Source organism: Peromyscus eremicus, chromosome 14 (assembly GCF_949786415.1).
Source record: "Peromyscus eremicus chromosome 14, PerEre_H2_v1, whole genome shotgun sequence".
Lineage (NCBI taxonomy): Eukaryota > Metazoa > Chordata > Mammalia > Rodentia > Cricetidae > Peromyscus > Peromyscus eremicus.
The window spans coordinates 73,135,655-73,279,833 of NC_081430.1; the positions used below are offsets into that span (position 1 = coordinate 73,135,655).

The following is a 144,179-nucleotide window of genomic DNA, read 5'->3' on the forward strand; positions in this document are numbered from 1 at the left end:
AGCCTGTAAGCCACTCTAATAAATCCTCTGTGTGTGTGTGTGTGTGTGTGTGTGTGTGTGTGTGTGTGTGTGTGTGTGTCTTTGTCTATGTCTGTGTCTGTATGTCTGTGTCTTTGTGTATGTACACCCTATAAGCCACCCTAATAAATCCTGTGTGTGTGTGTGTGTGTGTGTGTGTGTGTGTGTGTTCAGTCTTTCAGTTCTGTTTCTTTAGAGAACTCTAATACACTGTTGCTCCTTACAGGCTGTGTGTGAGCTCTGCTTCCTTCTGCCTTCCTCCTTGATCACAGGGAACTACTCCTTCTGTCCAATAAAGACTGAGCAAGAATGGTGAAGGATTTTACTAGGTCGAGCAGGACTTATCAGCCAGGTCCAGATTTCAAAAACCAGGACACCACCACCTATAAATCTCATAGAGGAAGGGGGTGGCAGCTGAGCAGAACCTACCATGCTATATGCAAATGTTCACCCACTTCCTCATAGAGCATCCTTCTAGTTCTTCAGTTTCCCAGCCTTTCCTAGCGTGACTGAGTGCAGCTGTGTCATGCTTTGATGTCAATCAAGGAATTATTTGAGGTTACGAAAGGCTTAAGGAAAGGCACCAGAAAAATCTATATTTCTACAAGAGTTTATCAGACCAATTGAGCTGTCACTTCATTTTATGGAGTCTGCCTATTTCAGGATGTGCCGAGCACAGGAGGTTAGCTGGTCGGGCTCCACAAATCCCATGCCCTCAGTGGGATTTTGAAAGGCCACATTTACTACAAGGACGCTTTCTCCAGTGACATAAATGACATACTGAGGACTCAAACACTTTTTTTAAAGCTCTCCAGGCCAAATTTTAAGCTTAAGCATTATAGTGATCCTAGCAGTGTGAGATTGATGTTGACCTTGTAAGTGGATGTAACTATTCTCCTGGGATTCCACACCTTCATCAAGATAGCCCAGCTACCATATCTCTTATGTTTTCATGGTATAAAGAATATGATCGTTTAATTATTTTAAGTACATATCATGTCCAAAATATATTTTGGAGGAAGGAAGAGAGTGGACAAGATGGTATTTAGTTCTCCCACTCTACTCACCAAAGGTACCAAAGACACTCAACTTACCTGAGAGTAAACCTTTATATCCAAAATAAAAGGAAACAGACATTTCTATTATAGATTTACCTATTAAGAAAGAGAAAACATTGCCGAGCGGTGGTGGCGCAGGCCTTTAATCCCAGCACTCGGGAGGCAGAAGCAGATGGATCTCTGTGAGTTCAAGGCCTGCCTGGGCTACAAAGTGAGTTCCAGGAAAGGCGCAAAACTACACAGAGAAACCCTGTCTCGAAAAACCAAAAAAAAAAAAAAAAAAGAAGAAGAAGAAGAAGAAGAAAAGAAAAGAAAAGAAAGAAAGAAAGAAAGAAAGAAAGAGAAAACACAAGGTCACATGTTCCACACTCTACACGTCAAATATCCGTAACTGAAGATGCAGCTGTTCCATTCAAACCATGAAATTTCACCCCTACATCTCAGTCCTGCTTGGAGTGTGTAGAAGGTCGGGGAAATGAGAAAGAAGCAAATTTAGCTGCGACCCTTGGTTAAAGAACAGTGACATCAGCTGCAGAAATCCACACAGCCAAGTGAAAGGTGCAAGTGCCGCAGCCACCAGAGTCGTGGGTTCTACAGCTTTCAGCTGCATGAACCCACTCTCTGGGTGTTAGTCCACCTGCCTGTAAAATGACGGCTGTGGATGCATCTCTCACAGAGCTTTGGCAAAGACTAGATATATTAACGTATGCAATCCGTAGCGGTACAGTAAATAATAGATCGTTAGCCATTGCTGGGACAATGATAACACCATCCCAGCACTATTATAGACACTATTTGGATTTTTAGTAGTCACCCTCCTCCTACATCAAAAATCTAGGATTTCCTTCTCTTCTGTCACCCATTTTTATCCCAGGGGTCAGTGGACAGCAGAGGTAGGGCTTTGTTGCCTTAAAAAACACAGCACGCCGGGCGGTGGTGGCGCACGCCTTTAATCCCAGCACTCGGGAGGCAGAGCCAGGCGGATCTCTGTGAGTTCGAGGCCAGCCTGGGCTACCAAGTGAGTCCCAGGAAAGGCGCAAAGCTACACAGAGAAACCCTGTCTCGAAAAACCAAAAAAAAAAAAAAAAAAAAACACAGCACATTCTCTTACCCAGGGTAGAAAGTATATACCCTCCTGCTGCAGGCTGAGGATGCAAAGCTTAGCTCCTGTAGGTGGCTTGAAATGGGAGGTGACATGTACAGCCTGTGGACTGAGCCAACCCAGAATCAGGAAAATTAGTCTTTGTAGCCTGGATCATCCAAACTCAAAGCCAGTTTCCCTTGACTATAAATCCCCACCATTACAAGAATATTTATATCCCTATACTAACAAATGTGTGCATGCACACACACACACACACACACACACACACACACACACACACACACACACCATGGCTGTAGTTTTAAGAAGTGAGGATCCTTTGGGATGTGATTATGTTAAAAGTAGATCCCTTGTGGATGGAATTAGTGCCTTTACAAAGAAGCCTGAGGGAGATGGTTTGTCTCTTCTGCCATGAGATGACAAACAGAGGTTCCATCCATGAGTATCAGGTGCTTAATCTGCTAACACCCCAAACTTCAAAATCCCAGCCTTTAGAACTATGAGCAATGAATTGCTGTTGCTTAAAAATTACCAAGTCTAGGGTATTATGTTACAGCTGCCTGAACCAAAGAAGACAATGTCTTTAACTCAACTTAGTTTGGGTCCAACTTTACTCCTTAGATTTATTAATGTATTCCTGAGAATGTTCTGTTATTAATGCTTTTATTTGAGGGGAAGAAAGTCACATTTATCAAGATTCTTTCAGAATTCCACACCAGTGGTGGTATGAATGACTGAGACCTAGGCCTTAACCATATAAAAGCAAAAAGTGGGTTTGAGGGGAAAATTAGCGCCACTGCCTGACCACAGGTGCCCAGGATGGCCCTCGAGTTCACAGAGTGGTTTAACAAGCACAGATGTGCTCAGTAAGTCATCATTCAACGGAGTCTCAACATGCAAAACTGTCTGTGTCTGCACATGCCTTGTCCTTGGGGGTGGGTGTGTGAGGGAGGTCACTCTCACGTGTGAGTAATGGAAAGCCATCCCAAGTCAACTAAAATCAAAGGGGAGTGTGTTGACTCTTTGTGAAGGGAACAGAAGAGTGTGTAAGGAATAACCGAACCCAGGGCTCTGCTGGTGTGACCAGAGGTCAAGTTTTCTAATCTCAGCTACGTTTCTTCAGTGTAGCGATAACAAGTCACAAGCTTCAAAGACCGCAACAAGATTGAGAACCCTCCAGCCACTGCCTCCTTGACTATTTACACTAACCTTATTAACTTGACTTCACCACATGTTCCCAATCATAAAAATGAGGAAAATGATCATTTTCACCTCCTAGGTTTGGAGAAGGACTGAATGAACTTAAGTAAGAACCATTGAAATGATCGTCCTTGCCAGCATCAGGTAAGCTCTTTCCTCCTGGTGACAAAGATGGTGGCCCATGCCTTCAGTCCCAGCACTCGCGAGGCAGAGGCAGGCAGATCTCTGTGAGTTCGAGTCCAGCCTGGTCTACAGAGTGAGTTCCAGGACAGCCAGAGCTACACACAGAGAAACTCTGTCTCGAAAAACCAAAGAGGAAAAAAAAAAAATGCACCAACACGCTTATGTGATCTTTAGTGAGAGGATCCCATAGGAAAAGAGCACCTCTCCTGGGAACTTCAGAAACAAGCACAGACCTGATTCTCACTAACTGAAGCAGGAACCCGTGCCCAAGCCTGGAGTGGAGGCTAGAATCCATCCAACTGAATGCTTAAATGGAAGGAAGAAAGCGTCTTGATGGAAAGTCGGGATTACCAACACCTGTAGGAAAAGCAAGGTGTTGCCATGCACCTGAACGCCAAGGCTGTGGAACATGGAGAAGGGGGATCACTGGGCCTTCCTGGCTTCCAACCTGGCTCCAGACTCACAGGCAACCTTGTGTCAAGGGAATAAGGCAGAGAGCAGGACAGCTGACATCTTGTCCCCGTTTATGCTTGTGAACACATGCACAGGTACACGCATGTGTGCATGCACCATACACAGACATACTCACACAAAAAAAAATATAGTAAATCATCGTTGCTGCTATTTTGCGCAATAAATAATAGTATTCATAAAAAAAAGATACTGCCTGCCTATGGGCCACTTTTTAAAATTCGTTTATTGCTTGAGGCGTTGGATTTGACAAGTATAAAAGTCCCTTTCAGCTTCAATGAGAGTGAGGTTTAAGATTTGGGGGAGCCGGGCAGTGGTGGTGCAGGCCTTTAATCCCAGCACTCGGGAGGCAGAGCCAGGTGGATCCCTGTGAGTTCGAGGCCAGCCTGGTCTACAGAGCGAGCTCTAGGACAGGCACCAAAACTACACAGAGAAATCCTGTCTCAAAAAAAAAAAAAAAAAGAAAGAAAGAAAGATTTGGGGAACATAATAAAAAATTTAAATGTAATAGAAATATGTTCAGTTACCTATAGAGGGGCCACATATTACCACAAGGATTCCACCTTCAAAATAACAAATGAGTTTCCTATTGGAGATTGCTGTGACTAGAATTAGCCATGGAGGCCTTACAGATGGAGGCAGTTTTGAAGAAACTTCCATATACATAGAAACACAAATCGGGGTGAATAGAAGAGTGTATGGGAGATGCATGAAAAGCCATTTAGTGTGTTGTTTATTTTCCCATTATAAAACGAGTTTTTTAAAAAATCATATCAATTTATAAAACACAAAGCGAAAAGAAGTTGCTTTCAGGAGGAGTTTACCTTCAGAGGCTTCATGACATTTTCTGACGCAGGTAAACCCTGGATGCAGATGACTCTGAGACAGTCTGAGCAGACACCCGAGTCCACTCAGTAGAATCCATTTCACCTGCGTTTAGTGTCTTGCCATAGGAGGGCTGGTAACCTGTGGGCACTCAAGACCATATAATTTTCTGTTTAGTCTAGTCAAAATAATTAAAATAATTCCCAATATACATCACCAGCTATTGAGATCTGTCAAGTCCTCAGATTATACATTAACTCTTCTCTCTTTTGGATTATTTTTGTTTGTTTATTTTGCTAGTGTGTGCATGTTTGCATGTATGCATATTCATATGTGTGGGCACACATGGGTGTGCATGAGTGTGAAGGCCAGAAGTTGACACTGAATGACTTCCTTGATCCTTCTCCATCTTATACATTGAGGCAGTCTGTCACTTGAATTTGGAGTTTGCAGTTTTGACTTCTAGCTAGCTTGTTTAGAGGCTCCCCATCTCACCAACTGAACTCTGGGATTGCAGGTGGGCCCCTATGCCCACCAGCATTTACGTGGATGCTGGGGATCTGAACTCTGGTCCGCATGCAGCAAGCACTTTGCCCTCAAAGCCATCTCTCCAGCCTGCGTTGTTGAGTTTTGGTTTGGGGGCGATGGTTGTTGGTTTGGTTGGTTGGTTTGGGGTTTTTGTTGTTGTTCATTTGGTGGAGTGATTTTGTGCTTTTGGTTTTGTTACCATTCTCGTTTTAAGGCAGGGTCTCATTACGTAGCCCAAGCTGGTCTCTGAGTTGTGATCACCCTGCCTCAGTCTCCCAAGTGCTAGGACCTGACTTTCTGGAGAGAGGAAATTTGAATGACCCCAACCTCTTGGTTAAACAGATCTCATCTTTCTTTAAACAGACAGTAGTCCCACCCACCCCTCATTTACCTAATTTCTCTTAAAATGAAGAGATTAGGGGACAAAAGAAAAGTCCTCCAGATGGAAGAAAAAAATCCATTTCTGGAATTATAAAAAAAAAAAAGAAGTCATATTCAAGAAAATGTGGCTGATAAGATATGCCATGGCATGGTACATGACATCAGCAATAACTGGAAGCCGAGTGCAGGCACTCAAAAGATGAAGAACACAGACACATGAGCATCCCAGATGGAGATGACTCATCCCCCTTGGGAAAAGCAGTTCCAGTGCAGGCTAGTCCTAGAACACTCTGTTCAGTGTTAGCGTCCTGGCCAATCTTGAGGCTATTTGGGTCAGAACCTTTAGAACTATGTAGTGTTGTCTTTCCCAATTCACAGCATCCCCACCACTGTTAGGGACCAGTTAGCCTCTGAGAGGACTTCCTCTGGAATGCCAGTGACTAGTGGCTTCTGGGCATCCTTGAACCATCTGAATCATACGCACACTGCACATTCCTGAGCCTGGAATCAAAACACTCACCCACAGAAAGACTATCCCAGAGTAAGAATATCTCACCCAGTTGTGCCACCTCCCTATGCAACATCTGGAGGGAAAACAAGGGAGAGAAGTCAAGGTTCTTTCTTCTACTAAAGTCACAGTAAAACTGGACTTACTCAGATGAGTCAGAATTTATCCGAGATATATGTGCATGTGTGTGTGTGTGTGTGTGTGTGTGTGTGTGTGTGTGTGTGTTAAGCTGACATTTACACAAATTCCTGTGAAACAGAGGACAGAAGTGAGCCGGGAAATTAAGGTCTCTCGGAAAAAAGAAAAAAAAAAATCACCCAACAAGACTTCACTATGCACCATTAAGTTTGTATAAACTTGATGGTGGGGTAAAACCAAATAATTAATGGCTATGTAACCACCAGTCAATCATCTGCATGGCTCAAGCCCCAAGAGCACGGACATCTGCCTGAGAGCGTGTTAGAAACGATCTCCAGCAGTCTCCATACCACTTCCAAACACACACAGACAAATGTTTATGATGGGATGCCGTTCTTGGGCATTCTACCCAGGCCAACCATACATGCTCTATAGTTTCCTGGACATGAAGGAACAATGTCGAATTGTTCTTAAGAGTCAGATTCCTGCCGGGCGGTGGTGGTGCACGCCTTTAATCCCAGCACTCGGGAGGCAGAGCCAGGTGGATCTCTGTGAGTTCGAGGCCAGCCTGGGCTACCAAGTGAGTTCCAGGAAAGGTGCAAAGCTACACAGAGAAACCCTATCTCGAAAAACCAAAAAAAAAAAAAAAAAAAAAAGAGTCAGGTTTCTGTTAGGTTTTGTTGTTGTTGTTGTTGTTGTTTTGGGGTTTTGTTTTGAGACAAGGTCTGACTAGACAGCCCTGTCTGGCTTGGAGCCAGCTATATAGACCAGCTGGCCTTGAACTCACAGAGATCAACCCCCTGAGTGCCAGACTTAAAGTAGTGCCCCACGTGACCCAGCTGTCATACCATTCTTGATGTTTAAAATTTTTAATATTAAAAATTATTTATTTTCACAGACAATGTGATCCACTTGATCATAGGCTGAAATGTTAAAATTTTAACTTTTTGTTATTTTTAATAGAGTGCTCAAACTTCTTTCTATAATTATTAAACTTAGGGGATAATAAGTAGTGATTTAAAAAACCACTTTATTGTGAGAAAGACAACTAACTTTCTCTAGAGAGCAATAAGCCGTTTGTGCATGCCTTCCAACCCGGCAGAAGTACCGACCCACACACTAAAACACACACAGCTAGCTTCTTGAAGTGTCTTAAAGGTCTCACTACAGAATCCACTTGACGATGAGAATGGACTTCACCATCTGTGTCCGGTGGCACAAGATTTAGGTTACACACAGAAATAGCAAAATCTCACCAGAAGCCCTTACGGGGGCCTAATATTTATAGTGTGCAGATGCAGCTCCTAGCTGACCAGGCTGGGAACCATGTTTCAGATCTCTGTGCACAGAATGTCATGCCGCCTTCACCGCCAGATCTCGGCCTAAAGGTCAAGGACAACCCCTCACAGTTCTGCCAATCACCTGCCATCGCGTTGTGCTCCAGTGAGGCTGTTCATCTCAAGGCAAGTGTGTTGCTGCAGCTGTTGTTGTTGCTGTTGTTGTTGTTGTTGTTGTTGTTGTTGTTGTTGTTGTGGTTGGGGTTTTTCGTTGGTTTGGTTGCTGTTGTTTTGTTTTGTTCCGTTTGCACTGCAATCACTCCTTCCCCTGCATGGTTCATTTGAAGACCTCCTTCACCTTTGAAGCCTTTTATGCAGAAGTATAACGTGGGTTTCTGAATTACAGTTTTATTCCACTTACCCCAGGTTCCGCAGAGAGACCAAATGAAAATAAAATTCCATCAACTACAGGCAGCCACGGAGGTCTTCAAATGCTTCACAGTGTGGCTTGATAGGAACCGTTCACGTTCCAAGTGTAGCCCCAATACGCGTTACCTTTGATTTGTCATTCAGGCTGTTCATCAGCACGCGGTGCCTCCCTCCCAGCCCAGGGCAGGAGAATGCTTCTGAGCCCTCTGTTGTGTCAGTGTGAGTACTTGTGACCACTTGTTCTGGCCAATGAATGTGAACAGAGGTGTCACTTCCTAAAGAAAACCCAGAGTCAAAGCTTCTTCTCGGTGTCCATTTCCTCTCCGGCCACGGTGATCGATGTGTGTGAGACCGTTCCATCAGCCTCAACTCTGAATAAAGAGCACAATGCTGCACAGAAGAGATACAAGGTAAGCAAAAAACAAACAAACAAAAACAAACCAAAAAAAAAAAGTGTTATTTCAAATTACTGAACTTTGGGGACTGTTTGTTATGGCAACAAAACATCCCTGGCACTCTAGGCCTAATTGAAATGTTATTCTTTCATAGAAAAGAAATGTTGGGGCACTGAGCATCTTGGCAAATGTTACTCTAATCCAAAACAGAAGAAAGTTGGACTCTATTACACGATAGCATGCATATGATTTGTAGATACACAGGTTACTGACAGACACTTACTAAAGCTGATTTTCCTCTAACCTGGCCCTAGCAAAACTGCTCAAAGCCATTAGATCATCTGCAATCTTCAAAATCTCGTAGAAAAACAAAGTTATCTGACTTTAACCCATTTGTCAAAATCATTTGCAAGGTCACATTTCCAAGACCAAGTCTATTAATCAAACAAGGCTTCATTCTGAGGTACCAAACAAATTAACTAGCTGTTAAGTCATTGAAGAGGGCCAGGCTGACCCAGGAAGAGATGATTCAAATAAAAAGGGGCGCATCCAAGCATAAACAGAATTAGAGAACCCTAACTAAGCCGAAAGGCCCGCTGTAGCCTCTCACTTCTGAGAGAGTGAAGGACGAGCCCAGTTTTTGCATATGCATAGTAAGAAAAATTTCAAATACCCCATATCTGATTGATTTCCTTTATGTAAAAACCTTAGGGGGTGTTTTGGGGGCTCTGGAATGCATATTTGCGCATTGTGTTCAAATGGGGACTCATAAACTTGATCACGGTAGTATACCTACAACAGGCACAGTTTCCCCCCTTTGAAACAGTGTAACTCTAGAAGGTTTCCTTCCTCACTGAGGGAAAAGAAGTACTTGAGTTTCTCGTTTAAGTAAAGAAAAAAACTGTCGTTTTCCACTTTCTTTGAACTGATGAGTCAGGGAGGGATGGATGATGTCATGTGTTAGCCTGCAATCCCTGATGTGGTTCCCTCAGCTCCCTCAAGCTCCCAACTCAGCCCCATCCTGTTGCTGTGGCAGACAGGGCTCCCTGGGTTCCATCCTTTCTCCTTTGGCTTCTTCCCAGCCACAGGCTTGCAGCCTGGCTAACAGGGGATAAAACAGGAAGTCTGACGGCTTCAGCCGGCTGCGGGACCCCTAGTGTTTTCCCACTCTGCGTCCTGGCCTGGTTCCCCAGAAGTACAAACACACGCACAGAGCCCCATTGTTGCCGCCTTCCCGGCCCACTGATCCTAATATGGAATGCAGCAGGAAGCCCACGATTTCCTGACGCTCGGCAAGCCGGAGGAAGCGAGGGGGGAAACTCGGTTTAAAAGCCTTGCTCGCCTCCATGTTAGCTGTGTGGTGGAAAACCAGGCAGGAGTTATCCAAATCCCACCGTGTCATCAGCCAGGCTGGGGATGGGGAGGGCAGAGTGAGACTCTTCACAGGCTGCTGGAATTTCTAGACTGCCAGGAAGTCCCGGGAAGTCTGTGCAAATGAGAGTGCCTTAACTCCAGCCACTGGGGGAAAGGCACAGACTTTTGTCATCCCTCCTGCCAAGAGTGTGCTACCTTTCTCTTCCAGCATGGTGAGCGGCGGGGCTTGTGTGTGTCGGGGCCGTGCCTGGGCGAGCCAGCCCAGCCACCGTCAGGCCGCCTGAGCTCCGGTCCCACCGCTCCATGCGCTGCAGAAGCCCCAGCAGCAGCAGCAGCAGCTGGAGCCGCCAACATGAGCTGCAGAGAGGGGACTGACAGCAGCTGCGGCTGCGGTGGGCGCGACGAGAACAGGATCCTCAAGTGCGTGGTGGTCGGGGACGGCGCCGTGGGGAAGACCTGCCTGCTGATGAGCTATGCCAACGACGCCTTCCCGGAGGAGTACGTGCCCACTGTGTTTGACCACTATGCAGGTAGGGAAAAAGCGGGGACCAACTTGATCTAGATGAGCGGTGGGCATGGGGGCACACGTTCAGAGGGGCCTGGCTTACCCCGAAAGTCAGAGCCAGATGTGGGCCTGGCAGGTACCTGGTTAACTCAGCCAAGAAGAGTGCTAGGATCCTGGGGAGAACCTGTGCATGAATTTACATGGCACTGCCTTCCCCGCTTGAAACAAACGTGTAATCCTGGAAAATATCCCCCAGACCTCGGGGCCAGAAATTGTTCTCAACATTTGTGTCTAAACTTTCCTAAACTTTTCACGATGATCTTTTTTTTTAAGTGTAGTGTAATTGCATAAATTTCCATTTAAAAAAAAATCACGACTAGACACGTGGGAAGAATGCTCTACTCTCTACGCGTTATCTACTCCTTCATGCTAGTCATAAACGAAAATGCTAAGAAAACCGACCACTAAAACATTCTCCTTTTTTTCTGGATTACTTGGGGCTTAAATTTTGTACTTTCTCTCTTCTGGGGTGCTAGGTGAGGGAAAGGTATCCCAAGCTTTTAAATATTGAATGGGGAAGTTGAGTAAAAGATTGCTAGGTTTTTAAGAGTAAAAAAATTCAAATGCAAATAAAGTCACTTCCGAGTATGCCCTGAGAAGACAAATTTGAGTATGAACTATTTTAAACCATGTTCCCATGCTGTGGTCACCACTTAATTCTTTCAGGGGACTTTGAGCTTTTGAGTGTTTGAAAGCTTGTGGGAGTTCGGTCAGCAGCCTGCCTTGTTTCCCATCTTGGCTGTGACCGGTAAGCTTTCCGTATGGGAACGGATGTGTTTCTCTCCGCTCACTGTGGCCTCAGTTTTACAACATTTTCTGAACATCACGATCACCAGTGAGTTATCAGGGATCTGGGGTCTGGTGGAAGGAAAACTCCTCTCTCTTCACCTTAGCTCGAGATCAGGATCAGTATGAAGGAAGCGGCCCACAGGAAGCCAGCCTGAGTCTGCTCTGTGACCATTTGAAATCCTCCCTCCAGAGGAAGTAGCCGCTTCTCCAGAGCATCATAGTCACCCCCATCATCTCTTCCTTTTAAGTGCGTGTATTTGCAACAGTGGTATACAGTGGTCAGGGGAGAAATTCACTGCCGGGGAGGGGAGTCCATTTCCTAACAGATTTTTTATATTTGTAGAAATTCCCTGCAAATTCTAACACCAAATCTTCTGGGCTTTTCTGAAAATGTACTGGCTATGGCCAGGGAAGAACTTTTTAATGAGAATGGGACAAAGATAAAAACAGACGTTTATCTTGAGAGGGGGAAATGTAAAATATAGGGCTATGTACCTTGAGGGGGGGACTCTAATTCTGGTCCTGAAAATATTGTAGCAGAAGTTATTTTCTCCTGTGTCTTCTTGATGCTAGAAAGGAAAGTGGACAGTACTTTATTTCTGGAGCTTTCTGATCAAAGATGGAACTGAAAATCTACTAAAGGAAAGGCTTCTAATGCCTGGGAAATTATGTCTCCAGATATCCATCCCTTGGGTGAGCCAATTACATACAGTCTTTCTTGTTGGCAAGAAAGACAAAACCATCTTTGGAAATGAAGTTAGCCTATTAAGGAAAAAAAAAAAAGCTAGAGGTCAAACCAGCTAGACTTTGCTAGTGTTGAGTTATTTTATATTTCAGTTATATGCACAATGACTAAGTGTTTGATCACCAAAACCTCTCAAAGCAGTTTTAATATTTGGGTTTTCATGAACTAAACTGGATTATTTTAGTTCCCAAGGAATCCCCTAGACACAAAGCGGTTCTTTGCAGACATTCCTGAATACAGTCACCTTGGTTTATGCTATGTACTTCTTTCATATAGGATCGTCTCATGTGCTAGCCATGTGGTTAAAAGGGAAAGAAAGGTGTGAACCACACTCACACCAGAGACTCACAAGTGCTGACCTCCATCCCAAAGACTCCACCCTGCTCATTCTTGCTCTGGCTGTGCATCAGCCTGTAGGTGGCCACCGGGGAGCAAATCAACTCTAAAATACAAGCAAAGGCCCCCTTCCCCATCTGGATTCAGTTTTCAGTCCCCTGGGTCCTACTGACCCACTCTGATATGGCAACAGGAAACACAGATGCTGTGTCTTTAGAAAAGTGGCCTTGAAGTCAAGGACAGCTTGTCTCTTGAAGGTGGCTCACTAATGATGGTCCATCTGGGAGAGTATGCATGTAGGGGTAAGGACAGTGTACAGCCATACCACATGATCCAGTTCTAATACTGTGTTTTTCATTACTCTGTGGCCTTGAGAAAGCTACTTACCCTCTCTGTGCATCCGTTCATAATGGTAATAACGGGGACAATAAAGGTATTTGAATCATCTTTGGAAGCAAAATGAATTCATGTGTGTAAAGTTCTTAGTGCCCAACACACAATGTGGGGTCAGGCATCATATCAAAGTCTGTGCACACCATGATGAAATCCAATGAAAATGTTATTAAAAGATAAGAACTACAACGGGGGGGAATGTGATTCCAAAAGTATGCTGTCATAAGAGGAGAGGGCGGGATAGAGCGTATTATTATCCTTATAAAATAGCTACCGTGGAGTGGAGAACTGACAGCCCTGCCTGGCTACAGTAGGAAATGGGATGTTAACTTAAGAGGTGAAACACCAGCTTCGCATAAGTAATGTCAGAAGACAGAAAAAGCTGGGGGGGGGGGAGTTGAAGTTTTATTACTCCTAATTTATTTACCTGTCCTTCCAAACTACCAGACTCCGAAAGCACACCAACTCTAGGTGGCTTCCCTGAACTTCCTGAGGAGGGTTCCTTGATCTGTGTCCAGTCCACCTCTCGAAATGTGTTTACCTTTCTAGGGCACAGCCTGCGCCATCCCATCATGATTTATGAGTTTGCTTACGGCCACCCCCAACCGGCTCTGTGCTGTGACTCTCCTTAAAGGAAGGTCATCCCTCTTCGCGTCCAGCCAGTGTCTCACTCTGTAGAGGCTTTGATGGTTCCGGACTCGCCTTAAAACACATTCTTAGCTTGGTTTCTGGAATATCTCTTCCTGTTTCTGTTCTACACCCCAGGAACTCTCTCTACCTCTTCTGCGCCTCCCCCATCGCCCAAGGGCTGAGTGGTACAGTAGTTCAGTGGTCAGTCCCTTGGTTCCCTTCTCTAGTTAGCCGCAGGACCCAGGTGCTGGAATTTGGTTTCACAGCTTACGTCGACATTGATAGACTACCAATTTCATATTTATATCTGTCCCTGCCAAGCCTCAGAGCACTCGTCTATGCAACTGCCCCACTCTGTTTATATATCTAACGGACATCTCCAGCCGATGTTTTCTTTCTGATTTTCCCATCTGCTCTTCCACCTCCCTTCTGCTCCACAGAAGATCACCACTGGTTTCTTCTGCCTAGTGGCTGAGTGTTGTGGATATCGCTCTATATAAATAAAGCACTGATTGGCCAGTGACCAGGCAGGAAGTATAGGCGGGACAAGGAGAGAGGAGAATTGAGGAAGGAGGAAGGCAAGGGAGACCGGCTAGAGCCACCGCCAAGACAAGGAAGATGTAAAGTACCGGTAAGCCACGAGCCACGTGGCAAAGTAAAGATTAATAGAAATGGGCTGAATATAAGAGTGAGAGCTAGACAATGATAGGCCTGAGCTAATGGCCAAGCAGTTTAAATAATGTAAGAGTCTGTGTGTTTATTTTATAAGTGGACTCCAAGACTGGCGGGACTTGGTGGTGGGAGCTGGAGAAAAATTCTCCAGCTACAGCTGAGAACAAACACCAGGGTAATCTGTGACTCCTTTGAAAACCATCCTCCTCCATTCAACCATCAGTCACTATCCCTTGTCCCTGCAAATGAGCCCGGCCTTCACAACGCACCAAGAACCAAACCTGGCCACCTGCCACCACCCGATTGCCTTTTCTCCTATCCATACCACCATCAACTCCCTGCTTCAAAACCTGTCCCCTACATGTCTCCACCCAGCTGTGGGGGGGACCATCCACAATCTCAGCCCCTCGGTCCCTTCCTTCCACGCCCACACTCTTCCTTTGTACAAGTACAAAGGTTGTGTACAAGGTGCTGTATGACTTTGTCCCTCTTGTCTTCTAACCCTGCTATAGCTACAGTAGCCTTCTTGCTGTTTCTTCTGGAAGATTCCTTGAATACCCGGCATTCACTCTTACCCTGCCCTGACACCACACCCCTCATCTGACCTAGCATTGATTGGCCACAAGATTTAATCCATGTGTCTGGGCCTGTGTGCTCACAAAAACCCACACTCGCACATGCACATGTGCAAACACACATATACACACGTGGCTCTGACCTCTTATTCTGCGATAACTTCCTTTGTCAGATTTAACACCACACGGCATTGTATGTTTGCTGACTATTGTCTTAGTTAGGGTTTCTATTGCTGTCAAGAGACACCATGACCACAGCAACTCTGATAAAGGAAAAACATTTCATTGGGGTAGCTTGCATTTTCAGAAGTTTAGTCCATTACCATCACGGCAGGATATAGTGACGTGCAGGCAGACATGGTGCTGGAGAGGTAGCTGAGAGTTCTACATCTTGAGCAGGCAACAGGAAGTGGTCTCAGGTACTGGGTGGTATCTTGAATATACATGAGACCACAAAGTCCACCCCCACAGTGTCGCACTTCCTCCAGAAAGACCACACCTACTCCACCAAGGTCACATCTCCTAATAGTGCCACTCCCCTTGGGGGCCATTTTCTTTCAAACCACTACAACCGTCCTCAGGTTCTCAAAACAGAGCCTGGCACTTATTAGACTCTCAGTAGATAATCTTTGAGTGAACTAAATCTAAGCATCTTAGTCTCTCCAATATTTGAGTCATCCCTGGTCCACTAAAACTTTGGTGAATAGGGCTAAAGGCAGAGTCCTGTGGTAGAAGTCTTCCCTACCATGCACAAGCCCTGGTTTTGATCCCAAGTACTGGAGAAAATAAAACTCTCTGACAAATACATAAAGAAATTGCTGGTCCAATATACATTTAAGAATGAACATACAAAACTATCTTTAGGTATATTCTATCTTGTGGCTTTTTTTAACATTTTAGATAATCATCTCTGCTCTAATAGCTATGATATAGTAATAATTGTCTTGACCTTGGTGGACAGTGTAACAACTACCAAATAATGTCACCCTCCAATGTGTAAATGTCACTTGATTTCCTCCATCTGAATTACACTCAAAAGCTAGGCTAACTTTGGTATAGCCCACTCAAATAGTTGTACTTCTTATAAATGGAGCATGTTCAAAAATAACTCAAGTTTCACTGAGGGTTAGGACTGCAGAGCAGGGGCAACAGGATAAAGGTAGAAAGGGTCAATGCTGTTTGCTATGAGGCTGCCTAATAAAGAACCCCTGGGCCTCGCCTCCTAAGCCATCCAAGGGTGTCTTAAAATGCCCTCATAGCCTCTGGGCTGTCGAGTTTAGCATACAACAAGAACATATCTTTCCACTCTTTAGTCTTGTGACCAACCCCTTACTGATAAAAATATTCCCATCCATTAACATTTTACATGGCCTATGGCATCAGAATAAGACTTCCATCTGAGTTTGGTTGGGTTGTGTGCTATGTTGGGTAGTGTATGTGGTTTGTCGGATGAGGTATGTGGTTGTGTGAAATAAGCCAACTGCAGCTGAAGCACGTGTCCACACGCCTCCACTTCACCATTTCCATCATGCTCTGTCCCTATCTTCCCACCTAGGGCTCTCTCATCAGAAGCCAATCCATTTGGGAAGTCATTTTAAGCCAGTGCTCACAAACCCAGGCCGCCTGTGCAGGAAGTTAACACAATTCATGGAAAAGAGGAAAATCCAGTTATTCTATCAGCCGTGTAAGATACAACAGGAAGTTGGTTCCACAGAGAACTGAAAGCTGGTTCTAACTTTTTCCGTCAAATTGAATGACAGTTGGCCCAAGGTAGGCTCAGAGGCAGCCATAACAGCTAGAACAGTGGATGGAACTGATCAACTGAATAAAAACAAAGTGTCAGCCCTACATGTAGTTTCTATAGGGGCTAGGGATGTAGCGCCACGGTAGAGCGCTTGTCTATCAGAAATAAGCTTCTGAGTTTGATCCAGACACCATAAAAATAAAGACTTGTAACCTAATTCTGTCTATATGGGAAAATACATTCAGTAGTATCTCTTTTGTTCTTTATGAAAACACTTACAGGCGCCCTAAAGAAAGAATGGTTCATTCCTTGGAAATGGCAAGAAAACAAACCTAAAGCAGCTTTCAAGAGATTATGAAATAAATCAACAGGTTTTTTTTTTTTTTTAGATAAGCAGCTGAAATTTATTTTACAAAAGAAAACTATCTTCTGACTTTAGCACAGCCATTTTATCCTGTAGTTAGTTCTTCTGGTGACCAGCCCCCTCCTAAAACTCTCTAGGGACCCTGCCAAGTGTCCCCTCATTAGCATAAACTCAGTAAAGGTTGGAAGAGGTCACTATAGATAACAAAACATGTTCCTGTCTTTCTAAAGGTTTTAAAAATCTCTACACAGACCAACTGGGCAAAATTCAAATACATCTTTGACTTCACCCCAAATTACTTACGGATTCCTTTGAACACCCTTTCTTATTAAGTCATGGACACATGGGGCCTCTCACCAGTTTTCTGATGCCAGAAAACTCCACCTAGGATAGGGACCAAATGGCACCACTAACGTCAACCTCAGGCTGCACAGGGGAGGCCATTAAGTCATTCCACAGAAGGGTACTGACTTCTCAAGCAGAAAACTAGGCCCTTCACGTGCAGCACAAGCCCTCCTGGACATGGACCCTGCTTTCAGTGGGCTTGGAAAGCAGCTGGAAAGGCTGGTACAAACGAATTGCTACTTTCTGTTTGCTGGGTTTTCGGCAGACCATAGCAGGCTGGGAAGCCACTCTGAGGACAATAAAAAAGTCCTTTGCAAAGGAGCACCAGGGAGGAGACTGGAGATTAGAGGGTGGCTGGGTTTTGGTTTTGTTTGTTTGTTTATTTATTTATTTATTTGTGTGCTGGAGGGTTGGAGGCAAGTGCAGACACATTCCAGGCACGTGTGCCATTGCACATAGGAATCATGGGGTTCTTACCCTCAGACGAAAGTATACATGGTAGTTGCGATGGAGAAGACAAGAATGGGCTGATCGAATGTGTTGATCACTTGGTCCCTCCTGACACAATGAGTGGCACTCAGATAATCTAAAGCTGTCAATATTCCATCTCCTCTAGCCCATCGTCAAGCAGTACAACACGTATGTAATACCTTCTTCCGGACTCGGGGCTGCCTTACCCAAGGTGCAATAACAGAAATCACGCATGTGTGTCTTTCCCACAGTCCACACTGAGACAGGAGACCAGCTCTCTCAGAGAAGCCTGGAGTGGAAATTGCACCCAGAACACCAAACTCTACTGCAGAGTCAGCAAACTGTGGGAGCAGGCAAGAAAGAAAAGGTTGAATTTGTGACCAGTATAACATTAGAAACACCGGCTCCCGGCTTGAAACCTGCATCTGTCATCCATGGTAGTCCTACATACCAGCATTTGCCAGCAACACACCAAGGGCAGCAGCCGAGCCAGGCTCAGGTGGGCAGGCTCCCTTCCAGCAGGCTCCTGGCTCTACACAGCTGGGCTCCCTTTACTGTGCAGGCCAGGAAATGCTTCCCAAATATGATCACATGACTGCCCACTGAAGCTGGGGTAGATTCTGCAGCATCGTTCATCTCTCCTTCTTGAGTGGTCAATAGCAAACAAGTCTGAGGTGGCTCCAGACATTGGCTGTCTCTGTTTCTGACTATGTTGCCTTCTTCTTCAAAGGCAGGGTGACAGTGGGAAGCAAGCATGAAACACCTCAGGATGATGGGAACAAAACCACAGAGAACCTGGCTCGTGTGTCGGTCTTGAGCACAAGCTCCAAGTGTTGGTCTTGAGCACAAGCTCCAAGTTGTGGAGATCCCAATCTCTCTGCAAAGAGGCAGACTCTCATCTGGCCTACAGATTTATTTTCCCACATATACATCCATGACACCTTTTAGGGTAGTTAACAGAGACCAAATACTTTACAGAGTCAGGATAGATCCCACCATTAATTCAATGTGGTCCAACTCCAAGTCCCAGAGTATCCTGGCACTCCTGGAACACTCTAAAATCCACCTACTTCTTATCTGTGCCCAGATCTGACAAAAGAAAAGGATGTGGCTCATGTGCGGTCTCTTAGTGTACCAGGCTTTTTCTTTTTGGGGGGCCGGAGGGCACCAACCAGCTCCCAAATCATGACACAGAGACTTATTAGTTATAAATGCTTGGCCTTAGCTTAGGCTCATTTCTGGCTAGCTCTTTCGACTTAAGTTAACCTGTTTCTCTTTATCTACCTTTTGCCTTGGGGCTTTTTACCTTTCTTCCTTTCTGTATGTCTTACTTTCCTGTTGTCTCTATGTCTGGCTGGCTGGCTGGCAGCTGCCTGGCTTCTGGCCCCAGGCATGTCCTCCTCTTTCTCCTCATTCTCTTCTCTTTCTCTTCCTCTCCCTCTCGTTCTTTTTCTTCCAAGCCAAGATTTCTCCTCCTATTTATTCACCCCACCTATCCCTCTCCTGCTATTAGCTATTCAGCTTTTAGTAGACCAATCAGGTGCCTTAGGCAGGCAAGGTGAAACAAATGCAACACATCTTTACATAATTAAAACACATCCTTACATCATTAAACAAATGCAGCATAAACGAGTGTAACACACCTTTAGACAGTTAAGGTAATATTCTGCAGCGTAAACAGACGTTACACATCTTTACATAGATAAATATTCCACAACAACTTAGGATTTGTCCAGGTTCACAACGCAGCCACGGTATTCATTCCCAGTCACACTGTCAGTTTCATTTATGCCTCTCCAGGCAGAATGGTAGCATTAATAATAAAGCTGAAATGACACTGGAATGTGTGACCACAGCAAGAAGAGCCATATTCTAATATCATCAGTGTTATGATTCAGGCACATTCAAAGTATCTTCATACATTAATCCATGCCTCTTCACAGTCACCCTACGAGATGCTACCATTTTCTCCATTTTGATAATAAAAGTTAAGCATTGTTTAAAGGTTAAATTGCTTATCAAAGAGTAAGGGGACATGATGGAATAGTAAGCAGTATTAGTCAACAGATAGGTTAGTGATATTAACCAAAAGCCACCGTTAGTTAAGGTGTGCTATGCTAAGCTACAACAGCAAATAGACACAAATGTTAACTTGTGGCAGGGGATCCTTTGGTGCTGTTACATTCCTGGTCCAGTGTTCAAGTCAGGAGAGATGCTTTCCTCCACGCAATAGCCTAACACCTCAAGATGCTGCCATTCTGTGACCTTGACGCACCCTAGGATCCCTTAGCTGTCGACATCTCAATGAGGAAGAGAATGAGGCAGCTTGAATGGAAATATTTAGAGACATGTCCTGGAAGTGACAGATGTCATTTCCTGTCATTCTCCATAGAAGATGATGTAGTCACATGCCACCCGCAGTCTAGGGGAGGCTTGGGAAAAGCCTGCCTCTGTGCCCAGAACAAAGAAGAACATTTTGGTTGAAATGAGCAACCTCTTCCTGCTTCTTTCCAGCCACCAAATACTTTAACACACTTTTCCTCACACATAAAGCAAACTTAACCTTTTCCCCAGATAGCCCACCCGGAGTCCCCTGTGTCATACCACCACACCAAGGTCCAGCATCAAGAGGTGATTCATAGCCCTCTCAATACGACTCACACATGGTTCCTCATGGTCCAAAAAAAGCCAATTCTCTAACCTGGTTTTCTAACCATCTCTGCTACCATGGTAGAACAGAATCAGGGTGTCCAAAATATTCAACCCCTTTTCAGAAGGAGGAGAAGGGAGACAAAAATAGAATAATGGAACCCTAGTGAAAATCACAAGGAAGTCCCCCAGCACCAGCTGTAAGGAAGGGCCTTAGGATGACCCTGATACTGTTGGTAAGAAAAACTTTGAGAATTATTCTTAGTTTCCCTGGCCTGGGGTTCCAGAAGGTTCTTCTTCCTTCTCTATCATCCCTCATGACCCACATCTAAACTGAGCCTTGTGGAATATGACTTTTGGGGGGGGGTAGCAGAAATGTCTCAGCTGACTTTTTGACTATCCTCTGGGATGCTCATTTGAGAGTTTAGAAGCATGAACATATTAAATGCCAAGGTTTCTGGTTATTTCCTGAACGGGTCATCATGTCAGGACCAAAGAATGTCTTCCCTGGACAGTCTCATGAAGTATGTTGTATCGTGTGCTTCCTTGGTTCTCAAACAAGCAATAGATTCTGGGACTGTGTAAGGTAGCTTAGACAGGAGTGTGACACTCAGACCCTATCCAACGTTCAGAGACAGTTCTGATTTAGTAAAAGCTCCATGAACATCTGCTGCTCAGATTCTTTTTCTTAATACTTCCTCATGGATTGGGGCACCCATGGCAGGGTGTTCATGTGGAGGTCAGAAGACAACTTTCCTAATCAGTTCTCTCCTTCCACCTTGAGGATCCCAGGGATCAAACTCAGGCCATCGCGGGGCTGAGCCATCTTCCAGGTCAACATTCTTTTTAAACTGTATCTTCTATCTGTGGGGCCCAGAAATAATGAAACTTGTTAACTCTATGAGGTCTTTAACGTGTTTTCTATAAATCTCTGATTTTTAAAAATAATATATATTAAGGTTCTGTGTGCGTGCGTATGTATGTGTGTGTGTGTGTGTGTGTGTGTGTACAGATGCACGTGTGTGTGTGTGTGTGTGTGTGTGTGTGTGTGTGTGCATATATATGTGGAGGTCAAAAGGCAAACTCCTCTGTCATCTTCAGGCATCATTCACCTTGTTTATTGAGACAGAGTCTCTCTCTGGGTCCTGGTGCTCACTGGTCAGGCTAGCCTGGCTGGCCATCAAGCTCCGAAGTCCCTCCTGTCTCTCCCTCCTCAGCACTGGATTCCAAGAGCATGCCACCACACCTGTCTTTTCAGGTGGGTGCTGATGACGGAACTCAGGTCCCGTGCATGCTCAGCTAGCGCTTACCATCTGGGCCACCTCCCCAACCTACTGGTTTTCCTTTGCTGAACTCAGGTCCCGTGCATGCTCAGCTAGCGCTTACCATCTGGGCCACCTCCCCAACCTACTGGTTTTCCTTTGCTTGAAGTGTCTTGCTGTGTAAAGGACACAGGAAAGCACAGGAGCTCAAGGACCAGCTAGCCTGCCCAGGCAACAAGAGCAAGAGCCTCTGCCTCAAAACAAGATGGAGGGTGAGGACAGATACCCAAGGTTATCCCCAGACCCCTACATATGCCTCCACACACACTACACACCATGCATGAACACAAACAGCACACACACACACACACACACACACACACACACACACACACGCAAAGATTCTTATAAAACACACAAAAATATGGGTCCATGCCAAGGCTGTGAAACTAGGAAATGGAACTGTGAACATGAATTTCTATAAGCAGTCTAGGCATTAGACAATACCTGTGAAACCCCTGTGTTGTACTTCAAAACCATTGAAACATCACACGCTCAGAATTGAACTTTATGCTCAACTAATGTCATTTTCATGTGCGACCACGCATGTGCATGCATGTGTTTCTGTGTGTGTACATCCGTGTGAGGGAGCGGGCTAAGGTTACAGGCATGCACCACCATACCTGCTTTCAGTGTGAGTTCTGGGGATCTGAACTCAGGTCCTCAAGTTTATACAGCAGGCATTTCATCAGCAGCCACCGCCCTAGTCCCTCAAGCTTATCCAATTTATCAAGTTCAGTAAACCTTTCTTTATACTAATGGAGATGCCTATAAATCAAGCCAGAAGGAACAATTTCATAATCAACCATCAATCAGTCAATAAAGCAATTTACAAACAGATACACATATAATTTTCTGGCTTGGGAGTTTCTATCAGATCGTGTGAAATACAAGGGGCTTTTGGAGTCTCTCGGAAACAGCTAGAAAACTCCTAAATCATGATCTTGAAAGAGAGAACTATACCCAAGGCTGAGACAGAGAGAGACCCTCACACAGAAAGATCACAGATGGGCAGAGAGAGACCTTGCGAAAGGAAGCCTAGAAAACTCTGAGGCTGGGAGGAGAGACTGGGAGGAGTCAGAACCCGGCCAACCTGGGCATGCTATGTGCCAGCTGCTGGGAAAACTGGCACTTGGGCACCATCTCCAAAGCTGCCCAACCATGGATTCTTTTCCCTGAGCCTGCTGCTATAGACCAAATCAGTAGGAGGACTGTGGGGCCTTGGGGGAGGATCGAGGGGAGCTGGGGAACTCCTCCTCCTGTGGGAAGCAGTAAGGGAAAGCGCCTGGGTCCTGGGGTGGTTCGGGTGCAGCTCTGTCTGGGAAGGATTATTGTTGCTCCATGTCCATGCAGCCCTGTGATTATGAAATGAACAGTAAACATCTGTTTTCTCCGCTGCAAAGCCTGCTGTTCTGCTTCATGCTTTGACCCAGCATTTGGGGGAAGGAGGGTGGAAATCCTCCTCCAGAACTGTTTTTTTCTGAGTCCAAAAGTCCTCCCAATAAGCTAGCGTCTGCCTGAGAGAGAGCATGTAAATTGTGGGAAAGGCCAGAGTTCTCTTACTGGAACTCCCTGTCCTTATCAGGACAGTCCAGTTGACAGGCAACCCTGCTGAGGCAACCAAGCCTTCCCCCTGCAGCCTCTCAGGCTCTCTTAATGCAAGTCGGTGGATCAGTCCTCAAAGTGTGTTCTCTTTTGTGGTTGTTTTGTTTTCCTTTTTGTTGTTTTTCAAGACAGGGTTTCTCTGTGTAGCAACCCTGGCTGTCCTGGAACTTACGTTGTAGACCAGGCTGGCCTCGAACTCACAGAGATCCGAGTGCCTCTGGCTCCCTGAGTGCTGGGATTAAAGGCGTGCGCCACCGCCTGGCTCTCCAAGTGTAATCTTATGGCTGGAGAACAATGTGTGGCCCAAGCAGAAGACTCGGCGGACAAAACAGGCAGTTGTGGCCCCAGTTCATTAATCAAATACTGAGTTGGTAATACTGAGTAGCAGAGTCTTCCCTGTGTGTCGAGCCCTGCGTCGCCCTTACTGTCTTGTCCGAATGTCATCTTAGGTGGTAGGTGTCCTTCGTCTGAGGGCAAGGGAACAGGAGCTCAAAGGGACATCGTTCATCCCACATCGGGTGGCTAGGAAGTGGCAGAAGTGAGATGCGGCTCTCTCCTATGGTTACTTCCTCAGCAAGGCCACACCCCCTGGATTAGGTTGTGTTGACCTGTTGGTTTACTCCTGGGCATTTTATATTACTTATTCCTTTAATCCTGTTAAGATGCTCCCTTCCTAGAAGACATACCTGCAGAAGGCTAGGTTCTTTCTATTTTGTGTGTTCCTATGTTCCCAGCGCCTGTCATGAACCTGCAGCAGCTACCCAGACACCTATCTTGAGTGAGTGAATGAGTGAGTGAGTGACAGCCAAGAGTTCCACGGCGGTCCTAACCATTGCACTTCCCTTAATGCACCGCCCTGTGTGGACCATCAGGACAGTTTTCTATACTGAACTTACCATCCCACACCCTGAGAGGATAGACGCTAAGTATCGTGAGCACACAAAGAATGGCCTTGTTTAAAACTTTTTTTAAATTAGTTCGGAGCAGGGGCGGTATGTTTTATTCTGATCAGATTTCAAAGCTGTGAGTTCTGCGTGCTTTAACTAGGCATGTGGTGGTTTTCCTAGCTGTCTTAAGGGCTTGTTTTTAGCTGTTTTTCTGCTGCTATGTACTAGAAGCAAAAGGGGGGGGCGGGGACGACTCAGTTTGTTAAAGAATGTGGTGTATAACTTTTCTTTCAAATCACGAGGCTAATTAAGAGGAAAAAAATAATAGGCAAGTCAGCTCCTGAATGTTCAGCACGGATAAACCTCCTAAGAATTATGAGTGACACTTAGAAAATGCAGCTACTCATTTGCTAAAAGTATAGCAATTTGCAGCCGGTGTGCTCGCAAGACGTGCAATGGATCCGTTCATCTGCACTAATCACAGGGCACTTTGCACTTGTCAAAGCAGGAGCTGTGAAGAGAAAGGAGGCTGTGCTCTGGCCTCTGGACTCCCGCCCTCTGCTTATGCTGGCTTAGCTCACATTAAGAGCCCTAAATGCTTCTTTGCGCAAGCAAAATGAATTCCATGTGATATTTGCAATAGTTCAAGCTGGTAAATAAGAGCCCTAAGAATTTTCCAGAGTAAACATGTTTTACTTTTCAAAAGAGACCGAGAGTGGGTGCTAGCCTGTTGAGTGTCCATGTCGGGCTTCGCTTCAGAGAATCTGCTCCATTATTCCACTTGTCTACCCGTCATAAAGCTCACATCAGAATCCTTCTTTTTGATAAGCCACATCTCTCGGGCTGTAGATCAGAGTTCCTTACTCTCCCTTGAGGTCAGTGGAAATCGAGAAAAACCTCATTATCACCCTCAGAATGACGGCTCTTCGTGTCCTTGAAGACCAGGAAAAATCCATCCTTGTTATCATGAAACACCTCAGCTAATTTTTTCCAGTTCCCTTCATATCTGATATTCTTTCTCCCTTTTTGATGAGCAGCATCTCATGAATTTACTCAGGTCAATCACAACAATATGCACTTCAGACACACAGCCAGCACAGAATAGTTTTACAATTTTTTTGGCAAGAATAAGTGAAGGGACCCCAAGACCAAGTTCTCAGCACAAAGTAGATTTATTTGCCCCAGAGGGACAAAGGGCATGGAATAAGAGACAAAGATGGGAGATAGGGGACAAGGGAGAGGGGGAAGGGGACAAGGGAGATGGGGCAGGGTTGTTTGTCCCAGAGAGGGGGGACAAAGAACTGTCTCTGGATAGAGAGGAGACAGAATGGCACGTAGGAAAATGGCAGTTTATAAATGGAAAAGGGGAAAACTCGTGTTACGATGAGGTGTTTAATTTTGATTGGACATGTTAATTAAGTGAGCCAAAGGGGGCTTTTGATTGCTGACTTCAGTACTTTGAAAGCTGGACCTTGGAAGTCAGCCTCAGGAGGAGGAAGTGGCCAAATAAGAGACTAGACCTTGGTGGCGAGCTTTAGGAATGTAATCTAATGGTTTTTAGCAAAGAAGAGGGAATAGGGGGAGGGCAAGGCCTGCCAGAGCCGTGTCTGTCATGCTCAGGCCACTTAGAGTCCTTTCAATAAGTATCTTGCGACATGGTTAGGTACAGCCCTAACAGTATGGATTAGCCTTAACCATCATCATCATCATCATCATCATCATCATCATCATCATCATATGTATAGGGTGTTTTGCCTGAATGTATGTCTGTGCACCATGTACATACTTAGTGCACACAGAGGCCAAGAGGACATTCCCCTGGAACTGGAGTTACATACAGTAGTGAGTGCTGGTAATCAAACCCAAGTCCTCTGGAAGAACAGTGCCCTTAACTACTCAGCCATCTCTCCACAGCCCCTAAATAATCTTTTAGACCACACTTCTTGTTTGCTTTTGTCCCTTGCCACTCAGATTTTTTCAGTCAAGTTGACAAATGCAGAGAGCTGAGGTCATCGACATGAGAGCAGCTTCCTTTCCAACATTCTAACAACTAGCCGTGCAATAATCCCAATTTATCTACATTAGAAGGTCATGTTAAGGCTTTCAAAAGACAAGATTTAGTCAGATCTTAAAATTCATGTAATTTTGAGCTCCCCCTAGCAATTCAAGCAGCCATATAGGGCATGCCGAAGAGAATACTTGATCGCAGTGCCCTAAGTTGGTGTTAAAGAAGACATCTTGGTTGCTCTGGTTACCATGAGTCTCTCAAATCTCATTTTAACAGATTTTACAAGGACTCAGTACATAATATATATAGACTGTGGTGGCTAATATTGATTGTCAATTTGGCAGGATCTAAAAATCATTGAGGAGACAGTCTCTGAACATGCCTGTGAGAGATCATCTAGGTTATGTTCATTAAAGTAGGAAGACCCATGTTAGCTGTGATTCCGTGGGCCAGGCTCCTGGAATGAATAAAAAGGGAGAAAGAAAGCTGAGGACTGGCATTTGTGGCTCTTGTTTCCTGAGTGCGGATACATGTGACCAGTTGTGTCAGGCTCCTACCTCAAGGACTTCTCCGCCATGATGGACTGCACTTTCCAATGATGAGCCAAAGTAAACCCTCTCCCCCTTAAGCTATTTTCGTCAGGACACTTTAGCATAGAGACAGAAAAAGTAACAAGACGTGTCTAAATACGTACTACTGACAGGTCACAAGGCAGCCTCACATTTCATATGCTGCGTATCTAAATCAATACCCTAAAATCTTTTTAAGGGTAGTTAGTGCACATTAGACAAACATCCTACTCAGCAATTTCAATATTTACTCCAAACTGAATTCTAGTTTCACAAAATGTATTCTGTACCTGGGTGTGTTGTGTGAAGACTTTTCCTAGGGAGATGCAACACTCTCATCTACTCACTCCAGACAGGAAGCCCGTGACAGACCAAAGTATAGATACCACCAAGTCCAACTTGGTGAACCAATGAGCTTTATTGGAGTCACTTACAGGAGCAGAAATGACTCAAGGACAGCCACATCACCAAAGCCCACCCTGGCACTGGAGATAGCTCACAAAAGCTGGGAACCTGAGGCTCACTGCATAGCCCGAAGGCAGCTCAACCAATTGGAGAGTGTCCTTTCCAAGTGACTCTGACCATCTCCCAGGCAACTTGGATGGTTTCTGTTTCTTCCAGGAAGCTGGTCTAGTCTGACTCTTCTTTGCAACTTGGCTAGTCTGAGAATGACTCTCAGCAGTCTTTATTGCTTACTCTGGCAGGGAGGAGCCTAGTGAATCTGATCAGTTTCAGGGACTTCCTGCAGATATTTTGAGTTGTTTGCCTACCTGCTTAAAGAGCTTCTCTGAAGGATGAACTGTCCCAATCTTGGAGGAAACTTATTCAACACTCTACCCCTTCTTCTGCAGTAATCTCTGAGCTTTGGAGGAGGAGATTATAGATGTCCACCTATGGCTAAGAATTAGACCACTATGCCACAGCATCACCGTGCCTTTGCAGTCATTTATTCTCCAGAGCATCACCAGAGGTTATGAGTTGAGGATGATAACAATGGTGGTCTATAGGTGTAAACATACATTTAGAAGGCAGCCTGAACAGGTACATCATATCCATGTAGTAAAACCATGCCTGGCTCTGTTCCCAGTGTGGCCTTGAACTCACAAAGATCCAGATGGATCTCTGCCTCCCAAATGATAGGCTTAAGGGTGTATGCCACCACTGTCTAGCCTCTATGTCTAATCTAGTGGCTGGCTCTGTCCTCTGATCCCCAGATAAGTTTTATTTGTTAGAGCATAAATAAAATATCACCACACCTGGGCTTAGTAGAGTTGTAAGGTAGGTGGAAGTACCATTGTTCCTGGTTGTCTCTCCAAAGCCTTTCCAAATCTGCAAAACTCTCAGAGGTCAGTATTATGTCAACTATATAACAAAACCCTCTCCAGAGGATGTGCAGGGCAAGGCAACATTCTGAACCACCATCCCATAACAAACAGTGAGGTTACAAAGATAATCTTGGTGAAGCACCCTAAAACTCTTCTGTCACCTGTTCTCAGCAAGTGTCAGGTGACCCCAGAAGTTTACAACTAAGAAGACATTAAAGTCAAACATAAGCAAGGCCTAATACAGCGTGGAAAGGCTCCGTCCCTTGGTGCCAGTTGCTTTCTCCACAGACCACGGTTAGGTACAGAGCATGGATAGGAGGTGTTAATTTAGTTCCCCACACTCTTTGGTCATTCTCTCTGAGACATTAACTTTCCATACCCCAGAGCTCTTCCATGGAGCCTCCCTCTATTTCTCCACATCTGATAAATTCAGTGGGCCTGACTTAATCCATTCAGACCTACTCAGGACCAAGGGGGACCATGGCCCTATTCTCCCCTGATGTACCTGTTGGTTCCTTGGGTCAGAGTGGCCCTGGATTGGCACTGTGCCCACAGCTGCAGCTGTTGCCTCTTCATCCACCATACCTGGCTGTGGGAAAATTCCAGCCTGGCTAAACCATCTCCAATCCCAAGATAACCTTTCCTGAAGAGAAAGGTACCTCCTTAGTCTCGATGATATAAACAAAACCTGGGACATCCACCAAAGACCATGAGTCATTTTGGACCCTACTTCACCGTCAACTAACTTTAGGAGAAGTAATACTCACCCAGAGGCAAGTCCTTGAATGATTTCCAAAATGCAAATGGATGTTCAAGTGTTAGCTCTTACACTCACAGAGGAAGTGTAGGAGGAGGCTGGAGCACAGATCTATGGATGCACACAGCTCTTTATGGGGCTGCACAATTGGAGGAAACCTATTTTATTTGCTTTCCTCATTACGAGGAACTGACCAGAGTTTTCCTGTAGGGTGTCATCACTGCCTCAGTTTCCCCAGCTCTTCCCATCTCATGAACACTTTAGAAACCTGTTTCCTGAGAAATGAGGAAGAGAATTCTGCTGCACTTGGCTCCAGTTTCAAAGCCCAGATCTGGGTACTCCCACAAGTCCTGCAATAATTCAGGGCCAAGAGGAGCATAAAACAAAGCATTCTGCAGACGGGAAGGATCTGCCCACAGAACGACCCCATTTCTCCCCGAAAAGGGCTGACAGAACCACAAAGCTGTTGCCATGTATCTTTTTCTTTCCAGATTGTCACCTTCACTTTCAAATAAAGTGTCTGAGTCAAAGGACTTCATGGATACGTTTTTCTCTGCACAGTTTGCTGTGGTTTTGAGACCGGCTCTTCTTTTAAGGCTGTGACCAGCAGTCTTCGGTCCTGGGCTTCCAGAGAGCTAGGATCACAAATGTGCACTGGCATGCCTATGCCTGGGTTGGTCTTGAACTAATGATCCTCCTGCCTCAGCACTGTGCCTCTGGAACACTGGGATTAGGATTGTAGGTGTGCACCATCACACTTTGTTTTTTCATGGTCCCTGAAACCAATAATCTGCTAACCCTAAAAAAGTCATACTTGTTTGCTCTCATTGAGTCTTTTAGTTTGTCCTTACTCCATCTTTTCATTTGTTTGGTTTTGGATTTTGTTTTGTTTTTCGAGACAGGGTTTCCTCTGTGTAGCCGTGACTGTCCTGGAACTCTATAGACAAAGCTGGCCTCAAACTCACAGAGATCCACCTGCCTCTGGCTCCAGAGTGCTGGGATTAAAGGTGCGCACCACCACCGCCCAGCGTTACTCCATCATCAAAAGCATGCTCTTCCACTCCTCCCTTGAAAGTTTCGGAACTTTCCAGTTTGTGCACAAAGACTTTTCCTCTCCTCTACTGTGCCTCTTCCTGGTGAGTTCACACAATTAAGAATTCCTCTGCTAAGAAAAAGATAGACAGAGATATATAAACAGGTATATTCACTTGAAAAGCAGCTCCAGATATGTCAAATTTCATGCTAATGCCATTTAAATTTTATCAAGGAAAAGGGGACTCACGACATATTTTAATGGTTTATGTGAGGATGATGGAAATTCTGTTATGGAAATGACACCGTGATGTGAGGGGAATGAGAAACACATTTCTTTATATGTGAATTAATCAGTGCTTCAGGAGAAACAGCATGACTCTATCCTGGAGCAATGTCTATCAAACGTATAGAAAGAGGAAACAAAGCAAAATATGTTCTCTGTGACTATTCCAGGACAGAGTTCTTCCAGTCTCATACCCATGTCACTTTGCCCACTAAATCCTTTAGGTGGCACTCATGCCTGAAACTCCAGCACTCAGGGGGTAGAGGTAGGAGGATCCTTAAGGCCTGCCTGGGCTACAGAGGAAGAAAAAACATCCCGCCTAGGAAACAAGATTCTGGTTGTCCTCCGAAGAAAGACATTGGGGTTGTTGGAACCCCAGTCTCCCTGCCCAAGAGAAGTACTTCAGAAGCAGGATCTGCCTGGAGGCCCTGGTCTATTAGACAGTGGGAACTGAGGATGAGAGGCAGGTGTTCCCATAAAACACCCAAGGGTTCTCTGAAACATAAGAGATGACCATTTCAACTTCCAAATTCCTCCCTCCTTCATACATATTATCCTTCAGTAGCTAAATGTAGTTTCAAAAGTAAAACAAATACTTAACTCCCAAACTATGTCTGAAAATTTACATTGATGTACTGGGACTCTTGACATGGCAAGATTCCCCCCAGTTTCCTTTGCCCCCTTCTCAGCGGCTGCTCAGCTACATGTCACTCTCCTCACATAGTGGCTTTTATGCCCTCTGAAGGCTACCTCTCCAAAGCTCTTTCCCCAGCCACACATGAGCTTGTCTTAGGTGCTTGGAAACATCTTTGCTGTTCTTCTGTTGTCATCTTTTCAGGGGCAAATGGGGTCATTCTGCATTGATTATATTTCTGACACCAGAAGAGTGTCAATAAAGAATATAGCACCTTTTCTAGGATTAGGAAAATAGCAGATGTCCTATTGAAAAATGTGTTATGCAGATCCCATAGACATGTCCAGGAAGATCATCTTGCTCTCAGAAATGATGGAGCCAAGTATGGCAACATGCCCCTAAACTACAAGCCTGGCTACTCAAGAGGCTGAGGCAGGAGAATGGCTTAATCTCTTAAGTTTTAAATCAGCCTGGTCAATATAGTTCAAAAATAAGTCTTGATATAGAACTAGAGATTGAAAGAATTAACAGGTTCAAAAACGGCATTGGTATATAGTTTCTAAAATGGTGGTGGTCTCTCCCTTCAGAGAGTCTGACGCTGATGTGAGTGCGTTGAGTTCATGATGAAAGCGGCCTGTTCTTATGTTGACTATGTGTCTCAAGAGCGCAAAGGCAGAAGGAAGCACATGGACATTGAGTTCACCTTAGGGTTGTCATCCTGGTGTTTCAGGCACAAATCATCAGCATTCTTCCATTCAGGGGAGCTCTTCCTTCAGAAACGAAGGTCAACCACCTGGACCATTGGTTCTGGCAGGATCTACTGACCTTCCCATCATCCTTAAGGCCCCACCCATCCAATGAACCTCTGTCATTGACAAACAGCCAATCATCAGTGTTGTAGCTAACATTTCCTCTCATCTCCACCCAACCTCTGCATGTGTGTGTGATGTGGTTAGAGATTATCCTACTCTTCTATCGTCTCAAATGGTCTACAAAGGTGCCCCAGGGAAGGGTCACATTTAGTAAGCTGATTATTGCCAGTCTCTCCCCACAAAAAAAATTCAATTTCCCCTATCTTTTCTTGTTTTTTGTTTTGTTTTTGTTTTTTCATTTTTCAAGACAAGGTTTTTCTGTGTAGCCCTGGCTGTCCTGGAACTCACACTGTAGTCCAGGTTGGCCTTGAACTCACAAAGATCCACCTGCCTCTGCCTCCTGAGTGATGGAATTAAAGGTGTGCGCCACCACCACCCAGCACCCTATCTTTTCTTTACAAGGAGATGACTATGTGCAAAGTTGAATAGAAAAGGTATAAAAGAAATGAAACTGTCTGACAGCTCATTTGTATTCAATATGAATACCCCGACCATGAACTTTTAGGACACCCAAGTAAATGCAATTCAATTCATTGTTGTTCCTCATTGAGTATGAGTGTGTGTGTGTGTGTGTGTGTGTGTGTGTGTGTGTGTGTGTGTGTGTAAGGGGGAGGGGAGGGAGAGAGAGAAGGAAGAAGGAATCAGAAACACGGAGAGAGACTGAGACCTGAAAGACAGAGAGGAAGGAGCTATATAACTCTTTTAGTGCAACAATGAACTATATTAGCATGTTCTTCAATCATGGACAATATCCCTGCAAGCACTGCCTTTTCAGATTAGGACTCTCCTTAAAAGGAGACTGCAGTGTGTTTTAATTTTTTAAGAAAGGGTGTTGTTCATAAAAGCTCTTTAAAAGTTTGTATAATCATTTTCATAGTCCAACCCCAAGAGCCTCTAAAAATATTCTGTTGAGCTTATTTATTATGATAACTCTCTCTAGCACAGTTCTGCATTGAAATTGGGCATCTAGGAAGTTACCTATCTCCCTTGACAACATAGGGCCACAGGAGTCACCAGACAACTTATCTGTGTTAGCCAACTGCCCCCAAGAAATCACAAATTCCATAATGTGCATGAAAGTGTTGGGTGTGCTGCAAAGCACCACAGAATGTTATTGTTTCTTATTAGCAATAAATCACTTTAGTTATTAAATGTGCCAGAAGCATGGAATGGTATAATGTGTAATTAACTACAAGCTACAGCCAAATCATGAAACTGAAGGCACCCTCTTCCCTAAAACTACATATCATGTCTAAGACCATAGTTCGTCTTATGTGTTCTTTCATAAATGTCTAAGCAATATGGACATAGACCAGAAGGTCACTCCTACAATGCCACCACTTTTACAACATTCTTGCTCCTTTTATGGGTAGAAATACCTCGGAGCTGTTGGCATTATCTCAGAAGCAGGAGAGGAGGGAATCTCCAGAGTAAATGTCACCCAGCCTCAGCACAAACAATCGTTTCTAATCAGGCATGTAAATCCATTTTTATGACCTTACAAAGACTCACAATAAGAACATTTGGATATTAAAGCACTCTATTCTAAAGACATGATTCTAATTGTACTGTTTACTGCTGATACTATCCCGAAAGCATTTTTCTGCCTGGTGGCAGATTTGGGGACTGGGTATGTAGCTCAGCAGCACAGTGACTGACTAGCATGTGCAAGGCCCTGAGTGTGAGCCTCAGCACCTCAGAAAAAGAGGAAAAAAGAAAAACAAAACTCTAGGCTAACTCTCTTGCAAATCCACAGAGTGTTTGTAGAGCAGTATCCCTACCCCTACCCCTTATCTGTGAAGGACATTCTAAGACTCAGTGGGTGCCTAAAAGTACAGATAGTACCAACCCCATAAAATCTATGCCTCTTTCAATAAATACACACCTATGATAACGTTTAACTTGTTAAACTAGGCACAGTGGGGGAGTAATAATGGAGCAGTAGTAACAATATTGGCAAATAAAGTGATGTGCTATGGTCCCTCTTTCTTCTTCTCTTTCTGTAACTATCTTGTCGCGGGGGACTCATCCTGGATGACTTAAGACAAGCAATACCTTTGTGATAAAATGAGATAAAATCAGTGGCATGGGCATCATGACAGTGTTAGGCCATGATTTAAGGGTTACAAAGCACTGAAATCTCATGAGAGTCAACCTCACACTGAAATGACTACTGAGAAATTTATGAGAGGGTAGCATATACAACATGGACACATGTTCCTTGAAGACTGACCTGAACTGTACCCAAAAGTGTCATGGGGTTCAGAGGCTGGGGGTCAGTATGAGGATCTCAAAATGAGGGTGTGGGATAATACTGAACACTAACTTCAGAAGTCATAGAGTGAGCCAAGTATTGGCTCCTGCCGCACACCTGGAGTCCTTGCACTTAGGAAGCAGAGGCAGGAAGATCAAGAGTTTAGAGCCAACCTGACCTACCTAGTAAGTCCCAGCCTGCTCTGGGCTCTAAAGTGAGATCCTGTCTCAAAAAAAAAAAATGGATGGATGGATGGATGGATGGATTGATGGATGGATTCTAGGAATAGGTAGGTAGGTAGATAGATAGATAGATAGATAGATAGATAGATAGATAGATAGATAGATAGACAGACAGATAATGGATGGATGAAAAATGCTTGGATTCTAGGAGTGAGGGACACATCTATAAGAGAAAAGAACTTTATTTAACACAAAGGATGTCCAGAAAAGAGATTAATCTCTCAGATAGCTACAGCTTCCATAGACCTGGGGAGAATGATTCAGAAAAGACATTTGCTGGAATATGTAGGTCTCTGTAACAACTGCAGAATAAGCCTTTTTATTATTATTAAAGGGACCAGCCTGGATTTCCATGCTAGCCCCTTCTTGATGACCGGTTATTAATAGTAGCTGGTACAGAGAACATTGCATCTCTGAATGCAATGGCCAATTTTGAAAAGAAACTGCCACACACCCAATCAAAGGTGTCAGAAGTAAATGGGAACTGAGCAGCAAGATGGCTGAGTGGGTGGAGGTGCCTGTCCCCAAGCCTGACAACCTGAGTTCTGTCCCTAAGACCCACTTGATGGAAGGAGAGAAGCAGCTCCTGTAAGTTGTCCTGACCTCCTCCCTTACATCCCCGCCCACATACACACAAACACCAAATTAAATAAACAAATGTAAAATTTTAATTCACAACTGAACAAAACACAGCTGTTGCTTAAATGCATTACCTGATGAGGCTTCTTCTCAAGAGCAGTAAGACCACTGGGGAATGAATATTGGGAATAATTAGTTTGGTAGCACTTAGGAAAACTTAGTGGAAAAGCCTCTGCTGTGACAAAGGGTCACAAAGCAAAGCAGAAGAAGTCAAAGCAGAAATGACAAGATGACTGGGAAAGATGCGGCGCTGGCTACCAGAGCCAGGGAAGAAGTGGACAAAAAAAAAAAAAAAAAAAAAAGCCATCAGGAAAGTGAAGATCCAACTGGAGACACCACAGAAGCAAAAAAACAAAAATAAAAACCTGTAAAAACACAGAAGTGGTATAACCTGAAGATATTTTTAAAATATAAATAAACATTTTGAGAGGAGTACAGAGAAGATTGTATGTGCAATAACATATGAGTGCATATATACTATATAAAAATATAGAGAATAGAAAAAGGACAACATATAAGTAACTGGACTTCCCACAATAACTTGTTTTAACTAATAAAGGAAAAATGACATGGAGAAACAAAAATTATACTATTCAAGAACAAAAGCCCAGAATGAATGAAGAGAGCTTACATTTTTTTAACAATAATTGATCTGAAACCATTAACACTGACATGACTCCTAAAATTTTAAAGAGTGACAGTGTCCAGTGAGCAGACCAAAAGGACCGATCACTTCATGGGGGAGGGGTGAATGTGTGTCCTAAGGTTTCTCCACAGTGCTGAAGGTAATGGAGATAACATCCAAAGATAACCAAAGAGAGGAAGTATTTTCCAACATGTTTCAAGCCAACTCAATAAGCCCTTCAAGTGAGGGTGATAGGCATGCAAGGCACTGTGACAGAATTAAGACCAATCATAACTGTTTCCTTAATAAATACAAAGCATTTAAATTGACTATTTAAAAAGAACTTACTTATTAAGAAACAAAGAAAAACCCAGTTTCGTTATGTATATATAAGACATACACAAGACCAAGTCATTGGAAACTATTTTATAGTGACAAGAAAGGCTATATGAGTGCTGTAATATCAAACTCTTGTATAATATTAAAAGGACCAGCCTTAATATTATACTTCCCAGGGGCTCAGAAGGAAAACTATGAATGGGTGAGAATTATTTTTGGGAAATGAATCTAAGTACACCAAGCTCTTTGTCTGTCTACTTTATTCCTCTGGGATAAAATCCTATCTACACAGCTTCAGTTCTGTTCTCGTGCCTAGCTCCTTTCTTGCCTGATTTCTCTCTATATTTATCTACTGTTTGCTCTAAGTTCTATCTTAATTCTCTCATCTTAACTCTGCCTCATCTAGGTCCTTCCCATCTCATTCTTACCCAGCTAGTACTTCCCCATCTGGCTCTTCCTCATCTTCCATCTTGTCCACACGTCCTCTCTGGTCAAAATCCTCCTTATCCCTCTCAGTCCTCCGTCCTCAAGTTCTCCATTCCTCTCTTCCTCTCCATCTCCTCATACCTCTAAGTTCTATCCTCCTTCTCTGAAAATAAAACCGCCTTGTTATCTCTTTGACCCTTATCTCTCCAAGCTATCACTGTCCCTGCCGTTTCTGGCCAGTGTGCTCCATTGCTAGGCAACTTGGCTAGGCAACTTCCATCACAGCTAGACGTACCTGTAAGTTGGAACCCTTTAGTTCTGAGTTAATTGTTAAGGGTGGATCTAAAGCTAGAGATAAGACTTCAGAAAGGAGAAAGTTAAGCTTAATTGGCACATCTGCCAGGCCTTCTCAAACAGGTAGTCTGGATGCTTAAGTCTGTTCTTAGAGGGTACAGAGGAATCTCTGATAAGGTACTTTCCTCCATCTGGGGATGGACCTGGCCAGATGCTGCCAATGATGATAATTACAGGGAGGCTTGAACTGGGGTTCTGGCTGAGCATAGCTGTCAGCACAGAAGGTTATCTAAATATTCCTAGAAGTGGTTAGGTAAGGAGTTAGAGGTCTATTAAGTTAGTAAGGCTGTAAGAAAAGGAGGGTCCGAGCTAAATTGTGCAAAACTATTACTTAAGGTCCACCTGACCTAGGCGGTGTCTCCATGTGGAATTTACCTTAATTCAGGAGACTTATTATGTGGTGGTTTGGACTGTTATTCCTCTTAGTCCTTGAATGTGGCTAAGGGAGATATCTGATTCCAGCACTAAAAGGAGAAGAAACGAATGGGCCTGAGGAAAGGAAGTCTTTCCTGAGGTTATTCTCCAAATACTTCAACGTATATGTCCAAATAGTGAGCAGTCCACACTGTTAGCAATTCTTAGGGAAAAATCAATTGGGAAAGCTATGAAGGCACACACAAAATGCTCTGAGTCACCTCAAAATACTCTGAGGGGAAGAAAAGAATGCTTATAATACTGAAGGGTTCAGGCCACATGAGAAATTAGAGCTCTTAGTTCACGACCTAACCCAGTAACAACCATTGAAAGGAAAAACTAGAGGACTGATAGAGATAACTAGACAAGTCAGTAGTCAAGGAACTTCTAGTTCTACTGTTAGGAAGTTTGGTTCACTATTTATGGTGGATAAAGCAGGGGGCCATTTAAAAAATCTAAACCTAAGGATTTCCAGACAAGAATGAAAGGAGCCGGGCGGTGGTGGCGCACGCCTTTAATCCCAGCACTCGGGAGGCAGAGCCAGGCGCATCTCTGTGAGTTCGAGGCCAGCCTGGACTACCAAGTGAGTCCCAGGAAAGGCGCAAAGCTACACAGAGAAACCCTGTCTTGAAAAACCAAAAAAAAAAAAAAAGAATGAAAGGAATTTGTTAAAAAGCTAACCCTCCAAAAAGTAAAAATAAAAAATAAAAAGGCCCCAATGGCATTGCAGGAAAATTCAATCAAGTCATTCCCATTATATTTAAAGTGTTCTAAAGCATTATAAAAATGCTATATAAGTTTTGTGTAATAAGTATAATACTGTCAAAATACAATGAAGTCTTTGAACAGACCACCCTGGCAAGCATCACTCAGTGGTCATGTGCAAGAAAGGTTTATTCCATGTATTGAATAAGCAGACCAAAAGGACCAATCACTTAGTAAGGGGCTGCATGCTGAGATTTCTCCCCAGTGCTGACGATAATGGAGTAACATCCAAAGATAACCAAGGAGGGGAAGCCAACATGTTTTGAGCCAGCTCAGTAAACCTTCAAAAGAGGGTGACAATCACGCAGAGAAACGAATTTTTTCATACTTCTGACCCCAGGCTTTCCACCTCCTTATAACCCAACTGTCCATCCTGTGCCATATAGATGAAAATGGGAACTAAGACACTATTGTCAATAATCTCAGCTGAGCTACCAAGCGATAATCCATCCCCACTATCATGCCTTAGAGCAGTAGTTCTCAACCTGTAAGTCGAGACCCCTTTGGGGTCACATATCAGATATCCTGCACATCATATATTGACATTAAGATTCAGCACAGTAGCAAAAATTACAGTTGTGAAGTAGCAACAAAATAATTTTATGTTGGGGGTCACCACAACATGAGGAACTGTATTAAAGGGTTGTAGTATCAGGGAGGTTGAGAAACACTGCCCTACAGTGAACTATCATAGATGCTCCAATCCAGTCAGCCTTAGCCCCTGCCCCGGCTTCATGCTGACTCACTGAGAAGCAAAAATAAGAAATAAATTTTTTAAAAAACGTGCCCAGAGGAACCTAGTCAATGTAAAGAAGCAATCATGCAAAGTCGTGAATTTGGGGTGTGGCTTGTCATACAGCAATTGGCAACTTGAAAGTATGGGCATTTTCTTGTTATCTATCTGTCTAAAAGTCAGGATCAGGCTCAATGGAGAAAGGCTAGAAATATTTCCACTGAAGGTAGGATTAATAGTTGTTATCATTATTTAATGTTCTGTGAGAGGTACAAGATGATGGTATTTTTAAATGTTGCTTATTTATCGTTGTTTGAGAATTTAATACACTCATAATGCATTTTGATCATGTCTGCTCACCCATCCCCTCCCCTCCAATTCCCCTCCTATTCCCCGACACACTACTTTTCCTTCCCAACGTCATGCCTTCTTTTTTTAAAACCACTGAGTCCGCTTAGTGCCACCTCTATGTACATGCCAATAGGACCAGCTTTGGACATTTTTAAAGAGTTAAAGTTATAAGTTAGACAGCTGTCAAAATAACAAGAAAACTACGACCCCAAGCACAAGAAAAAAAAAACTAATTAGTGGCTTCCATGTGTGTAAAAGAGGAGATTAAAACAAAATAAAACACAATAGCAGTACATTCATACTTTAAAAATCTGAAAAACTAAAGGAAGCACTAATGTCGGTTACATGTTGGAAATTACACACAGGATGAATGAGAACCATGGCACAGAAGAGGCATATCATTGCATGAATACTAACTCAACATGCTTACCTCCTAACTCGTGACTTACTATGTACGTTATGTATGTATTCAAATTACATAATTTTTGAAAACCTTCATGACATCTTTATCTTCTTCATTTTTCCAAGAATCCCTCCAAAGCATTCACCAAAGGCTGTCTTTGCTTCCTACATGTTCACGTGGCCTTCTTATCTATCATAAAGCCTACCATACAACTATAATGGCCTACTTGCTGGGCCATCTGTACAATAAAATATTAATAGAAACTCCATAAGAAGAAGAATCATCAACAAACATCTGACCTGGTGCTTACTGATGCACAAAATGTCTGTACAAAAAAGAAAAGCCAGTAGGAAATGACTTGTTCCATTGAAAAGGAAAATACTAGCCAGGCGGTGGTGGCACATACCTTTAATCCCAGTACTCGGGAGGCCAGCCTGGTCTACAAAGTGAGTTCCAGGACAGCCAGGATTGTTACACAGAGAAACTCTGTCTCAAAGGAAGGAAAGGAAGAAAGAAAGAAAGAGAAAGAAAGAAAGAAAGAAAGAAAGAAAGAAAGAAAGAAAGAAAGAAAGAAAGAAAGAGAAAGAGGGAGGGAGGGAAGGAGGGAAGGAAGGAAGGAGGGAAGGGAAGAAACAGGCCCCACAATATTGCACAGACAATTAAATCTACAAACTTAATCCAAGTTATCTGAGTCCAAATAATTGCTTTAAACAAAAAAAGGAATAGAGGAATGTTCATTTAAATGTAGCGTCATCAGAGGTCCCAGAGTCAAAGTCAAGCTGTCGGCCACCTTGTCTCCTATGGAGACTCTGGAGAAGCCACCCAAGCTCGCTCATCCTTTCAGTAGACTTCAGTTCCTTGCAATCATAGCACTGTGGACCATGTTTCCTTGCTGACTCATAGCCAAGGTCTGGCCTTAGTTTTTCAAGGCCACCCACCGTCCCGGACACATGGTTCCCTCCATCTTCCAAAGCAGCAATGGATATTTCCTGCTCATTAAATTCTTTTCATGCTTCAAATCTCTTTCTTCCTCTCCTACCGGCCGCTGCAGGAAATGCTCTGCTTTTAAAGGGGATGGGTGACTGGGTCAGGAACTTCTTACGTGTTCTCTCTATTACCAAAGCAGCTGATTAGTGACCTGAATTGTACCTGCAAGTTTTCTCTTGCCAGTAACAGCAGCATAAGCCTAGGAGCCGTGGCTGGGGCTAAAGATCATGAGGCCACCTTATTTCTGCAATCCCATGGTGGGTGGCCCTTCTCGTGTCAATTCCCACCTTCCCTAGGAGATAGGTAAATGAATATAGTCCACATTGCGAAGAGTTTTCTTCATTTTTAATGTATTTCCCCATCCTTTCTATCGCTGGAACCTAATGACCTGAGGACAGGAGCTGGTGTTTCTAATGACTGCCTCTGCCTCTCCTTTAGAAAAGAGTGTGTGGAATGGAGAACAAACAGAGCAGGGGGCGGTGATGAAGGTAAGGTAGTGCCTCAGAAAGTCTAAAACTAGTCAGAGAAAGTGAACAGCAAAGAGCAATTGATGAATGCAAGTTACACACACACACACACACACACACCACATACACATCACACACACACACACACACACACACACACACACACAAACTGACTTATCTTCATCTATACCATTATTTTCCATTTCCCATAGCTTGAATACCATGTTTTGTTGTCAAAAAAAAATCCTTTCACATTGCTTCACTCTCCCCCAAAAACATTTTTTGCTGGGAGATGTGGAGATGACTCCGAGGTTAAAGAATAATTTGCTGCACAGATGAAGACCTGAGTTCAGATCTCCAGTACCCACACATAAAAAGCGGGAGTCCTCATGCAGCCATGGAAAACAGAGATGGTCAGATTCCCAGGGCTCAATGGCCAGCCAGGCCAGCCAAAACAGCAAGCGCCAGACCAACCAATAAGAGATTCGGTCTCAAAAATAAGGAGAAGTGCAATTAAGGAAGACATCCAACAGCAGCCTCTGGCCAACACACACACACACACACACATAGACACACACACACAGACACACACACACAGACACACGCACATACACACACACAGACACACACACAGACACACACACAGACACACATGCTCCTTCATCATCATCTGTGTAAACAAGGGTCTGTATCATCGACATTAAAAAAGTATCTGAAACTTAACAAATATTTTTTGAGATGTGTGAATGAAAATTTATAGGGATAAAATGCTTTTATTTCCTAGTTATTTTTGCATACTCCGCTCCAAAAATTATTTGTCTCCATTCCTACCTTTCCCCTCTGATCATCTGAGTCCTTTATAAGGAATACTAGAGCAAAAGTATGAATAAATACAGACAAATTTACCAGCTCCATAAATCACTAATGAACCGCAGCACCTTGCTACGTGGCCTTAACAGCTAAGCAAATAAATCAAAATCACTCTCTTTACAGCACATTATGCTTAAGCCACGGTTTTCCCTGGAGACGTGGCAGGGGGGACGTGATGTTTTTGCAAAAACTGCTTCTTATAATCATGTTAATTAGCCATGTTAGGAACAGATGCATCCACGGTCAGGAAGATGAGATTGCGAATCAAGCACACTCCAACGCCACACTCAGCCCTGTAACTCAGGATGGTTAGATTCTAATCCAAGTATTTACTTTCTAAGCTCTGGCCTCTCCATTTGTAAAGTGCAGATGACACTTAGACTTTTTCGTGAACTTCTGAGGACGGAGCAAGCCAGCCCGCCACCCATGTGGGAGCGCCCAGTAAACAGGCAGCTTCTATGACTATTGTTTTGTCCATGGGCTAGATTCACTCCATCCAACTTCTCTGTCCTTCGGAAATAGCTCCTCTTGTAAACTGTGTTTCCCCAGACTGTGGTCAGCTTTCTACACCCAGGAAGGAATAAATGACCCATAGGCTGAATGACTGTGTGTTGTTACGTTTGACTGTCCCTAAGTCCTTGGATGGGGCTGAGAGGAGAGAAGCTGTAGAGGCCGGTGGTGGCAGTGTTGTGGTTACGATGCTGGCATGCACGAGGCATGGAATGATGTGAGATGCCTTCCCCCATGCATTCTAAACCTGCCATTTGTTTCTCTTGGGAAAGCTTATGGGAGTCATCAAATCATTTCCGGCTAAGGGGTCGGTCATGCCTGCTATTCCCAGCCAAAGCTTTCCGGTCTTAGGCGTTCAGGTGTACCCCCCTTCCAGCCGGATACCTGAAAAGATTAATTTCCACAAGTGCTGGCTGTTGTTTCCTTTTGTTTTGTTGATCCAAAATAATCTCAGGATTTAGACGGCCAAGGAGAGAAAGGTCTATTGAGACGCGGGTAACAAAAGAAACCACCACCAGCCCTGTTTGCTGAGGCAGCTTTCCTACCCGCTGGTGTTCCGGAACACAAGCCCAAACACAGCTGAGCCCTGGAAGAAACACAGTCTCTTTCCAAACTCAGTGTGGAGATGGCTCCGACAGGAAGACGCTGGAGTAGCCAGCGGGAGAGCATTTCTAATCCTAGCACTCCCGTGAAAAGATAGGTTTGGGGCATGCTCCTAATTCCAGCACTGGGGAGGCAGAGGCAGTAGGAGCCACGCCCACACTGGCCAGCCAGCCTAGCCAATCAGTCAGCTGCAAGTACTGTAAGAAATCCAGCTTTTAAAAAAATAAGTAGCAGGCCAGTGAGGTGGCTCAGCGGGTAAAGTCTCTGGCCACTAGACCTGAGTTCCATTCCTCAGACCCATGTGGCAGGGAGTAGTAGGCTGAGAGAGAAGTAGGCTGAGATAGAATTGCCTCAAATTCGGGCTGGGCTGCATAGTGAGTTCCAGGGTAGCCTCAGCCGAAGAGTAAGACCCTATCTCAAAAATAATAATAATAATAATAATAATAATAATAATAATAATAATAATAATAAACTAATGCAAAAGAGGATATTTTATGGTATTAAGCTAACTATGTGACTATCCAAATCTAAAGCCATTGAATAGAGCATATACATACATATAAATATATACATGTTTAATTGTACATGCTTTTCATATCTGGACATGAAGTCACTTATTTGATTATGGTTATACATAAGGCCATTTGCATGTGAGTATAAAATGAATTTGAGTGTGTTCTGTCCATACCCCATGCCCTCCCCTGGCCAAGTCTCCATCTTCCTAGATCCCAGATTCCCTTCTACTTCATGCCATAAGCATATATGGTCTTACATATGTGTAGAATCTAGGAGCCACAAATGAGAGGAAATGTGATTTCTGAGACTGACTGGATTCACTTAGCAGGATTCTCTCCAGATGCAAGCATTTTCTGCAATTGATATACTCTCTTCCATATGGATGAAAAAGCCAGTGTGCACATAATACACATTTCCTTTATCCGTTCCTCTGCTGGTTGGCTCCTAGTTGGTTGTGAAGAGTGCAACAAGAAACAGTGATGTACAAGTATCTCTGTGATGTGCTAACTTGCCATCCTTCAGGTTAATCCCCAGCCGTGTCCTGGGGTAGATCTATTTAGCCTTGTGAGGAATATCCGTGTTGATCTCCACAGTGGTTGGACTAGTTTACATTCCGATTATCAGTGTATAAGGGAGCCCCATTGCCCACACCACCCTGTCCATCATTTGTAGCAGTTGGTTTTGTTGATGACTACCATTCTGGCTGGGCTAAGACAGAATCTCAGTGTAGTTTTGATTTGTATTTCGCTGGTGACTAGTGATGTTGGACATTTTTTCATGTTTATTGGCCATTTGTATTTCATCATGGACAGCTATCTACTCATTTCATTAATCCATTTGTTGACTGGGTTGTTTGAATTTTGGATGTTTAATTTTTTTGAGCCTTATGTATGCTTTAGTATTTAGTAATCCTCTGTTATACACACATACACACACACACACACACACACACACACACACACACATCAAAGACTTTCTCCCATTCTTTGTATTGTCTCTTAACTGTTTCTTTTGATAGACAGCAGCTTTTCATTTTCATGAAGTCCCATTTATTGGTACTATTTCCTGAGCAACCAGAGTCCTTCTGAGAAAGTGCCTATGATAATAATGTGAGAGTGTGTGTGTGTGTGTGTGTGTGTATGTGTGAGTGTGTGTGTGTGTGTGTGTGTGTGTGCAGGTATGTGAGCCCATATGTGCCTGTGCACACAGAAGCCAGAGGTTGACATCAGATGTCTTCCTCAACTGCTCTCCATCTTATTTTTTGAGGCAGGGTCTCTCACTGAACCTGAAGCTTGTGATTGAGCTGGATTGGCTGGCCAGCAAGCTCTAAAGATCCATCTGACTCCTCCTTCACATTTAGGGTAGCAGCCATGAGTCACCACATCTTGGTTTTCTTTCAAGAGTATTGGTGATCCAAACCCAGGTCCTCACACCTGCATGGCAGACACTTTACCAACTGAGCTATCTCCCCAACCCCTAGGCTGATATCTTGATGTGTTTTCACTGCTTTTTCCTCCATCCGTTTGTTTGTTTGTTTGTTTGTTTGTTTGTTTTGAGTCGTGCCTGAGGCATTTTAAACAGACAACATAAAGCATTAACTGTCAAGGGTCTGTCCCCCTCCAGAAACTTTTCAGTTATCAGTTATTAAAAACTAAACTTGTACATCCAGGAAGAAAGGTTGAGTGTCCCACCCCACAGGTCTTCATGTGCATTATGATAGAGATAACCGTTTTCTCTTGTCGGAAATCTCCAGGTGAGCACTGAAACAGTATGCTAAGTCCTTTATTAACATGTCCATTGAAGGATGGTGACCTGTTAAAAAGAATCTGTTCTCTTTTGCTTGATTTTGGAATATCTAAAATCCAATAAATGTGGAAACAATGGAATCCCAAAATACTATTATGCTTTCTGCCAAATGCCTTCTAACTATCTAAATCTTCCAGGCTTCTGTGTTCCTATCCTCTCACACTTTGCTGTTTATTAACACACCAAACTAAATTATGAGCGTTCTTCTTTTTTGATTCTAAATTATCAAGAACATAATCCGAACGACTGAGAATGAGACACATGCCCAAGAAAACTTGCCGAGACTCTACAAGCATCACTATCAGGAAGGGGTAAAAAAGTTGTGGAAACCACGCTGCGTTAAAATCCGTGTCTCAAGCTGGATACTGGTTTAAAGAGAGAGAGCAGGCTAGGTTTCTGACTCCGCTGGTAGGACCTGCCTAGAACTTGGAAAGCCCTGGGTTTAATCCCCAGCATAAACTGGGCATGGTGGTGCACACGCGCAAACCCAACACTCACAGGCAGAGAGGGATCAGCAGTTTAAAGCATTCTTGGTTATAGACTGAGTTCAATACCAGCCTGGAATGTACAAACCCTATTCCAAAAGACCTAAAACACTAAAAAAAAAATAAAAGAATATGTTAGCAATGATATTAAGGCCATTTGCTGTCGATTAAGGATATTTTAATACACATAATTTTGATTGTTCGCTGAGCCTGGTGACAGGTCTGTAATCCCAGCTACACAGGAGCCTGAGACAGAAAGATCACGAGTCTAGGGGCTGCCTGGACAACTCAGTGAGACCCAACTTCAAACTAAAAGGTCAAAAGAGGACTGTGGAGGGGTTCAGGGAAAGAGCACTGGTCCAGCATGCTCAAGGCCCTGAGCTCCATGCCAGGTGCCATAAACAGTGGAATTTTTCTGGAGCATGACAACACTATTTGGTTACGTAAGAACGTGGCCGTAATCTTAGGAGCTGCTGCTAACACTCCGGGTAAAATGTTGTCTTGTCTACAGCGACTTCTACGTGGTTTGAGATGCTCCTTGCCATATCCCTGTATGAAGAGAGAAAAGGCCTTTGTGGAAGATAACACTACCAAACTGGGTGGGGACAAGGTTTGGGTTTTCATATCATTTTTTTTTCACTTTGTAGTATGTTTCAAATTTTGTAAAACAAAATAGGATGAAGCTTCTGAGGTTTTTAAAATAGTAATAATAATACCTGTTGCCTGCGTTGCAGCACATGTTTTCAAATTGAGAAGCTCCCCCGGTGTTGGATATGAGTACATGCTGTAGAGATTAATACAGTGATGTGGGGTTTCTTTCTGGCTGTTGACTCTGGCACCGTGTTTAAAACTGAAAATCGAGTTATCTAATCCTGCTCCAGCATTTATCAAAAAGACTTGAGGTTAGAATTCTCTCTCCCAGAGGGGAACGATCAAAATGCAGGTTTATAGCTTTTTGTAATAAATGCTGTCTTGCTCGAACAAGTGTTCCCCAGAAAAATTACACACATACACACACACACACACACACACACACACACACACACACACACACACAGAAGAAGTTCTCCTTCATAAATAAATGTCTCCATTATTTCAGCATTCTAAAAGCTAAGCATAGCATTCACAGGCAGCTGGAATCCTGTTTTTCTTCTCACATATGTCAAAACGTCCTTTCTATACCTGTTCTTCTTACACTGACCCCATAGTTTTCCTGTGTGATCAGCACATCCTAAGAGAGCTGTCAGTTCCTGAGAGACAATGAGGCTTCACAAATCACTTGTCACGGTTAGTGCCTCTTTTCTAAACGAGGCCAGCTCTGGTGGCAGATAACCTCCAAAACACTCTTTCCAAAGTCAGGGCGTGACACAGACTATTTTGTAGGGGCCAAGAGTCAGTGAGAGTTCCAGTGTTCTCCCTTCTTGAGGAGAGGTTCAAAATAATCATGCAGATGCGCACACATGTAAACTCACATCCAAACACAGACATGTGAGTAAACATATACATATGTGTAAACACAAACACACTTGTAAGCACATGTGCATGGGTGTAAACATGCATGTGTGCTCATGTAAAGATGTGTGTAAGCACATGTGAGTACCTGCAAGCACGTGTGTAAATGTACACCAACACATGTAAAGATATACATGTGCACACATGTAAATCCAGGTGAATGCATGTGAAACCACATATAAACATATGTCCACATACAAACACGCATATATATATGCATGTAAAGGCACTTCAATAACATTCTAGGAAACTCTACTCCAAAGGACCATTAGTGAACAAAAGATGTTTCATCAGATATAATTTGCTTATAAGTATAAAAGACAATACGGGCAAACGGAAGAACAATGACTGCCTATTTTTTAAGAGAGAGCGTGGCCTCAGTAGGAAACAAGATGATGTAACCTGGAAAACACGACCCAGCAACACATTCATCAGCTCGAGTTTATTTCATGAGGAAAGACTTTGAAACTTAAAAAGAATTTGATCAAAGACATTATATGCATGTATGAAATTCTCAAACAATAAACAAAGAAAAAATGTACTTTGAAAGAAAAAAAAGAACCATTTTTCTTTTGTTTTCAAAGTAACTTACAAAATACTTGAAATAATCTGAATGTCTGATCAACGACAGTCCCTGGGAATTTTTTGAATTGTAGGCATTGAAAAATGTCTGATCATCAGAGTCCTGATCGCTTCTGAAATCGTAGTTTCCTTCTTGAGCCAGTGGGGTCGGGGCTGATGTGCACTCACTCCACTGTCCACTAGTCAGAACTCAGTCCCAGCTGGCTAAGCTTCGGTTTAACTGCAAACTTCATCAAAGCTGCAAGGGTCATTTTTCTTTTAGTGTTCCACGCAGTATACACACACACACACACACACACACACACACACACACACACACACACACAGAGGTGGGGATGGGATTGATTCTTGGGCCGCTATGCCTACCTTTTTGTACCTTTGATTTTTATTGTCAGTTGCCCCCTGGCTTCAAAAGTCAGGCTGAATTAACTAACAGTGTCCTAAGCCCTCTCCGTCACACTGTTCTTGTTCTCATATCTCACTGAAATAAGGGAGTCTCCACATACTTCTCATTCTTTAGCAAGTACAGTGAAGTGAAGGGGAGTTTTCTGACCATGCTCTCCCAGCTCCTTCCTGCTGGCCCGCAGCTGCCTAGCCTTGGCAAGCTTCAGATCGGATCCGCCACACTGCAGACTCACACTAATGGGTCCACGTCATTTGTTCAACTGCCCTGGTTCCCACCCAAAGCATCTTTGTACTTAACACAGTACATTTTTTATATAGACAAAAACCTTGATCATAGGTGAGAGATGAGAAAAAAATTAGAGAGTTTAAGAAATTTGGAAAGCAGAAGTCAAATTTCTTTTGAAAATACTATTAGAGGTGACTGCTGTATTTTGCTTGCTTGCTGGTAAATTTCCTTGTTTTCCTTTGGCTTAAAAGAAAAATGTAGTGCAGACCAAGCTACTTTAAGAAGCTGTATAAACTGAGCAATGGATCACAATCAAAACACAGCTGCAATCAAAGTGTTATGTAAAGTTACCTTTAGGTTATGTCTAGAAGGTGTATATGAAACGTAAGTGAATGACATGCTGTATTTGTCTCCTGGCCCCCAAGATATCTATGTACATGAAAATATTCCAAAATCAGAAAAAGCATATGAAGTTTTAAATATTCTTTGTCCCAATCACTTACCATAAGAGACACTCAAGCTACATAATCAGCATGAAATTCATGGAGCCTGCTGTACTTCAGAAACTGTGGAGGGGTTTTTATGTACACTGCTACATATTCTTGGGAATCGTGAGAAGTAAAGTAAAGTGATTTCTCCCTTTCCAGAAATGAGACAATACAATTTCGAAGCATACCACGGTAACACCACACATGAGCAAGAGGCATGGCTAGATTTCCACCCCATGTTCATAACCATAACACCAGATGAGCATCTCATCCCCTAGGCTGGGTGCTAGGAAAGTAGAAGCCTAAATTTAACCTATGGCCTTTGAAGGCTATTATACTTGGCTGATCCATTCAAATGCAGGAAAAAAATCCTTCTAAAATGGAAATTGAAACTACAGTTCTTAAAATCACTGAATCTTTGCTACTAGAAAAATATTGGAGGGACACTATAGATTTTTACAGTTCTCACATCATTTAAAAGAGAGTCAGGAACTGGGGACATGGCTGTAAGTTATGTGCTTTTCATACATGCTTGAGGTCCTGGGTTTGATCCCCAGTACCCACGTAAAAAGGAAAAAATAAAGCCAGGTTCAGCAGCCTTCTGGGGAGGCAAAATTAGGAGGATCTCTGACTCATCAGCCTACCTGAACTGGTGAACTCCAAGTTCAAAGAGAGAACCTTGTTTATTTAAAAATATAATGATGATGATGATGATAAAGTAAAGAGTGACTGAGGAAGATGCCTGAAGATAACACCTCTCACTTCCACATCCATTCATGTGCACACCACACACACACACACACACACACACACACACACACACACACACACACACACAAAGTAAGTCAGGACCATTGACTTCCATTGAGATGTGACATATGCTACAGGTCAGGAGTGCAAATGCTGGAGAGATGGCTCAGAGGTTAAGAGCACTGGCTGCTCTTCCAAAGGACCTGGGTTCAATTCCCAGCACCTACACAACTATCTGTAACTCCAGCTCCAAGGGTCCTGATACCCTTACACAGACATTCATGCAGGCAAAACACCAATGCAAATAAAAGTAAGTAAATTATTTTGGGGAAAGGAGCTGGCTCAGCCATCACTGACTGATGTTCCAGAGAATCCAGGTTCAGTTCCCAGGCCATCTGGTGTCTGATCACCCTAGGATAAAGGGGGGGGCAAATACTTTTACTGACACGAAGGGAATTTAACTGTTTCAACCTATGTCTGAAAATGATCTGGCTGATTGTCAGCAGTGGACTTGACTGGCCCATGTGCAGGGCCCCTCTCTGTTTCAGGGGCTGTAGAAGTCAGGGCTGGGCCCCTTGCTGTAGTTATAATTATGGTAGACACTGCTGTCCATTTTCAGAACAGGACACAGGAAAGCAGGCTTCTCACAAGAGGGTTGGAGGAAGAGAAAGAAAAGGCTCTTTACCAATGTGTGTGATGTTTTCTGCGATGAAGGACGGAAGAAAGGGCCGTTTAAAGCAAGTTAGTTCTACTCAAGGACTATGGGTGACATTCTGAAGGACAGGAGCAGAAACCCTGCAGCTATGTGAACCTTACCACTTCAATCCTCAGGAGCCGTGGCCCTGCCTCGAATTCATTTATAAAGCGTCAAAGCATCTTAGGTTTTATTCCACACGACAGGTGCCCTATAAATACGACATAATGATAAAATGAATAATTTACAAACTGAAAATGGAGACTTTGAGAAAACACTAAAGAAACTCCATCTGGCTCAGAGGAAGAACTGAAGGCTGGGAGGTAACTTGTAGCTCAACAAAAATATGGAAAGTTTAATAGTCATGGTACGTGAATGTACTGAGTGTGTGGTTGTGTTTTTAAAAAGAAGAGAAAAAAATAATTCATCTTTTCCTAGGATCCATATTTCATATAGGAATCAAACTTGCTAAGTGCTTTGGGCGTGGGATACTCTTCATCAGTGTGCACAGAGGTTGGACTAAGACCTCCTCATTTTAGTCGAATCCCTAAACCCTGCAGTATGTGGTGCAATGGACCAGACACATGGTGACTCATGGATCTCAAAGAAGAGCAGCCAAAGATGACTGAAGATGTGGAGTGCTCCGGGCGGTAGCAGAGAAAGGGGGTACAGAGAGACACAGGAATATTCCAACATTGGGTGTGAGGGACAAACAGTAAGGAGAGCGGGTGATGAGTGCCCAGCAGAAGCTCACAAAAACAAGTCCGTTAAACCAAGCTGCAAACTGCGGGGCTGTTTCTTTTGTAATGTCATTGGGTCACATGGAGATTTCCTCCATCAATACCTACTGGCTTTTCAGAACAAGTTTTTTAAAAAAAAAAAAATACTGAAACTATCAAGCAAATTGTCAAATACTAGGGGCTAAGGCAGGAGGATTGTGAGCTCAAGGCCAGCCTGGACAACTTGGCAAGATGAAGAGGAGGAGGAGGAGGAGGAGGAGGAGGAGGAGGAGGAGGAGGAGAAACTGAGTTACATCAGAATTGTCCGCCATGAAACTAGGTTTTCAAGGAAAATCATTGAGTTAAATTAATACAAGGCATTTATGATAGGATTCCACTGTATTTGTGTTCTCGTTTTTTTATACGCCCCCATATGCAAGCAGTGCCTGTATTGACTAAGAATACTTTTAATGGCGGAATAAGTATATAAGGCCTTGGATGTCAAATTCAATAACATAAAAAAATTCCTCTCCCAATATTTCACTTGCCCCTGCTCCCTCCTCAGAGAGCTCATGAGAATTAATGACTAATATAAATAAATGTCAGGTAACAAAGTGCCCATAGAGACAATTGTGAAATTATCATGAGGGGCTCATGATGTCTACAGGGGCTCATGAAATGTTTCTCGTGGAAAAGTCAAGTGTGGTAAGAGCTCCTGAATATCTGTTCTCATTCATTCTGTGGTCATCACTTGTCCTGTGGTCACGAGAAGTCTCCATTTAAAACTGGATGTTAAGCAGCAGGTTAATAATGTAACACCAGCCCCATATTACTGCTCATCTCTATCCTCAAGCTTTCTGGAAAATCAAGAACCAAAACTCATTGGCATCTTCCAGAGCCTCTGAAAAAAAAAATGTAAATTCTCAGAGGCACCCAACAGGGAGAGCTGGAGGCTTCTAATCCTTCAAACATGCTGGTCTTATTTTTCTATTTTCGACAGATAATCATTCCCTATCTCTGGGCACACGTTCAGAAGAATGACTTGCCAGTCTGTTTTTGCAGCTTTGGGGGCTGGGGGGGCAGGGGTAGGATTTACCGACACAGAGGAAAGCAAGTATAGCGAAACATACTGGCACATGAACTACTTGGTCTGTGCTTTCCGCGGCTTTGAAGGTGACGGGGGACATCAATACTGTTATCTCTGCTGAGCCATCAGTGATGTTGCTAAGAGGGAAAGGGCCAGCTGTCACCAGAGCCATTCGGGACATCAGCCAGAGACCTGTAAGGTATCTGAAGGAGCCAGTGATGGTGGGACCAGTAGCTAAATGTCAAGCTATTTTACATTCAGACCAGGAGAGTCCACTGAGTAAAGACAGAGGAATAGATGGCGTAAGGGCACCATCTTTAAAGACCACACCATTCTCGGGTGAATTAAAGTAACACCCCTGAAATCACCAGTGCTTCTCAATAGCTTCCACCAAATGTCGCCCTCTGGTGAAGAAGAACTGCAAAGCAAATCCTTTAGGGGTATATTCCAGGGAAGATAAGACCTTGTACCTGCTGCGAAGAGGAGGAAGGGCATGCTATTCGAGTGTACCCAGACTGCAATGCAATACAAAAAGTTCCTTGAAATCCTCAGTTCTATCCTACAGTCCTTAAGGAATCCTTCTTTGCTCTGGGGTAAAAGCAAAACACCCTGTCTTGGTGCTTTGTGGGGCCCTTGATGTGGTTCAAAGGAGCATCTCTCACCTGCTCCTCGCAGTGAAGATTGAGAAGCCCAAGCCAGAGAAATACATTGACAATCACCAAAAGTCTCTTTACCATAAATCTCCTTATATAAGCCACATTCATAAGTTCTCATGCAAGCTAAAGACCACAGCCAACAGACTGGTACAGTTAGGCTAAAAGAAATAACGCAAGGATGTAGCATGAAGTGGTGACAATATTTTGCAGTGCATGGTTTTTTGTTTGTTTGTTTGTTCAGCTGGTTGGTTGGTTGTTTTTTGTTGCTGTTGTTTTGTTTTGTTTTGTTTTTTGTAGGAATACAAAACTCCAACAAATTATTTCACACTCAGGGTGCATTTTCTATTGAACGTCAAAGCTCAAATCAATACACTCTGGCACCTCCATCACCAAATGAAGGGAAACCCTTGGATTCTAGGGTCCCTGGAAATGGGAAGGTAGTTCACAAGAGCCCAGCAATCATAGCCTCTTGTAATTTTTTAAACTGAAATGAAAAACTGCCCAAGGAAAGGGGGAGATTAATATACCTTCAAACCTACCTAAACTCAATCTGAACAAGTCCTTCTCAAAGCCAAGGGGAAAAGCTTTCTGCTCTCAGCTGGTATAGTTAGTAACTGCCTTCCGGGCTGGAGCGATGGGCACACATACAAGCACCAAAGCCAGTCTTCCCCAATCCCCCGTCCTCTGGAGTGGCATAATGACAACCAACAGGATTGCTGATGCTCAAGACGGACCCACATCACTTCTTTTTTCTCAATGGCAAAGGTATCTTAAAAAGTGGTTCTTTGAAATAACAGTGAGGAAGGTGTGGCCCCTGACCCCTTTACATTTTAATGACAATCATGGCCATCACACCTCCCAGGGTCACTTCTTGTGAAACTGTTAGGAAAGAATGTTATCAAATTAAAGGAGTGGTTGTTTGAAAAGTAATTGTTTTAGAAATGAATAATGTCCCCATTTTTGAACATCTATGAAATATGATTGGGGATATCTATAAGCACAGTCTTTAATCCTTACACAATATCAGAAATGGATTGAGATCCTATTTTCTAGCCAGGCAGATGGCTTGGTCTGTAAAATGCTCACCTCAAAAGCATGAGTGCCTGAGTCCAGTCTCTAGAACCCACATCTTAAAAGAAAACAGTGACAAAGTACACAGTCGATGTGGTCTGTAATCCCAGCACTGGGGAGGTGGAGACAGGGGTGCCCTGGGACTCATTGGCCATTGGCCAGCCGCTCTAGACAAATCAGGGAGCTCTAGACTCTGGGAGACACAGAATTCACAGGGATTCACCGAGACACTGTCTCCACAGGGATTCACTGAGACACTGTCTCAGAAACTAGGGTGAGAGTGATAAAAGACAATGCCTCTGGCCTACACACACACACACACACACACACACACACACACACACACACACGCGCGCGCGCGCGCGCACAAATCCATACACACAAATCTCATTTTGAAAAATAAGGAAACTGAAACTCAAATGTATCACATAGCCTGTCCAAGGTCACGGGACCATGGAAAAATTTGTTTTTGACAAATAAAGCAGTTTTCCATGAAGCAATAGAGCTGTGAATTTATTTTCCTCATCTCTGGTTAGATACATGAACATATGGTTACTTGTATGTGTACACATGCTCACACACTCTGAAAGTGGCATCATATATATGCAGAAAACAGTCTGAATTTTGAGTTACACAAACATGAACTTTAAAGCAGTGCCCCGTGTGTGACCTCTGTGTGATTGTGGGAGATGCCGAATACCAAAGCCCCGCCTTCCAGCCAACTCAGTGATGTCTTGGAAGCTCTAAGCCCTAAGCGTTCCCATCTTGCTCTGAAGAGCCGTGTGTGTGTCCTCTTAAATCAGCTCCATGCTTTTGTTTTAAAGTGTCCCTGTCTTAACTTTGAATCCTCCCAATACAGGCCCCATCACAGACAAAAGTTCAAGACTGGCTTCCTTCATTAAAAGGAGTCTCAGAAATGGCAACTGTCTCCATCAGTCATCTAGGAAGGCAAGGGTTCTTTAACTGTACAGATCTAACCTAAATATAGACCAGCGCATGAATCTGGAACGCTGATCTTTTTATGGATAAACACAAGTGGAAGGATTTGGAAAATTCACAACCACCCTTGGGACAGACCTCATAGACGTCACAACAATGAGAGGGATCAAAAGAAGAGGAGACTCAGAGCCCAAGTTTTAAGTTCAAACAGACTTGAATTCTAATCCTAGTTCTTTGTCCGTGCCCCGTGTAGCTAACATTATTCTTAGGTGATTTATGGTCTTCTCATAAACCAAAGATGCTCCCTCACACAAGGGTCCACCATGTTTCAAAGAGCCATTTGAAAAGATTCAGCTTCCCTTCCCCACCCCTAACTCTTTCCTGGCAAAGAGCTGAGGATCTGGGCCAGGCTCCAGGGAAGGGCAGAGCCCTGCTCTGTTTCCCATCACCTGCTGAAGTGCTCTGCCCCTCCTCCTTTCCACTCACATCCTCACCACACACCCTTTCCCCTGGCTCTTCAAAATATTTGTCTTTTAGTCTCAGGCAATTTCACTCCTCTCTGCTTTCACACGTAACTGAGAAGCACAAACGGCAACAATGAAATATTAAAAATGTAAGTTCTGAGCATTTGGGGAAATTAGTATTAATAAGAAGCAGTAGTGCTGGGAACCTGCAATTGTCCAGAGGTGTCTTCATAATCTCTTTAGAAGCCATAGAGGAGTGAATCCTGGGCTTTGCAAACAGACATGACCTGTTCTCCTCCTAGCTCCACCTCTCACTGCTAGTACCTTCTTAGAAAAACATCAAAAAGCCTGAGACTCTGTCCTCCTTTACTGTGAAAGTGAGGACCTAGATGAAATTATTCACATATGGCACTCAGGATCTACAGGTAACTCACAATTACAAACCCCGTCTCCCTCCTCATAGCCTCCTGAACATTGATTGTCTCTCACTGACCACTAGATTCCAAGCTACAAATTGTTTTCCTGTGGTAGAATACGGAGCAAGAAAACTCTCTCTGGTGTTTGTGTGTATTTGTAGTTAGCTTTAAGGTGTGCTGTTGAAATCCACCCGAGCTGGGATGGGTAAAGATGTCCTAATTTCAAACTTGGGCAGATAAACTAAGTCTCAGCCTTTTCAGGGGTTTATATGAGAAGGCTTCAGAGTCAGCCCTTCATCAACATAGGGCCATTTGTTCGTTTCTACTATTCCTGGGTTCCAAGCCAGCTCCATTTTACAGCTTTAGAAACAAACCTGGGAGGTCACGTAGAGGCAGTCTGGGAATCAGAGAACTGGGACTGTACGAGAATCTTCCAGGAGACATTCAAATCCTGGGGGAAGTAAAGAATGGAACGAAAAATGTAGCAACCAGGTCGGAAGCTGAAATCGTGCATAGAATTTCTCAGAGCAGACGCCTGTGTCGAGCGAGGTAGGCTCTGGTGCTAACAGCAAGTGTCCTGCACCGTGCATTTGAAGGTTCGGGTCTAAAGCAGCACCTCCAGTGAAGGGTGTCCACCTTCCAATGTGTGTTTTACAGCACAAAATTGGGAGTTCAAGCCTTCTCCTTCTTGTAGCCCTAGAAACTAGTGTGTTTTGGTGAGTGATTTTGTTTGTTTGCTTGCTTAATGAAAAAATCAAGATACTATCAGCTGAGGGAAGCAATGATGAAATGTTTCGTTGTAAATGTCTGGGAAGAAGCTGATACATTTGTACAAGCAAATGTAAACTACGCTTCTGGCTCAAGGAAGCAAACGGTATCATTTTTCTTCTTCGAATGCCCATAACAGCGTCACCTCCAGGACTTCTGGTACGACCTCCTTGTTTTGCCTTCTTCTTGCCTATTTCTTGTGGGAGAAGTAAGGTAGATTCCACACAAAATGTCTCTTCCTCGTCTCCAATAAAGGATCATTTTAATAAATCGTGATGGCCCTTTGGCTGAGTATGTCAGTGTTGAGCAGTGCGTCCCGATGCACACGTGGGTTTTTTCATTGTCCAGTGATTATACAAATTCAAATACAGGCCAATTTGGATAACGTAAGTCAAGATAGATGGGATTAAATAAAATGGAAGGTTTACATGGCCGGGGAAACAATACTTGTTTGGGACTCCGTTGGCTTACATGCCTTCCCTCTGAGTCAGACTTCCCTGAATGTCAGTGTTATGGGAAAAGAATCTGTTCCCTCCCATCACACCATCACCGGACCTATTATTTCGCTTTTCCATTTTAGCTATTTGTCATTCTAAGGTAATCAAAAGGGAATTCCACTTTTGTTATTTTGAGATTTCAAAGACGTAAAAGGGATGAGAGTTTGGCTCTTAATATAATGTTTTGTTCTTCACTGATAAACTCAACACTGGTTTCTAGTTCCTAACATAATCCTTTTTCCTCTCTCCCTCTGAGAAGCACATGTTGTTGTACTGGAGCCACAGAGGGAACATGGCAGACACAATCCCTGGGTCACGGCAAGCTACAGGCAAAGTCCTACCTGGACGTGAAGCCTGGCTTGCGGCTCCCATGATGTGGTCTAGACCTGCCCTCTTGAGCTGGCTCCATTCTCGGGTTCCTTGGCATAGCTCCGCCATGTCTGCCAGCTCCCAAGGCTACCTCCCTCCTCCCTTCCATCGGAAAAGGACTTATTCCCCATGGCTCAATTAAAGGGCATAGAGTTAATTTTCTTTACTGATATGACTTGGATGATGTGCTCTTAACCAATCTGTGTGACCAGGGCTGTAGGAGTGTAGCTGGAGTTTTCTCCAGTCCCGCTCGGGCCCGCAGCTACTCAGACCCAACTAAACACACAGAGGCTTATATTAATTAAAACTGCTTGGCCTAATGGCAGGCTTCTCTGCTATCTAGTTCTTATATCTTAAATTAACCCATTTCTATTAATCTATAAGTTGCCATGTGGCTTGTGGCTTACCAATACCTTTACATCTTGCTTCTCATGGCACAGCAACTGGCAGCGTCTCCTGACTCAGCCTTCCTGTTCCCAGAATTCTCCTCTCTGCTTATCCCGCCTATACTATACTTCCTGCCTGGCTACTGGCCAATCACCATTTTATTTATCAACCAAATCAGAGCAACACATTTACAGCCTATAGAGCGATATCCACAGCATAGGAGAAATGATAAGTTCAGGCCAATCGCAGCTCACCTTTGTAGCCAGTAAGGGCCTACTGAGTGGGACTGAGAGCCTTCACACTTTCAGGAAGGAGAAGAGAATACTAAGTTGATGCCAAAAGGAACAAGATATGGTCTTTTCTTTTTTTTTTTTAATTTCTTGTGTGGGTGAGAGGTGGGGTGCACACATACATGTGTGTGGAGACCCAAGACTCATGTCAGAAAATATCCTCCATTTCTACCTCATTTGTTGAGGTAGGGTCTCTCAACCAAACCTAGATCCTGGCAGCAATGGCTAGTACGTCCTGAGAATCCTTTCTCTGACCTCTGAGGCTGGAATTACAGACGGGCCACCTCACCCACCCAGCATGTATGCATGTTTCTGGGGAGCTGAACTCCAATCTCATGCTTGCTCAAGCACTTTAACCACAGAGCCAGCAGCCAACCCAAAAGTCCCTGGTTTTACACAGCTCATAGCTTCCCCAAAAGTGGGCAAGATGATGGGAATTCACCAAACCAACACATGCTCAATTCATTTCAGTGAGGTGAAACTGACTAGTGTGGATCCCAGGGACTCATCCCACAGCAACAGGATGGAGACCATGAGTCCCGTGAAGAGCTACTCCCAAGCAAATGCCATGGACTCAAAGCTGCTGGCCTCTGGCAGAGATTTAGAGGTGAAATGTTTCGTGTCCAATTAGCCGATACTTTGATTCATGCCAGACCCAAGAGTCCATCTTTATTTATAAAGCTCAGGGTTTCCGATCAATTTGACAAGACCTGCTTAAAGTTAAAGAGTTTGCAAGGATGGCCATTTCCTCAATTAATCACAATTTAATTTTCCCCGTGTAGAACTGGCTAGAGAAAATGGCAAATTCTCAGCCCCATTCAGGCTTTGTGTGAATAGGCATACCTCTCCCCCCCCCCACACCCCGCCACTACGTAAAGCTGAGTAGAAAAGATTACAAAGAGCTACATTCCAACTTCATGTTAATAGAAATACTCTTTCCCATCTTGTTTCCTACCTTCAACGCAGGATTTAACTGGAATCTCACGTTTAATACCCTCTCACTGAGCTATGGCTCTAACTCTGTGGTTTTCGACCTTGGCCGTACAATGGAATCACTTGGGGAGCTTCAGCAAATAGCAATGCCTCTGTCTAACGCATTTTGCTGTAATGGGTGCAGCCGAGGCCGAGGACTGCTGTCCTCAGTAGATCCTTGTGAGAAATGGAATGGTGTCTCCTAGGAAATGTGCTCCACTTTGCACGGGCAACTGAACTTAGACAGTGGAAGTCTCCTTACCCTCATAGCAGATGAAGTGGGGTGTAGAGGAATGCACAACCACAGGCTGTCTGTATGTGCTTTGGGCCCTACCATAGACACAACTTCCACCTCTCTATAGTCACCACTCAGTCTGTGGTACCTCATATTTTTTTTTCAATAAACGAGCAACACACACACAAGCTCAGATTCATCTTCTACACTGCAGCCACTCTGGCCCTTCCTGTCCTCCACATCTTTCCGGTCTCCGGGACTCTATGCAGCTCCCTCTGCCTGGAACGTGTGCCATGTACACTTGACCTCTCCCCACTAATCACATACACGCTCTTTGACTTACAAGCCTTCTTTATTGCTCAAGGCTCAGCTTCAACAACACTTCCTCCAAGAGTTTGTCCCTGATGCCTACTGCAAAGCTAGTCTCACTCCACTCCCTCAGCCCTCTCTTCTCATAGTGGGGGGCTATTTGTGCTGTGTCTGGCCCCTCCCTTCAAGCTAGAGGAACCTTGAAGATAATGATACTAGTTTTGCTTATTTCTACGTGCCCTAGAACCCATCCTTCCCTGACCCATAGTATGTGCTCAATAATTATCTAGTGTACATGAAATAAGTATGTTCTGTATGCTTACTCTGAGGGACACAGTAAGAAATCGAAGGTTGTAGAAACTCAAGACGATGTTTAAAACAATGTCTACTACAGGACATAAGTGTTCTATTTAGGAAACCCTTAGAAAAGAGCTGCTCTGGGTCCTAGGAATGGTTACATTTTTCTTGGCTATCCAGCTGGCATTTTGCTCCATGCTTCATCAATCATGAGACTTTGATTCCATAATGACTCTATAAATCACTCACCAATTATGATTTCCACTTTCCTCTGGATGATGACGCCCAGAGTCAAGCATGTAGACCTTGCCTCACCCAGTACCAGAGCAGACTCACTCAGATGTCACCTAATCAACCATCCTTTACTTCCCCTATGCTCCTTATTAGTAATTCTAATATATTTTAAAGATATTTCATTTGCTATCTGGAACTAAATAAGACCTGGAAAATAATTAAACCATAAAAAGCAACTTATTCAGCTGGGTGGCAGTGGTGCACACCTTTAATCCCAGCACTTGGGAGGCAGAGGCAGGTGGATCTCTGAGTTGGAGGCCAGCCCAGTCTTCAAGGTGAGTTCCAGGACAGCCATCCAGGGCTACACAGTGAAGCCCTGTCTTGAAAAAAAAAAAAAAGGCAACTTATTCAGGCCAGCCAGATGGCTTGATGGTAAAGGTACTTGTTGCCAAGTCTGACACCATGAGTTAGATCCACGGGACCCACATGGTGGAAGGAGAGAGCTGACTCCCACAAATTGTCCTCTGACATCCACCTTCCAAACATGACATGCACACATTCACATACACATACACAACGCACACAATTAATTAATTCGGTAGGTAGCTAAAGCAATAACTTGAATTCAAGGAAAAGGGAAAGAATATCTACATGGCAGGTATTGTATGTCAGAGATTTTATGAAAAACATTTCTTTTTCCTACTCGAGAGAGAATGCAGATTCAAATAGAAAAAGACTGGAGGAGGGGCCTAGTACACAGAGCAGTGAGCTTCCAGATCTACCACAGGCAGCACTGGGTAGTGTGGGCCCTGAGTGTAATGGGGAGGGGGGGTGCTAGAGGGCTGTGGTTAGCAGTGAGCTTCAGGAAGCTCTGCAGACAGAGCCCTGAGGGGAAGGAGAGGTGCTGAAGAGCCCAACTGTGCCGAGCACCACAGATGCACCCAGTCACCCAGGCAGTGCTTTCTCCCAACTGCCCTGGAGGCATTTGGGCCAAGACTCTTAACACTCAGCGATTCCCTTCACAAGGATGCCTAAGTCAAGTGAAAAGATGGCTTCCCCCGAAACATCACTGACAAAATGACATTTATGTTCCCTAGGAGACGTCAAACACCAACTTGCTGCATCCAGCAAGCATTCAAACACAAACTCACTGTATCGGTTGTCTGTCGACGGTTGCTGTAAAAAAAAAAAAAAAAAAAAAAAAAAAAAAAAGTCACCATAAATTCATTATCTTTCCATTCTGAGGGTCAGAAGTCCAAACTGCCTCAATATAGCATTCCAGAGGAGAAGCTCCACCCAGCCTTTCCTAGAGGCCGCCTGCACACCCAGACTCACGGCTTCCTTCATAGCATCCCAACCTCCACTCCTGATCTCTCTTTGGACACGGACTCTCCTACATCCATCCCTCTTTCCCATGTAAGGATGCTTCTGGTTATCTGGAGCTCATGCTGTAACCCAGAATAACTGCCTCAACTCAAAGATTTTCATTTAATCACACCTGCCAAGTCCACTTCATGGAATTAGGGCGTGGAGGTGTTTGGGCGCTGTTATCCTAACTTCCAAGTCAGGAATCATCTGCGGATATGCCAGTGTATGAATTTGAGATGTGGTTAAAATCAATACAAAGAACTATCTGGTACTATCCACTCATTTCACGAAGTCAAATCATTGATGAGTTCAAACAGTGCAGCCTGAAGATGTGGTATGAAATATCCTATCTGAAGCGTTGGCTTGGGCACACTCCAAGTCAGACAGTGACGAAGTGTTTGGCTGGCTCCCAGCGCTGGCTACAGAGGCTACTCTGGAAAAGTAGACCAGGAATATTTCCAAACACTGATTTCAACAGTAAAAACATAAATTTCAAAAAGTCGTCATCGACTCCTATTTAACTGTTTACCAAGGGCTTGGTGGTTAGGGTAGCCATTATTTTTTTTTTTTTTTTTTTTTTTTTTTTGCTGTTCCTTCCTGCCTGGAATTCATACCTCTGTGTTGCTCCTCAAGCCCTCCCTACCCTCCTCCTTCCATTCCTCACCATTCCCTTGTCTTCTCCAGGAGATGGGAAGATGAGAGTAGAACAGGATGTGGATGAGGAAATAAATATGGAACACAGAAATCAGGAACTTCTCCATAGCTGGCTAAGAACAGGTCTGGCTTAGTTTCTGGGCATTTTTTTCTAGCCCTGGTACTAGCTCTAGATTTTTCAATGTATTACCTATTCCTTGTGACTTTTCTTTCATTTTCATACAAAATCTGTCAGGGCAAGGCCTTGATCATTCTCAGTGTGAATGCCCTTCAGAGCCTGAAGCTATGTCTATCAGTGGGTCACTTTATAAGCACGTGTTCTTTGCCAGTCCTGGGCTTCACGCTGTGGTCTACCCATAGGCACCAATTCATAATCCTCTCGTGACTATCCCGAGAACGTGCAGGTTTGGATAATACGTTAAGCCCTCCCTTCAGCATTTTGTTTGGTGCTGACCTTCTTCTTCCAAGCACCCTCTGTGTCCCTCCAGCCACTTCTATTTTTAGGTGGGTCAGCACCCGATGATCTGTAAGGCTCCTCCCTTCTCGGTGTTTGTGAGATCACACTGGGAAAACAGGCAGCTGGAAATACCGTGCTTCTTGGTGAGCCGGGACATCTGAGCAGACACCACGGAGTCATAGAGAAACCTGTTGAGGACGGCTGAAGTGTCCACAAATGTGAAAGCTTAAAACAAAACACAACCCTACTTTGACGCAGTTTGAATTTGTCCAGGCAGTGGTCCTTCGCATTCTCTGCCTGGTCTTGTTTGTTTAGGATCTGGGACACAATGAGCCAGCGTCCATTCCACTCTTTGTTTTTCTCTCTGTCCTTTGACTGGAGTCAGACTTGGGAGCAGAGCTCCAGGTGCTGTGCCCCCCTGGCGCATGGCAGTTGGATCGCAGGTGCTTCCAGCCCCTTGCAGACACCGGGGTTAAGAGCTTGGGAAGTACCCCAGGCCCTGGGGTTGACAACTTCAACGGCTGCCTTATGTCCTGCAAGGCTGGATCAGAGCGATCACCGCCAGCACTAGGAGCTAACCAAACACTCCTTCACTGTCTGTCTTGGAGTGTGCCCAGCCCAATGCTCAATGGCCTTCCTTGTTTTCTAGAATTGATCAGTTCCAATTCAACAACTGTGTCTCCTGGCATCCACACCAGAAAGTATCACAGGCACCTTCTGCCGCGATTCCCTGCATGCTGGGAAAGCTGCGTGATTCAACACATTCCCCTCCCACCCGCCAGACGTTCCTAAGATCCCCAGCAGAGCTCCGTCCATTGGCTGTGGTTCCCCTTGAAACAGAAGCTCTCCTGGAGGCTGCAGGGACATTTAATCTATTCATTCATCCAATATATACCCACTACTTAAAATCACATCACTAGCAAAGCCTTCAGGGTTTGTCTTTGCCTGAAAGGAGTGTACTGTCCAGCCAGCTATTAATCATGGCTATAACACCCGTTGGGGAGGTGGGGATAAGGAAACAGGATAGACTTTGAAAAGGGATAAAGAGATGGTACAGTTTACCAGGACCAGAGAGGAGGAAACAGACAGAGTGGAGCTCACCCATAGAAGATAAGCCCTGTGGCTTCACCATTTTCCCCCATAACACTATGTCCATACAGGCCGTCACACAGGGCAGATGGATACACAGCCACAGTAAGGGTTTCCACGGGTCCAGAAGCACATTTTTTTTTTTTAAAGTGGGTTACAAAACTTCAAAGACAGGCATACGTCCCCACGTAGAATAAACCACACTTGGTGTTTATGGTTAGCCAAGCTGTTGGTACAATCTACCGGAACACTGAAGTTAACAAGTCAGAAAGCTGCGCTTCCCGTGTCTGCCATTGCCTCCCCTTCATTAGGGCTCTCAGATTCCCAGAGCCCCATCCCCGGGATGGCCCAAGGGACAGAGACATTCCAAGCCCCAAGATGACTTGTTTATAATTTCATCTTTATCCTTTTTTGGCCAGAGTCCCTTCGAATCCCAGATCACCACTGGGAGGGGGGGTGGGGGGCAGCGGTGGGGGGGACATGAAAAAACCCATGGGAAGCTTCCCCAGTCACAGAGCCCTACAACTCTGTACAGGCTCGGTGCTAGGATTTCGTCCCAACCCCCCTAATCCCTAATGTCTGAAGACTGGGGGTGGGCATGTATGAATTAGTAGCCGAGACCCACTCTCCCTTCTGCATTGTCTCCGTGGAATACGGGGCTCTTTCTCAAATGGATCACCTGTCAATCACCTGAGGCTTTCCAAGGGGCCACACTGAGGAGCACAAGAGAAGGACAGAACACATGATCTGCAGAAGGGTACCATCGAGAAGCTTTACAACTGTTTGGGCTCCCAAAGAGAAGCATGGCGTCAGTACAACGAGAGTTTAGAAACTGACCCGTTGGCTTGTGGGCAGGGGATGCACGCTTGTATTATAAATACGTCAGGGATGCAAGAAGGGCTACAAAATTCAGGAGTTTATCACCTTTCCTCTTCCCTCCTGCTGAGGAGAGAAAGTACTGTCAGCTGTCAGGGCATCCCTCACTGACTCTGCTCCTCTCCTTCTTTGACTGCCTAGCCGGGTATCCTGTGTTGCTGAGAAACATCCTTAGATCGAACTGCGTGTTTAGCTTCAGATGACTTGGGGGAAAACAATATCTGGACAAGGACATGAAAGTGGTGTTTACCTCACACAGACTCTAAGAATAGACCTAATAATAAAGTTACAAAGGATAATGACCTCCCATGTATTTGTTACAGAAAGCATCTGAAAACTTTTAGCTCCAATTGTCACATGTGTGTCTAGATATATAGATATATACACACACACATACATATATACACACATATAATTACCACATGTATGTCTAGATATATACACACATACATATATACACATATATAATTGTCACATGTATGTGTAGATACATAGGTGTATATGCACATATATATACACATATACAATTGTCCCAGGTATGTCTAGAAATATAGATATATATGCACATACATCCTCCCACTGTAATTACTCACCAAATATTAATTAGTAAATACCTATATTTCCTTTCATTTCTTTAGTTTCTAATACACTCTATTTCACATAGAGGATACAGTGTGTAATAATGCTGAGGAACATGGCTACTTAGTATTCATACTATTTGACATATATTAAGAAGTATACCATAAAGCTCCTTTTTTTAACCTGGAAAGAACTCCTTATTTGTTATCTGATTGGAAGCTTTATTCAGTTGGGACTATTAGATGAAGATAAATAAAACAAAGAAAAAACCACAAGGGCATAAATCCCTAAATTCTGCATAACAAAGAGGAGGGTGAGTACTCATACTCTAAGGATAGCAACCGTGAGGGAAAGAATGGCTTCGTGTTCTCCAAATTATCTTGCCACACTTCAGAGGAGAAAGTGAAGAGAAGAGGAACTGACTTTTCTCTCCTGGTTCATTCTCTCCCCGTGCCCTGACGGTAACGCAGGGCTGGACTCGGTTTCCTAAGACTGCCCCCTACAGCTCATGCCCTTCTTTCCGTTTTCCCATCAACACACTCCAGGAGATCCCAGCACTCTCAAACACACAAGGTTTCCTGGGTACCTTCAAAAACGAGGTGCGGGTAGAGATTTGGGGCTCTGAGAGAGAAGGCAGACCTACCCTCACACGCTCGTCATAAAGATGCAGGCTCCATCTACAACCTAAAATGAATCCGGATGCGCCTGACAGGAAGGCTTCAGAGGGAACCCAGAAGGCACACAGCTCAACCAGAGGTGACAGATGACACGCAAGCCGATCTGTGGGCAGCCGTTAGTTACAACAGCAGGATAGTCCCCACAATTCCAGAGCACTCAGCTGTTTTAAGAGCCTTCCACATGTCCACAGGGACAAGCATGAAAAAGTGACAGCGTGGCATGCATATTTTACGGATGCAGGGTGGCATCTTCTCCCGCTCCTCTGAGCATGATGTCCCCAGTCTCTCCTCACACTCCTGTTGCTCTTACCAGGCTCCTCTGTGAGGGCGCCCTGGGACTGATGTGGATTGTTGACCATTTTAACCCCTTCCGGTCATTTGCAGTTATAAACACACCGGTGATGAATTCTTAGGTAGACATTACTATGCACTTGTACGATTGTTCCTTGAAACACATTCCTGAAAAGAGTGTTGAGCCAGAAGGAAAAAAATAAAAAATTAGATTTCATGCTCGGGCTTTTCATCTATCGCCAAATGGCTTTCCAGAAAAGCTTGAGCAAATTTACATTGTCTTCAGCCGTGTGTGAGCACCTACATAGTTAAGTACTTGCAAGCACTAGCGTTCTCTCTAGTGCGAGTGTGTGCATGTGTGTGTGTGTGTGTGTGTGTGGTGTGTGTGTGTGTGTGTGTGTATGTGTGTGTGTGTTTACTGGAGATGGTACCCAGGGCCTCTACATGCTAGGCCTACAAAAGCACTCTATCACCGAACCATTTTTGCCCCAGCTGGCACTGAACTTACGAACCTTTTGGTTCAGCGTCCTGAGTAACTGGAATTACAGACATGTACCACTCAGCCTGTCTGTTACCATTTGATTTATCATTGCCCATCAGTGGACCAAAGATTGTGTCTTTAATTTCAAACTTTTGACTTGAATATTCATTATTCCTTTGTATTTTCGTCAGATGTCTGCATTCTTAGTTCCTTTCGAGGTAATTATGATTGATTAGAAAGTGTGGTTTGGGAGCTAGAAAGAGGACTCAGAAGTTTGCTGTTGCAGAGGACCCGGGTTCAGTTCCAAGCACCTACAAGGTGGCTCACAACCATCTATCATTCCAGTTCCAGAGGATCCCTCTTATGCCGTCTTACGGCATCCATGGGCAACACACACACACACACACACACACACACACACACACACACACAGTGCACAAACATACATGAAGGTAAAAACACACATACACATAAAATAAAAAATAAGTATTTTGAAGCATGCTTAGGGCTAGAGATTTCTGAGTGATTAGGACAGCTTGCTGCTCAGTCACGATGACTAGAGTTCAGATCTCAGCACCCTCACTGGGCAACCCACAATCACCTGGAACACCAGCTCCAAGAGACCTAATGGCCTCTTCTGGACTCCTCAAGTACCCACACACACATGTGCACGTACAAACATACACACATGCAAATAAAATAAGTTTTTAAAAAGGAAGTGTGGCTGGGCGGTGGTGGCGCACGCCTTTAATCCCAGCACTCGGGAGGCAGAGGCAGGTGGATCTTTGTGAGTTCGAGGCCAGCCTGGTCTACAGAGCGAGATCCAGGAAAAGGTGCAAAGCTACACAGAGAAACCCTGTCTCAAAAAACCAAAAAAAAAAAAAAGAAAAAAGAAAAAAAAAAGAAAAGAAAAAAAAGAAAAGAAAAAAAGAAAAAAGGAAGTGTGCTCACATACAAAAAAAGAAGTTATTTTCTTACCTTATGAGCATTTTGTAGAGCCTGTACTTTTCATTTTTAAATCAAATATATTAGCCATTTCCTTATGGTTTTCTTCCTTTACTTTTATAATTCTTAAGACCTTTTTTATTTCCAAATGGTAATCATCTATCTAAATTCAATATTTGAACAGTTCACCTTTTCCTACTGATTTAAAATGTCATTTGTCAAAGACTGAAACTTTACATTTGTAGCACTGAGTCTGATATTTTTATTGTCTTATAATAATGCACTGGAATGACACTTCTTTGGTAGAATTTTGCAATATACACTAACATGCATCTCATAATATATATTTTTCATTATTATTTGTTGTCTCTAAGCTCAGTTTTCATACCCAGTAGAGTCACATGGTCACCTGTCATGTCACATGTCACTCAAAAATTCTTGAAGTTACTTTAAACAAATTAAATCGGGGAGCTCTGGCGTCTTCCTGGTGTAGAACTTCTCACCCAGAACATAGGCTAGCTTATTTCTCTCCCTTTAGCTATGTCAACAAGTATTGTGCTATTTTTTCCCCCATGAACATCTTCCACACTATCGAACACTTTATAATTGTGCGCCTGTGTGTCTCTGTATGTGTGTGTGTGTTGTGAAAAGGCTATTTTCCAACATATTTTCTAACTTGTTCTGACCGGTACCTGATAGAATTTTTATGAGCCTAGCAATTCTTACAAAGCTCTTAAAAGAAACGCACTAGCCCTCTTCTGTCACCATCAAGGTATTTGAATGTCCTGAGTGACTGCTGCTTGACAAAGACAGGAGAAGCCTGTTCCCTCTAGGTCACTGTCTCTGCCTTGTGCTGGACACTGTAAACAGAAGTCATGTCTGTGGAGCACCTTATGCATCTTAAGGTTTCCTTGCATGGGATTCAACTAGGATTCTGACAAGCTGCCAAGTGGGAAGGATGCTACAGTATTCAAGTTATTACGATAATGATCTTAATGATGAGAAAACTGAGATCAGAGAGGAGACCTGGAGAATGATGCAGACCTACATCCTCAGAACGTTAGGGCAGATAAAACCAAGGGGTCTGTGCTTTTCACTACTCTGCCCGGTGACTGGGGGAGTACAAAAATTTAGATCATAGAATGAAAATCAAGGCTAAACTGGAAAGTGCAGACCTAGAAATCAGCTGTTCACCCCCTTGTCCATCAATGACAACTTAATTATAATGAATTTCCAGCAATGTGTCGCTCCAATTAAAAGGGCAAGTGGGTATTTCTGAAGAGTTTCTCTGTGCAGGGGACCGTACAAAAAGTACATTCTGATTTGTGGGTCACGACCCTCATCTGTAGATTTCGCCTATAAACTGGGCACTTCTTTCTAAAGTCATAGGTGATAATTCCCCTGTATTTTGTGGCTAAAGTCAGGCTTATCTGGCTATATGGGAACCTCAGACAGAGCACATGGTCAGTGGTCCTGACTTACTGATGGAGATGTATGGTTATGAAATTAGAGGACCACCATGAGCACAGATGCCACCCAGAAAAGCCAGGTTTCCATGGCATCCCTCACAGCAGGTGGACCAGATACAGTGCAGGATATCAGACCAGTGACCCCATCCTGCCATTCAGTGTCCAACAAAGTTCACAGTGACCTTTTGGAAAATACCAAAGATGCCTCAGAGAAAAACTTCAGTTTAGTTGGAGTTCAATATGTTTCAGCCACTCATCCAATATGTATGGAGCAACATATCCAAGCTTTGTTAGCATTTGGACATAAGAACAAATAATATCTGGCCATGGCTGAGGAGATGGATCAGCCAATAAAGTGCTTTGCAAGCACAAAGACCTAAGTCAGGTACCGAGAACCTACACTAGAAAGCTGGACATATTGTGCATGCTTATAACCCAAACTGGGGAGGCAGAGATAGGCAGATCCCTAGAGCTCATTAGCCAATCTGCCTAGCCTATGCGGTGATATTCAAGCCAGTGAGAGACACCCTCTCAGAAAAGAGCAGATGGACACTTCTTAAGAAACAGTAGTTGATGTTTCCTCTGGCCTCCAAACACATGTGCACACACCCAAATGCACATAAGTGCACCAGCACAGATATAAAAACACACATAGACAAAAGAGAAAAAAAAAACAGAAACAGATTTAACCATGCTAATTCTTTTCGGACCAAAGGAAAGGCAGTATGGAAATAGCTTCAGGTTCCTGAAGGGTAAGAAGGGCTTAGGAAAGCAGATTTTCCAGGCTGAGTGTGGAGCAAGTATTCCAGAACTTCCTTCCCAGCATCCCAAAGAAAGCGCTTCAACAAAGGCATCATAAGAACAACAGATTGCAAAAGCTTCTGACCCATTCTGGGCCAGAAAGAAATAAAGGAGAATGAGCAAGGGGAGCCAGGGGCTGGTGACCAAGATTTTGTCCGCTCTTACAAGGTGTTTGGCTTTCACTTTTCACTTACTCTGGGGGCACTGAGGAAACACAGAATTGGAACCAAGTAGGGGATTTTTCCAAGGGACAGGAGTTGCCTGCATGGGGACAGCTTTAAGGATGGTAAACGAGACTCAGAGTCTATAGCTATCTAGGGGTAGAATGGGGAGAGGTGGACTCCGAAAAAATACTGAAGAAGGAAGGGTGGGGCTAAGCAAGACTGACATGCCAGGGTGTGGCTGTCTGGCTTTTTCTTTGGCTTGGCCTCATCCCCAGACCTCAGTCAGCTCTGAGTCTACAGCTCTTCCCAATGCCCCTCTCCTCCCATCCACCCCCTTTTCCTTCTTCATCAAATAAATACTGGCAAGGGAATATTTTTCCTGGGCATCCATCCCACACCCAGAACCAGGGTGACAAATCTTTCCAGGAAGCCCCATTCCTCAAATACTGTTTGTTAAGAAGGTGTTTGCTCAGTAACACCACACTGCGCTCTCGGAATCTTCAGTGTCCAAAATGTTCACTTTTCTGATCATCCTTGTTCTCCAACTTGCAGGTAAGAAAAACGGAGGAGTAGGACAGTTATGGCTTCCTCACGGTCCCAGTGTTTGTTCCCAGTGAGCCCAGAACTCCAGTTAGTTCTTCACCTTAAAATCCAGGGAACTTAGAAAATGACTCGACCACAAGCATGTTGCTAAGAGGAAGAGAAACACAGCCAGGGCCAGACAAGACATAGTGATTGTATCCTGCCCTGTTTCAATGGGACAGACCTTTAAAATGGGGAGGTAGAGCTGGGCGGTGGTGTCGCACACCTTTAATCCCAGCACTCAGGAGGCAGAGGCAGGCCGATCTCTGTGAGTTCGATTCCAGCATGGTCTATACAGAAAGTTCCAGGACAGCCAAGGCTGTTCCACAGAGAATCCCTGTCTCAAAAACAAAAGCGAGGTGGGAGGGGGCATCCATGATAACATGTATCTGTAATTCCAGAAGGGGCAGGAAAATCAGGAATTTAAGGCCATCCTCAGCTGCAGAGTGAGTTGAAGAGCAGCCTGAACTACAGGGACACTGTCTCAAAGGACAGCGGGGAGGAGAAAAGTGGAGGGAGAGAAAAGAAATGGAAAGAAAGCCTTCTACTCAGAATCCCAGGGATTTCTCAGGAAGCCTGTTGGGTTTTTCCCCTCGTACTGACACAGCTTTCAAAGCAGAGGCTTCTCCGGGGACACAAGCCAGACCCTGACAAGAAAGGAAATGAGCTGCTGAGGCAAGCTGGTCAGATGGGCTGATGCAGGCCTGCAGGAAGGGGCCAAAGCAGCATTAAGAGCCAGGCAGGAATTGAAAGAGCACCACCACCACCACCACCACCTCCTCTACCTCCACCACCAACAACAACAACAACACCTCCACCACCACCACCACCACCACACACACACACACACACACACACACACACACACACACACACACACACAGAGGAATCTTTACCACTTATATTTAGGAAGCAGTGTTTGTGTCTATCTTCATGGATATTTGGGGAGATTTCATGGCTGATGCCTCTGAATTTGCCCCTTAATAAAATGGACACGCACTCTTAGGATGTTTGGGATAGGTGTTGAACGTGCCCAAGCAGCCTTTGGAAGGGATAGGGCTGTTTTTTTGTTTTGTTTTGCTTGTTCTGCATAGCACAGACTAGCCTTGAACTCTTGATCCTCCTGCCTCAGCCTGCCCACTGCCTCTCTCCTCAAAAGGGTCTTAGGCTCACTCACTCATCAGTTCATAAATCTTTGACATGAACAGAGAGCACATGCTTAACTTTCTTAAAATTCTGTTTCTTGTTGGATCTAAAAGTTAGTGTTTCGCCAGGCGGTGGTGGCGCACGCCTTTAATCCCAGCACTCGGGAGGCAGAGCCAGGCGGATCTCTGTGAGTTCGAGGCCAGCCTGGACTACCAAGTGAGTTCCAGGAAAGACGCAAAACTACACAGAGAAACCCTGTCTCGAAAAATCAAAAAAAAAAAAAAAAAAAGTTAGTGTTTCTTCCTCCAAAAGTAGCACCCCTGTGCTGCTACCCACACCACACAGTTAGGCTTTATCCAACCACTGAGAGAGTAGACTAGACCTAAGGGACACGGGGAGTTGGAAGTACCCTGGGAACTGAAGGGCAAAGGAGTTCCCTAACTGAGCCAACATTTCCACTGTTAGAACCCATGGAGCTTACCTTGCTTCATCACACTGAACTTCCGAAGACTGCCTTGAACCTCTGAAACAGCTATCACCCAACAAGGAAGAAGTTTTGAACCCACAACCAGAGGACTTACGCATTTGCAAATGACACATCTTTTTTTTTTTTTTAAAGATTAATTTATTATGTATACAATGTTCTGCCTGCATGTATCCCTGCACACCAGAAGAGGGCACCAGATCTCACTACAGATGGTTGTGAGCCACCATGTGGTTGCTGGGAATTGAACTCAGGACCTCTGGAAGAACTACCAGTGCTCTTAACCACTGAGCCATTTCTCCAGACACATCTTTAAGATATAAAAATGCTGAGGGAAATAGGCCTACGTCCTGCCTTGGCTATTTTCTCTCTGGGTTAAGTTAATGATCCTCAAGAGAACAAACTTGTATCCTGGCTTACACGCCTCAAGAAATTAGCCACTCCACTTCACCCCAGAATCAACACAAGGAAGCAAAGAGTTTCATGGATTTGAGGAAAGTCTTCATTTTACCAACTTAACAGGTCGTGGTCAACTTTTCACACTTTCTTAAGAGAACCATCCAAGCTATTAACAGGCCATTTGGCCTCCTCTCTTTAAAACCCCTCAACGTTCAGAAAACAACTCTAACGCTCCCAGAATAGAAGGTGCTCTGGGAAGATAACCTGGGTATGGCCTTCCTGGTGACTTTGTCATCAGTGGTCAGCCAGGGAAGATCTAGCCACAGCCTTGCACAGTCCCAAGGACCCTTGTCTCGGTGACCAGGAGTTGACCCTGTGCAGAGTTTCTACCCTGAGTGTATTCAACATCTCCTTCATATGGCAGAATCTGTACTGGGCATGGGGACTCGGTCCTCAGTGAGAACATAAGACAGATTTAAACAGCTATCTTTTAGAAAAGGAAGTAACTAGTGGCCCACAATTAAGATTCTGATTATGTGACCTGGATACTCAGTAGAAAGAAAGACAGACTGACCCCTGTCCTCAGAACAGACTCAATGTGCACTTGATGGATACATTCATTCAGCACCTACTGGGAACGAGGGTGTATGTCATATATTTTCTCATCATGTGTCCTTCTCACAAATATTCTATGATCTCATTTTTTAGATATTCTTGTTACATTTGTTTATGGCAGGAGAGGGGTATGCCATAGCACACACGTGGAGGTCAGAAGACAACCTATGGTAGTCAGTTCTCTCCTTCTACCCATGTGGACCCCCATTTTTAATAGAAAGGGAACACAGGACTTAAGGGTGCTAGATGATGTCCCCAGGGTCACTCCAATGATGAAAAGCAATGGTAGGATTCAAAGGCACAGTGGTCCGGGGTGAGCAACCATGCTGTGACCTCATTTCATGGATGATTAGCTCTTGGTGGTGGTACCTCCCTTCCATGGACTTGTGACTAATTCCTTGCCAAGTTGTAGAGCCTCATAGGGCACAGGTTAGCAAGCAATAAGACATCTGCTGCCTGGCTAGGACTCATAAAACCATGCCTTGTAGACTGATGCTGGCATCTGTCTCTGACTATCCCTTGATGTCCTCTAGAAGAAACAGGGAAGAGAGACTAAAGTCACTCTCAAAGATAGAGACACATGCTCTAAGCCCTGCTTTTAGCATCCCTCCAGCAGGGCACAGAGCAAACCACTACTGACAGCAATTCTGAAAATTCACCCCGTTTCCATGCCAACGACAGTATCCTCCCCTATCCTGTACCACCATTCTGCCTTAACCCAAGGAAATTCTTTTTCTTTCCATTTCCTTAGCCAAAGGACTTTAAGAGCTTGAAAAAGCCTTCAGAATAAAGGCTGAGTAAGGGAGCCTCAACAGTCTGGAAAACTCAGGGCCATCCTTGCAGACTCATCTTAGACATCTCCACCAGAAGACATTCTGTAACCAAATGCTAGCAGTGTGCGAAAGCGTGCACACTCAGACATGCTCCCAGCCCTCTGTGCTCCCCAGGCATAGTGTATGCTACACTGTGCATGGCTATGCTTTTTACTTGCTCTGTACAGGTGAGTCTGTATCTGGTCTGTCTGCTTCCGGTACTGAGCTCAATCCAGGAATCCCACTGGAGAAGAGAAAGATAAGCAGAGGGAAGAGGACATTGTACAGACTAGCCGCTCCTGGTTCAACCTGTCTTGCTTATACTTGTCTCGGGCCTGGTGAAGCATCCTGGAGTTCCAGCTGCCAAAGAGAAAAGGACGTGGCCTGAAGGAAAAGGGGCTAGAGGGAATATCTGCTCTCTAAGAAAAGGGGGGCAAGGAACGCTGGGCCTGCAGGACTCCAGTGACAAAGATCACAGCCACTGCTTAGGAACATGGCTCGGCTTCTAGTGCTTGCCTCCTGTTGGCCCTGGGCCTGTGGGTCACAGAGTAGTGCACACGATCTCATGAACAGCTGCCCTGACCTCCATGTACCTGGCTCACTGAAGGCAGGAAATTCCATGTTGTAATCGCTGGATTTCTTCCATTCATTCTTGATCCATGACTAGGTAACCAATCGGTCACTAAAGAAACCATTTAGACTGATTGCAGAACATCAGCCTAGGCTCTCCTCTGCCAAAGAAGGAAATCAAACAGGACGGAGAGCGCTGGGCACCTCTATTTCCATTGCTGGCCTGACTTACGGACAGATGTAAAAAGGCTTAAACGCCCCACCCCTGCCCATCAGTCAGTGCTGCGGTGAAGATTTCATATAGCTGGGCTTGACGTTTAAAAACACACATTTAGAAGCACATCTGGCTGCGGTCGTGTTATAAAACGGAACACATGTGGATCTGAGTAGACTAGAAAAACAGTCCCCAGTATCTAGGGAGGCTGGGCCTTTTAAACAAGTGCTTTCAAAGAGCAGCATGAAGAAATACTTCTACATACATGATGCCATGATCAACCTGAAAATAAAAAGTAAAAAAATCAGCACCAAGTCAGCGACCCTGAGCTAGGGGAATGTGGCTGACACATTAGCCATCCAGTTCTGAAACCCCACCATCCAGTTGCCCTTCGTTTTCTGTGTGGTTGATGGCAAAAGGGATCAAACCCATTTTTACTTTATCGTTGCACATTTTCTAATCAACTGCAGCGGGGGGAGCATGTTCCTGCATATTTGATTCCCTATTTCCCAGAAGACATTTGGATGTTTTGGAAATGTAACCTTGCTCTTCCCACTCACCAAGAGAACCGTATCCCTCCTGCATGCAATCTGGTCCCTCTTGGTTGAGCAGCAACTTGAGACTGTTATGTCATTCCCAGACATGTGCAGAGCGGCTGGTATTCCCACATTACTCCTCACTTTGGGCACCATTGCTTGGCAAAGGCATCGAGCCTGCTGGGTAAATCTAACCTTGTAGGTATGTGAAGCCACATTCCTAAAACCACATGCCCAGACAGCACCTGGATTTTATTAATATCTCAAAGTCAGATAAAAACAGAGAGATTTCGTGTGTGTGTGTGTGTGTGTGTGTGTGTGTGTGTGTGTGTGTGTGTCTCCTGTGGTGTATGGTCAGGTGCACTGCATGCACATGCATGTGTGTGCAGGTACCCATGTGTGGAGCAGAGGTCAGAGGTTGGTTTCTCATGCCTTCCTTGGTGACTCTTTCCAGTTTATCTTTTGGGACAAGGTCTCTTACGGAAGCTGGCGCTCATGGATTGGCTCGACTGGCTGGCCAGAGCTGCAGAGATCTGCCCATCTCTGTCTCTTCCCTGCTCCCTACACAGATGCTCACATAGGAACACGTGAGGCCAAGTACAGATGCCTGGCCTTTCCACATGGGTTCTGGGGCTCCTAAGTCAAGTCTCCATGTCTGCACAGAGGCAGTCAGGACTCCATGTGTGCACAGTGGGCAGTCAGGACTCCACGTGTGCACAGTGGGCAGTCAGGACTCCATGTGTATACAGTGGGCAGTCAGGACTCCACGTGTGCACAGTAGGCCCTTTACCAACTGAGCCTTCTTTTCAGCCCCAAGAGCACACAGAGAGTTCAAATAGCTAATTACCTGGTTCTGTGTCCTGAAAGGAAACTCAAAGCAAAGACAGTGATAACCTAGCCAGGAAGGAACTTGGCATCCTTTATTTTTTCTTCAGAAGCTTCGTATTGCAGAGCCTAGTAAAGGTCACCAAACAGCCTACAGAGTACTCGAGTAACACCAAAAATATCCATCTCCATTGAGAGATTTGGAGTTGGCTCAGGCCATCTGCTGTCACGGCAGCCCAAGGTTCTCTTCCATTTGGAAACGATGCTGTCAAGTTGGTTTAGAATATACACCAATGAAGCATATGCTCATCCTCCCTGCCCAGAGAGAAGCTGGCATGGGACATTCTAGCCATGGAAGCCTCTGTTTATGAATTCTCTTGTCTTCTCTTCTCCCTAGTTACCGTGACGGTGGGAGGCAAGCAGCATTTGCTTGGACTGTACGACACCGCAGGACAGGTATGACCTCACCGTCTTGATTCATTAAGGGTTGGGGAAGGGAGTTTAGGAGAAAGAACGGTCCATTTGGCTCATCATTCAGGAGCTAACAGCACAGGCATTTCCCATTCTCATCATTTGGGACCCAAATGACAACCAAATGCACATTCTTAACTTTAAAATATTTATCTATATAACTACAAAATCCTAAATCACTGTCCAAGATACTGATGATATGTCCAACACTGTAAAACCATCAATATTCAAAAATAACGAAACAACATTTCTAGCCAAGAATTTCAATTGTCTCCAACCCAAACCTGTTCCATAGCCAAGATGTACAGGACTATTTTATAAATTGTAGCTTTACTCTTTTTCCCCATGCTGTTTTCTTTGTCCATCCTTTATTTGATTTACCTAATGAGCTGTGAAAAGGCTCAAAAAAAAAAAAAGATGGAGGGATACAATGGATTAAAAACTGAAAGAAAAACAAGGGTCTGGATATGTCCTTAAGATGAAGGGCAACCCCCAATCACTGAAAACTGACTCTGAATTTTCTAAGATTCCCCAAATACCCTTGTTCTGTCACGAGTGTTTCTTGGGGTTTGAGAATGGAAGGGCACGGATTTGAATCTCCAACAGTGAACCTGCACATGGCTGTCCTTGGGTGAAATCCTGGGTAAGTGCCTTTCCCTGTACCTCATACAGGGCTGTGGAAAACATCCAGTGTTAGAAGTTCGCCCAGTGGAGGATGGGATGCGAATGAGCCAGGGATGGCTGTGGCCTAATTTCTTGGATAGAGCGTGTTACCATATGTCTTGAATCATTTATTTAGGTCAAAATCAGCGGGTTGTTCAGTCAGTCCAAATTTATACAGCTTAAGCCCTTTGGAGTGAATATTTGACCGTGGTATTTCCCACTGTGAGTTTCTTGGTAATTGTTAATAGCTATGCATTTGTCGAGGCCTTTTCTCACAATTATCTGGAGATATGTCATTTTGCTCAACTTGAAAGCTCTCTACTAGAAAATAAATAAATGGGATCCCTTCGAGGTCTTCAGTGTACATGTGCAGGGACCACCAACAAGGGTGTGAGGGACATCAAAGCTGGTCTTTTACAGCCAGAGCAGGGAGCCTGGATATCCCAGCATCAGACCCAAGGCTCCTTTCCAGGACCCTCCAGATTCGACATGTGGCCAGATGACTTGGAAAACCACTCTCCTAACTCGGGAGTAGGGTGACCTCTCCTACCAATATCAAGAAACAGAAACATAACAAGGGGAAAATATGCCCTTAGCTATACAAATAGAAAAATTGATCTGTGTCCTTTAATACAAGAGAATACAGCTCCTACCGGAAAATGTCCCAGCCAATGAGGCCTGTGGATTCAGGGGCTGGAATTGCCCACTCCAACTCAATCATATAATCAGTGGGGTGTCTCTACTCATCACAGCCCCACAGTGTGTAAAGTCCATACAAGTCAGTTTGCCAAAGCTCAACAGAGAGGATTCTCTCATACTCGGAAACTGCTCTGTCTCCCTTGCCTTCTCAGAAAATTCTGGAAGTCCCTGCCCTTTCACCTCGCCCCACACTTCTGTAGCAATCCACAGCCATTGTGGGTTCCTTTGCATCCATTGCCTCAAACAACAATATCCCTGGATCTCTACTTCATTCCGCATCCAATAAAACTGTATCAAAGCTCTTGTAGAGTTGAGTTATTATTCCCCATTACTCTATCCTTTAAAAAAAAAGTACTAGTGTAAGAGTGGAAGTGGTAATATATTGTGAAAATATCTTTAAACATCAAATTGAAGCCAGTAGGGTGACCCGAACCTCTGACACAGGGGTGAGAAATGCTGTAAAATATAGTAACAAGTAGATTCAAGCTATTTCTTCCATTTAATTCTCACCTTAATGCTTTCCTCCACTTATTTTGAAACCTCTGGATAGACAAGACTCACATGGGAGCATGGAGCATGGAGAAAGGAAATCAGACCGTATCTGAGGGTTCCTTCTGGGCCTCAGGTTCTATGATTAAGGACTTTAAAAGATAATTTCAAGAAATCCTGAAAGAACTGGAGTAATTAATCAAAAAGGTTTGAGTCAAGACCCAAGAGAGACCTCTCAAGCAGTGGAAGATTTTAAATACAGTAAAGGATGAGCTGCCGTTCATTTTCTGGAACAGTGATGATCAAACTTGAGCATGCGCCGGAACCACCCAGAGCTTGTTAAAAAACCAGCCACATGGCCACACGTCACAGTTTCTACAAGTCCAGGATGGGTCCCAAGAATTTGCACTTCTGACAGGTTTCCATGGCCGCTGCTCTGGACAGCACACTTGGAGGACGACAAAGTGCTGTCCACTGAGCAGAAGCAGTGCTTGTACATGGAGCATCTTAGAAACGCAGATTCCACTTGGAAGATGGAGGGAGCTGGATCAGAAGTTCAAGGTCATCCTCAGCTACATAGGAAGGGCAAGGCCATCCTGGGCTACATGAGATCTTGTCTCAAAAACCCAACAGAAACAAATGCAGGACCTTACACCCCGGCTCCAAATTAATGAATTTAAGTCTCTGGTGGCTGAAGCTGTTTCCGGCAAAATAACTGTATCTACAAATTAGCCAAAAAAGTTTCACAACAAATGTAATTTAGGAGGTGTATTAGTCCAGGTTTTCTAGAGGAACAGAGCTGACAGAATGAATATAAATATAAATATAAATATAAATAATATAAATATAAATAATATAAATATAAATATAAATATAAATAATATAAATATAAATATAAATAATATATATGGGATTTAATAGAATGACTTACAGACTGTGGTCCAGCTAGTCCAACAATGGTGTCTACCAACGGAAGGTCCAAGAATCCAGTAGTTGTTCAGTCCGTGAGGCTCGATGTCTCAGCTGGTCGTCAGTATACACCACGGTCCCAAAGAGTCAGGCTCTAATGCCAGTAGAGGAATGGACTTGCCAATGAGCATGAGAGCAAGCAGGTAAAGAGCCAGCTTCCTTCTCCCATGTCTTTATATGGACAGCCAGTAGAAGGTGTGGCCCAGATTAAAGGTGGATCTTCCCACCCCAAAAGATCTGCATTTAAGGTGGATCTTCCCACCTCAAAGAACCAGATTAGAAGTGAATCTTTGAGAACCTTCCCACTTCCAATGATTTAATTAAGGAAAATCCCTCATGGGTGTGCCCAACCTCTTAGGTTTTAGTTAATTCCAGATAGAGTCAAGTTGACAACCAAGAACAGCCAGCACAGAAGATGTGTCCCAAACATTCCAGTCCCACTCTAAGTAGGATAGTCTCCCCTTCAATGATACTAGCAAATGTTCCTGAAGTTTTGAGGCTGAAAAACACCTTCAACTAATTAAAACTGACCCATTGAGTCTATTACTAAATAAGGAAAGAGAAGTGATCTCAGGGCATATTGGCAATCCCAGAAACCACAAATGCACAAAGGAAATAAATCTTTGTCCTGAGCTAACTGTGGATTTGTGGATTGCAGAGGGGGGGTGGAGGGGGGAACAACTCAAGAAGCAAATGCATTCTGAAAGGTCAGGTGAGAGAAACTTGTTGTCCCCACCCAAGAAGCCAACCCTGAGCAAAACCGTTTAACCAGCTTCCCTCTGCCATTCGGTCTCCAATATGGCGGCTGCAAAGACAGGCTCAAGACTCTCCTCATCGCTTCACAACTCAGCCAAGCTTTTGCTGAAGATGGTTTTGTTTCGTTTCGTTTCGTTGGTTTTTTTGAGATAGAGTTTCTTTGGTAACCTTGGCTGTCCTAGACCTAACCGTGTAGATCAGGCTGGCCTCGAACTCACAGGTAAAGATGGTTTCTAATGAAGTCATATATATGTATGTGCTGCCATCACATGGAAGCTGGTTACCTCCCCAGACCCCAGAGACAAACTACAATTTGTGCTTTGAGTGGAGCCCTTTGAAGAAAATAAATCTTCAGAATTCAGTTGGATGGAATTTCACATACTAGAGCCAGGCAGTAGTGGCGCACGCCTTTAATGCCAGAACTAAGCAGAGGCAGGCAGATCTCTGAGTTTGAGGCCAGCCTGGTCTACAAAGTGAGTTCCAGGCCAGCCAGGGCTACACAGAGAAACCCTGTCTTGAATAAAAAAAAAATCATCAGAAAAAAAAAAATCAAACATTAGGTTAGTAAAGGATTTACCGCTCAGATCACTAGACAAGTAATAAGGCCAGTCCTACGGCCTGGTCTCTTCAGGTCAGGCGAACTCATCTGTGTGACACATACACCTTGTCAAATATCATTCACAGTTTCTCTGGAAGTGGCTCCTGTGCTCAGATTTCTGGCTCAGTTACAGGAAGAGACTCTAAGATGTATGCCATGCCCAGCTGGCTTGTTTGGTGTGTGCCATGAGAGATAAAAGAGCAAAGCATGATGCCACAGTGGTGAGGCATGAGCTGAGCCTGAGCCCTCATAGCCTGGGGAACAGCAGAGGGGGCAGGGCGTTTCCCAGACCAATGCTCAGAGCCAGGTGCCCTCTGAGTCTCCAGTGGATCAGCCGTGGTGGTGAGGCATCTTACCCTCTTCTCGGTGGCGACATGAGCAAAGCCAGCTCTCAGACCACACTCTGGGTGGGTGTATCTCAAAAAGAGCAAGTATTAGCAGAAATGGTGGTCAGCATCACTGCCAGAAGCAATGAGTGTCTCCCGGGGTCAGGAACCAGGAACCACCTTCTCTGCTATTTATCTAAGCAGACACCAGTTTCTCATCAGAGCGTGAGCCTGAGTTCCCCGTACATGAGCCCCTCAAGACTTGAGGCGGCCTGCACACCGTGTGAGTGTAGGATGGTATCTCTCACTGCCAAACCACAGCCCACAGCAGCTCACTGCCACCAATGACTGTAGGAGCAGGGAGACCACGCAGGCCCGGAGCTGCAGCCACGCATCTTCACCGGGACCTGACATCTGAAGCTCCTGTTCCCCTCAAGGGCTTCTTCTTCAGAAGCATGTGAGCAGGCAGGAGGTAAGAGCAGCTGGGGCTCATTAGTGGCAAGCCCAGGTCCACTTGGAAGCACATGGGACTTCCTCTTGGCTATTGGCTGAGCCAGCAAGGCCATCTGGAGCACGGGGTCTGGCACCAACACTCCGGGGAAAGTTTGCCTAAAACCTCAGAATAAATGGTTTCCTCTCAATAAGCAACTCGAACTTTCTCATCCCATGTATCTCCGCGTGGTTTCTAGGAGCGTGTTGTCTGGAGAATGCTGCCCACATGATGGGCTATTGGTAAAGGTAATTTCAGGACACATTCTTACCTTTCCCCCTCATCAGGAAAAATGGAGAGGAAAGACATTGAGTAAAGGGTGCAATCATAGTCCACAAACATTTGGATCTCATTAACACTTAGTTCAGAAAAGTGAGTTTCAGGGTCATCTCGGGTATCCAGTGAGGGCAGGGGCTGGGGTTCCAGGAACTGGAGCTGCCGTTGGCTTTAGGTGAGGGATGGACCCTTTCACTCCATCGTTCATGCGCTCACTGCATCCAAAGCATCATCCCAAGGAGTCATACCCATTGCAGCATTGGAGTCTCGCAGCCGTAGGAGCAATCGACACTCTACAGAGAAAGAAACCGGGGCAAAGAAAACTCACCCCAAAATACACCAAAGTAGCAGTGACAAGTGAGCCGGGGATTTGAATCCACTGAATTCGTCTCTACCCGTCATGCTCTTGGACAACATCCTAAGCTCCCATCCAGTCCTGCTTTCTGAGTCAAGCTTGACTCACAAGGAGACTATGAAAACCAAGGCTGGTGCTGACAGTCTGGGGATAAACGTCAGGAAGCTCACAAAGCAAAGAACGCACAGTTCTACCCCCAGCCTCTTGGGAGTCTGAGGCAAGCGGCCGAACTCAATGCTGTTCCCCTTCTACACGAAGAGCAGCCCCTGGGCACGTACCAGACATGCGCATTAATGGCTTCACGCCAGACCTAGCGCTGAGCACAGCTCCACTGTGCAATGAGTTCCCAGGGATCCAAAGGCAAGGAGAACAAATGACTTCATGGTTCCGCCACTGTCCCTTCGTGACACAGCTGCTCATGAACATATTTGGGGCCTGCATGATTGGCCAGTCTGTGATGAGCGTTCCCCAGAACTTTTGAAATAATCATCCACAGTGCCCATACTTGACAGCACCAGATCCACCTCTGTACTACTGAACCCTTGCTTGCCTTTGGGGAGCAATAGGTAACCATTACTCAAAAACCTATGCAGTTCCAAATCCCTACCTACCCTATCCTACTGTACTCCAAGGTCCTTTGCGTCCAGCTTAGCCCTCCAAAGCACTATCTATTGACTTTTATAGATTAACACATTGTCTCCCCAAGAAGCACACGAGCGCCTGTTGTCCAGAGTCATTTCAGCACTAGAAGGGACCTCAATGCCATAAGGACCATTTAGCCCCTTCTTCACAGCTGATCAACATCATCTTCACATGTGACCACAACCTACCGACCAAATGTGCTTCATCACAAAACACAGTCAAGTCATCAGCCGGTATGAATTCAAACATCGGACCTTCTCACATCACCAAGCCCGGAATTCTTTTTTATTAATTCTGGGCTTCCGCCATAGTTCCTAGCCACAGCCACCACCGAGGGTGGTAAGCTGCTCCTGCCAGCCAAGTATAAACCTTCTTTGGAAGATATTTTTCTCTGTAGTCCTGCTGAAATCTATTGGATGTCCCAGTCTGAGGGCTGTATGGCTGGTGGCAGGGAGAAGAATGGTCACCCAATCCCCAGAACACTTGAGCTGCATCAGAAGAGTGGCAGGCTGACAAGAGCCACATGGGGCTCGGCTCCCCAGGAGTTTAAGCTTTGGACACCTGGGAGTGTGCAGTCTGAAGGAGCTCTCCATAGACGCCTGTACTGCTGGCCTGAGGACCATCCTTGGGAAATTACTATACTAACTTCCGGACTTTACAGTGGAATTTTCCAGTACAAGCAGATAAATACTCTACCTTCCCAGAATAACCAAAAGAGGCAGAGAAACTTCTGTCTCCGTTCACATACAGGGCATTGTTTTGTGTATTTTCATTCTCTTTCCCCAACTTGATTCCCAATGCTTAATCGCCTCATACAGTTCAAGCAGCATCCTTAAACAGTGCCACACGTCCAGTGAGTAATCAGTCCTTTTAAGTGGAATTACGCAAAGTTCCTACCGCAAAGAAACCTGGAATACGAAGAAGCACTGTGAAGCCCAGAAGCTCAAGCCTCCAGAAATCCATGGGATGGAGGGCGGAGCTACTTCGCCAGAAGAGCAAATGAACACACCTCTCACCTCCCCGATCTTCCCATCATCTAAGCAGCACTTTTATTCAATGGCTAGCAAATCAAGGATTAAATAAACACCATCCTTTCAGACCGTCAGTTATGGGCTCCTCCCTTGCCTGGTTCAGACGCTAATCCCATTGTTTTGGTTTGGTTGTTGCCGGCAGGCAGAACAGAAGAGTTAAGATTTTAAATGTACAGTGTCTGCTGCCATCTTGTGGCCATTTCGAGCCAATGCCCGCTTTCAAACAATGCACCCTTGCAGTAACTCATTAACCTATACATACATACTCCTAGATAACCAAATCAAAAAAAAAATTTAATTCTTAATCTGTCATCTAAAATAACAAGATATGGCAAAAGCAGTTCAAATCAAAAGATAGGATTGGAGGCACACAAAATGCCTCCTTTTGATACTGAATAATTTCGACGCACTGGTCCTTGACCTCCTCTTCTGTGAAATGTGAATGCTGATGGCACCATCTTTCTAGTGCTTCCGGGAGAACTCCAAGAGATAATTCATGTACTTCTTACAGTGGTGCCTTGTCCTTGGTAAGGCTCCCAAGACTCGTGCTCTGGGGGCGAAGATGATGGTGCTACATACAAATCAGCTTGCTCCACTCCAGGCCCACAGCTGACCAAGCAGTACAGGACTCTTCCATACCCAGCCCAATGTTCCAGAGATTCTGATTTGCTCAGAAGAGGGAGGAGCTGGAGCAGTTGCTCACTTGGAGGTTACTGTAAACCCCCACTCTTAAAATTATTTTATTTCATTATTTTATGTGTATAAGTGTTTACCTACATGTGTGTCTGTGCACCATTTATGTGCCTGTGCCCATGGAGACCAGAAGAGGGTACTGTATCCCCTAGAACTGGACTTGCAGGCTGTTGTGAGCTGTCGTGTGGGTTCTGGGTATTGAACCCAGGTCCTCCGGAAGAGCCTAAACACTGAGCCATCATCCCAGCCCCTAAGCTCCACTTTTTTTTTTTTTTACAATGAATCACCCTTCTTCATAAAATTATTTGCTGTGGGTAGAGCATAGGTAGAGGATGAGAAAACCAGATCAACCTGGTCCCTGATCTATTTATGACAATCTGAGTGGAAGGACCAAGTGGCAGAGGACACAGAATGTTGTGAAGAGTGACAGATGGTGACCCGAGGTCTCCTCACTTTTAGATCTTAACATGTGCCAGGATTTTTTAAAAGCTCCCCATGTGACCTTAACGAAAGTCACTGTAGTAAATGCCCACAGAACAGCTTCAGGCTCATCAACAGGACTGATCTTGTGAGGACTTCCTTGTAATCACAGCTGCTCTGGAGAGATGGGAACGGCCAAGCTATGCTCAAACGACAGTGCTCCACAACATCTGCATATGTGCATAGACTATATGCATGTACGTAATACCGCTATATTGACATGTGACTGTGATATACATATACATATATATATATGATAGTATATGGCTGCATATATATGCAGGAAGTGTTTGAGCACACATTACTATTGGCCAAGCATTACTAAATTCTGTTAAAATATACAATTACTTTTTATTGAGTGACCTAAAACTCCTTGGCAACTAAACAACTGGCTTTTTTTTTTTTTTAACTTGACCACACCGTGGCACTGGGGTAAACTTACAAACAAATCCCAAACGTATTTCTTCAACAGATGTATCTCATTTGGCAATGATGCTTTGCATTGTATTTTAGCTTACTCTGTTAAATTTGAAAACAAGCTTTAATTGTTTAAGGGAAGATGAGTGGGTCAGTGACCTAGTCGCTTAAATGCATGTTCCAGGAGATGCAATTCCAATGTCCCAGGAGAATGGCACTCATCCTTGTTAATTGTATTGTTTAAATGGGTGAGTTTCTGAAGACGCAGAAGCAGAGTGGACTGGTACCCAGGGCAAGAAGGGGCAGGAGGAGGGGAGAGATCAGTTAAAGCACCAGGGTACCATTAGGGAAGATGAATAATTCTAGAAGCTACCGTTCACAGCACAAGAACTACAGCCAGCGGTAGTGAGTGGTGTGCTAGAAATGTGCTGGAGAAGTAGATTTTAAGTGCTTTCTTTGTTTAAAAAAAAAAAACAGTAACTTTGTGAGGAGATGGATTGCTAACTCCCTTAACTGTAGTAAAACAAAACATAATGGCTATACCATAAACTAATACACAGTTTGAAGGAGAAATAAGTGGGTAGATATTATGATATGTACCTTGTACCTCAATAAAGCTGTTTACTTTTTTTTTTTGGTTTTGGTTTTTTCGAGACAGGGTTTCTCTGTGTAGCTTTGTGCCTTTCCTGGAACTCGCTTTGGAGACCAGGCTGGCCTCGAACTCACAGAGATCCGCCTGCCTCTGCCTCCCGAGTGCTGGGATTAAAGGCGTGCGCCACCACCTCCCGGGTGCTGTTTACATTTTTTAAATTGATCTGAAATGGGAAATATGTGACCTCGGTGCACAATGAAGGGCGTGGCTCACCAGCTGCTGCAGTGGACCCTTCGCTGCGTGGGTCCCAAGAACCGCACAGACTCCGCGCTCAGCCTGTACCAATTCTCTGTTCTTCCCACAGGAGGATTACAACCAGCTGCGGCCACTCTCCTACCCCAACACCGACGTGTTTCTCATCTGCTTCTCTGTCGTAAACCCTGCCTCTTATCACAACGTCCAGGAGGAGTGGGTCCCGGAACTGAAGGACTGCATGCCTCACGTGCCTTACGTCCTCATCGGGACCCAGGTTAAAATGAGGGTGATGGAGGGGTGGGATGGGCTGTGCAAAAGGTGAACCCTGTATTCTACCAAACGCCCTGACACAATCTCAGAGCTATTGCATCTTTAAATGGAAGTCCTGAAGGTGCATGATTATTTAGTTGAAAATATTATATAGCTATTTAATATGAAGCAGAAAGTTTTGATCTGGTATTTAAAATTAACCTCAGTTTGTTTTTTAAATAACAAAATAATTTTTTAACAGACACTCTTCTCCAGCCCTGGATGAAGTAATGAAGCAAGGGCTTCAATTGTACATACTGATATTTTTGAAACTGGACATCACAACTGTTTTAACACAGCAAACTAGGTGTGCAGTTCAAAATGACCCTACACTCAGATACAGCATGTCTCCTTGATAGCCCTGCAGGAGAAGGAAGATGAACTCTCTGCTCTGCATTTTCCTTAACTCCTTTGGCCACCCAGATCTTGGGAAAGTTAAAACACACATATGAAGAGCAACATATATGAATTGTCAAGGCCTTGGAAGGATTTGGAAGATGATAAAATTCCACGGCCTGAATTTCCATCAGGACACCTCTTGTTGGTTGAGGACAGTCTGAACTATTTGTAGTGTGAATGGTGTTAGCTTTTTGTGGGTTTCAGATCAGCATTCGTGTCCCGAGGTCAGGACTAGATCATGGCTGCAAGGCTTTGTATTTGCTTCCCATGCCGCTACTTCTGATTTCTCATTTTGAATCCTATTTGACAAAGAGAAAATTTTGAAAGCCATAAATGAAAAAGCGCTTTCTAAAAACAACATGGGCAGTTGGGGGGTATAATGTTTTCTCTTAAATACAGACAAAGTAGAAGTCATTCATCCACACTGCTGAGTGCAATTCACATTTCTGCTCTGAAAGATAACTGTTTGTTTAGATGAAGTCTTTCACCTTCAATTGCAAATATTGGTGTTTGTCCATGGTGAGAAGCCTTGATCCTGCTGCCGACACACGTAACTAGACATTCAAACCCCTCGGGGTGACTTGGGTCTGTCTGGAACAGACAGGCACTGAGTCAAATGATTGAGGAAAATAGAAAAACATAAGGAAACACAAAACTATGATTTTGCATAAACATCGTCCTAATCGATGAAGTCCTAGCACGACCTTGCTGACTTCCTTTAAAAAGCAAACCCTGTGTGCCCACATACGCGGTGACATTTGAAAGCAACCACAATGCTTAGTGAATTGTTCTGTCTCTTACCTGCTGCCTTCAAAGCAGTTCCCACTTGAGAGAGATTCTGCTCTTTGACTGTGCAAGCCTTTTGGTCTCTCCTCTCGGGGACTCCCCTGCAAGGGCTCTCGGTCCATTCGTTATCTGTTGAAAAGGTCTCACAAGCAGCAAATCTTCATCCCTTTGAAGGTCACGATTTGATTCAAAAAAGAAAAAAAAAATGGATCCAAAGCCACAAAAAAAAAAAATTGTATAATGAGTGATATAAGTCACCAAGTTGCAATCAAATAGTTAACCCACCCAGACCATCTGGTTAGCCTCTGTGCACTCTCTGTGTAGTCCAGAAAGAAAGAAAAAATTCAAAATCCCAGATAGCACAAGATCTTTGGAGGATGTTCTCAGCACCCAGGAAGAGAAAATATAAGAATACCCTGATACATTCATGTACAAAAAAAAAAAATCACTTCACACTCTCAGATACAGACACAGCATGGGGGTGTATATTGGTTTCTCTGAGAACATTCAGCAACATCAAAGATGTTAGGGGGGGTTACTATCTAATGTCTGCACTTAAAATAACCCATAAGGCCTGAAAGTAGTGAATGTATCTTTGTCCCAGATTGATCTCCGGGATGACCCCAAAACCTTGGCACGTCTCCTGTACATGAAGGAGAAGCCCCTCACCTACGAGCATGGCGTGAAGCTGGCAAAAGCGGTATGTCATATTTGAATTGAGGGTTCGGGGACGGGTGAGCTGCGCGGGATTTTGCCTTAAAACTGTGGTGTGTTTAGAATCGTTCCTGTTTCGTTCCTTCCTCTGGTCCCAAAGAGCTAGAAGGGGCCGTTCTGGTGAGTGTTCCTGTCAGCAGGCACCTCTGCTTCTCATTAAGAAACTTCGTCAGTTTCAACAGCTAAGCACTTAGCATGCTGTTTCGGCCATGTCTAGAACACAGACCTGCCACATTTAGCAGGAATTAAGGGGACTCATTAGACGCACATCTGTAAACCTTGTTTATCATCAGTATAATTCATCTAAATGACCTCATATGAGGCATTTTGTGATTTTTTTCCAGGGAAAAACTTGGATTAAAATCCGACAGTATTATCTTTGTCCAATACCTCTCTTCCAATAATGAATAGCCACTTAGTCTGGACAGTGTTACAAATAGCATATGGAAAAAATGACACACAGCTAAGAGGAATGGGGGTGGGCAGAATCTAAGTGTCTGCATGACAGATGAAGTCAGCTAGCTCAGAGCTGGAATTACCTCCACTGACCATCCTTCACTGCTGAGAAGAAGTTAGCCATAAACAGTGATCTTGCAGGAGTGCTTCAAAATGTATTTGCCAGACACCCAAATCTTTGCCTTTCTGCCACCACCACGACGTGTGCAAAGCAGCCACTAAAAGGGACATGTGTGCATGGGAATTCTTTCTGCAGAAGGAGACATAGGGTCTACATTTCCCTAATTTGAATCCTCCTCCTCCTCCTGGATTTAGTTACCAATCCATCAGTCCAAGCAGGAGACTTTAAAATTTTAATGTTTTACTTTCTAAGTAACTAACCCTGCAAACGCATGCTCCCAGGCAGTCAGTCACCTTCTCAAGGCCAGTCAAAGATAGCATTAACTACAAATTACTCCTTAGCAAAAGGAAAAAAGCGTTTCTCTTATTAAAACTCAGTTAGAGGTACCAAAGGTAATATGACACCCTCCTTGGAAGTGGATTAACTCTGATGTCTTACAGGCACAATACATAAAGACACCACACACACACTTGGACTCTGTCTACTTCCACCACAGTCCCGTCAATGTAACAAGTACAAGCCACTGAGGAGATATTGGGATGCTAAGCCTCTTATGCGGGGGAGGGGGGCAGGAATAACCTTAGGGAGACATTTGAATCCAGCTGTGTGCATCACCACTGGACACCTGACCATCATGCCTATAGTCTCTTCTCCAGTCGTGGGGGGGGGCGGTCTGTCTGTCTGTCCTCTGGGAAAATGAGTGGGTCTGGGGTTCTACTCCCATACTCAGCCTCAGATGCTGTCATTAACACGCATGTTAATGTATGTAACTGTAGGTGGCTCGTCCCACTGTTTCTACAGTAGCTTGCTCTCTCCGTTCATTGTCTCTGGGACTGTCCTCGTCTTCATCCTGGTTTTTAGCCTCACTCCTCATGTGGGAAGTTGGTTTGGGGTTTTGGGTTTTCCCTCTCCAAAGCCTCCCATTTCATTTGAGATTTACTTTAAGAACCGTGGCTGAGTTCAAGGCTTGGTTGCCCTTTTGCCGACCTCTCCTAGCACCTGCTCTCAGAGTCACAACCATGTTGAGCCTAGGAAATCCAATCTAAAAGAAAGCCAAGTGAGATTTTAGCTGGCTTCATGGCAATTCATGTAATTACAGAAATGTTTTGTTTCTCCCGTCTTGGATTCCTCTGTCAAGTACTTTGTTATAATAGCTAGCATTTACACAGTGTTGATCATGGGCGTGTCCCGGGCTTCCTCTTAGTTAATCCTCAAAGCACCTCCTGTGGTGTGTGTATTATTGTCAACACTTTTCTAGAAGAAACTAAGGCTATATGAGACAGCCAGTGCTCCAGCCACAGCGCTCTTTTGCTCCCTTCTAGGGTCTGCAAACAAACTCTTCAGTTTGGGGCTCCTTTTTCATAGACTGCTAGGGACAGCGGAGCAAAGTAATTCAGCCCCTGGCTTGGGAGTTGGGCAAACCCTCATCTCTGCCACTTCCAGCCAGTTTTCTGGTCTGTAAATGAACTGGCAAGAGACTTGCCTTCTTGGGTTCCTGGTTGCTACAGTGAGTTGACGGACCATAAGTTGACTCAACAAACTGTCCCTGTTGGCCACCCTGCCCCTTAGACTCAGCAAACTGTCCCCATTGGGCACCTGAGCCCTTAGACTTATCTGCAGCTGGGAAGACATTTGCCTCTGTTCCACTACTAGTTCTTGTTTTTGTTTTTAGAAGGTTCTCATTGTAGCCCAGGCTGGTCCTGAACTCAGTATATACATGAGGATGACCTTGATCCTCTACCTTTCTGTCTTGGCTGGTGTCACATCTGATTTTATGCAGAGCTGGAAATGAAAATCCAGGCTTTGTACATCCTGGGCAAGAATGCTGCCAGCTAGGCTCCATCCCTCACCCTTCTAGTTATTTCTATGCTTGGTCAGCATGTTCCACTCAAGTCCAAGGAAGGAGAAAGAAGAAGTATCAGCTTGCCATTTCACTTGATGAGTCATGTTACAAGTTGGTTGTTTTTCATTTCTTCTCATCGCTCTTGTGTGTCCTGTGCCTTTGTGATACATTTCCCAGCACGGGAAACAATGGATCTTAAGTATTGTAAAAAGGTATCAGAAAAGTGTTTTGTCCACAGCCTCAAGCTCACCTTTGTTTTGTTTCCTTGAAATGTGTCCGTTTAGTAAAGCTTGCTTCAGATCGCTTACATGTTATCAAAACCAGGAGTCCCTGAGCTTCTGCAGATGGATCCTAAATACTTGCCTGAGTGGGTCCTTTTGCTCCAAGAACCAGGACAGGGTGCTAATGTGAATAAGAAGAGCTGTGTTTCCTTGACACAATTTTCCATTTCAATCTTCGGCGACCCTAAAGAATTTTTAAGCATTCTTTCTAACATGTCTGTGCCCTTTCCCTGAACCAAGACAAATGCTTCTCTCTGACCTTCTGAGCACGTAGAACATGGCAACAGATAATCATCTCACAACTGGGCTCTGTTTCTCACACGTACATCCCAGGTCACACCCCAAATCCGTTGGCTACTTTTCCTGGAACTATCAGCACACCAGAATGTTACGTTAACCTCCTCACACAACAATGCCTTTATGGACCATCTCCTTGTCTCCCCCCCACCCCCACCCCCATGTCAGAACTGGGAGAGACAAGTCTGGACTCCTCCTCTATCATCCAGAGGCACAGGCCGACATGTTAATAATACACTCGTACACTGTCCCCTGGCAGCGCTGTGAGGAGGAAGACAGCAAACCCCACCCATCTCTCAGGGTCCCAGAAGGAATCAACAGTCAGCCAAAGCCCTGGAATTTTCAGAATCAGTCTTTGGCTTTAGTGGGAAGGTCGTCCGATTACAATAGCCTCCAGTCCTTTCTAGGGTTTTGTTGTGTTGTTGTTGTTGTTGTTGTTGTTGTTGTTCCCTCTGTATAACCAACAAGAGTCATCACCTCACCAGCAAGCAGCCATTCAGTTAACCATTGACTCCCTGTGCTTTTTACATTTGTGCCTGTCAAGCATGGATACAACCCCCAAAGGCAACACATGACATTTCACATAATTGTGAGAAAAAGATTTTCTCTACCCCCTTTTCCCTCTGTCTCATATCCTGTTTTTAATAAATTTTTTAAGTGGTTTCCAAATCTAAAGGCCAAACCATTGCCAAAACAAAATCCATAAAGTAGGCTTTCAACACGCACTGATGGTCTCAATTCCCTGCCTTTGGCATTTCCCACTGGCTTATAAAACAGCCAGTCTTGTCAGAAAAGAACACATACAAAAAAAAAAAGTACATACTGTCTGTAGGAAGAGTTTTGAAATAAGTTTCCGGACCTAACCAAAGCAATTTTATTTCATCCTGAGTCTTCATATCTGTGACGTTTCAAACAATCCCATTTCAGTGATTGTCAGCTTGGCCAACTTGTTGCTGGGCTGGGTAATAGGGGTCATAGAAGTTCATAGAGTAAAAAAAAACAGCACACCTCGAGGGCTGAAAAGATGGCTTATCATGTAAGAGCACTTGCTATACAAACATATGAGCTATACGTGAGTTTAAATCCCTAGCACCCACAGAGAAGCCAGGCTTGGCCACTTGGGCCAGTAACCCTAGCACTGGGGCAGGGACAGGCAGATCCCAGGAGGTCACCGGCCAGCCAGATCCAGGGAGAATAAGAGACCCTGTCTCCAGGGAATAGGACAGAGAGTGATAGAGCAAGACACCTAATATCCTCCTCAGGCCTACACTCACAGAGAGAGGTACGGATACACACATACACACACAGACATACAGACACACACACACACAGACACACACACACACACACACTTCAAGAGACAGAGATTTTAAACGTAGTTCTCTCTCTCTTTCTGGTGGAATGTTCATTTTGCCTTGCTTGGACTGCATCCATTCTTGTCTAAGATAAACCACAGGATTTTCTTCACTCCACATTATGCAAACTTCCTGATGACCAATGAATAGCGAATGCCCCCAACATCTGTATCCCGAATGACCCACAGAACATTTCTTTCAATTGTGTATACTAACTAAAACTCTAAATCTCCAACTCTCTGGAAAAATAGGAAAGCAAACAAGCCATGACCCAGAGTGAGCTTGCAAAAGCTGGGAAGGTCACCCATTTCATACTAGTAGGGACACAAGTCACAGTCCCCTTCTGGTCCCCCAGAAGCCCTATGTACCATCTCTATGGGTTCCCAGCTATAAAAAAAAAATGGCGTTTTTGCTGCCACGTTTCCCCAGTTCATCTGCCATAGTTTCCAGCTTCAGTATCCAGCAAACCTCTTCTGCATTTGCCCTGCTTTTTTCAAAGTCAGCTTCATAATGGAAAACCACCAAAAAAAAAAATAATAAGGTGTTTCTCCAGATGTTCTTAATATTCAGAGGCCCTCTGCACATAGTTGGCTCATGTGAGCTTATGAGATGTGAACACCCAGGCCTCTCCCTTCACCGAAGCCGACAGCCTGGCCAATGATTTTCTTAATGAGAATCAACAGTTTCTGGTCTAGGTTTCTATGTTTCTCATGAGGATTTTATGATTCTCAAATACCCCATATGAAATAACTTATTTTTACTCTTCAAGGGGCTGGAGGGTTGGCTCAGCAGTTAACAGCACTGGCTGATCTTCCAGAGGAGCTGGGTTCAATTCCCAGCACCCTCAACTGTCTAACTATAGTTCCAGAGGAACTGACGCCATCTTCTGGCCTGCATTGGTACTACATGTGTGCAGATATACCATGCAAGCAAAATGCCCATACACATATTATTATTATTATTATTATTATTATTATTATTAGTTTTTAATAATTAATGAGTAATTGTCATAATAATTCAAAATAAAACACTAACCCAGTACAAAGTACATATCACTTAAACATAAAAACTGTACAGTAAAGAAAGATGTCTCATCAATGAATGTCTTCTATGATTTTTATGTCTTCGTGTTTTAGTGTTTTAATTTAAAACATGCTTTTCAAAGTATATTGATATTGAATAATAATAGCAAACAGGTATTATGTTGCCAAGAGATTCATAGCAATGAGGAATAACCTAAGATGGCTGCCGCCCACACCTCTGAGGTGCTCGGTAGGCCCAGTGACCCTGCTTTGTTCCACACAGACCGGCCTCTTCATTTTATTGTCATGCTACATTCCATACACAAATGGAAGGACACTGGAAACAGGCTGTGGGGGGGACAAGCTGACCCGGGGGGCCTGGCAAGGCAGAGGGTTGACACTCACGACTCTTTCTTTGTGTTTAAGATTGGAGCCCAGTGCTACCTGGAATGTTCCGCCCTGACTCAGAAGGGTCTCAAAGCGGTTTTTGATGAAGCCATCCTCACTATTTTCCACCCCAAGAAGAAAAAGAAAGGTTGTTCAGAGTGCCACAGCTGCTGTGCAGTTATCTGAAGTTGCCTGAGACCTGTCTCCCTGCCATCCAAGGGAGTGAAGAGCAGCCAGTCTCTGGGACCCGCCTCTAGCCAAAAGGGAGGGGGTGACCAGAAAGGAATCCCTGCATCCCGAAGGCCTGTCCCTGTGCCCTGCCAGCTTCCCAGCTCAGCATCCTGTCACCACTGCCTCCTCCCCAGGCTGGAGCATCCACACTGCGCGTGGAGAACGCTGAGCCACATTCAGTCAGTGCGCTGGGGAGGTATTGGAAGCAAGTCACAATCGTCCTGTATTTCACATCTCCCCTTCCACCGATGTGAGCCAACGGGAAGTCACGCTGGAAAACCAAGCACTCTGTCCTGCAGTGGGGGCCTTACTTCCTGTGTTTGCCAACTTGGGAATACAATGCCGACATTTTCCCTGAGACTGTTGTTTCAGCCAAGTGTCTCAACATTTGTTTCTATTAGGGTTTCCTGAGGTCCAGTCACTTGAGCCTCGCAAGTCCGCATCAAAATAGTTCAAAGACAAGCTGGATTATGCTCACTCCTATTGACAGTGGGTCTCTGCCAATGTCCTTAGAGCCAACATGTACCTCTGAATGCCTGATTACAAAACAAAAGCAAAAACAAAACAAACAAAAAAAAACTTTACAACTTTTATAAACTGTCAGACCTATGATTTTTTAGCCTTTTTAAAAAAAAAAAAATCCTGTGAATTATTACACCTTCTCCAGTTTTGCCAAAGATTCATCCTACAAATGCTTCAGGTGACAGGGAGCCTGCTCTTGCAAACATCTACTGTCATTCAACCTGAAAATGGACAGTCTTTGAAGAAAGAAATAGATTTCTGCTTTTCATCTAACTTGGTCAGGACAAGAAGATGGCAAAAGCCATCTTCCTGATCCAGCAGAGTGGGCCTGCCCCACCCCTCACAGGTCTGTGCCTTCCCCCCAGTCACACTTCCTCCTGTGCCCAGGAGAAACTGGGGAACACTGTGTTCCCCAGTCATAGCCTAGGGAAAAAGAAAAAGACCTTAAAAGAAAAAAAGGGTGGAGGGCTCTGGACACCAGACATGAAAAATGTGTCCCAGAATCCTTCAGGGTCAAAGTGCCTTAACTCTTCTACTTGCTTCAGCTGAAAATGCTACTCAGCTTGCCCATATTAAGCCTCAGTTCAGGACAGTTTCCAATTGCAGCCAGTGCGAAAATTATTGCCTCTCTCCTTCTTTCCTTAACTTCTCCCAAATGTCCATGGAGGATAAGCTTAAGTGGATCCCATTCCAGCCTGAGGCACTGCACCTAATGGAGAGTTTGGTCCTGAGCAGGAAAAGCTCCCAGTGAGAAATCCTGCACCTTTCAACGTGACAATTCCCAAACAGCCAGGGACACTCTGTGTTTTAATTAGAGGCTGTGATTGGCCCTGGTTAGTCTTATTTGCTTACAAATGCCCTGAAATTACCCAGGGAAGCTGATTTCTCCTTTTTTTTCTTTATTGCATCAGTAAATCATATCTTAGCAATATGAAAATATTTCACTTTTTCTGAATTGAAGCTCCATCTGTTGGGAAAAGCATCCCAATCTTTCTAGTCTTTTCTGCTCATAGAGGAACCACAGAAGAGAATTGTATGATATGGGTCTTCTTAAGACCTTCCATGACACCCCTTCAGTCTTTGGGGGTTTTGTTTGTTTGTCTGTTGTTTAGAATTTCTGAAATGTATTTTTGCTTCCTCTACATGTCAGTACTGTTTGATTTCTCTCCCATATAATGGCAAAGAGTTTTCTGAAACACACACATACATGCATCCATACACATACATGCATATCATACATACATGCACACTCACATACATGCATGCACACGTGCCACCTAAAAGGAAATAAGAGTTCTGTCTGCTTTCATACATGGAAATCGAATATGCATGAGCCATAATGCTGTGGAGGCTATTATTTACCTTCAGCTAGGCAATGAGTATGTGATCCTATAATGACATTAGTGCTGTCAGCCAATTTTGCTACAGTATGGCATAGTTGCATCTTGCTAGCAGGCTGTTCCTCACTTCTTATTTTTGTGGAGGAAAGACTGAAAGCAATATATTGGCTCCACCGGGAGAGTTCCCTAATATGTGCAGTCAACAGGCAGATCTCTCCCCTAGCCATCAGCTCCAAAATGGACCAATGAGATTTCTATAGCAGGACCTGATTTGTTTCACAAAAATGTCTGCTGCCCCAAGGTTGAAAAACAACTGTTCTGAGAATTAGAAACAAAAAGAATTATAAAAATCAAAATAAAGATTTGCTAATAGTCCACTCCATCTTCCAAAGTCAACAAATGGCAGCTAATATCCATGTGAGGACAGAAAAGGTCTCAGAACCTGTAGCACAGTCCCTCAGTGTGTAGATGAGACACTCAGCTGGGATCAACGGAGAGCGATGTGCTGTGCAGAGCTGAGGCAAATCCTGACATCTGCTTCCCACCCAGCACTAGGCAGTCCCACACTAGTTCACTTGTCATTACCCATATCAAGCTGGAGTTCTGCAAGCAGATCAGTAGAGTTGCATTTGTTTCTCTTACATCTTTCAGCCATATTTTAAATGCTTAATGCCATGTAGTTAAGCCACCACACTGGTAAGGTGTGGTAAAGTGACGAGAATTTGATCTTCTCACCAATATGCCTGCAATCCAGAGCAAACTGCCATGTAATTAAGTAGCTAGTTTGATGGATTTTTTTTTCACTTTGATGGTTGATTGTTCAATAGAGTTGATGAGCAGCTTAAGCTAAGACACAAATCAAAGCCACGTTCATAGTAAGAAACCTGGGCTGATTTCTTCCAAGGAAAGTTCCGTTCTAAGAACCACTATAGAAGTCATTAACAACTACAACCTAAATCAGGAATTACAGAAGAGCAAAGTCAAAACCTAAGCTCTGCACTTCCAATGGGGAGTGGGTTTCGGGTTTTTCGGGTTTTTGTTTTTTGGGGGGTTTTTTTTGAGGATAATATGTATGGTTATAATACATAAAGAATTATTGGGAAGACTTCTGGTCTGTAGGAACACTGTCAATTGAAGTGGATGTAGCCATGCACGATTCTCACTGCACCACCAACAAGGAAATAGAAGGAAACCAGTCATAACTAAACCTACAATGTTTGGAGGAAATAAAAAAAAAAAAAAAAAAAAAAAAAACTAAGCCGGGCATTTGTGATCCCTGTCCTTAAGAGGCAGAGGCACAAGGATTTCAGTCAGTTTAAGGCCAGCCTGGTCCACAAGGCAAGTTCTCATCCAACCAAGCTACATAGGGAGACGCTGTCTCAAAATAAATAAACAAATAAATAAATACTAAATCCCGAAGTGAATCCAACAAAATGGTGATTATTTGAGGTGTAAGTCCCTATGAGCAACAACCTTAGGAAATTCAGCATTTTCAAGGAGAAACTTCTGAATTGAGGCAAACCTCTTAAAATACCATATAATAGAGCTAGGAATGGTGGCATGCACATATAATCCCAGCACTCAGAAAGCTGAGGCTAGATGATCATTAAGTTAAGTCCAGCCTGGGCTACACAGTGACACTCTGCCTCAAAAAAGAGTTCACAGAAACCACGTGACATTCACTGAGCAAACATTCCTGAGACCAGTGTGATGAAAACTTCAAGTTGTGCTTTTGCTTTAAAGACATATTTGATGTCATGCTGGACATTGTTATCTAACATGTTCTATGTTATTTTGAAATCCATCCTTGTTCAGATGCCTGAGCGTGAAGTGTGCTCACTCTCAAGAGAGCTACAGATGACTGGCTATTCTCTTGGTAGTCTCCAACTTCATTGAGAAGACTTCCCAAGCACTTGTATTCCCAGAAACAGTATCTTTTCTGGAATAATAGAAACAGAAAGGAAAAGGAGTCAGGCAAACTGAGTTGCTTACAAAGGAAGGTGAGCACTCTGAGAAATGAGACATTTAGAGAACCGAGAGGAAGTTACAACTAAACACAGAGCAAACCATAGGCTTGCTCACTCTGGGGAGAGTTCACTTCTGACCAGCATCCAGAGGCTGAGGGAAGCCGAGGACCGGGAATATCAAGACCATGTCATGGGCAGTCATGGCAAACCCTGTGGTAATATTAGGAATTCTGCTCTGAACGGAGGTCTGCGGGTGCTCTTTGCAGCTTTAACGGCATGGTAGAGGAGAAATCTTCCACATCCTCTGCCTGTGTGTAGCAGAAAGTCAAGGGAAACTTACTAAGAAACAGGAATGAATACATAAACAACCTCGAAAGTCCCATGAGCTAAACCTTGATAAGGCTAACTCTGGAATACTTGTGCTCAGGTATACAGGTGATATTGATTCATGTTCACAAAGATATCCCTAAATACAAAGATTATATTAATAATAACAGATGCTATCAGTGCAGAAAAATAAGATAAAATGATCGAGTTCATGGTGCTTCTGTGGTCAGCAATAAACAGAAAAGTACCCAAAAACACCAAGCTCTCTGCTCAGCCACCAGGGTCTTAGCCTGTCTCTCAGGGGGTCAGAGGGAGTGAGCCAGGGCCTGGCTCATGTGTGAAAGGATGTGATGTAAGTTCAACCCCAGCCGTGGGCCTTGAGGCTCCATTCCAAGAAACTAGACTAATGGCTGGATGATGAATCTTGGTTACCACTTGTGCTTTACTTCTAAGGGGCTATAATGTTCAAGACAAGGGTTGCTTTGGTGCATGGGTGTTAGAAGCATGGCCCAGAACCTTTATAACACTAAAGCCAGAGCAGTGTGTGGTCTTTAGCAACAAACCCCGAGGTTTCAGGATGTGAGATATCTTTGCTGAACGGCACCCAATCTGTGTCACTGACGACATGAGACCTGCCGCACTGTGAAGAAAGGGAATTTTGACTAGCAGATCTGGCCTCTCACTGCCTCCATGAGGCAGTGTTTGGAGTTTGTTAGACCTTTGGAGGGAAAACAGAAACACCTTCTGAGTAAGAGCAATACATCTTCGGTGGTTAATAGATCTGCATCTAAAATCACCTTTCCCAGTCATCTTTGATACATTTGTTAAGCAATCAGGTTATTGCCTCTTCAAGGAGCCCCAGGCAAGAATGTTAATGAATTTGTACTCTCATCACTCAGTAGAATTGCCTTTGCTCTGAGTAAGCAGCAAGCACATATACTATATACAGGGACATTACCAAACTGTAACCGCTGCTTCTCCCATACATATAAGGTGCACGGAGTCAAGGGACTTCCAGCCAGCTTGTTCATAGGGTGGTGTTCCTATAGTCTCCCATGTAATGGCTATTCTCTGTACTTGTTGCATAATTAATAGAATATTATTTCATGTACTCCAATCTCACTGTTTATCTGTATCACATTTTTGACATGTCATTAAATGGCCTTTTTTTTTTTCTGTTCTCATTTGTGGGGCCATCAGGGGTTTCCATCAGCCACTCATGCAAATTGCCTTCTGAAGGTGTCTTTCTACAATGGGAAGTTGTCCAGCTCCTTACTACTCAAACGTGATCCAAGGATTGGCAGCCTCGGCATCACTTGGTAGCTAGTCAGGACTATAGCATTTTGGGGCCCAGTTGAGACCAACTGAACCAGAACTTGCACTTTAACAAGACCCCAAGTGACTCAGACATATATTAAAAATGAGGACATACAGTCTGTGAGATATCCAGGTCCTTATCGTTCTGTATATCCAAGCATAGCGCTGAATGATGAAGAAGGAATCAGTGTGGATGGTCTCTCGGATGCTGCCATGTAGGTGCTGCTTAGGTCAATATTTAAATCGTTCATCTACCAGTTGACTAGAGAGTTGTCAATGTCTTTTCTTTTCGTCATATGCCGCCCAGCTGCGGTCAAAGAACAACATATTTGGAAGCAAGCAGAAAAGCAGCATCTGGCTTGAAAGATCTGCTAAATCTAAACTATTCCGTTCTGAAAGTCATTCTGGTATTTATAAGTGTCCTACTTTGCTTCTCTGTTGCTTTGATGAAACACTGACCAAAAGCAGTTGGAGGGAAGAAAGGACTTATATGACTTACAGCTTCCAGCCTATCATCAAGGGAAGCCAGCGCAGGAGCTCAGACAGAAACTTGAAGCAGGGGCTGTGGAGGGGTGCTGCTTACGGGCTTGCACTCCATGGCTTGCTCAGCCTGCTTTCTTATACACCCCAGAACCACCTACCCAGGAGTGGCACCACCCACAGTGAGCTAGGCCCTCCCACACCAATCATTGATCAGGAAAATGCCCCACACAGATGTCTATAGGCCAATCTAATAGCCTGGGTGTGCTTCCCAGCGCTGGGATTACAGGTGCACAATGTACTTGACTTTTTATATGGGTGCCAGAGATCTGAATTCGGGTCCTTATGCCCGCACAGTAGGCACTTTACCAACTAAGCCATCTCCATAGCTCCTTGTTTGGTGAGTTCTCGTCTCTTTTCTGGGACAGTCAAATAACATCCCAGTCCAGGCTTTCTGCAAGCCTGTGTTCATTTAAATAGAAATGGTTCTGCAGAAATAACCAAATGCCGAAGAAGAGAAATCTCCCTGGCTTCTAAGCCTACTTACTTTTCCGCCCCGTGTACGATGCTTACACGCTCCAAACTGGCTGAGCACGTTCGTGGAACATTAGTCCTTTGGGCTCTGCTCTCCAGTCTTATGATGCTGAAGTTTGCAGGCTGCTTCCAATGGACTTGGTTTCTCATTTAGAGCGGTTAAGGCGTCCATGGGGAGAAGTTCCATGATGGTTTCTTGAGCTTGCTCAAGCAGGCCCCGAAAGCTGAGCAACAATCTTCCTGAAACACTTCCAAAGTGTTTTTAAGTGCCAGATGTTTTGAGGCCCCCAGCTCCCAAACCACCACCACGTGTTTTAAGTGTGATCAGCATATTCCAAAAAGAAATGGAAGCTACAGACTCAGAACAGCCTGGAAGCTTGGGTCACCTAACTTGATGGCTCACCTCTCCACACAGTGGATAGCAAACCCGAAGAGCACACACTTCAGGTGGGAAGAACATGTCTACAAATGGCGCTAAACCCTACTTCAAGACAATTAGTTTGGAGCATGCCAATATACTTTATTTAGTTTGTTTTCAGAGACTACATGTTCTCTCAAATGGTTTTAATTTGTATCTGTGACTTTACCTCTATTCCTTGATTGTATCCCTATCTTCAACACTGCTAAATGTTCACGTTCAGCTCTGCAATATCAATATCCCTGTTAAATCAAGATGGTTTTTGTTGTCTTCCAAGGACTGTTTGTCATTTATCTCAGTGGTCTGAGGATTTCTAGGGAAGGTCTTGCATGACTTTCTTTTTAAATAATGACTTTATTTATCCTTTGATAAGTCCGTGCAATATATTTGATCCCACCTCCCTCCCCATCCAACTCCAAGTTCTTTGTCTTTCTAAAAAAAAAAAAAGTACATTAGTGTTGACTAACCAACTACTCCTGAGCATGAGGCTTGCCCTGGGGTGTGGTTGACAAACCCAGCAGCATTCCTCTGAAGAAAACTAATGTTCCCTCTCTCAACAGCTATCAGTTGCAAATAGTTTCTTGCCTTGGGGTGGGACTTCATACCTACTTCTCCTCCAAGCTGAAGGAACTTAGGGTCAAGTACAAAGCCAACAAGTTGGGGGGCGGGGGCGGGGAGGGGCTTGCTTTGTTTCTCATGATAAAGGTTTAGAAAGATGGCTAGACTAACCTTCTAAATCCTTCCCGCTGGGGAAGTGTCTGCCTTACATTGCCGATTCCGAGCTGTGCACCTGCTCGCTTCTTCTCTCACTCCTTCCCTAGCTCCCTTAGATGTCACCTGCCTGAAGAGCTTTTGCACCCCCTGTAGACACTTCAGGGTCACAGCAACCAGACATGAACCCCTCCTGACTGCCCAACACACCATTCCATCCATAAAACCAAAGGCAAATGCCTGAAGAGCCATCATGTAAATAAGGAGCAGACTTGGGTGCCAATAGATGTTCCATTAGGAGAAAAATCTCAGCAGGATCAGGGAGGGGGCTCAGCAGGTAGGGACCCTGCAATAAAATCTGATGGCCTGAGTTCAATCCCTAGGACCCCCAAGGTAGAAGGAGAGGACTAACACCCTTGGGTTGTCCTCTGATCATACACACTCCATGGCACTGGTACACACACACACACACACACACACACACACATACACACACGCATGCACGCATGCGAGCGTACCTGTACACATGTGTAAATAAATAAATGTAATGAGAATCTTTTAGAAAAATCAACATTGAAGAATTCGCTAAAGAGTAGATTAAAAAGTTATTTTTAGTAGTTTGCTTAAGATTCTGAAGTTGAAAACTAGGAAAAACTAGGAAAGATGGGAGCATAATATTTTGTTTCTCTGTTTTTTAAAATACAGTCTCAGCCGGGCAGTGGTGGCGCACACTTTTTTTTTTTTTTTTTTTTTTTGGTTTTTTGAGACAGGGTTTCTCTGTGTAGCTTTGCGCCTTTTCCTGGAACTCACTTGGTAGCCCAGGCTGGCCTCGAACTCATAGAGATCCGCCTGGCTCTGCCTCCCGAGTGCTGGGATTAAAGGCGTGTGCCACCACCGCCCGGCCCAGTGGCGCACACTTTTAATCCCAGCACTTGGAAGCAGAGCCAGGTGGATCTCTGTGAGTTTGAGGCCAGCCTGGTCTACAGAGCAAGCTCCAGGACAGGCACCAAAACTACACAGAGAAACCTTGTCTTGAAAAACCAAAAAAAAAAAAAAAAGAGTCTCACCACATAGCCCAGGCTAGCTTCAAACTCTTGATCCTCCTGCCTCAGTCTGCTGAGTGCTGAGATGACAGGTATATGCTACCATTCCTGGCACTATGGGTACATAAATATGTATATATTTGAAATAAATATATCCTGATTGAAGAAGACAAGTAGGTCTCATGAAAAACTTTATGAAATGCAAATTATTTTATCAATTTGCATTATTTTTCAATTAGATACATAGTTCATTGTCGATAAAATGATTTTATTGGTTTAAAGTGCAATCAATCTGATGAGCTAATTGGGCCATCACAGAAGAACCTAGTGCTTTTCTAATGTCTTGTGGAAGAGGGGAAACATGAATTACCACTTCCACCAGGAAGTGTAAGGAAGCCAGAAGTGAAATGGTCTGTGAAGGTTTATATTTCCATATGAACCCAGCATGATGCACATGCCTGAAATCCCAGTACTCAGGAAGTGGAGACAGGAGGATCAGGAGTTCAAGATTATCATTCACTACACAGGGAGGCCATCCTGGGCTACTTGAGAGTCTATCTCAAGGAGAGAGATCAGGGAAGGGAAAGGAGAGGATTTACATTCCCCAATCAACACTGCTCTGTAGAAAAGAACTCTCCCTACTCCTTACCTTTCACTAACTACAAAATAAACATATTTCTGAATAAGGAATTGCTGAACAACCATTTATTGGGAGCTAGTCTGGGAGGCCCCAGACCACCATCCCCAGCATCCAGTTTCAAATCACCTAGGAAACCACTGCAAAGCCATAACCCTCACCTCTTGTTTCTTCTAATCTTCTGCTGTAGCATGGTTTCTTTTCTCCCTCAGACACTTCTCTGGTAAGATATGATCTGTACTACAGAAACCATTCCTTTCCTGAAACCAAGTGAACATCCCAATCTCCACAGGGTGACCCAGCCTCCAGGAATGACAGAAAATGCTAATGAGCAGTCTGGCATCCATCAGCTCAAACTGTGCCAAACAGGAATGACTCAGAAGAACCTTTCCCAAAAGGTATCATCATGCCTCAGTAGAACGTGGTTGATCTGAGTCAGAGAAGCCAAGTGCCTTAGTTAGGATTTCTATTGCTATGAATCGATACCATGACCATGGCAATTCTTACAAAGGAAAACATTTCATTGGGGCACGCTTACAGTTTCAGAGGTTTAGTCCATTGTCATCATGGTGAGTAGTATGGCAGCACAGCAGCAGACATGGTGCTGGAGAAGGAGTTGAGAGTTCTGCATTTTGATCCCCAGGCAGCAGAAGGAAACTGTGTGTCACACTGAGCAAAGCTTGAGCATAGGAGACCTCAAAGCCCACCCCCACGGTAACAAACTTCCTCCAACAAGGCCACACCTTCTCCAATAAGGCCATGCCTCCTAATAGTGCCACTCCCTATGGTCAAGCATTCAAACACATAAAACTCTGCGGACCATAAACCACCACACCAGGCGTGTGTGGCTTATTAGCTGTGTTAGTATGGGCAAGTGACTGGGTATGTCAGCTTCCTCATCCATAAACCAGCAATGGTAAAATGATACTAATAATACTTAGTAGTGTGGTTGACACAGACTAAAGACGTAAGACCAGGGAGATGGTTCAGTCAGTAAGGTGTTTGCTGTGCCAGCATGAAGATCTGAACCACCAGAACCCACAAACAACAGCGTACAAACTGAGCTTGGTAGCACATATTTGTAACCCCAGCCCTGAAGAGATATAGACAAGAGAATCCCTGAATCTCACTGGCCAGCCAGCCTAGCCTAATGAGCGAGCTGCAGGTTCAGAGAGAGACCTCTCACAAAACAAGGTAGATAGCTCCTGAGAAATGATGTCAGGGGCTGACCTCTGACCTCCATGTGCGTATAGGTGTGTGTGTGTGTGTGTGTGTGTGTGTGTGCACACGTGCAAGCGTGTATACACAGAACTGAGAATTCATAAATGTGGGAGTTCTATAAATGGTAACAACATTTGCATCTTTATTTCCAAAACAGTGCTTTGTACAAAATTAGAGTTAATAAATATTTATGGGAAAGAAGGCTGTGCAATGGACTGAGGGGAAAGAGGAAAAGTTAAAAAGAAAAAAAAAAGATTGGGTTTCTCGCTGTAATAAATCCTGACAGATGTTTTCCTCTTTTTCCTTAGTAAATTTCCTGATCATCATATATAGTTATTGTAATTTTTTTAATTCCGTGGACTAGCAACTCCACTGTCTGTTAGGCAGTACCTACCACATACCCTGCAGGTCATAGGCCCTCTAGTCACTATTATAGCTCTGTTGTCTGCCACGGTGGTAATGTCCTCCTTGCCTCTTCTAGCTATATGTCACCATCTGGTCTCTGCAAAGCCCTGTCAGCTCTGCCGACACCTAGAAGCCCAGGCCCATGGCAGCATCCCCTGGCCTACAGGGAACAGTCAGGATGGAACTTTTCTGTGGTAGGCGTGCCCTTCACTGAGGCAGCCCTTGTTTCTTGGATAAAGAGAGTGTCTTCTGAACCTCTCAGATGAACACAGACAGCTGGTGGGTCCTCTGGTCCTATGGAATACTCCCATCTCATGCTTGTCTTTGGCTCCTTGGTACTCTGCCAGCGTAGTTAAAGTCTCTCCTCTTCACTGATAGAAGTCACAATTTCTCCCAAGCTGGCAGGAGCCATCCCAACAGCACACCGGGACAAACTCCTAATGTTCTTACGCTTATACATCCTGAATCTCCTCCATGTGGCTACATTCTCCTCAGTCTCTTCCCACCCTACACCCATTGCCATGTACTTCTACCCATCCCTCTGGTTTGCATTACCCACTAGCTCCTTCAGCAGAGACCTTCATTCCTCCCTGACGGAAAGCAAGTCTTCCCTTAATTATCCTCTGGAATAGACCAGTTTGTAGGGACTGGGCTTGCAGATCATTGGACAATGTACTTGCCTAGTTGGCACAAGGCCCTGAGTTCAATATCCAGCACCATAAAAAAACGGGTGTGATGGCACACACCTAAAACCCCAACACTTAGGAGGCAGAAGCAGGAGTATTAAACCATAGGAATCATGGACACTAGTTGAGAGGACCGTTATAATAAAACAACGTCCACCTTAGGTCCTCCATGTGGCTTTCCAGCTAGGGGAGTCTGCTCTCCTCTGGCAAGGAGGAGCTAGTGGGCCCCTCTGCAGGGGACCAGCAAGTGCATCCACCTGCTTGTTCCCATTCCAGGCCTCTGTGTCTCTTTCCTTCCTATTAGGACCATGAGGAAGAACAGAAGAACCATGGTGGCAGAGTCAGCCTTTTAAATGATTGGACTGCTCTCCCGGTTAGATCACGGGTCTGGTTTTCACCTCTTCAAATGCAGCTTCCACACCATGACCAAAGGCCTTTGATTCTACTTAATACTGAACTAATGCCAGAGTCCTTGTAACTACCCTTATCCTGCCTTCATATTTCTCACACATTATATATACGATATTAGTGAACACGAACCTGTATGTATCCCACAGCAGTTCCCATCAGAGAAATGTGAGCCACCGGGATACTACAGCCTACATATTGTCCTGACAACCAACACTACTACATGCTATACTTTTTAGTTGAAATGCCCCAAACAGAGTTGTGGTATTTTGAATGTAATTGATGCCCATAATCTCACAGGGAGCAGCATTATTAGGAGGTGTGGCTTTGTTGGAGTGGGTATGGCCTTGATGGAGGAAGCGTGTCACTGTGGGGGTGGGCTCTGAGGTTTCTTACTCAGGATACCACCGAATGTCTCAGTTGACTTCCTGTTGCCTGCAAGCCAAGATGTATCCAGCACCACATCTGCCTGCACACTACCATGATCCCTGCCATGATGATAATAGACTGAACCTCTAAAATATAAGCCAGCCACCACAATTAAATGTTTTCTTTATAAGAGTTGCCATGGTCATGGTGTCTCTTCACAGCAATAAAAACCTAACTAAGACAGAAGTCATGTGGCCTATCTCATTACCCTTAAATTTATTTCAACCTGCTTCCTAGAAGACCAGACTTGATGGAGGACCACATCAATGAGCCCCCTCAGTCTCTGCCTTCCAGTATGATTCCCATTTGATTCAAGGGTATGGAAAGCGAGTAGGTTGGGATATCCCCCACCTCTTCCCATGCCTCAGCTTGGCAAACAGCTGCAGCATCCCACTAAGGACCACAGCTCCTGCCAGGCACTGGCTCCTCTCCTGTGTTTGCCTTGGTATTTGATAATCACATCCTTCCCCATCACAGCACCCTAAGGTTGCCCACTACCTCCAAATCACAAGTGTGTCAGCCCTCCTCGCTGGTTCCTTTAACTCTGGTCAAATGTCAGTTTTTTCCTGCCAAAGTTGTTACTAATGCTGTGCCCATCTTTCTTGAATCTCCGGCAAGAGGACTGGCCTAGAAAACCCAGAGGAAGGCTCCTAAAAATGGAAGGAGGAAGAATGGAAGGAAGCCCTGAGCTGTCTATAAGCAGCATCGTCTCTCCCCCGCAGATACCACAGCTGCTCAACAGCTTTCTGTGTGGTGACTTCCTCCTACGAACACATCTGCAGCTACAGGTTGGGGTGGCTTTTGCTCAAGTCCTTTGTCCCTAGACAGTCACCCCCAGCATCCTAGGCCTTACCCACCAGTCTCAACCTTTGCTCTGTAGATTTTCATGGACTCAGTAATTCCTCCTTCAAGGAGCACTCGGGGATCCCAGCTTGGACCCAACAGGGGCTGCAGATACAGGACCCCTGGGACGCATGCTACCACACAAGTCATCTGTGTCCCTTAGCAAACATGAAACCCCAAATGAATGCTTCAGTCAAAAGAACTTCAAATTTCCAAGTGCCTTTATTGTTACACCAAGTAAAATAAAAACTAGAAAGACTTTTCTAAAAGTTTGCGTGAATTCAGGTGACAGGGAGCATACTTTGTTGACATCTATATAGACACTCCTGGAGTATTCTAAAAAAGAACAAAGTTAAACTCAAACCCCCCAATGCCAAAGCTAAAAACATTTGCATAAAATTAGAGTTTAAAAAGAAGGTCACGGAATCAGCGGTTGTAAGATTTTAGAAAAAGCAAGAGCCCATGACCGCAGCCTCTCTCTGAGGCAGCACGGCAGCCTTGCCGCCACAAACACTCAGGATTCTGAGTCTAAGAAATCGCCATTTAGGTTTGAAATATACTAAACAGGCAGGGACATTTGTGACTGGTCACTTCCCTGTGGCCATGGGAGAACATTCAAACCATGAATTTAGTCTCTGGTGTTTTTAAACCTAAATGATAGCTTCTAATTACATTTTGCGAGTTTTATTTTGTTTGTTTGTTTTTTTAATTGGCAAGTGGACACTTCCATAAGGATCTTAAGGGAATGGAGGGACTTCTGCTTGGGAGAGAAATACCCACACCTAAACAGCTTTTTGGTAGCAGTCGGGACTCTCTTTATCTCTTATCGAGGTAATTGCTCAGTGGAAAGGGAAATAGAGCATTCTCTCGGAGAACACTCAAAGTTGGGTTTCCTTTTGAGCAAGGAAGAAAGTGCATTGGTGTTGATCATACTTTGCCTTTTAATCATAAATCCAGCTGGAGTTCAATGGCAGAATGTGGGGATTTATAGGCTTTCTGGAGCTTAATGATATCCAGTTCCTTTAAATAAATGCTACAATGTCAATCAAAACTGAGGGCGGGTTGTAATATACAAATCACGTTCCCAAAATGAAGCAAAGAAAATCTAATTTACAGACGTATGAACCGGAGACATTATCCTGGGGAAGGGTCAATAGTGTTTGACATTTTTAGCGTGAGTGTGCTGCACCTGTACCTCGTGCCTAACTGAGCAGAGGAAAGCCTGAGCCAGGCTGGCCCAAATTCAACCGTACTTGACTGCAGGGGATAGAGCAGATACATGGGGGGGGGGGGGGCGGATCTGTGAGGCTCCGGCCACCAGCTGCGTTCTGAAGACTACGCTCGCTGGCTTCAGATGGTCTCACACTCGGTGGTGTCGGTGGAACACGCCCCGCAATCACACCGGACAGCCACCGGGTAGGTGTAGAAGGGATCGACTCCTGGAGCACAATTAGGCAGCTTGACAGTCACCTGCTTGGTCTCGTTGTAGGTACAGACTCGGTGATGGGCTTCGATGTAGGGAGGCTCCAGGATGGGTTTCTGTGCCCACAGGTAGAAAACAGGAAACCCATTAGAATGCAGCATCCTGATTCCTGTTCTCGGTGCCGTCCATCACTAGTTATTTACTTATCCTCTGACTCCTCCCACCACGAATAACACCACCACCACCACCCCCAAGCAGGAAGACAGTTTGCTCACTACCATATCCTGAGCTTCCTGCGCAAGTCCATGAAACACAGGAAGCACTTAGTAAATATTTAGCCAGCAAATAACTGGTCTTCCTTCTCCCATTCTTTTCCCCTACAAGTCTGTTTACAACAGGGAGTGAGCCTTTTAAAATATAAGTCAGCCACGGCCCACCTCTGCTCAAAGCCCCAGAAATTTCCCCATCTCGCTCAGGTTTAAAACGTCAAGGACATTAGGATTCTTCTCAAGTCCTTGCGTTTTCCGCCTTTATTTTACTGTTGATGTGGGTTATAGTCCTGACCTTGCCCATCCCCTCTCCAGGCTCCAGTCACAGCCGTCTGAATCCTCCTTCAGATCAGCCAGGAACTGAGGATCTTTGCATCTGCTGTCCCTCTGCCCAGACTTAGGCCAATAAATAAAGTGTTGTCAATCTGAAATTCAAGTTATCCGAGTTCCCTGATTATTTTTTAAATTTGACTTCTCTTCGCACTGTGGGGTTTGAGGTGGAAGGGGGTTGGTGGGGTTTTTGGTTGGTTGGTTGGTTTGCTGGGGGAGCAGTCGGTTTGGCTTTGATTTTGCTAAAACCTGGCATCTGGAAGCCCGGGGTCACGAGAAGTCATTATTTCAGCAAGAGGTCAGTGCAGCCCATCATTATACACACACTCCTCAGTTCAGCCAGCTTTGAGATGTGTATACCCATTTTCAGGGAAGGGCCAGACGTAACTGAGTCTAAATGGACTGGATGGATCTATCACTGAACTGAGGGGAAAGGGCTGTGACAGAACCTGGGACTAGACCTATAGCTTCCGGGTTCTTTTGGGTAACTGCCTGACTTCCTCACAGCTGAGAAAATACAGGAAGGAGATGTGGTCACAGGTTTGGACCAATAATTTATTTCCGACTTTGCACTGACTCCCTCTTGACTCCTTCCTTGTGATCTTTACAGTGGGTAAACAGTAGCATCTGACCTCTTAGAGATGGCTCCCAAAAATGCAGAAGCGTGGAAATTACATTACCAACCTCACTAGCGCTGTGGAAAAGAGCACCACCATGGTTTTCAGATCATTTGGAAGAACCAACAATAGTGCAGTCGGGTTTTTTAAGTCCAGAGGACAGGGCAGACGTGCCAGCTCCCCCTCAGTCATGAAACAGTGAACACTTACACTCAAGAAGCTGGCCCTGAAGCCACTGCCATCCAAGCCTGTTGCACTGCTTACCTCCCAGGTCTCGCAGCGGCCCCAGCAGGCATCAGTGGTGATCCGAAGTCCTCTGCAACCTGGCTTCTTGGCCAGGAAAGTGAACTCCCTCACAGCACAGCCCACGAAAGTGTGCAGGTTCCCACTGGAGGTGCTGAGGACAGAGTCACAGCCACCCAGAAGAAGGAGGGTCATGGCACCAAGGACAAGGTATGCCAGCTTCATGCTATTCCCAAGGAGGGAAAGGAAACAAAATTGAACATACCCAACTGCTCACCATGGTGCAGCCTACAATGTGTAGGTCACTCCCAAAGAGACCTTGCTTTTAGCATTACAGGAAAAAAAAATGAGCCAAGGGACTGTCCACTCCAACAGCATCTAACTAGCTCCAGTAGATAGTCAGTAGCTCTTTCTAGACACCCTACCCTCGATCTCAGGCTTTTCCTTGGTGAACTCCAACTTCTGGAACCTACTTGTATGTAAAAGAAATTTATCCCAATGAAAAGTAAGAGCAACACCCAAAGAAATGTAGAGCCTAAAATAATACATGAATATGGATACTTTCTTTTTTATCCAGGTTTGGGGTATGTATGTATCATGTTAGAAGCTTTGCACACATTTGTATTTTTAGTGCCACAGATGGGGAATAAATGGGGGAGGTAGATAAGTATTAATAATGGCATACCCTGGCTTGTTATTACTAACCAAACCTACCATACAGAAAATATTATAAACCCTGGTGCCTGGCATGGCAGTCACTTATAAAATGTATTCTACTTATCACAGATCACATCTGTTCCATGCTTCTGCTGTGCAAAGGCCCTATTGGAACTCAGTTTAAAAGCAAATGATGGAAAGCCAGTCACAGTCTACCATGGAGCCTGTCCTCTCTGGTTCTCGGTCCTTTCTGGTGCTCTAGCAGCACAGAATGGGCCCTTCATGGCTGGCCCACCAAACAGAACCCACCTGGGCATCACATTTGTGGAATGCTACCAGGTCAGTACCACTCAGGAGTAGTTACATTTCCAAAGCTGCTCTCATGGTTCATACGGCCTCTGGGGGCTTCCCCTGAGGAGGAAGGAAGGAAGAGATGGAGAGGTACTTACCTGAGCTTGCTGGGGTCAACTTTTCCTTCAAAAGTTGCAATGAGTGGGCAAAGTTTGCTCTGGGGAAGTGTCTGCTACCCTTCTGTTATCAGGCCGCCTCATTACTCAAATATATAGGGAGGGTCTTGTCAATCAAAGCAAGAGCAAGGCAGATTCTTACAGGAATGGCTAAGCACATCAAAGCCAGGGAATATAAAGCCAGTCTCTATTTTCCAAAACTGATTCACTTTAAGGGTGGTGTTTTGTTTCTTGACATCACTGAATGAAACAGAAAGTTGCCTTGGTGGGTGACATAATCCTGAGGAGAGAGTCAGAGGTGGTTCACCTGGTTCTCAGAGAACACGTGTACTGGGACAAGATGGATCAGAGTCTCCTTCGTGGTAACAATGGCCTGCTTTAGAGACAGTAAGCTGCTAGCAACTTCTGGCAAGTCCTTTCTTTACACTTACAATGTTGAAAAACAGCAAGACAATAATTCTGACTTGGAAACAACATGGCATCACCTACTGACAGATGGAAAGAAAATTTGAAAGTCTTAAAGATCATTTAACTAGTAATCTTTAAATGAATCACACAGGTAAAATACAGAGATACTGGAAATGACTGGCTTCATACACAGGAATTAAAGACAACTTTTACTTTTTTCTACATGCTTTCTGGGATTTTTTTTTAACATGGGTCAGATTTTGGCTTTTAAAAAGTCATCTAGTCTGATTATTTTAAAATGAAAATAAAAAGTTATCTATGTGTACTGCATAGAAGGACATTCAATGGTGTTTAGTGAAACCATATTAGATTTCTGATCTTGTGCTACAGCAGCACAGTCCTCCTTATGAGTAGGGAATGTGGTTTATATTCCATTCCACAATGGTAGCATGTAGACAGATGAGGAAGCTACTTGTTTGTGGCCCTTTCCTGGGTGTTCTAAAAAGTAAATGAAGCAGACATCTGTGCCCTCAGGAGTTTACATTTCATGACAAATCACGACATACCCAGAGGCATTCAAGATGCATATTAAATGGCCGGCAACACAAAATAAAGCATCCCCATTTTCTGCACAGAAAGATTTTTTTAAAACAAATACAGCCTTTGTTAAAGGTTTGCTCTTGCGGAGCAAACACATAACAACAATCAACGAACCCATCAATGAATCACCAATCCCTGAAATCAGGTTATTTTATAGATGGTGCAACTTGGCTTGGACAGAGGACCTTCTTCAGCCCTCCAGCCTGCTCACAGAAGAGCCAGAACCAGGACACTGTGGGAACAGACTGCTCACCTGGCCTTGCTCTACCTAAGTTGCTGGGCCAAGAGCTAGACAGCAAGTAGGAACTGATGTCCTGAGCAATGTTTCTGTGCAGGGCTGCTCATGCCCTTTAGAATTGGCATAGGCATACTGGCCCGTGATCTCACAAGAAAGGCAACAAAGTGAGGCCAAGAGTCCCCTTCTTCCACAGTCCCTGACTGCCCGGTAATGCAGTGTGCTCTGGCGTGTCCCTACAGGGTAGCTGGGACCTGCTGGCAGAAATGGCTGCCTGGGATACTGTACTAAGGTAACTACAAGCAGTCCAGGTAGAGGGGGCAGGAAAGAGGGATGGTGGTTGGTTGTCATCTTTTGCCATCCTGACGCTCTACTGTGCTACAAGTACACAGACAGAGTCAAAGGTCGGGAATGTGACTGCCAAGGCAACATTGAGTGCTGGGACTTCTGGAATACCTGTGCATCTACCATCTTCCCTTCCGCCTACGCTGAGGTTCCCACCACTGAAGTCACTCTCATGATGCAGCACCCAGAGATGGAGGCCATGTCTTGGAGCACAGGCCCCCAGCATCTGCCCTAACTTGGTTCTATTTTCATCTTAACGTAGGTTCACTGTCGCCTCGGAGAATGGACAATGTTCAGGTTCTTTGGAGGCTACGAAATAGGAGACGAGGGGGCTATGATTTGGATATTTTTAAACGTGTGTCCCCCAAGCATTCATATGTTGAAAGTTTATCCTCATGGTAGAAACTTAATCCAACTATGGTGGTTATATCTGGGGCCTTTGGAAGCATCCAGAACAGTCCTAAGCAAAGTGAGAAATATTGAAGATATTACAAAGGTGATTTCAAAATATCTTACAGTTGTAGTTTAAAACAAAATCAGCCTAGTGTAGATATAAAAGTAAACACATGGACCAATGGAATAGAGGATACAGAAATAAACCCACCATCTTCAGTCAGTTGTCAATCAAGATGCCAAAAAAATGAGGTGGCGAAAAGACAGCCCACTAACAAACACTGATGGTCAAGTCTGGTCCCCACACGTGGAACACAGAGACTAGATCCCTATCTCACCCTGCACAAAAACCAATTCAAAATGGATTAAAGTGATCATGGAAGGCCAGAAAATTTCAAACTACAAAAACCAGGAGACACACATCGAGACGTTGGCATGGATGATTGTCTAAGAACAGTAAAAGGAACTGCAAAAATTCAAAAGCTTTTTTTTTCCACAGCAAAGAAAATGATTGGCAGAATGAATGGGCAGCCTACAGAATGGGAGAAAAATCTTAGTCAGCATCTACCTGACAGAGGACTAGCATCCAAAATATATAAAGAACTCAAAAAATAGCAAAAAAAAAAAAAAAAAGGCCAAATAATCTAATTAATAAATGGGTGAATGATCTGAACAGACACTTCACAGAAGAAGTACAGATGACCAATAAATACATGAAAACAGCCCTCAATATCTTTAGCCACTGGGCAAAAACAAATCAAAACTACGTTGAAATTCTCTTACCACAGTCAGCATAGCCAGCACCAGGAAAACAAAAACAATAAATGTTAATTAATATTTGAAGAAAAAAGTGTTGAAAATATAAATTAGTTCAGCCACTATAGAGATTAGTATGAAGATTCCTTAAAAAGGTAAAGAACAGAACTACCATATGACCAAACCACCCCATTCTTGGGTATATACCCAAAGGAATCAAAGTCATCATACAACAGAGATACCTGCATACTCATGCTTATTATGCCACTCTTTACAACAGTCAAGATATAAAAGCAGCCCATATGCAGGTCAAATGATGAATGCATAAAGAAACTGTAGCATATCTCGTAGTATCAGAAGGTACAATTCAAACATCAGAGGAAGAAAAATCAGTAGTCCTACCCAGATGTAGAGCCTATGAACCAAAACAATGATCAGCCCAGCAAGATATCCCTAATGGTTCAAAAAAGGCACTTTTATCTTTGGAGATAACCAACAGCTGTCTTATTAGACTTATGGCCTTCTTAGCTAGGGATTCTATTGCTGTGAAGAGACACCATGACCACAGCAATTCTTCTAAAGGAAAACATTTCACTGGAATGGCTTATAGTTCAGAGGTTTAGTCCATTATCATCATAGCAGGTAGCAATGGCAGCATGCGGGCAGACATAGTGCTGGAGAAGGAGCTGAGAGTTCTACATCTTGATCTGCAGATGGCAGAAACAACTGTGTGTCACACTGACTGTAGCTTGAGCAAAGGAGACCTCAAAGCCCACCCTCATGGTGACACACTTCCTCCAACAAGGCCACACCTACTCCAACAAAACCACACCTCCTAACAGTGCCACTCCCCATGGGGGCCATTTTCTTTCAAACCAGCACAGGGGGAAATTCATACCTGGGACTGTAAACCTAGCCAACTACCCATGGCTGGGGAGATCATGAACCCCTGAGGGGAACCTGCAAGGACCGTTTCTTAAACCAACATAATTTCTAACCGTATTCTAAATACGTATCCTTATACCCATAGATAAGTGTCGCTCTCGTCAAAAAAGCTTCTACAGAGATCCACGACTAGTCAAAATTCAGGGAGTAAGTGACTGCAGGGTGCCCCATCCCAGCTGGTACAACTATAATATAACCCCTGAACCTAAGGTTCAGGGAAAATTGTGGAGGAGAGGCAGAAAGATTGTAAATGCCAGAGGACCAGAATGCCTGCTACAAGATAATCTCTTCTAAACATGACAGGGAAGCCCTATCCATGAAATCTCAACAACGTGGCTGTCTAAACAAGATCTGCAGAATGACAACACCAGGTGACATGGCAGCACAAATTGGGGACATCTCACAAAGCCTCACCCCTAGATGAAGAGCTACAGAAAACCAATGGCTGCTGAGAGAGAGAGACAGACAGACAGAGAGAGAGAGACAGAGAAACAGAGAGAGGAAAAAAATCAGTTTTCTCCAGGGATGAGCTCCCTGATAGGTTATCTAGTCCCAGGTGGTTAGCCCTAAACACATGAGCATCAGCATAACATTAAATAGATTCATACATTATGTACACATATGTGTGTGTGTGAGTGTAACTATAAATAAAGAGGAAGAGACCCTAAGTTTGAGGGAGGGGAACATAGGACTTGGAGGGGCAAAGGGAGGGGTGAAAATGTTGTAAATACAGTACTCAAGTATGAAATGCTCTCAAGTATTTTAATTACATTTTTAAAAGAAGTGAGGGTGGTCATCCGGTATGCTGGAGTTCTCAGCATGCCTTCACATGTGTCGCCCTGTTTTTGAGCAGTGTTTTGGTGGAATTTTGTATCATGGTGATCTCACATAGGTCTCTAACGTGCCACGGCATCTTGGCTTCTCACAGAGCGCTCTTGGGTCTCCCCAGCCTTTACCACAATGGCAGCTGCACCTGTGAGGTGCAGATCAATGCCTGCTTCTTCCTGTGCAAAACGAAGAGGAAGTCACGGAAAAGAAAAAAACGAAGGTTATGGGCAAGCACCTCAGGGAACCCAAATAGCCAGGAGTGTAGCCCAGATGCCTCACCTCCTTAGTAATCAGGGAAATGCCAATCAACCGAACACTGGGAACCATGTGGCTATCTCCCCAAGCAGACTTTGACCTCTGGGATGATGGACGCTTTTGCCTTTATCTCCTTGTTGGCTATTTCCAGAACCAGACGATGGTGGCTTCAGATCCTTCTCTCTCAAGACCCCAGAACTCCAAGAGCTCCACATGGTTTGGGAGAAAATACCTGAGAGTGGTCGGAGCATTAAAGCCAACACCTTCAAAACATAAAGAGAAGGTCAGAGGCGAAGAGCCTTCACTAGTCAGTCCAACTTGTTCTCGAGGCAACTGTGTACTCAAGACAGGTACCCCGCCTCCGACACAACTGCCTTCTTTGTGTGTATGTTTGCTTGTTTATTTTTTATTTACTTATAACATCTATGAAGGCAAGGGCCTCATCGGGGTTATTCACTAAATTCATTGTATTACCTAGTTTATAGAAGGAACCAGGTATTCAGTTCCCACTTGCAAATGAGCAAGTGGGCTGGAGACTTGGCTCAGTGGTTAAGAGCACTTACTACTCTTGCAGCAGACCTAGATTTGGTTTCCAGCACCCACATGGTGGCTCACCACCACCCGTAACTCCAGTTCCAGATGATCCAGTGCCCTCTTCTCGATCCTTGGGCACCAGGTATGAGCATGGTACACAAGAATACACATACAGGCAAAACACCCTTACACATAAGATAAAAATAAATACAGATTTTTTTTAATGCTGCCAACCCCTCGTGGGACCTGCGTCATGTCATCTGTGAGATGATGGATTTAGTCTTTAATGACTTTCTTGTCTTTATAAATGGTTTGATACTGAGAAAAGAAGAAGAGGAAAGAGGAGGAGCAGGGGCTTTAGGGAAGTGATTAGATAAGGTCCCCAGGGTGGAGACCCCCAAGCTTGAATCCTACTGATTTCATAGGAAGAGGGGAAAACCAGAAGGCATACATACACTGCATGGGCACCATCTGTCTCCAGCCCTGAGATGCTCTGTCATCTCAGGGCTCCTTACTGAGAAGGCCATCACCAGATGCAGCCCCTTAATTTTATGTTTCCAGACTGTAAATCATAATACCCTCTTTCTTTATAACCTCACCTATCCGTGGACCCAACACCCCCTTCTTACTTCTTCTGGCACCCCCTTCTTACTTCTTCTGGCACCAGGCAAACACATGGTGAATACAGACAGACAGACAAACAGTCATACACATAAAAAAAATAGAATAATTAAATATTATTTTAAAGATTCAATCGAATTATGTCTCTACATGGCTTTTCACTGTGCTTGCTACTTGGTGTGTAGGCAGTGAACATCACTTCTCTCTCTTTCCGGGGAAATGCATCATGTACCACCGAGAAATTAAAACGCTGGGCCATGCCAAGAAATATTAGGCATATCCTGATTTCAAAGACATCAAATGTCACAGGGGTGGGTGCAAAGGAGTCTAAGGCTAGAAGAGGCAAATCTTTGGGGGACTGTGAGGTCTCAGTGGCATTCAGAACCAGAATCCTACAGGAGTAGGGGAGCTCAGCTCCCTTCCCCCAGTCAACCCGTGGTGCTTTGACCCAACACCGTAATTATTACGCTTTTTTCAGCCCAAGAAGAAGGTAAGATTGAAGGGTCTGATTAGCCCTTAAGGTCCAGGTGACCATACCTAAAAAAAAAATCAGCCTATTGTAAGTCTATGTGAATAGTCAAGCTGGCTAGGACAGGCAGCATGTTCTGAGCGTTCATCCTGCTCCACAGGGACTAAGCTACCTCCTCTGTCTCTTAAAAAGACATCCTAAGAGGTCAAAAGCATCCACGCTCTAATGTGGCTCCCCTGATGTCCTCTCAGAATACACATACTCTGCCCAAGGGTCAAATTAATTACTGCTGTGCCTCCTGTGGGTGATTTAAAAGCCACAAATAAAATTACATGTTTTAAGGAACTAATAGAATCAATCACTTTCTTACAAATAGATATAACCCAGGTCAGCCTTGGCCCTTACAAAGTTGTGTATTGCTTTTCCTATCTCTTATTTGTAAGGAAGGAAACTTCTGGGCTCACAAATGAAGATGAATAGTGAAGACTTTTAGAAGAAATTAATTTTATTGGAAAGTCATTTCTTCTTCTGACAACACTAGATATTTGTGGGACAGCTCTTAGTGTTATTGACTCAAAGAGATAACATTTGTCCTAGATGATGATGTCGTTGCTATGGTAACTTCTTTTAACAAGACTAAAAATAATGAAGCCTGTGTCTGATTTTACTAGGACAAGTCAAGCCTTTCTACAGACCCATCTGAAAGAAGTATCTGTCGACTGCCACAGATTTATTTTGAATTAAGGGGCACGTCATTTAAGGGCTGAAGTGAATTGTTTTTATTTTCCGCCTGACTCCACCACTTCTGGATGTTGTGGCTCTGCAGGGCACGGCAGGCACATGTCTAACCAAGAGGAACAGAGAGGAGTTTAATGAGTCACAAAGAGGCATTCTTTATTGCAAGTGCGTCTTGTATTCTCCTTGGCATGAGTCCACAAGGCTTCTGGGTCCCTGAGCCCTTCCTCTGTAATCCCACAAGAAGTCTCACAGACAATGGCAAGACTGTTGTTAGCTACGTGTTGAAGCAATAGAACTCTGTTTGGTAGATACTGGCTGTATTCAAAAAAGATTCCTGGTCTTGGCTCCATAGTCTTCACAAGTGTGCCTATCTGTTGAGAAGGGAACAGGAGAGCCAGGCACCTTCTCCAATCCTCAACTCACAGATATGAATCAAGAGCCTACTGTGTGCCAGGCACTTTCTCCATTCCTCAACTCACAGATATGAATCAAGAGCCTACTGTGTGCCAGGCACTTTCTCTTTCCTTCCATGTTTAACTGAGCATCTCCCTGAGTGTTACAGTTACAATGAGTACATGTGGTGCAGTTATGAATAAATCTGGGAACCTGGTGATGTGTAGCTGTTCCTTGGGATTGAAACATCCCCTGCTGGAGGGAGCAGAGAAGCCATCAGGCTCATGAAACTCACCAGAAACTTCACAGATTCAGGAAACCCATGAAGCACCCAAGACTCTCAAGGCCCCTTCTCGGGTTAGATAAGCATGGGAAATGCAAGAAATGCACAGTACTACGTGGAATGGTTGAATTACAGTTATTAAGCAATCTCATAGACAAGAATTTTATTTAAATAAAGTCTTCGAATAAAACACAGAGCATAAATCATTTACCCTTATAGATTCCCATATTAAAAAAAAAAAAAACCCAGGAACTGGAATTGCCATGTGGAATTAGAATGCAACTGGATAGACTGTCGAAGTAATATCTTAATATTGCACCTATCAACACACTTACCCTCATGTGGAAGAGCATCTGTTACTCCAGATTCATCCCATTTATTTATCTGTGGTATGTGAAGTTTTTATGAATGAGTTCTAGTATCTTACTAAACTGAAGATCCAATTACATTGCTGTGGAATGTCACTCTGTATGCTGTGAATGTGTGTTGTTCTGATTGGTTGATAAATAAAAATGCTGATTGGCCAGTAGCCAGGCAGGAAGTATAGGCAGGATAAGCAGACAAGGAGAATTCTGGGAAGAGGAAGAGTGAGTCAGGAGTCGCCAGCTAGACATAGAGGAAGCAAGATGACAAGGTAGGACTGAGAAAAGGTACCAAGCCATGTGGCTAAACATAGATAAGAATTATGGGTTAATTTAAGTGTAAGAGCTAGTCAGTAATAAGCCTGAGCTAATGGCTGAGGAGTTATAATTAATGAAAGCCTCTGTGTGCTTACTTGGGGGATGCAAGTGAAAGAGATCTGTCCCAACCGCCAGCCAGCGGGACACAGGAAAACTTCTTACTACATTTTATTTCTCTTTTCTTTTCTTTCTTTCTTTTTTTTTTTTTTTTTGCATGGCTTACAATCCTTTTCTCATTTTTCAGTTGCAGTTTTGACCTTTTTCATATTATTTTCTTAGGAGATTTTTATATTAAGAATCTAGTCAACTAGCCGGGTGTGGTGGCACATGCCTTTAATCCCAGCACTCGGGAGGCAGAGGCAGGCAGATCTCTGTGAGTTCGAGGCCAGCCTGGGCTACAAAGCGAGTTCCAGGAAAGGCGCAAAGCTACACAGAGAAACCCTGTCTCGGAAAAAAAAAAAAGAATCTAGTCATCTAGATGCCAATATATAATCTGACCCTCTCTGGCCTCTGTGGACATCTCCACCTGAGTTATATGTGTGCATACACACACATAGACACATGCAATACATGAGTTATATGTGTGCATACATACAGACACAATACACACAAATAAAAATAAAAATAAAGACAAAAACAGGACACCGTGGGAGGTAGCAGGGGAGAGGGAGCTATTCACTCCAGGCCAAGGAGACTCCATGTAAATGAGGGTCTCTTTCCTTTCCACTGCTGTTTCCTCAGGGATTGAAACACTGCCTGGGTGACAATTATTTAAATTAATTACTGAAACCATCTGTTGAAGGAATCATTAAAGACACAGCAGAGAACATGGTGAGTTTCAACTGTCTCCCAGCTTAGAACAATACTTACTAAGGAAGAATCCTGAGGATGAGAGCAACAGGCAGGGTGTGGTCTGGGCGCTCCTGTGGGGTACAGTGACTGGAAGGGCTGGAGCAAACTGACCATCGGGAGGAGGTGGCTTCACCTCTGGCTTCAGCTGATAGATGCCATTCAGGATACACCCCATTAAGCTGAGACACAGACAGAGACAGAATGCAAGTGCATGGGCACGATGAGGTTTCTAGCAGCCACACTGCAGAGGTGAAGTGAAAAGGAGAAATTAATTTCAATAACTGACCCAGGTACTGAAGTGCCAGAAATAAAATTGAATTTATTTAACCCAACATGCTTATGTTTCAAAATTTTGGGGGGATGGGGTCAGGGGTGGGATTGGTTTTTGGTTTTTCAAGACACAGGATTTCTCTGTGTAGCCTTGGCTGTCCTGGAACTCACTTTGTAGACCAGGCTGGCCTCGAACTCACAGAGATCCACCTGCCTCTGCCTCCTGAGTTTTGTTTTTGTTTTTGTTTTTGTTTTGTTTTGTTTTGTTTGGTTTGGTTTGGTTTTTCGAGACAGGGTTTCTCTGTGTAGCTTTGCGCCTTTCCTGGAACTCACTTGGTAGCCCAGGCTGGCCTCGAACTCACAGAGATCCGCCTGGCTCTGCCTCCCGAGTGCTGGGATTAAAGGCGTGAGCCACCACCGCCCGGCGCCTCCTGAGTTTTTGACAAATATTTGTAGGTTGGTTTTTTTCATGCTATGTGTCTGGCACCCTATAGGTCATAGAACATCACATTCAAGCTCACCATAGCACAAGGGCTCAGAGCTACCTGAGGGGCAACCATGGTGACAGTGTCTGGAGTGTTTAATTGTCTAAACCCTCTTCTTGTGACTTATCTACTCATTTCCAACAGCCTTTGAAGTTTTAATAGCAAATTTTACAAGAAAACCAAGGCCCAAAGCTGTTAAGGGAGTTAGCCACAGCCTTCCCGCCACACAGGCAGAGAACTAGGATTCAAATTCTGCCGATTTTGACCATCATAGGTAGCTTTAGGCACTTGTCCAGTGAGAAACCACGGCCTGCAGTAAGGGTGGTACCGGCTCCACCTTAAATAACCAAAGCACAGGGCCTTGGACAGAGATACTTCTTATAGCTGGCTGAGGCCAACGCACATGCTCATAACTGACCTAAAGACCAAGAATACATGGATGGTGGATTGGTCAAACCTACACAGGACACTTGTGGCACCTCCTCCAAGGTGCAGGGAACATCAGAGAAAGGATTAAGAGCCAGAGCATCAGGGAGTATGCAAACAAAAGATGTCCTCAGACCACTTATAAACTCACTGTGGCTGTGGTGACCTGCATCAGACTAGACCTGCTGAGATTTCATCACGGATGGGGAGGGAGTCCCCATGAGGGAGTCCCTCTCAAGGTTACTATGGGAGAGGGTACCGTTTTCTTTAGGGCTGTAACTGCTGACAAGTTGTCCATGCTCCAGGAAATTACACCCCACTCATGTTTATATGAGCATCCTTAATTCAGCTCAATGGGTAACACACAAAAAGAGGGTTTAAAAGCAGGAAGGAAGCCGGGTGGCGGCGGCGCACGCCTTTAATCCCAGCACTTGGGAGCCAGGTAGATCTCTGTGAGTTCGAGGCCAGCCTGGTCTATAGAGCAAGATCCAGGACAGGCACCAAAGCTACACAGAGAAGCCCTGTCTTGAAAAACCAAAAAAAAAAAAAAAAAAAAAAAAGTAGGAAGGAAGCTTATTGAGAAAAGGGGTATCAGCAGGAGGGGGTGGGGGGTAATGGGGGTGAAAACAACTGAAATTCACTGCATGCAGGAAACTGTCAAAGAACTTTATTTAATAAAAAAAAAAATTTAAAGACAAATAGCCAAGTCCTTGTCAGCTGAGCCTAGACCACTGGCTCACACAAGATCTCCAAATATAAGGTAGCAAGGAGCCCATGGGAAAGACACTTTTTTAAAAAAGAATTTACCAAAATGCTTATTTATCCAGAACCATGATTTCTGATCTGCTGAGACTAAATGATTTATCTGAGAGGCTGGGGCTCTGGAATGTGCCTTTGCGGCTGACTGAATCGCTGCTGAAGAGGTGCGTCAAACCGAATCAGAGAGAGAAATGCCTCCCAAGTCGAGATAGCCCTGACATTCCGTGAACGATGAAGCCAGAATAATAATCAACTCCAGAGAAGAGAAACTAATAAAAATCAAAAACACTGGGGGAGTCTCATCACGAAGCATCCAAGCGAAAAAACTCAGCACCCCAGGCCAGACAGGCGGAGGCTGATGGGTAGGAAAACACAGTGAAAGGTCATGAAGCCATGACAGCTGGGAGTGATTCACCAGCAGGATTTTTAAGACTAAGACCTTCTCTGTCTGTGCCTATGGTTTCCCAATTCTAGAATCAGTGATACCCCACCCACCCACCCGCCACTGATCCAAGCCCCATAACACTGGCCAGAGTCTGGAGGTGTGAACTCAAGAATGGAGGAGAGCGGCCGGGCGGTGGTGGCGCACGCCTTTAATCCCAGCACTCGGGAGGCAGAGCCAGGCGGATCTCTGTGAGTTCGAGGCCAGCCTGGTCTCCAAAGCGAGTTCCAGGAAAGGCGCAAAGCTACACAGAGAAACCCTGTCTCGAAAAACCAAAAAAAAAAAAAAAAAAGAATGGAGGAGAGCAATGGTCTTTAATCCAAGATCATGAGGCAGAATAGAGAAGAGCAGAGGTTTAGCACACACCGCACACACACACACCGCACACACACACACACACCGCACACACCGCACACACACACACCGCACACACACACACACACCGCACACACCGCACACACCACACACACAGCACACACACCGCACACACAGCACACACACAGCACACACACAGCACACACCGCACACACCGCACACACAGCACACACACAGCACACACACAGCACACACACAGCACACACACCGCACACACACCGCACACACCACACACACAGCACACACACCGCACACACCGCACACACAGCACACACCGCACACACCGCACACACCACATACACAGCACACACACAGCACACACCACATACACAGCACACACACAGCACACACCACATACACAGCACACACACCGCACACACCGCACACACCACACACACAGCACACACACAGCACACACCACATACACAGCACACACACAGCACACACCGCACACACAGCACACACACAGCGCTCACACACACAGCCTGAAGAGCGAACATTCACCTGTAAAGTCCACTGCCTACTTCTCCGTACATGGGTGTCCAGCACCATTGTCTCCCAAGGACAATTCATCATCTTTCCTTCCAGACTCCACTCCACTTGCTTCATCTTGCATTACTCATCTCTGTAAATAACATCACTGAATATTCATTGTAGACACCTACCTGTGGTAGACCCCTATACACACACACACACACATACCCCAGACTAACTAGTTCAGAACACTTGACCATGCCACACCCCAGACTAACTAGTTCAGAACCCTTGACCATGCAAACTCCCCTCAGATTAACTAGTTCAGAACCCTTGACCATGTGCACACACCCTAGAGTAACTAGTTCAGAACCCTTGACCATGCAAACACCCCTCAGATTTACTAGTTCAGAACCCTTGACCATGTGCACACACCCTAGAGTAACTAGTTCAGAACCCTTGTCCATGCACACACACACACACACACCCCAAACTAATAGTTCAGAACCCTTGTCCATGCACACACACACACACCCCAAACTAATAGTTCAGAACCCTTGTCCATGCACACACACACACCCCAGACTAACTAGTTCAGAACCCTTGATGACCTTCCTCCTGGTGCCTGACTCCTCCTTTTTGGTTCACTGTAGCTAGAATGATCTTCTCTCCGTCTCACCCTGCCCTGCATGCTCTAGTTTCACTGCTCCTCATAACTTAATATAAAACATACCCCATGACGGGGTTCTTATCACAGCCCCCACCTCTCCCCTTACCCCTCCCCATGCTCATCTCTCCCCCCTCTGGCCCCTTCCTCTCCTCAGCTACTGCTGCTCATCCTCTGGGCAGTGGCTTCGTTGATGCTTTCTTTCCTCAGCCCTCCCTGACCCTCACATGTGTGAGATGGGTGACCATGGCACCCATGCTTTTTGTTGTTGTTGTTGTTGGGTTTTGTTGTTGTTGTTGTTTTGTTTTTTGTTTTTCGAGACAGGGTTTCTCCGTGTAGTTTTGATACCTGTCCTGGATCTCACTCTGTAGACCAGGCTGGCCTCGAACTCACAAAGATCCGCCTGGCTCTGCCTCCTGAGTGCTGGGATCAAAGGCGTGTGCCAATACCACCCGGGCTCCACCCATGCCTCTTATGCCAAGTACCTCCCTGCAAGGCCAACACCCCACTTGCCTCTAGCTCCTACTGAACCATTAGCTCTAAGTAGCTATGCTAGATTTTTCTGTTCATGCTTTCATCTCCAGCGTCTGTGGAGAGTAAGCCTTGCCAGTTAGGTACACATTGAAATGTCTAACGCTAATGGAGAAGTTATGCCCATTTTCTCCCAACTTAAAAATATGTCAGTCCTCATAGAGTTTGACAAATGTTTCCAGGAAAGTGAATGGTCAGGCAACCAAGATTTGGTTCCATATCTAAATGAGAATTTGGTGGGTCCGTAAGATGTCCTCATGAAATGCCAAGAGTTTGGAGTTGACCATATGTGAGTAGACACACCTAGGCGACCAGAACCCTGGAGGCACTGGCCTGGGCAGCAGGGCCAGCCTCATATCACCTACCTCCCTTCCTATCACAGGACATTGAACCTCAGATCTGAACAGGATTTTCCCATGTCAGTTGGTGGGACACACATCTGCCTCTTGCCTCTTAGTACCTGCCTCCGATTGGTTGGGTTCTATGACTAATCAGTCACCTAAGGAGGAGAAAATGAAGTATTTTCCTCTTCAGAAAATATGAAGAGCATGGAAATGAGACTGGACTGACAGCCCACCATTTGCTGCTATCACTTTGCTCTCCTCTAGCTCTGTTGGGGGAGAGGGAGTTGGGCTTCTCTGACAGCCTGATGGATGGTGACATAATTGCAATAATCCTCTCCCCTTGGGGGCAAAGGAAAGAAGGAAACTTCATAACGAAATGACTGTGCCTCCAGATCTAATCACTAGCGTCATCCTCTTGGCACTGCTCAGGTCCGGGACCCTGGAAATAAGAGGCATATTTCAAGCATGCCCAGCGCTGTTGTTAATGCTCTATTTTCTAAATTGTCTTGAAAATCGATGAGGCCTGCAGCAGACTGAGCCAAGTGTGAAGGCTTTAGAAACACTATCAGAATACACACACACACACACACACACACACACACACACACACGCACACACACACAGCACACCAACAGAGAGTTCAGCTCCATTTATCACACATAATTATGAATCTCATGCCTCCATTTTTTTGTTTATTTTTGTTTTGTTTTTCGAGACAAGGTTTCTCTGTGTAACATTCCTGGCTGTCCTGGAACTCGCTTTGAAGACCAGGCTGGTGAGATGCACCTGCCTCTGCCTCCCAAGTGCTGGGATTAAAGGTGTGCGCCCCACTGCTCGGCTTTGTGTCTCTATTTTTAAAAATCTTAAGACTTGTGCTTTTAGGCTCCAAACCAATCTTTCCCTTTAACACTATGGTGGGGTTCAGGGGGTGAAAAGAACTTATCTCCATTCACACTTTCACATAGCCAGAACAAATAAAATGCTTGTGACACCCCCCACCCCACTCCCCTTTGTACTCTGTCCCAAGTCTCTCTTACTTTCTGGTAGATTTCTCAGCTAAGGTGGTATCAGCACTGAGTTCCAAGCACAAGCCATAAAGGGGGGTAGAAGCCTCTTAATTTTCAGTAACAAGAAGATGTCACACGAGGAATGTCATTTAACAGTGTCATGAGGAGCCAGGTCCTTCTTTCTCCATTTTCTGCTCAGCTGTCTTCTGAGTAGGGACAGGCCTCTTCAAGCCACTGTGCTCAAAACAGAACCAAGGAGAAAGAAGAGAAGAAGGCATCTCATTGCAAGCATCTCTCTTCAATGTTTTTTATTTTTAAGTTTTATGTGTGTTTGCCTATATGTGCATGCAGTACCCACTGAGATCAGACATGGGTGTCAGATCCACTGGAACTAGAGTTACCGACAATTGTGAGCCACCATGTGGGGGCTGGGGATTAAATCCTGGTCCTCTGGAAGAGCAGCCAGGGCTCTTAGTCACTGAGCCATCTCTCCAGCCCTGTTCTCTCTTTTTAAAGAGGAAGAGATACAATGGAAGTCTCCCCCACAGACTTCCTCTTTAATCCCATTGGCCAGTACCTGGCATTTTCTGTTTCGAGAGTTGTTGATCAGATCTGTGGGCCAGAGAGAAAGGCAAGAGGGGCTGTGGGGAGGAGAGCCACTGGACTGTGGAGTGTAGGGGTTCGATTCGGGGCAAGTGCTGTTTGTTTGATTGACTATCTAGCCGTACAATCCAATTTAGCTTCTCTTAGTAAGAAAGCCAACATTTTATCTCATCCCATCAGATTCTTGCATCTTCTTTTCCTATTATTTCCAAGCTCGGAGCAAGGGATGGAACATGATTACTTATTGTCCCTGAACGCGAGCAACTGTGCCAGAGGGGCACTGTTGACCAGCAGAGAAGCAGACACCATCCATTTGGAGCCTTGTGTAGTTCATTTGGAAAGCAAGAGGACTGGATGGGAATTTCCTGAAGGCTCCTTCCAGCCCCAAGAGCCCATGCTCCTGTGCCTGTGTTCAAATGCCTCCCAGGGGGACTGAAGCACAGCAGCTAAGACATGTCAAGAGAGGGAAATGGCTGACTCACACTGACTCCCTTTGGCCTTGGGGAATTAAAAGTAGCAAATTACAATGATCTTTCAAACCACATCAACTTAATAAAAACAAGAACTTGTGGATAGGTTCCAGCATGTTCTTCAAGGTAGTCCTGTAATGGGTTACAAGAAAAGTACTGGTCCCTTGAAAATGAGATGCTTAAGGAAAATTAAACAAGGCACTTAAATGGATTTTGCTTCTATCTGTGTATTAAAATTAGTATTCTAGTGTCTACAGAGCATAGTACAACACACATTTGCAGGGCTTAAAACAAATCCTTCCCAACCAAACATCAGCCTATGCTAACCCATGCTCAATAACAACAACAGCAATAATAATAACAGCTCAAAATTTTAAAGTCTTGTTCTGTGTTCAATACTGGCCAATTATTAAGCAGCATTCTCTTTCATTGTTCACAATAATATTACCATACTATTATTTCTATTTTATATATGAAGAAACTAAAGTTACATAACCTGCCCAAGAGCTTATTGCCCAAAGTGGTGGGGCCAGAGTTTGAACTTGGTCAGTGTCTAGATCCTATCCCCTTGACCATTATGCTCTATTGTGTTGATAATATTTTAATGTTACCTTTTATTTTTTACATTTCTACTTTGCACTATTATACAGATTATACAGAGTCTTTTCTCTCCATCTGCATATCTGTTAGCTAATATAAAGACAGACAGACAGACATATGGGGTAGAACAGGGGGCTGGATAAATGACTCAGAGATTAAGAGCCCTGGCTATTCTTGCTGCAGAGTTGGGTTCTCAGCACCTACATCAGTCAGTCACATCACAACTCTTTGCAACTCAAGTTCCAGGAGTTCTGTCACCCTCTTCTGGCCTCTATAGATAATCACACACATACTTGACATATATATACAGAGACATATATACATACACACAAAATTAAAGTTAAAGCCAGGTGGTGCTGGCACACACTTTTAATCCCAGCACTTGGGAGGTAGAGGCCAGGCTGGTCTACAGAGTGAGTTCCAGGACAGTCAGGGCTCCACAGAGAAACCCTGTCTCAAAAAATCAAAAAAAAAAAAAAATTAAAAACAAACAAATAAAATTAAAGTTAAAAATAGAAAGAAGGGGAGGATGGATGAAAGGAAGAAAGAACGGAAGGAAGGAGGAAGGGAGGAAGACAGAGTTCCTGGCTAAATTTCCCTGTTCTTTAAGCATACCCTACATTCACACACCACTGTGCCCTAGCTTACAGTGCTCTCTCCATCTGGAGCCTCCTCTTCCTCTTCCAGGAACATGTGCGGCCATCACATCCATCTTCACATGGGAAACAAATAGTTTACAAGGGAACGAGGGTCAGAATAGAACAGAACTTGCCAGCCATGGCTCATGCCTATAATTCAGGAGGCAAAGGCAAGAGGATTATTAGCTTTAGTTTGAGGCCAGCCTGGGCCACAGAGGGATATACTGACTTGAGACTTACTCATCAACCAGGATCAGCTAACAGCAGCCCTGAAATCTCTGTGACACAACACAATGGAATTATTCACAATCAGCAGAAACTGTAAACAGGGCTTTGCAATTTGAAAGACAAGGAATCCATCTGCATGATGTGGTCTTGACCACCTTGGAAAGGAAAGAGGACATGCAGAGAGCTATGGAAGCCTGGTACATGACTCCTATCCACATCCTACTGGCTTTCGCTTATTCTAAAGACTCTGATTTAACCAGAAACAAGCTATATTGATTACCTTACATTGCTGTGACCAAAATGCCTGTTAGGAAAAAATCTTAAAGGAAGGTTCACAGTTTTAAAGATTTGTTTTGTTTTGAGTCCATGGTAAAGAAAGCTCATCAAAGTAGTTAGTTGCAGTAGGAACATATCAGACCAGAAAACAGATGAGTCAGACCAGAGAACAGTTATTAGACTTCAAAGACCCACTAACTTTGGCCAAATAGAACCCACCACCTAAAGGTTCCCTAGGAACTCAAAACATGAGTCTGTGGGGGACTTTTCTAATTCAAACTATAGCACAAGGACAAGGAGTGAAATTAGCCTCTATATACCCAAGAAGATGGGATAAATGTAAAGGGTACTTATTATTCTACCACTCCTCCTCAAAGCAATATGGGCCAATCCTTTTACAATTCTAATGAAGATGTCTTTTATCTCAGAGTTTTATACCCAGCCAAAGCCTCAACTGACCATGAGTATATAATACAGAAATATTCAGACATGCAAGCTCTCAAAAAAGTGCATACTTCATGTGTTTCTTCTCAGTCCTCTACCAAACTGGAGCCATGGGGGAATGGCATTTGATGGAGAGTAACAAGGAAATGGGACGGATGGTGGCCTGTCAAACCTCCATGCCCTGGTTTATAATGCTCTCTTTTTTGCCATAACACAAAGTCTATAAGCAACATCTAAGATGTATAAAACAAAAAGAAGCAGTAAAGGTGTATCTCTTGGAAATGGAGGAGTAAATTGCAAGAAAAAATCATTTAAAAGAGCTGAAAATATTTGGACCAGAGTCACAGAACTTGGAGATGAGTGAAATACAGAGAATGCTGTGCTGTAAACGGAAGTTTCTGTCCTGCCAGCAACTCCCAAATACCTGGCAGCTGCTTCCCAAATTACCACACAGAGGCTTATACTAATTATAAATATTTGGCCAATGGCTCAGGCTTATTATTTACTAGCTCTTACACTTAAATTAACCCAGTCCTATTCATCTATTTATTGCCATGTGGTCCATGGCTTACCGGTCCTCCAGCATCCTGCTTCTTAGGTGGCTTGTGGCGTCTTCCCTGACTCTGGCCCTCTTCCTCTGAGTTCTTAGTTTGATTCTTCTGCCCAACTTTATCCTCCCTTGCCATGAGCCAAAACAGCTTTATTATCAACCAGTGAGAGCACCACACATTCACGGTGTACAGAAGGACCATCCCACAGCATCATACTTTACTATAACTTATTCTCTTATGGAAGAGAATAATTGAACTCCAGTTGAGAGGTTAACTCAGTATGATCTACCTTAAAAGAGAAAGCATTTCAGAGGTTCAGTCTGGCTTTGCTAACTAGGTTGATGGCTATAGCAGTGGTCAAAAGAGCTGGGAGGATAGAATTGAGGGCAGGTGAGTTTAGTACACCTTGACTTATAAATAATGCAAACTTAGGAACCAGAGAGGTGGTTCAGTGGTTAAGAACACTGACTGTTCTCCCAGAGGACCAGGGTTCAATTCCCAGCACAGACATAGCTCCAGTTCCCAGGGATCCAATGCCCTCTTCTGCCCACCAAGAGCACTCCTGTGTGCAGGTGCTGAACAATACCAGTCTTTGGGTAGAGATGTCCGCTCACGTGTAGACACACAAGTAGCCTCCAGAGAGCTCAGAATAAGAGAAAAAACAACTGTGCTGTCTACACACAAGCTGATGGAAACCCCTGAGGGTGGACGAGACCTTCTGGAAAGACAAGCGGTTTTTTAAAAAAGGGGGGGCAAGAAATTAAATCAAGAGTCCATAGCTTAGTGCTCAGCTGATGTTGGCCCAAGAGCTCACGTCCTCAAGACTCCCACAGCTCCTTGACCTAACAATCTCCATTTTCAAGTCTGTCTGTCTTTCTCTCCACATTAGACACAACAAATTTGAAGTTAAAGACCAGATGGTGCAGCCCTTTGGTTCAAAAACACAACTAAGACTATTTACATGTTCAATAAACTATATTAAAGCGTTTGTAGTTGTGAGCAGCCATGTGAGTTCTGAGAATGGAACCCGGGTCCTCTGCAGGAGCAGCAAGTGTTCTTAATTGCTGAGCCATCTCTCTTCTCTCTCTCTCTCTCTCTCTCTCTCTCTCTCTCTCTCTCTCTCTCTCTCTCTCTCTCTCTCTCGCCAGTACCCAACTTAAGCACTCTTATCTAAAAACCACATCTCTTCTCTCTGCCTTCTCTATTTACTCACATCAGAGCAGAAACCTGGTTCCAGCAGCCTAGTGTTTACCTGAACTTGAGACAGGGTGGGGAAAAGAGAGAGGAAAGTTGATGGGTATAGAGGTGCATTTTGATAAGAGAAATCATTTCCAGTGTTCTATGGAATGGGAGGATGACTTTGACAGAACACAAGTAAATGTATATTTCAAAGCAGCTAATAAGATTTTTTTTAAAGAACATTCCCAACATAAACAAATGATAAATGAGAAGAGAGAGATGTCAGTTTCCCTGACTTAACTGTCACATACTGTACAAGTACAGGGAAGCGTCTTCATGTCATCATGTCATCACGTCATCACACTCTATTGCATTGACATGTAAAAGCTACTATGTAACCATCAAAAAGAAAAATAAATAAATAAAAAAATCTAGTTTCCGGACTCTACTCACCAAGAAAAGAAACACATCTCCTATCTCACCCTAGTTCGCTCTAAAACCAAACTTAGGTACCGCACAGCCTCGAAAGGTCTCTGCGCCCTCACTCCCCCTCCACGGGGCCGGGGGACGGCATAGGTGAGATCTGCCCCCTCCTGGAGGCGCCACCAGTGTGAGCATCTCAGATGGGAAGAGAGAGCGGCTCAGATGAGCGCTCCTCCGGAGAGAGTCACTGGCCCTGGAGATATGTGGCTCCCAAGAACTTCGATTTCCGAGAACAAGAGATCTGCTTGCGAAGACAGTGAGTGGGGTTTTGTCCTTGTGGAGAAGGACCAGGCCAGAAGCCAAAGCTCAGTGTCAAAGGCAGAGGTTCTCTCCCTCCCTTAAACAGATCCTTGGAAGATGGGACTTGTGTTCCCAGTCACGAAACGAAAAGAACGGGAGAGAAAGGAAGGGCGGGTGACATTTTATCTTGGAAAAGACAGTGGTAGGGTAGGCTCTTGCCCCAGGTGTCTGTAATCTGTGATTAACCAATTCCGGGAACCCAGGCGCCAGCAAAGGACAAACACAAGCCTGAGTTCTGTGTTTCAGCTTCCAGAACACAACTTGGGACACCTGAGAAGGGGCCATGACTAAGGCAACCCTGGAGCCCCAGTGGGACAGTCAGCACGTTAAGGGAATTCTCTCACCCAGAAGCTAGAGACCAGATGCTCACGAGCTATTTTCTACCTCACAACAGAAAACTAAACAACGCCATTACCACCGATGATGTCATACAAATAATGTACCCAGATGCTACAGGCCTTGAAAATGAGCACAGCTCTTTTAGAAAACAATTTCCCCCTAGGTCCCAACAGTCACAAAAAGCTCTCTACCTGCCCACCCTGCCAGTCTGTCCTGAAGGGTAGGAGAGGAGGAACCTAACATGAGAACTTGAATAACAACAAAAAAAATTATTACAGTTTTATAAAAATAACAACAGGAAACATCTTATCCCACATGAGAATAGAAAACTATTAAGTTATTGTCCATTCACACAATGAAATAGTTTTTATCAATTAAAGTTATAGGAACTATACATATGAAAAAGCATTTGATATAGGTTAGAAGCAAGCAGAATGCAAAAAAATACATGAAAAATGGTAATAACTCCATTTTTTTTTTTTTGAGACAGAGTTTTTTTGTGTTACTTCCCTGGCTGTCCTGGAACTTGCTCTGTAGACCAGGCTAGCTTTGAACTCACAGAGATCCACCTAGTGCTGGGATTAAAGGCGTGCACCACCACCATCTGGCCATTCATCTTCTTAACAAGTGTACCAGCCAGTGGACAAGGGCGAGACATTTTATGAATAGTGGAATTGGGGTGTATGTGTGTGTTTGTCTCTGTGTGTCTGTAAATGTGTGTCTATTTGTATGTCTGTCTGTGTGTGTGTGTGTGTGTGTGTGTGTGTGTGTGTATCTCTGTATGTTTGAATCTGTGTATGTCTGTGTGGATGTGTGCATGTGTGTGTGCACCCCCCCACCCCCACCCCCCCACCCCCCCACCCCCCGCTTCTCTGGGATGTTAGGAGGACAGAGGTCAATGTTAAGTGTCTTTCTCAATTGTGTTCCAGCTTATTTTCTAAAGCACAGTGCCCCACTGGAGCTCACTGCTTAGGCTATGCTGCCTGGTCAGCCAGCCAGCCCTCAGGATCCTCCTGTCTCAGCCTCCTGGCACTGGGATTACAGGCACACAGTGCTGTGACCAGTATTTACACAGGTTCTGGGAATAAATTCAGCTCTTCATACTTGTGGCTTACCAACTACTGCCCAGCCCTGGAAATGGATATATTTTTTTAAGGTTAGTAAATTGTGCTAACAACAAAATAGGATTATTTCAAACCCCCAGTGTATGAAAGTTATGACACTATATAATACCAGAGTGGGGGGAAAAGCTTAGCCTGTCAAAGCCCCAGTGGTAGAAAAGGCATGGCTTTGTCTCTTTCTCTGAGAACCTGTCTGTTCTCTCCTCTTCAGCTTACCAATTTTCTCAAATAGAAGCTGCCAAGATGGTCTCAAGGTGGCTGTAACAGTGACTGTTACATCACGGCTTTCCATTTCACATCTGTTAAGGGAATGACACTCTGGGCTAGAGAGGTGGCTCAGTGGCTAAGAGCACTTGCTGCCCTTGCAGAGAATCTGGGATTTGATTCCCAACATCCACATGGTGGTTCACAAAAGTCTGTAACTCCAGTTCCAGGGGATCTGGCACCCTCTTCTAGCCTCCACAGGCATCAGGCATGCAGAGCATGTACATACACACAGTCAAGATGCTAATACGCATTAAATAAAAATAAAGACACAAATAAAAATAAATACACATAAAAATAAAATAAAGTAAAATACATCTTTAAAAGTATCTTAGAGAACTAGGATAGCAAGGGCTACACAGAGAAACCCTGTCTCGGGGTGGGGGAGAGTATCTTAGAGAGAGAAGCAGGGGCAGAATGAGTCACAGTCTCTGTTATCATAGAATAAATCATTCCCTCCATCTGATCAGGCTTCCTTAGTCCATATGACTACTTTGATCCAATCACTGAGAAACAGTATGTGTGATGGGTTCGAATGAGAATGGTTCCTTCAGCTCACATGTTTGAATACTTCATCCCCAGTTAGTGGAACTGTCTGGAAAGGATCAGGAGGCATGGTCTTGTTGGAGGTTTGTCACTTGGGGGCAGGCTTGGAGATTTCAAAATCTCATCCGTTATCAGTGAGTCTCTCTGCCTTGTGCTTATGGATCAAGTTGTAAGCTCTCAGCTACTACTCCAAGACCATGCCTGCCTGTCTACTTCTGTGCTCCACATCGTGATGGTCATGGACTCTAACCCTGAAAGCCCCAAATAAATGTTTTCTTTCAGAAGTTGCCTTGGTCATGATGTCTTACCACAGCAATTGAAAAATAACAAGACAGGATGAAATTCCATGATTGACTCTCATGCGTCATGACCCCTCACCACAGGTTTTCAGGACTGTGTGTGGAAACATGAGGGAGGAGAGATTGATCATCACTATAATCCCTGACTCCCAAGGAAGTCCTGTAGCCCAGGGAAGTCTTTCTTGGGGAGTAACTGACCTCTTGGGATCCAGAAACACAATCACTTTCTTAGGTTGCTTCTTGAATTAAATACCACACTAAGACAGGGTGGGGCCTGCTTCAACATTCTCCTCCTGTGGGATCCTAAGCACCAAGAGAAAGGAAGCTGTTGATCCAGCTGGGATCTCCCACTCCGCCAAGCTCTCTTTCCCTCAACCCTCGCCTTCACTACCTTCACTCATGTCCGGGCTGTTCATGTAGATCTCTTCCATTTCTCTGTCATTGGGCGATCCCCATGTCTTTCTTGGGGTCCTGTTTTCCAGGTAGCCTCCCTGATGATGTGAGTAGCAGTCCAGTCATCCTTGTTCCATATCTAGTATCCTCCTGTGAGTGAGTACATACCATGCCTGTCTCTCTGAGTCTGGGTTACCTCATTATTGGTGAAATTATTAAGGTCACTCCACGTAGTTAAAAGGAGATTTAAACTTACAAATTAAGGGATAGGTAGGTCGCGGGGTCTGGGGAAGGTGTATCACAGTCCAGCGGTGTTCTCTGGAGCTCTCCTCTGTCTACCTCCACCATCCAGCGTCCTGGAACCAAGCGAGCGTTCCCCGATCCGGATCTCGGGTCCCCAGGCGCCTCCCTTGGCCCCGCCTTGTAGGCGTGACAGTTGCCGAAGTCTCAATGGGGGTTGGAACTTCCAGAACAAAGCTGGAATGGCTACCCACTACATCTCCCCCTTTTTGTCTAAATAAGAAAGTTCTAACCTAATACAAGACTATATACAAAGGAATGGTTATCAAATATTGTCCAGGAATAATGAGGGATAATGACCTAGATAAGATGGAACTACTTCCAATGCAAACAATATCAAGCAAGAAACACATATTAAAATCCAGAGAAGTATAGAGCATAGATAAATGGCATGTTACAAAGATCATTCCAAAAGGTGTCCTACCCTAAAGAACCTGAATCTAATACTTAATATGTTCTATCTACTAAGTTGTAACTATAACTGCTAGTCTTCAATCCCATCAAAGACCTGAGAAGGAATATAATGGTACCTGAGAAATGGTAGATGGATGCAAGCAACTTTCGGGAATCTTGCGAGAGTAGACCGAGACAGCTGGCAGCCTGGACAATCACCTAATGTTTCTCAGCATTGTTGGTGCATTCAAATTGGCTACAGGCCTAAAGTATCTGACAGACCATTTTCAGAAGCAGGAATTCTGAAAGACCATCTTACCCTGTCTTGGCAGAGTACAGTGGTCGCTTTCCTTGTGACCCGCTTGTCCAGAAAGGATAGCATTGCATTTGTACTGTCAGCTGTCGAGGCAAGGGCAGTTCTTTGCCCAGTAGGCCATTTTGTGCCAAGAAGACAAACTTCCAAATGGAAATGTCTAGAAGCCCAACATTCTCTCGGGATCAAATTGGTGCAGCCAGGAGCAATTGTGTCTCGCATCAACAGAATTCTAAGTTATTTAAATGCCATATTCTCTAGGTCTATGAAGTGTTTGAAGATTACCTGTCCATCTGACCTATGTATCTGTAAATCTGTATAACCTGACTAACGTAACTATAGAGATAACAAGCATAGGTGACTATAAATCTACAAGTCTTATCTACTGAAATAACCTAAGGACTAAGGCTTCACGTAAACAAGGTAGACAGTCTATAAGCAAGTGTATGGTAAAGAACGATGACTTCAAAGTTGTGACAATACACAAGATGTTATAACAGAGGTAGGAGTGTATAGTGTGATATACAATATGACAATAATCTTAAATATATATCAATATTTATAACAGAGGTAGGAGTATGTAGTGGGATATGCAATATGACAATAATCTTAAATATATATCAATATACCGAATATCCTAAACAGAAGTAGAACATACATAAAGTATGACAGATATAAATTTACATTTGTATCAATATACAAACATTTCAAATAAGAGTAGAAATATATGTACATTATACCAAGTATAGTTCTGTATTTGTATCAATATACAAATTATCTTAAACAGGAATATAAAAATAGTTTACATTTGTATCAACATATAAGAATCCATAACAGTGCAAATTACAGTGCAAATTATTTAAGGCTGCTATTTTACTAAATTTGTTTACTAGTATACACAATAATCTACCATAATGTCTTATACGTATCCACAATAAGACAGATTCAGATGTAATAGTTTACAATGTGTGTAAAAGATACGTAGGCTTGAAAGAGACAGAAAAGGTGATATATAGAGTTATAGAAACAAATACATAGTTTTAAAAAATAAAGTCATTAAAGAGACAGTAAAGGTAGTATAAAAAATAAGCCACGTAAAAATGGATATTACACAGAGAATCTGGATTGTGTTGTCTTTGGGATTTTTAACTGCAGAAAAACATTTGATTGTAAAAGCTGTTGAGTTATGCCAATATGTATATTTTAAAGGTACTTTGACTTCAAAATTTGGATGTAAGGATATGTTGCTTTGGAAAGGAGGCTCTGATTTTGTTTCCACAGAAAGCCAGAGGCTATGGATTTGTTCCAGATTAAGATACATCAGGTTTGACCAGCCAAGACCCCCTGAAAGGTCTCCAGTGACACCATGGCCCAGATGATTCAACATCCAGAATGGTTTCAAGGCAACTGGCTCAGACGATACAGCCTCATGGACTACTCCATGATCCTAAAATTTTCTTCGTGTCCCCATAAGATACAGCGCCCCCCTCCAGCAGGAAGTAGTAAGAAAAGCTACGCCCAAATTCCCAAATATACCAAGCTGGCTTTAGAGATGGAATTGGCTCACTCCCCCTCTAAACCCAGACATATTGCTCAAAAAAAAAAAAAATGGTTAAGAGATTCTTGTGTCCCAAATCAGAAGAGCCCTCTGGTGTGGGACAGAGAAAAAACAATATTTTTATTTAAATCAGGTTGATTATAAATACAATCTCTTTCTAAAACAAAAAGGGGGATAGTTTAGATATGATAGGATGAAAGGGTAGATTAATGAACCTACTTTTAAAGAGTAACAACTTGTTTAAAATGTTTTACATTGCTATAGATTTTAGTTTATTGATACAAATTTAAACTTAATTTTGTTATACTGTATATATATATTTCTATTCTTGTTTGAGGTATTATGTTTATGTAACTCATTTAAAATTGTAATGGATAATTAAAAAATAGATTAATAGTTAGTCATCTATGATAATATTTGTAGCCATGTTAGTTAAGTCTTCTAGGTATACATAGTTATATTTCAGATAGATAGGTAGTCTTCAAACACTTCAAAGACCTACAGAATATGGCATTTAAAATGTTTTAAAAGTTTAGACTTTTTGGACAGTGAGACATGTCTGCTCCTGACAGCACCGATTTACTTCAGAGAGGAGGATGGGCATCGAAGACACTCCATATGAAGTTTATCTTCACCTTGACAAAAATAGCCATTTGAGCAAGAAACTGTTCTTGCCTGGACTGCTTGATCAACTGGACATGCAGGACCCATAAAAAGGTGACCACTGAACTTTGCTTGACAAAACGGTCCTTCAGGTTCCTGCTTTGCAGAGAAAACTGCCAGACATTCTACAAGACACAGAAAAAAAGTGAATAAGAGACTCTAGGCCTGTGGGCTGAAGACAGATGCCCCAACCTTACAAGAGAACTTTGAATGACTGTCCAGGCTGCCAGCTGTCTCTGTCTACCCTACAAGACTCCTAAAAGTTGCTTATATCCTTCTCCATTTCTCAGGTAGTAGTATATCCTTCTGAGGTCTTTGATGTGGTTAAAGACTAGATACTTACAATTTTCCTTAGTTATAATAAAAGATAAGTTAGATATAAAACCTTAAACTTACAAATAGAAGATAGATAGGATCTCTTCTTTAATATTGTAACTGTAATTCTTGCTTGATAATTGTTTTGTTATATATAATTTTACTATGTTAAAGTTAAAACCTTCCTTTTTAAGAAAAGAAAAGGGGAAGTGCTGTGGGATGGTCTGTATGTCAAGTGTGTTGCTGATTGGTCAGTAAATAAATCACTGATTGGCCATTGGCTAGGCAGGAAGTATAGGCGGGACAAGGAAAAGAATTCGGGGAGTGGAAGGCGGAGAGAGAGACACTGCCAGCCGCCATGAGGACAAGGAAGATGTAAAGTACCGGTAAGCCACAAGCCATGTGGCAAAGTAAAGATTAATAGAAATGGGCTAAATATAAGAGTAAGAGCTAGACATTGACAGGCCTGAGCTAATGGCCAAGCAGTTTATATAATGTAAGAGTTCGTGTGTTTATTTTATAAGTGGGCTCTGGAACTGGCGGGACTTGGTGGCGGGAGCTGGAGAGAAATTCTCCAGCAACACCTCATTCAGGATGATTTTCTCTAGATCCATCCATTTGTCTGCAAACCTCATGATGTCATTGTTTTTCTCTGCTGAGTAGTATTCCATTGTGTATATGTACCACATTTTGTTTATCCATTCTTCAGTTGAAGGGCATCTAGGTTGTTTCCATGTTCTGGCTATTACAAACAATGCTGATATGAACATAGCTGAACAAGTGCTCTTGTGGTGTGGTTGAGCATTCCTTGGGTGTATGCCCAAGAGTGGTATAGCTGGATCTTGGGGGAGATGGATTCCCAGTTTTCTAAGAAAGCACCATATTGATTTCCAAAGTGGTTGTACAAGCTTGCATTCCCACCAGCAGTGGAGGAGAGTTCCCCTAGCTCCACATCCTCTCCAGCATAAGGTGTCTTCAGTGTTTTTTATCTTAGCCATTCTGACAGGCATAAGGTGGTATCTCAGAGTTGTTTTGATTTGCATTTCCCTGATGATTAGGGATGTTGAGCAATTCCTTAAATGTCTTTCAGCCATTTGAGTTTCCTCTGTTGAGAATTCTCTGTTTAGTTCTATAGCCAGCTGGATCAAGAACAGAGAGGGAGAACAAGGAATAGGAGACCATGGTAAATGGAGACCACATGAGAATAGGAAGAAGCAAAGTGCTAGAGAGGCCCACAGAAATCCACAAAGATATCCCCACAACAGACTGCTGGCAATGGTCGAGAGACAGCCCAAACTGACCTACTCTGGTGATGGGATGGCCAAACACCCTAATTGTCGTGCTAGAAACCTCATCCAACTACTGAGGGATCTGAATGCAGAGATCCATGGCTAGGCCCTGGGTGGATCTCTGGGAGTCCAATTATCGAGAATGAGGAGGGTTTATATGAGCGAGAATTGTTGAGACCAAGGTTGGATAAAGCACAGGGACAAATAGCCAAACAAATGGAAACACATGAACTATGAACCAATGGCTGAGGGGTCACCAACTGGATCAGGCCCTCTGAATGGGTGAGACAGCTGATTGGCTTGATCTGTTTGGGAGGCATCCAGGCAGTGGGACTGGGTCCTGTGCTCATCGCATGACTTGGCTGTTTGAAACCTGGGGCCTATGCAGGATCGCTTGGCTCGGCCTGGGAGGAGGGGACTGGACCTGCCTGGACTGAGTCTACCAGGTTGATCTCAGTCCTCGGGGAAGGCTTTGCCCTGGAGGAGGTGGGAATGGGGGGTGGGCTGGGGGGAAGGTGGAAGGTGAGGAGGGCGGGAGGGGGGAGAACAAGGGAATCCATGGCTGATATGTAGAACTGAATTGTATTGCAAAATAAAAATTAAAAAAAAAAAAGAGAGAGAAAGGAAGCTAAGGGTCCACCAGAAGGGAGGAGATGGTGGAAAGAATAATTCAAGCAGACTGCACAGAGATCCAACTTTGCCAGTGGGCTTGGAGACACGAAACACCTCCAAAGACAATTGTTCCTGTGTTCATCGGAGATTTCATGGAAGACAGGCACTAAATGAAATGCAACAGTGTAAGACTTACAGATGCCTGATACTGTGTGGCCAGCCATGGAATTGAATGAACACACAACCGGCCAATGGCAGAGCTGGGCTGGCTCTAGGTGGAGGGTCCAAGCTGGAGCAGGCAGCTCCTTTTGCTGCAAAACTGTCCCTGTGGATTTCTGAGCTGGGTGGTCAGGTTCCTTTCTGTCATGCATTGCGGCACACAGTGGACACCTGCTCCTCTGGCTAAGCTTCCTTCATCTAGAGCAGCGGTTCTCAACCTACCTTACACTGCGAATATAGTTCCTCGTGGTGTGGTGACCCCCAACCATAAAACTGTTTTGTTGTTACTTCATAACTGTAATGTTGTTATTGTTAGGAATCATAACATAAATATCTGTGTTTTCTGATGGTCTTAGATGACTCCTGTGAAAGAGTTATTCAAACTCCAAAGGGATCGAGACCCACAGGTTAAGAATGGCCAATCTAGGGCTGGAGAGATGGCTCAGAGGTTAAGAACACTGGCTGTTCTTCCAGAGGTCCTGAGTTCAATTCCCAGCACCCATATGGTGGCTCACAACCATCTGTAATGAGATCAGGCTCCCTCTTCTGGCCTGCAGGGATACATGCAAACAGAACACTGTATACATAATAAATAAATCTTAAAAAAAAAAAAAGATGGGGCTGGAGAGATGGCTCAGAGGTTAAGAGCACTGACTGCTCTTCCAGAGGTCCTGAGTTCAACTCCCAGCAACCACATGGTGGCTCACAACCACCTGTAATGAGATCTGGTGCCCTCTTCTGGTCATACATGCTGTATACAAAATAAATAAATAAATCTTAAAAAAAAAAAAAGATTATTAAAAAAAAAAAAAGAATGGCCAATCTAAAGCAAAGTTCTGAAGACTTAAATATCCATTAGAAGATGTTAAAATAGGTTGAGGTATAGATAATAGATGCAAATAAATTTCATATAATAGGAATTGAGTCACTCAAGAGAATTACAGCTACTCCTGCTTCTGAGCCCTGAGAGAAGGTGCTTTCCAGGTTATCTGTCATGAGAGGGGAGTAAGCTCTTAGGCTATGCCTCAGCTGCTTCCTACCGAAGGTCAATGGCATGGTACCAAAGTGTCCAATAAAGAGAAGTTGACTTTACCAATGAAGGGCAACAAGAAGTTTAAGAGCATGTGTCTTGTGGTTAATATTTTCTTTCAAGAATGGAAAGCAAGCTAGAGAGAGAACAGACCTGGTGGGATGAGGGAGGGGCATGGACAATGAGTAAGCGTCACTGAGTGGAATGGAGGCAGAGGGTTGGAGCTGAGTGAATGGAGGCAGAGGGTTGGAGCTGAGTGAGTTGCTAGCCAGATTGCAGTAGGTGAGGCTGAACCCACTTTTGCAAGACACCACTTCCATCTGCCTGATCCCTTTCCACAGCAATCAGTGACCCAGGCCAGTAGCAGCAGAGAAGGCAGAGAGGTGAGCAGCTAGGATGAGAAGGCCTACAGGCCAGACAAAGGGCTGGGGTTAGAGAACAGTATTGGCAACAGCATTAGAGTGGAAACAAGGTAGTCAGCTGAAGACATAGAACAGGGAGAAGAAAAGCGGAAGGGCTGGTGGACCATAGTCCTGGCGGCAAGAGACATGCCCAATTCATCTTTGATTGCCCAGCAAGCAGCATAGTAGATGTTCAATATATGCCGATATTATGTATAAAGGATACAAATGAATGAATCTGCCTTCACACACAGAAGTTAGCACACACAGAGAGAGCTTTATATTCCACACTAGAAGACCAGGGTCATCGTTATACAAAATTCCCCACTATTATTATTCTTTCTTGGTTCTTTGGATTAGTCATTGATTCCTTTCTCCATCCTTTAAGATTTGAAACATTTATTCTTGATCTTCATTATAGGGAACTTAAGTGAAGACAGGAAACTACCGGGAAGGCTTCTAGAAAATAGTTTCCTTGGTAATATAGTGACCTACATAAAAGAAACTCTTCTTCTTTCTTGACTCAGCAATCTGAGAGTACGATGCCTGGAGCTATGGCAGCCATCTTGCACGCAGGAGGAGATAAGCTTGTAAATGAAAGCCAGTGTGGTAAGGACAGTTGTCCCCAAGCCACTGAAGCATGAAATGATCCATTTGCCAGCTATCTTATAAATGTCTTCATCACACAGGCCACTGCTTCCTGTCTGAGGCAGCCATCTGACATGATAAGACCTACAGAGCACAATCAGTTGATGGCAGGTTTTGATGACACAAGTATGGTGATATTTTATTTGTATTAAAATGTTATTTGTATGTTAATAAATAAAGTTGCCCGGGAGACAGAGCTATTAGCAAGCCATAGGAAAGCAGGGCAGTGGTGGCGTACTCTTGTAATCCCAGCACTTGGTAGGCAGAGCTGGGTAAGTCTCTGTGTGTTCAGGGATACAGCCATTATTGGATACACATGCCTTTAATCTCAATACCAAGCAAGAAAAACCTGGAGGCCTATACAGACAGGCCGTGACGAGGCGGTCATGTGGTTGGGTTTACAACCAATGAGAAGGCAGAACAGGAACACTATATAAAGACTTTAACACAGGGGTAGTTCTGGTTCGGAGAGGTAGGACCACTGCAGGAGGAAGGGTAAGGTTTTAACTCTTAGCTCTGACCTCTTGGCTTTCTTCTTTGCATTGGTTCTGTGTTTCTTATTTAATAAGAAGGTTGGTTACATCTACACACAAGGCCACTGCTGAGTTCTCTAAGACAGAACTATCTACGGATTTGTTTGAAGGTTCAGAAATGTTATTATTACCTAGAGTTGCTTCATGAGGCTGTCAAATTCAAAAGACACTGATGGAAATGAAACCCAAGCTTCTATTCAACCAAGAACTCAACACTTTCCTGCACTCCATAGGGGGAAAAAAAAATCACATCAAATTGTTTGCAGTTCATGATTGTAGGTCCTGCTCAGTACCAGGTTCTCTGTTGAATGCTTTACACTAATTCCTCCTGGGAACAGTACTATGAGATGAGGATTATTATCATATCTATTTTATAAATGAAGAAAGTCACACTGAAAGTCACCATCAGATTGTCATCTTGCTGCAGGTGGCTTCTACATCACTGTCTGCATCCTTTGGTGTTAATGCTAGTGAAATATGCAAATTTCAGGAACTAAGAGAAAGAAAACAAAGGGAAGAGACCCCTAACCCCAGTGCTATATATAATGAGCTCAACTGGTATTTAAGCCAATAAAACCTATCCAGAACTTAGAATAACATAATACAGAGATATAACCCTGATAAAAGTTGCTCTCAAGTCCATTCCTAGGTTCCTCTCTCACAGGCTGTAGACAAATTTCTAAACAGTCTTATTAAATAAGAAA

General features: G+C 44.2%; 2 protein-coding genes and 2 long non-coding RNA genes across 4 annotated transcripts; 1 reads left to right on the forward strand and 3 right to left on the reverse strand.

Annotated features, from left to right (window-relative positions):
• The first annotated feature begins 10,018 nt into the window (after positions 1-10,018).
• Rhoj (ras homolog family member J) lies at positions 10,019-95,722 on the forward strand. Its single transcript, XM_059279538.1, has 5 exons — positions 10,019-10,420; positions 76,053-76,111; positions 85,967-86,131; positions 87,956-88,051; positions 93,867-95,722. The coding sequence occupies exons 1-5, from the start codon at positions 10,243-10,245 to the stop codon at positions 94,011-94,013; spliced, it is 645 nt and encodes a 214-aa protein (XP_059135521.1). The 5' UTR covers positions 10,019-10,242; the 3' UTR covers positions 94,014-95,722.
• Positions 74,270-76,062, reverse strand: LOC131924267 (uncharacterized). The gene is made up of 2 exons (XR_009382830.1): positions 75,678-76,062; positions 74,270-74,576 (listed from the first exon to the last, which is right to left on the reverse strand). It is a non-coding gene; the product is annotated as an uncharacterized LOC131924267 (long non-coding RNA).
• A 12,974-nt stretch (positions 95,723-108,696) lies between the features above and the next one.
• On the reverse strand, positions 108,697-110,524 carry Gphb5 (glycoprotein hormone subunit beta 5). The gene is made up of 2 exons (XM_059279728.1): positions 110,250-110,524; positions 108,697-108,885 (listed from the first exon to the last, which is right to left on the reverse strand). Exons 1-2 carry the CDS (start codon positions 110,451-110,453, stop codon positions 108,697-108,699), a joined length of 393 nt encoding a protein of 130 aa, XP_059135711.1. The 5' UTR covers positions 110,454-110,524.
• Positions 110,525-126,145: 15,621 nt separating this feature from the next.
• Positions 126,146-132,014, reverse strand: LOC131924181 (uncharacterized). The gene is made up of 3 exons (XR_009382812.1): positions 131,910-132,014; positions 128,789-128,928; positions 126,146-126,701 (listed from the first exon to the last, which is right to left on the reverse strand). It is a non-coding gene; the product is annotated as an uncharacterized LOC131924181 (long non-coding RNA).
• Between the last annotated feature and the right edge of the window lie 12,165 nt (positions 132,015-144,179).

Coding starts and splice junctions, on each gene's coding strand:
- Rhoj (XM_059279538.1), top strand. CDS start 10,243: ATGAGCTGCAGAGAGGGGACTGACAGCAGCTGCGGCTGCGGTGGGCGC. Junction 76,112..85,966: donor TGTACGACACCGCAGGACAG/GTATGACCTCAC, acceptor TTCTTCCCACAG/GAGGATTACAACCAGCTGCG. Junction 88,052..93,866: donor GCGTGAAGCTGGCAAAAGCG/GTATGTCATATT, acceptor TTTGTGTTTAAG/ATTGGAGCCCAGTGCTACCT.
- Gphb5 (XM_059279728.1), bottom strand. CDS start 110,453: ATGAAGCTGGCATACCTTGTCCTTGGTGCCATGACCCTCCTTCTTCTG. Junction 108,886..110,249: donor GCCGCTGCGAGACCTGGGAG/GTAAGCAGTGCA, acceptor CTGTGGGCACAG/AAACCCATCCTGGAGCCTCC.